The sequence below is a fragment of the Spermophilus citellus genome (genome assembly GCF_964194105.1).
Source record: "Spermophilus citellus genome assembly, chromosome: 1".
Lineage (NCBI taxonomy): Eukaryota > Metazoa > Chordata > Mammalia > Rodentia > Sciuridae > Spermophilus > Spermophilus citellus.
The window spans coordinates 164,266,013-164,410,191 of record NC_138182.1 but is presented as its reverse complement, the minus strand read 5'-3'; the positions used below and the strand labels follow the sequence as shown (position 1 = coordinate 164,410,191).

The window sequence follows — 144,179 nt, the reverse complement described above, 5'->3', positions numbered from 1 at the left end:
ATTGATTCATTGCTGGTGGGATTGCAAATTAGTGCAACTACTTTGGAAAGCAGTTGGAGATTCCTCAGAAAACTTGGAGTAGAACCACCATTTGACCCATCTATCCCACTCTTCAATTTATATCCAAAGGATTTAAAATCAGCTTACTATAGTGATATAGCCACATCAATGTTTAGAGCAGCTGAATTCACAATAGCTAAACTTTGGAACTGACTTAGATGCCCATCAATAGATGAATGGATAAAGAAATGGACTATTACTCAGCATTAAAAGAGAATTTGCAGGTAAACATTTGCAGGCATTTGCAGGTAAACAGATGGAGTTGGAGAATGTTATGCTAAGCAAAGTAAGCCAATCCCAAAAAGTTAAAAGCCAAATGTTTTCTCTGATTAGTGGATGCTAATCAGATTAGGTGGGATGGTCATGGGAAGAACGGAGGAACTTTGGGTTGGCCAAAGGGGAGGATGGGGAGGGATTGTGAGTATAGGAAAGATAGTGGAACGAGATGGACATAATTACCCTAGGTATATGTATGACTGTACGAATGATGCATCTCTATACCATGTACAACCAGAGAATTGAAATGTTGCACTCCATTTGTGTACAATGAATTGAAATGCATTCTGCTTTCATATACAACTAAATAGAACAAATAAAAAAAGAAAACAAAATTATGTTTAATTTGCATGTAAGATTTTTCTTAAAAAAAACTTTGCATCTTTTTAACTTGAAGTTAAACAATATTTAGCAAAGACAATTTTGCAATCAATTTAATGTAAATTTGTATTAATAAAATATTCAAATATGAAGAGGAAAAAAATAATAAAGTTAAAATACTCAGCAGAATGGAGGAGAAAGAAGAATCAGTAGACTAAACAGAAGAAAAATGGAAGTTAGTTAGTCAATTTGAACAGAGAGAAAAATAGAAAATGAACAGAGTCTTCTCCCCTTGAGTTTTCTAAATTATGTTTGAGCATTGAAGCAAAAATTATGACACTGGTATGATTCTAAATGTAAACAAAGGAAATAATTATAATGTAAATGAGGGGGACTAAAGTCATGTAAGATGTCTGCACTTAACAATCTGGTAAGAATAACAACATCATTTGATAATATTTATCCAGAGCAACCACTAAAAAAGCTGTACAAAGAGGTACACTCGAAAATACTATACCTGTTACAATGAAATTCTGAAAAATGTTCAAGTAACCTATAGGAAGAAAGAAAAAATGGAAACAAAGCAAAACAAACAAAAATCAGAACAAAGAGAAAACAAAATATAAAATGTAAGAGTTCAGTCTTAACACATCATTGATTACGTAAAATGTAAATAGTCAAAAAGCATCAACTAAAAGACACTGGCAGAATGGATTGGGAAACATAACCCTACTACATGCTGTCTACAAGAAGCTTACCTCAAATATATCAGCAAAAACAGGCTGAAAGTAAAAGGATATACCACTGAAAAAAGATGTGTCATGTAGACATTTGTCAAAATAGAGTAGAAGTAACTACATTAATATCAGATAAAGTAGACTTTAGAACAAAGAAAATTATCAGAGACAGAGAGCTATTTTATAATGATAAAAGAGTAAGCCCATGAATAAAATGTCTCAATCTTAAATATACATCCACCAAAATCACAAAGCTGCAAAGTGTGTGAATCAAAAATTCATATGACTGAAAAGAGAAATAAACCTATAATGATAATTGGAGACTTCAACTCTCCTCTCTCAACAATTGTGAGAACAGCTATACAGAAGATGAATACGATAGGATCTAATTAGCATTTAAGACAACTCCCACATTAGAATACGTATTCTTTTCAAGTGCCCACCAAACATACATCAGCTAGAACATATCCTGATTCATACAATACTGCAACAAACCTAAAAGAACTGAAATAACACAGAGTGTATTCTGTATCTACAATGGCATCAAACTAGAAATCAATATAGGAAAATCTCCAAACACTTGGAAGCTAAGCAACATACTTCTAAATAATCTATGGATCAAAGAAAAAGTCTCAAAAGTAATTTAAAAAATACATTGACCTGAATGAAAGAGGAAATGCAACACTTAAAAATGTTTAGGGCAGAGCTGAAGCAGTGTCAGGAGCGAGTGGGGTGGGGGTGGGGGAGTCCTAGCACTAAATGCATAGTTTAGGAAAAAAAGAAAGATGTCAAATCAATAATCTAAGTCCCCATTTCAAGAAGCTAGAAAAACAAGAATGAACAAGCCCAAAGCAATAGAAGTAATGAGATAATTGATATATAATGAATAACATGTTAAAACACAGCTTAGGTTTTAGAAAAGGAAAAAAACGACTTCTTTGAAAAATGAAATTGAAGTGTAACATGGAAATGTTGGGATAAACTGAAGCCAAAGACTAAGGATTTGAGACTAGCTTCTAAATTTACATAAACATTTCTATTACATTTCTAACCCATAAAAAATCTCCTGCATAGAACCACATGGATCAGAGTAAAAAATGAGTGCCAGGCAAGATTTTTATCTGACAGTTGTTCTCATGTTTTCACTCTTATTCATGAGATTCAGCATTTTGACTTTTTACCTTATTCTGACCTGAAAATGACACTCCTCAATTCTAGACCTATCTGTTGTAAATGATACTTGAGTCAAAGTACTATCACATAATTTTTTTAGAGTATGATATATAATGATATTCACAATAAGCACAATAGGAAGTAATGTGGTACCTGAACTTTATTAATTAGAAATTCATTAAATATAGCATCTTAGATGTTTGAGATATTGGTTCCCTCTATGTCCTAAGAACTTTCATTTTTTTAAAAAATTGCACAATACATAAATATATTCTAATATTTTGAAATTCAAACTATATGGAAATATGTAGAAGGTAATCATGTTAATAGTTTGATATATCTCATTTTAGACAAATTTATACCTCTTTACATTGACATGCATATATGTTTAATGTTTACAGATCTACATATAGAAATATAGCCATTGGAATTTTTAAATTATTTTAACTGATACATAAAACATGAAAATTGTACATATTTACCAAGTACTATGTGTGTTTGGATACATTTATACATTATGCAATCTTCAAATCAGGATAAACATATCTGTCTCCCAAACGTCTATAATCTCTTTATGTCAAGAATATTCGAAAGCATTTCTTTCAGCTTTATGAAATGTACAGTACCTAATTGCTCTCTACTGCCATCCTTACTGTGTAATAGCACTCCAGAACTTCTTACCCTAACCATAACTTAGTCCCCATCCCCACCCCTTTCCATTCTCCACAGCCTCTGTTAATCTCCATTCTACTCCCAACTTCTATGAGATCAACTGTTTTAGATTCCACAAATGAGATCATGTAATAATTATCTTTCTGTGCTTGGCTTATTTCACTAAGCATAATGATCTCCACAAAGGACAGGACTTCATCCTTTTTTTTTCAATGTTTGAATAGTATATACCATGATGTTATGGACTGAATTTGGGGGGTTGATCTACTCCTTTTAAAAAACTTTTGGAAAATACAAAATCTTGATGATCTTTGCATGCTGGTATAGGATATTTAATATATGCCACATAATTTTCACTGTTATGAATGTATCACATGATTATACCATAATTCAATCACTCTCATGATGAATATCTTATCCATATTCTTTGTGGATGTATGTATTTTTTTCCCTAGGGAAGATATATGGAAATAGAATTCTTGGTTGAAGACCATGCATATAAAGCTGTTGATGCATTGCTCAAATAAGTCAGAAATTCCCAATAGTGAGTATGTCTCATTTTCCTGGATCTGGATCCAAGGTATCTAAGCTTAGACCACCTAACAGAACATCTCCCATCTCTGCAGCAGTACTTTGCAATAGTGTCTTGAACTGATTTCCTCTATAATCTAATCTTATTCTCTTTCTATTGGAGAATTTTCAAAATTTTTACAAAATTAATGGCAATCATTATGTTTTCTAGCATTATTATATGTTTATTTAGCTTAAAAATATGTATCTTAAGCTGGTATGGTGTCACATAAGTACAGACCCAGCTACAGGGGAGGATGAGGCAGGAGAATCACTTGACCTCAAGAGTTCAAGACTAGTCTAGACAATGAAATCCCATCTCAAAAAAAAAAAAATACACATACAAAGCTGGGGTTGTAGCTCAATGGTAGAACGCTTGCCTAACACATATGAGTCACTGGGTTCAAACCTCAGCACCACATAAAATAAACAAATAAAATAAAGGTATTGTACCTATCTACATCTTTTAAAAAAATTTTAAGTACACACACACACACACACACACACACACACACACACACACATATATATATATCCTGGTAATTGAAAGGCTTTGGAGAGGAAGGCAGATGTGTTCAGTTTGACATTCTCTTCTAATCTCTTTCAGTTCCACAAAAAAGGGAAGATGAGTGGTACAGAATAGTCCAAAGAGAGATACTGACCAAGAATCTTTATATAAAGACTCTCTAGGGAATTTTCCTCTTTAGGGAATTTCTGACCCTGAATTCTGCCTGTGGGTTCTTGTGAAACATTATCTATGATGTTAGTTTTTCTATTGAATGCCTCCTATTATAGGTCAAGGGGCAGAGGCCATAGATTTTTAGATAGTTTTAATGGATTAATGGCTCAAAATCAAATCTTGGCAGAATATCAAAGACTCACATCAAAAACACAAGGGTAAAAGTTCCCTCTCTTGAAAATGTATAACTCAGGTTTTTTAGTGTTGAATATATTTATCATAATCTTTTAATCTATATAACCAAAAGAAAACTACATGGTGCCAAAGAGAGCAAGCTTCCAAAGAATACAAACTGGTTTTGAAAGCAATAAAATCTATTTTAAATGATTTGCCTGTTTTAAGAAGTGGATAGATGTCCTAGGCTCCCTAGCAAATTCTCTGATCTGAGCATACCCATTGTGTTTTCTATTTAAAGTCCTGTCCAGGAGCTCAGACAAATGCTTTGTCTCCTGGTTTGTGCCTTGAGCTGCCTCTGCTCTGACAAGCTTTCACTGGCTTGAATCAAACATGAAGGTTTCTGGCCACAAAAAAATCGACACCAGAGGCTGGAGCTCAGAGATGTTGTGAAATTACGAGTTTAATTTACTTTAATTTATTTGCCCCCTGGTTGCCTCGAATGGGCAAACTTTTGCTTATTTCTCCACAGTTTCTTCTTTCTCCCCACTATTAAATGAATGTTTCAGGATCCTTAGATTTTGGTGCAAATGACTTATGACAGCTTAAACTTTAATTTTTTAAAAAGTACCTGCATTCTAACATAGACTCTTTCTGGAATCCTAGTGTTAGTAAGCAGATGAGGACAGGTGAGGTGGGACTGTTTGGGCATCTGAGCTTACCAAGAACTGTTCTCGTTGGGGCACTGATTTTGTCTTTTCAGCACAACTCTCCAGGAGGATAACTGTTGTGTGCCTCTTTGGATCAGAGCCAAGATAAGAGTGAGCAGGGCTTCATGCAGGCACTGCTTACCTGTCAGTCTCCCAGGGCCTCCAGGAGTGGGACTGACTCCTCCCCACCCTGTCCTACCAAAGCAATTCCTTGGTTGTTTTTTTCCTCCCACTTGTTTAGTATAAAATGTTTGAAAAAAAAATAAAGGGGAGAAGGGTTATGGCCAAAATGAATATGGAAAACAAGGGCGATGGATATAAATCTTTCTAGAGTGTCCAAGATCTTGCTTCTAATTTCTGCTTCCTGAGGCTCTGGTAACTCAATATGTAGTGGCTTGCTAAGCCTCAGTGCCACACCTGCCAGAGAGCATTGGATCCTACAGCTGCCTCCTAGCTTGGGCTGCACATTTGTAAGAGACAGACCTGTCCATTCCATCCTCAAGACAAGAAAGGTAATGTAAATGCGAGAGGCTTTTTCAGTGAACAGGGAAAATCAGACTGTTGCAAATGACATGGTGTATTCCAACTATGCCTCAGTTTTCTGGTCTGTGAAATGGAAATGCTGACAGGTTATAAGGTTATAGTGAGGATTGAAGGAGTAACGTGTGCAAGCCTCTCTACCCAATGACTCACCCAGAATCAGTAAGTACCACCCATTATCATTAAACACATGCCCTTCTGTCCACTCTCTAGGCTTTTCATGTATTATTCACTTATTTCCCAGATGGACAGGAAGTGCTTGGAAGGAATTTTAAATTCTAATCTTCCACAGCACCCACTACAGTGTCTGGCATATGTAAGTTTTCAGCAAATATTTATTAATTAAGTCATAAATACTGCAGCTGATTATGGACCTTTTCTGCAGTCCATGAAACTATGTCACCCGTTGTCCTCATTTCTGTTTGCTCTTTATATAGACACTTCCTTTACTTCTAAGCGTGTTTTGATTTTTTAAAAAAGATATTTCTGAGATCAAACTTTTTAGCTTCCTACATAAAAAAAAATGTAAAGGAAAAGAAAGGACAAAACCCCACTTGCTTTGTGAGTTTTCAGATTTTCTTTTGAGACAACCCAGTTAGAGCCCTTATTTTTATGCTCTTCACTAGTGGACATTGAAAGAATCTTTCGGTTTCACTTTGCTTTTTATCTTCTATTCATGAAAATATTCTGAATACCCCTGGAATGTTATGAAGACCATATTGTTTTTGTAAAATTAAAGAGGTAAAAAATCAATAAAGATCAAGCACATGAAGTGTGTTCCAGAGTGGAGGAACATAAAAAGAATTAATTCTCTTACAACACTCAGTTGATTTAAACTTAAAAATAGATCCCAGCTTGGTTGTTAAAGAACACACACACAAACTCATATTTTTAGAAAAAGAAAACAAGGCATAAATTGCTCACTGTATGTACACTATGTGCTACAGAATTTTTGTTATCCCAGAAATTCTTAATTCTCCACATTTCTCTGTATCTTTCCCATTCCATTGGATCCTCACAATAATTACGTGAAGTATGTAGGGAAAACAAAAAAATTCTTAGACTGACAATACTATCACTCTCGTATGAAAAGTCAAGGCCATCACTCATGCCCAGTCACAGTTGTCTCCACTAGCCCAGAGACTCTCAAATATACCACAAGGACTTTAAAATGTGGAGTAATGTGACAACACCTCCAAAGCACCCTGCTGACAAAAGCACTGCACCCTTGGTTCATTTCATTCCCCAACATTTTATTCTCCCCCAACAATCTTCTAAGGAAGGCATTTTTAGAGCTTAAAAATCAAAACAAACCAAAACAAAACAGAAAAACCTATAAAACTGTATTGGCATGGCCTTGGCCCAGGTATCTTTTCAGCGAGTCTGTGCTCAGCTCTGAGAGCCACACTGTGTGGGTGGAACCTCAGCTCTACACGTCTGAGTTACACCATTCAGAGCCAATTACAAGATCATTCTCTGTCACAGGTTCCTCCCCTGCAATTCAAGGTTATTTGGAGGATCAAATAAATTAACACTTGTCAGTTATATAGATCAAGAGTCATCAGAATATGTTTTGTGGACCAAATCTAGCCCACTGTCTATTTTGGGAAATAAAGTTTCAATGGAACACAGCCTTACTCATTTTTTTAAATATATATTATATGTAGCTGTTTTCTCACTACAACAGCAGAGTTGAATACTTGTCATAGAGACCATATGGCCCACAGCACTGAAAATATTTACTATCTGGTCCTTTGCAGAAAAAGTTTGCCAAGGCCTGATTTAGATGAGTGCTTGGCAAAAACCGAAGTGCTCAGCAAGTATTGATTATGGTTGTTATTGTTATTATTAAAGTTTGCTCTGATGTCTTGAAGAACAGATCTGTTCCATCCACTAAAAACCTAATACAGTTTGTGCTTAAAATAGTTTATGTGTCAATTATAATTCCAAAGTTCATAAAATTGGTCACTGAGGCCTGTGGCAAGAGGTCAGTAGCTTCACAGAATAAACTTTCTACTTTCAGAGAAAACAAGCCACTATAATTAATCATGTACAGCTTACCTGTCCAAAAGTCTTGGCTTTTGGCATAATTGCAACATGGCTTTTCCAGGTCAGAAAAACAAATGTGTTCATCAGGAAAGAATGAAGCAATGGTCTGATTTTCTCTGTATCCTAGGTCATTATGAGCATATTCTCTAGGGATGGGAAAGATTATTATCTAAAAAGACCCTGCTATTTCTGGAGGTCAAATCTAAAGAGGAGGAAGAATAATGGAAGAGATCTTACTCATCTGAATTTTCAAAAAATTGAAAATAATATTTCTTGCATGGACCTAGGTAGAACTTCTGGATGAATTAATGATGGCCCAAAGTATAAGGCTAAAATGAACCCATTGTCCAGACAGCATGCAGAGTGATCTTTGAAAACACCAATCAGATGATGCTCTTCCTTTGACTAAAATATTCCAATAGCCTATCACTTTAACATAAAAATCAAAATTCCACAATCCTACTCTGTCTACTTCTCTGACCTTAATCTGCTGCCATCTCTCCCTTACTCACTTGGGCCAACCACATAAATCTTCTTTCATTCTGAGTGTGTGCCAAGTGTGCTTCAGCCTTTGGGTGTTTGCACTTGTGTTCTTCTCGGCCTCAAACACTGTTTCCCCACATGGTTACAGGTTCCTTCACAGGTTCCCACATCTTTATGGTTCCTGCTTATGTGCTCAGTCTTGACTTACATGGTACTTCCCCAACCAACTTTTACCCAAAGTTACCTATTCACATTCTCCATCACATCTTCCTGTTTTACTTCATTCATGGCTCCCATCATTAACTAAAATTATCTTGCTTCTTTATTTGCTTATTTGATAATTATCTATCTGCCTTCTTAGAACATAAGTTCTGATAAAGCTTGGAATTTCCCCTTGTATATAATAGAGAGTTAATATACAGCTGACCAGAAAATGAATGGACTAGCAATATTTGTACCCTACAACTAAAATTTTTTTTTTGTTAAGGTTGAGGAAAAAAATAAATCTTTAGTTTCAGTCAAGGAGCAATGTGTAGTTGGAGTGCAATAAGGTGACAAAACAATTAGTAGAACTATCCAGAATGTACTTCCCAAATGCATTCTTCTACCTGGGTAGAAGCAAAGTCTATGGAGGTGTATTTTAACTAGAAATTGTGTTCTTCCTGTACAGTAGATAGAAGGTCAGTGGGAGAGCTCAATTTGAATTTAGTTTGACTCTGGAGTCCTTAAGCACTCAACCACCACACTAAGTAAGTCCTCTTTTGATTGAGACATGTCATTGCAATTTGAATCAAGAAGGTGTTATGGTCCATTTGGCTTTTTCCTAAAGAGAAGTGTTTGGCTCTTTTGGACAAACTCCAGGGCATTTGAAGATCTCATTTTGAGAGTGCCCAGCAAAGATATTTGTTTAGTGTTTTTTTGTTTATTTGTTTGCTTTTTGTTATTGTTGTTGTTGTTTTACTGTGACTCTTAATGCAAATGAAGTAATTGAAGAATGCTTTCTGTATCAAAGGAGGGCTTTTAAGCAAAGTTTTGAGGGATTTAGGCTAAGGAATTGTCTGATTTAAAAGTTTAATAAATAAATAAATAAAAAGTATTGAGAAATAATATAACACATGCCTATATAACCACCTCCAAGATTAAGGAGATGCTAACTGTTGAGGTGAAATGGGGTTTCATTGCATGTACTCCTGAGATTTCCTTCTCTGTAAAGGGACCTCAGCTATGAATACAGTCCTGTCTTTTGGAGTTGTGTAATTCACTTGTGCTCATGGAAGATAGTAGGTCTTCTATTACTGGCAAGTACGGAAACAGGATCTACTCATGCTTCAGGCTGTCCCCTGCTCTCCTCTTCCTCTGAGAGCAAGTTTTTTTTTAATTTTTTTTTTAGTTGTTGATCGATCTTTATTTTATTTATTTATATGCAGTACTGAGAATGGGACCCAGTGCCTCACACATGCCAGTCAAGTGAGCTATTGCTGAGCCACAGCCTCAGCCTCTCTGAGAGCAAGTTTGCCTGCAGGAAGTATGCTCCAGATTGCTTTCTGCCATGTGACAAACTAAGTTTCGAAGCTCTTATAGGAGAGGACCATGGGAAGCCTAGTCCTGTTGGTGACTGGATGAGCAGTCCTGTCTTTCTATATCTCCAGGATTTGAAATTCCAGATTTGAGTCACATTTTCTTTATCTATAGAACTAGTAATAAACAGGGTATTTTATTACCCACATTTCTGATTCTGACTTAATTTGTTCTAGAACCTAGAAGGGAAGAGGGGTGCTATTTTGAGACACTCCTAAAACCCTAACATTAAAATTTAACCATGCCCAGAGCCTGCCTCTAAAAAAATGAACAAAAGTTACGATTTTGCTAACTTTTCCCCTCACTCACCACCCCACCCATTTTCTTCTTCTTTCTTCCCTAGTGTTAACAACTAGCCAGAATAATACTTACCATACGTGTTTTGGTAATTTTATATGTAGGTATATGTATATAAACAATATTATATGGTTTCAGGTATTTAAAAAAATTTAAATTGCATCAGCCTGTGCATATCCTTTTGTAAACCATTGTTTCTCTCAGTTATTTTTGATACTTTTCCATTTTGATACATTGTAGACCTACACATTTTCTGCATAGTATTTCATTATTTGAATAAACCACATTCCATTTTTCCCTCAAAATGAACAATACTATCATTGGTTTTCTTATGCTATATGTTCCTTTATACCAGAGTTTTTCTATGGTAGTTACCTACATGAGTTAACAAATGCTAGCTGATATAACAGGTAAGCCCTAAAGTCTTCGTGGCTTAATGTAGTAAAAGTTTAGTTCTTACTTATGTAAAGTCCCAATAGATGGGAGAGGTAGCAACAGCTCTGTTCCACAGATCCATTCAGAGACCCAGGCAAAAGGAGGTTTTGCCTTTTCTCAAAATCAGCCTGTTTGTTGGATTCTAGTCAGAAGTTGGAGAAAAAGTGAAGGAGAAATACCAGCCTTATAATATCTCTGGTTCACATACATTACCTCCACTCAACTACTACTGGTAAGAATCAGTATACCTAAATGCAACCAGCTAAGAAATATTGATGCTAACTGGGCAGCCTTTGCCCCCAAACTATTCTACCTATGGAAGGGAAAGATACATTTTGGAAGGCAATTGACCATCTCTGCCACAATGCCTAAAAGTGATATTGTTGGTTCTTTCAAGGAAGAGTTGTTCGTGGTTAAGATTTTTATCCTCTTGGCTCACTCTTTTGTGAAGGATGGTGTTACAGGCTTCTGAGATTTGGTAGTAGCAGAAGCGAGTAGAATTTCTACTAGTTTCTCCTTCTTGCCATCATATCTAGCGGTAAGATGAGAGTGAGCCATTGTAGGTTGTTGATTGGTCATGATGGGATGGAACTCAGGGCCTCACCCTTGCTCTGTAAGGGCAACACAGCAGATTCCATTTGTTGTCACTTTGTGACTTTGACAGAGCTCTCAATTGCTGCAATGCCTAGTGACCCCATTAGGAAAAAATCTTATCAACTTTAAAGGGAATGGACCAGAAGATAAGATTGGTTTACCTATATGTGATGCCAACAGAAATTCCAAGCTTAGATTTTATGAGGGAAAGATGCTCTTAGAGCAGGATGAAGATATAGCTTGGCATCTACTTAGTCTACCTTCAGACCCTTGTGTCTTCCTGGTCACCTAACCCTGACTGAGACTAGGAAACAGAATTCCATCAAAAATACTTGGGAATATTATAAAACCACCCCTTACAGATTGACATGTAGAAAGCATAAGTGCCAAGAGGACAAAAAGTATTTGAGGGAAGTAGGGTTTTAAGTCTTCCTTTAAAAAATGGTCTTAAGAATAGGGTAGAACCCCAAGAAAACAAAACTATTTTTGCTTTTTGCAAAGTACCCTTCAGTCCCCTAAGTGGACTTTTCAATAGAAAGGTAAAGCTATCTGTGTAATAGTAAATACTATCCCATCCTCATAATTACTTTTTAGTTGACAATTATATGAGACTAGGGAAAACTACAGTAATTAGAATTTAGTTGAGAGATTATCAATTTCTCTAATACAAACATTACACATTCACTAAAAAAGAATAATCATGTGCTGATGTAGAACTATCTCTAAGATATTTGTTGAACTTTTAAAATCCAGGCATCATGGTGCAACCCTGTAAACCCAGCTACTTGGGAGGTTGAGGCAAGAAGATGACAATTTTGAGGCTAGTATGGGTAATGTAGTGAGGTGCTATCTCAAAAGAAATGTAAAGAGTTAGATAGGTAGAGCACTTCCAGAGCAAGGGTGAAGCCCTGAGTTCCAGCCCTAGAACTGTTTAAAAAATATGAGTAAACAATGTACATAATACAGAAATATTTGTAAAGAGAGAATACACAAACACACACACACACACACACACATAAAATAACAATACTTACAATACTTATAATAGCTGCTCTATAGAGCAGGAATGAGGGATTAAGAGAGTGAGCACCAAGAGTGAGATGCCAACTGACTCATCACGACATGCTCTTTGATGTTTGGATTTGCTATATGAATGTTTGTGTTTAAGTGGGAGAAAAAGAAAGATACAGTAGTCGGTCCCACTACCCACTGAAAATTAAGGCTTAGAATCCAGTGAAAGTAGACTTGCAATATCATTCGATATTAAACCAAAAAAAAAAAAAAGTAAAGCCAGATACTACAAGACCTATCCTGTTTTTTTTCAGACTGAATTCTTTTTAAGCATTAGATTAGAACATTAAGGAATAGATCTATCCAATTAAAGAACAGCCATGCCTCCTAAAGATGTTTCCCAGTGGGGCGGGGGAGGGGAGGAGCTCATCTCTATAGACCAGGACAAGTAGCCTTGATCTTATTCAAGGCACCATTGACAGAGTGGGATGGGAGAAAAAATGGAAGGAGCAGAACATTCCAGAAATGAAATAGTTAGCTTTAAAGAAACAACTCCTTATAAAACTATTAAACATGAATTTACAAGTATGATTAGCTTATATTACCCTTTTGTGATGAATATAGGTTATTTTTAAAATATATATTTCTACATATTCTGTTTGGGGCAGAGTTTGGACTACATAGGACCATCTTTCCAGCTAATGCATTTTGCATTAAATTGTTTCTGATCAGCTACACCTAAACCTAACACAGAGCTCTGTTTCTTTGCTAGCCTCACCTAAAGGGTAGCATATGATAAATTTGGAGGGGGATAGTAGTAGTGCTGATACCAACACCACTTAGCACCCACCTTCACTCACTAACTCACTCATTGGCTCACTCAGCCATCCTTGGTGAATAAATAGTTCCAAATCAAAGATCAAACTGGTGACCCATTGATCATTATGACCTTCCACTCTAGGGAAATTACAATGAGTGAAAGGAAAGTTCCACCAGATTCTTTTTAATTGCTGAAAGGAAAAAAAAACATAAAAATTTCAGTAATTTGCGGTCCTGGTATAATAATACATTTGCTACAAACCAGAAACATAAGTGGACCCTTTAAGGAGTTACATTTTCTGAAGATTCTTATGGGCTTTGACTTAAATATTTGGTATTTCCTACAAATTTGCTAATTAATCTTATCACAAGGAACTTCGTGACATAGCTCAATGCTAAGAGATCAGAGAGTAAAATAAGGGCTGGAAATAGTGACCTCATTTCCCTTGAAATTGCAAGAAAGTACTGGTTTATAGGTCACTGTTTTTTTGTACCAGAAGTGTCTGACTAAATTAGGTTATATCCTGCAGGTCCTTCACCTGTCTCTCACATAAATAAAATTTCCAAAAAGTGCCCTTTTGGCCCTACTCATTGAATGACTGACACAAAGACATCTCAGCACAAATGAATGACTTCTTTTTCTAGTTTCAGTAGAAACTTGGTTCCCTCAAAAAGATGTAATATGAAAATTTGCGGATTCCAACATGGCGGCGGGCGCGGAGAGATCAAGTCTCTGACCTCTTCAGCTGTGCGGGCATAGGGAGTCGTAAACAATCTAAATTCTGTTTGCTCAGGATCACTAGGCAATGCTGAGCTGACGTGGATCTGGGACGAACAGTCTGGGCCTCTCAGAACACACACTGAGCCCAAATCAGCTGAATTCAAGCTCCTGTTCGCCTGCTTCCCACAGACAAACAAATGTGACTCAGCACTAATCCATCCGGCTGAAACAACTGGTTGGCCCTTCTGTTCCTATGGAGGTAAATGCCAACCGAGCCTTCATAGGTAGTGGCCACAGGTTTGAAACGGGGCTTGGGAGAGACAGTAAGGACCCACCCATTGCATTGGTCACCTGGCAAAGGGAAACGAACTGTCGCCATTTGCAAAAGATACCACCATGGCAGAGAACTGACATCACCAGACTTCGGCGGAGGAGATAACTTCATTGAAACCTGCGGCTACAGGTGTGTAATTCCCTAGCCTTCCCTTTCCACACATTGGGGAAATCTTAAGGGCCCCTCCCAGCTCTCCTGTAAGGGCCCCCCCCCCCAGCTCTCCCGTGAGCGCGATAGCCAGACCAAGGGAATCAGATGTTGCACGGGACCCGCAGCGCGGAACTCCCGGCTACCGCTCCCACCAGTGCTGACAACTGAGGTCTCTTGCACCAGCTACTGGGGGCGTGGCTACCGGAGGGCAAGTAAAATTCGCTGAGGATTCTCAGCCCCAAGCTCTACAAACTTAGGGTCTGAGGGAATGGCAAACTGGGAGAGTGTGCCCAGTTGTTCATGAAAACAGGGCTCCTGGGAGCAGCAGACCTGGCGTGTAGCCAGTATTGTGGTGAGCAGCACCCGTAAGAGGGGCCTGGCTAGAGGAAAAGTGGGAAGTGACTAGACACAAGAGGAGGCCCTAGGCACTCAGGATTGGAGACTCGCCCAGTCTGGGAGGAGGAGCTGCTGCACAGTGATTGGTTCCCGCGTATTGACAGGAGAAACTTGACCTGGTGGGCACAGCGCCACCTACTGGAAGAGAAGTTAATCAAACTCTAAGACTGCATTTATTAGTTTTCTTTTTCTCTTTTTTTTTTTTTGATTTGGGTTTTTTCTTTCATTTTCATTTTTCTTTCTTGTTGTTTTTTAAATTATTTTTTACAATATTTTTTAAATTTTTTTCTTCAAATTTTAATTTTAACTTTTTTATTATTATTATATTTCAAAAAAATTTTTTTCTTTTTTTATTTCCTATTTTTTTTTCTTCTTTGGTCTTTTCATTTCTTTTCAATTTTCTTATTCCCCCTTCCTTGAATCCTACCTGCTTACTCTCATTCTCTTTAGTGACTTCTTCCCTTCCCTTCTAATACCTTTCCTCCCAAGCATCAAATTAATTTATAGGAGTAAACAGTAACTCAGCAGTCAAACAGAACAAGAAGTAACATGAGCAACTTGAAAAAGCAAGGAAGAAAAGGAGTACAAACAATGCAGGACAGCCTAAATATTCAGGAGGACCTAGAGTCATCATAAAAATGGTCATATAAAGAACTCAAGGAACACCTTAGACAGATGGAATGGAACCTTAAAGAGGATACGAGACAGCAAATTCAAGCAGCGAAAGAACACATTGAGAATGAATTACATAAACGGATAAAAGAAGAAGTTAAGCATCTTTATCAGGAGATAGAGATTATAAAAAATAATCAAACAATAATTCTAGAAATGAAGGAAACGATAAACCAAATTAAAAACTCAATTGAAAGTATCACTAACAGAGTGGAGCAAGTAGAAGCCAGAACGTCAGATAATGAAGACAAAATATATCATCTTGAAAATAGTCTAGCCAACTCAGAAAGGCTGGTAAAAAATCACGAGAAAAACATCCAAGAGTTATGGGATAACATAAAAAAACCAAACTTACGAGTCATCGGGATAGAAGAAGGTACAGATATTCAAACCAAGGGAATGAGTAACCTGCTGAATGAAATAATTACAGAAAACTTTCCAGAAATAAAAAAGGAAACAGATATACAAATTGTAGATGCATACAGGACACCGAGCACACAAAACCACAGTAGACCAACGCCAAGACACATTGTTATGAAGATATCCAATATACAGAACAAAGAGAAAATATTAAAAGTTACAAGAGAAAGGAGGCAGATTACATTCAGGGGTAAACCAATAAGGTTAACAACGGATTTTTCATCACAGATGCTGAAAGCAAGAAGGTCATGGAACAATATATTTCAAACACTGAAAGACAATGGATGCCAACCAAGAAATCTGTATCCAGCAAAATTAAGCTTCAGGTATGACAACGAAATAAAAATCTTTCATGATAAACAAAAGTTAAAAGAATTTGCAGCCAGAAAACCAGCATTGCAAAGCATTTTGAGCAAAACACTACACGAGGAAGAAATGAAAAACAATAACCAAAACCATCAGTGGAAAGTGCCTCAGTAAAGACAGAGGGAGGGGGGAAAGATAATCATGGAGAAACAAACTAAATTTTTTTTAAAAAAGGATAAATAATCAAACATGGATGGAAGTACAAACCACATATCAATAATAACTCTAAATGTTAATGGCTTAAACTCTCCAATAAAGCGACATAGGCTGGTATCATGGATTAAAAAAACAAATCCAACAATATGCTGCCTACAGGAGACACATGTGATTGGAAAAGACATACACAGGCTGAATGTGAAAGGATGGGAAAAAAATATACCACGCACACGGTCCTCGTAAGCAAGCAGGGGTGGCCATCCTCATATCGAATAAAATCGACTTCAAGACTAAGTTAATCAAAAGGGATAAGGAAGGACATTATATACTGTTAAAAGGAACCATTCACCAACAAGACATAACAATTATCCATATTTATGCACCAAATAATGGTGCTACGACATTCATAAAACAAATTCTCCTCAAGTTCAAGAATCAAATAGACCACAACACAATAATTATGGGTGACTTCAACACACCTCTCTCACCATTGGACAGAACCTCCAAACAAAAGATGAATAAAGAAACAATAGAACTCAATACCACAATCAATAACCTAGACTTAACTGACATATATAGAATATATCAACCATCATCAAATGGACATGCTTTTTTCTCAGCAGCACATGGATCCTTCTGAAAAATAGACCATATATTATGCCATAGGGCAACCCTCAGTAAATATAAAGGGGTGGAGATATATAAAGGGGTGGAGATAATACCATGCATTTTATCTGATCATAATGGAATGAAACTAGAAATCAATGATAAAAGAAGGAAGGAAAAATCCTACATCACATGGAAAATGAACAATATGTTACTGAATGATCAATGGGTTACAGAAGACATAAAGGAGGAGATGAAAAAATTCTTAGAGATAAATGAAAATACAGACACAACATATCGGAATCTATGGGACACAATGAAAGCAGTTTTAAGAGGGAAATTCATCGCCTGGTGGTCATTCCTCAAAAAAAGAAAAAAACAACAAATAAATGAGCTCACACTTCATCTCAAAGCCCTAGAAAAGGAAGAGCAAACCAACAGCAAATGTAGCAGAAGGCAAGAAATAATTAAAATCAGAGCGGAAATCAATGAAATTGAAACAAAAGAAACTATTGAAAAAATTAACAAAACTAAAAGTTGGTTATTCGCAAATAAATAAGATCGACAGACATTTAGCCATGCTAACGAAGAGAAGAAGAGAGAGAACTCAAATTACTAACATACGGGATGAAAAAGGCAATATCACAACAGATGCTACAGAAATACAGAAGACAATTAGAAACTATTTTGAAAACCTATATTCCAATAAAATAGAAGATAGTGAAGACATCGATAAATTTCTTAAGTCATATGATTTGCCCAGACTGAGTCAGGAGGATACACAGAATTTGAACAGACCAATATCAATGGATGAAATTGAAGAAGCAATCAAAAGACTACCAACCAAGAAAAGCCCAGGACTGGATGGGTATACAGTGGAGTTTTACAAAACCTTTAAAGAAGAATTAATACTAATACTTTTCAAGTTATTTCAGGAAATAGAAAAAGAGGGAGCTCTTCCAAATTCATTCTATGAGGCCAACATCACCCTGATTTTGAAACCAGACAAAGACACTTCAAAGAAAGAAAACTACAGACCAATATCTCTAATGAACCTAGATGCAAAAATCCTCAATAAAATTCTGGCGAATCGAATACAAAAACACATCAAAAAAATTGTGCACCATGATCAAGTAGGATTCATCCCTGGGATGCAAGGATGGTTCAATATACGGAAATCAATAAATGTTATTCACCACATCAATAGACTTAAAAATAAGAACCATATGATCATCTCGATAGACGCAGAAAAAGCATTCGACAAAGTACAGCATCCCTTTATGTTCAAAACATTAGAAAAACTAGGGATAACAGGAACTTACCTTGACACTGTAAAAGCTATCTATGCTAAGCCTCAGGCTAGCATCATTCTGAATGGAGAAAAGTTGAAGGCATTCCCTCTAAAATCTGGAACAAGACAGGGATGCCCTCTATCACCACTTCTATTTAATTTATTCCTTGAAATACTAGCCAGAGCAATTAGACAGACAAAAGAAATTAAATGAATAAAAATAAGAAAAGAAGAACTTAAATTATCACTATTTGTGGACGACATGATTCTATACCTAGAAGACCCCAAAGGGTCTACAAAGAAACTACTAGAACTAATAAACGAATTCAGCAAAGTGGCAGGATATAAAATCAACATGCATAAATCAAAGGCATTTCTGTATATCAGCGACAAAACTTCTGAAATGGAAATGAGGAAAAACACTCCATTCACAATATCCTCAAAAAAAAATAAAATACTTGGGAATCAACCTAACAAAAGAGGTGAAAGATTTATACAATGAAAACTACAGAACCCTAAAGAGAGAAGTAGAAGAAGATCTTAGAAGATGGAAAAATATACCCTGTTCATGGATAGGCAGAACTAACATTATCAAAATGGCAATATTACCAAAAGTTCTCTATAGGTTTAATGCAATGCCAATCAAAATCCCAATGGCATTTCTTGTAGAAATAGATAAAGCAATCATGAAATTCATATGGAAAAATAAAAGACCCAGAATAGCAAAAGCAATTCTAAGCAGGAAGTGTGAATCAGGCGGTATAGTGATACCAGATTTCAAACTATATTACAGAGCAATAGTGACAAAAACAGCATGGTACTGGTACCAAAACAGGCGGGTGGACCAATGGTATAGAATAGAGGACACAGAGACTAATCCACAAAGTTACAACTATCTTATATTTGATAAAGGGGCTAAAAGCATGATATGGAGGAAGGATAGCATCTTCAACAAATGGTGTTGGGAAAACTGGAAGTCCATATGCAACAAAATGAAACTGAATCCCTTTCTCTCACCATGCACAAAAGTTAACTCAAAATGGATCAAGGAGCTTGATATCAAATCAGAGACTCTGCATCTGATAGAAGAAAAAGTTGGCTCCGATCTACATATTGTGGGGTCGGGCTCCAAATTCCTTAATAGGACACCCATAGCACAAGAGGTAATAACAAGAATCAACAAATGGGACTTACTTAAACTAAAAAGTTTTTTCTCAGCAAGAGAAACAATAAGAGAGGTAAATAGGGAGCCTACATCCTGGGAACAAATTTTTACTCCTCACACTTCAGATAGAGCCCTAATATCCAGAGTATACAAAGAACTCAAAAAATTAGACAATAAGATAACAAATAACCCAATCAACAAATGGGCCAAGGACCTGAACAGACACTTCTCAGAGGAGGATATACAATCAATCAACAAGTACATGAAAAAATGCTCACCATCTCTAGCAGTCAGAGAAATGCAAATCCAAACCACACTAAGATACCATCTCACTCTAGTAAGATTGGCAGCCACTATGAAGTCAAACAACAACAAGTGCTGGCGAGGATGTGGGGAAAAGGGTACACTTGTACATTGCTGGTGGGACTGCAAATTGGTGCGGCCAATTTGGAAAGCAGTTTGGAGATTCCTGGGAAAGCTGGGAATGGAACCACCATTTGACCCAGCTATTGCCCTTCTGGGACTATTCCCTGAAGACCTTAAAAGAGCGTACTACAGGGATACTGCCACATCGATGTTCTTAGCAGCACAATTCATGATAGCTAGACTGTGGAACCAACTCAGATGCCCTTCAATAGATGAATGGATAAAAAAAAATGTGGCATTTATACACCATGGAATATTACGCAGCACTAAAAAATGACAAAATCATGGAATTTGCAGGGAAACGGATGGCACTAGAGCAGATTATGCTTAGTGAAGCTAGCCAATCCCTAAAAAACAAATACCAAATGTCTTCTTTGATATAATGAGAGCAACTATGAACAGAGTAGGGAGGAAGAGCAGGAAGAAAAGGTTAACTTTAAACAGAGACATGAGATGGGAGGGAAAGAGAGAGAAAAGGGAAATTGCATGGAAATGAAGGGAGACCCTCATTGCTATACAAAATTACATATAAGAGGTTGTGAGGGGAATGGGAAAATAAACAAGGAGAGAAATGAATTACAGTAGATGGGGTAGAGAGAGAAGATGTGAGGGAAGGGGAGGGGGGATAGTAGGGGATAGGAAAGGTAGCAGAATACAACAGTTACTAATAGGGCATTATGTAAAATTGTGGATGTGTAACCTACGTGATTCTGCAATCTGCATTTGCAGTAAAATTGGGAGTTCATAACCCACTTCAATCTAATGTATGAAATATGATATGTCAAGAGCTTTGTAATGTTGTGAACAACCAATAAAAAATAGCTAAAAAAAATTTGCTCAAAGACAAAGGAAGTGATAAAATGGGCTCTGAAGGGATACTCCTTTGATTAAAATATTAGAACCCCATGATTCTAGGAATGTGGTATAGAAATTAATGAGTGTTTCACATAGACAAACAGATCGAGGATTAGAAATATGGCATAATTTGAAAACAACTCAAAATTTATTTTTAGGGTATGTGAATCTTTCGGAGTTCTTGATTTCAGATTCCCCCCCCCCAAAAAAAAATAAAACTTACTCTAGTTAGTTTAAGCAGAAAAATAATTTTACTAAAGGTTGTCGGTAGTTATCAGAATCTCAGCAAAAGGTAGAGAGCCAACCATGGATGCTCTGAAACCAGGAGCCAGGTGTGAGTCACACAACTGGATGGCTCCAGGGGCAAATGAGTAAGTTAGTGAGTGAATGTGGGTGCTAACTATTACCATCCCTGAGCATATGCAGCTCAGCCCTTGTCCTCCCTCCCCCACACCAGGATGGACACTAAAGGCTACTCATAGAACCTCTGACCATGGTCTCTGGGGGGTGCCACTGCTCTCTCTACCTGTCATGATGGATTCTGTGAGATGCCGAATAAATGTCCATAAGGAAATCTCAATCTAGTGGGACTGATTGGCAGAACCTGGACTATATACCTTCACATATAGGATGTTAAGAGAGTTTTTGACTTCCTCTTTGGAGAGCAAACTCTGAGAAATTAGAACATTGACCAAATATAAAATGGGCTTGCAGATAATGAATGGTCCAAAAATATGACATGTTCATTTCGCCTAGATTGCCTTGAGAATTTGGGTCACACTTTTCCAGGGAATTTAATATGCCCTATAGGCTGACTCTTGACCAGTGAGATTCAGGAAATGGGAGGGAGAGGCAGATAAATTGGCTTTCCTTTCCTTTCTCCCTTTGGTCTGCCTTGAGATGCAATAGTTCATTTTGCCTTGCTGATCACATCCATGAGATAGAGTACTAAAATTATACTCAGACAACCCAGAGGCTGATTTAAGCCTCCCTCATATTTGGCCATGTGTCACTTGCTTGTCCCCTACTCTTGCTTCCCTGGGATTGCACCTTCCCTCCAAAGTGGCAGTACAGATGCTTTTCCCTTAGGCTCTGGTTTCTAAGGGAAACAGGCAACAATAGCATCATATTGCAGATTCAATGTTTCCTACTAGCATCTTTGTCTGGTCTCTATGACCAGCTTCACTTAATTTCCTTTGGAAACTGGAAATAGAAGTTCATGCTGATTTGTAAGACTGTTTTTGCCGTAACTGTCACTCATGCTGGGAACTTCTTTCCTACTATCTCTAAATTATTTTTGCCTATGTGCAAAAAAGGAATTATTCATTGGGGGATTGGGTTTTGAGAGTGGGGGTGGATAAATTAAGTTGTCAGCTCTGTCAGATTCACTGTGACTCTCCAGCTTCCACATCAAATGACTTCATGCTTTGCTCTAGCCAGGCTGAATTTCCTCTAGTTCCTTAAACAAGCTATTCTGTCTTGTTTCTCTGTGTTGTCCCTCTGGTTATTTTCTAAGAAGCTGTTTTCTCTTCCCTTATTACTACAATGAATTGTTTCTGGTTTTTGAAAAATAAGCTTGAATGTCACACACCTCTTTAAGGAAGCCCTACGGAGGACTCTCTACCTCAACTCTACTTTGTGTCTAGCTGTATATTTCTGTAATACCCTGTGAATCATATTTATACAAACCACCCAGGACTTCAGCTGTTGGCTCTGTTGGCCTGTCTTTCCCACTAAGATAGTAAGCTTCCTGAGGGCAAGGATCATATCTCATTTTGCTTTGCAGCCCTAGCATTTAGCATTTAACTAGCACATAAAGATCTTTCAACATAAAAACTATTAAATGAATGAATGAAGTTTGTGGTCCCTTTGCCTTGTTGTGGCAGTACTTGGAAAAATCCCCTATCCAGCCCCTTCCCTGGGTGGAAGAGCTAATCCATGCTTCCACCCACCTGTGAAAACTGTCAATAATGCTACTGTAGGGCTGGGGGTGTGGCTCAAGCGGTAGCGCGCTGGCCTGGCATGCGTGCGGCCCGGGTTCGATCCTCAGCACCACATACCAACAAAGATGTTGTGTCCGCTGAGAACTAAAAAATAAATATTAAAAAAATTTTCTCTCTCTCTCTCTCTCTCTCTAAAAACAAACAAAAAAATAAGTAAAAATAATGCTACTGTATCATCCTAGCTAAAAATCCCTAAGAAGGATGAACACCGTATGAAAGGGTTCAAGATCATGTTTTTATTGGTTCCTGAACGAGTGAATAAGGGTGATAAGAAAATAAATTGCCACTTTAAAAAAAGAGTGAAATGTCATTTCTCCTAGGACTTGCCTAATAGATAAGCAGTGTTCTTGTTATTTCCATTCCCCTTCCCCAGTGGACAAAGGTAGTTAAGACATTGAACTGCTGCCATGTTTGGAGCTCCTGTATTTGGAGCTATCCTCTATCTGACACTTCTAAAGTTAGTTCCCATTTCAAATACTTGTCCAAATATGAAAATATATACTCATTTATTTATTCATGCATCTATCTGACAAATATTAATTGGTGACTAGGATGAGCCTGTTTCAGGCATGGAGATGCAACAGTGAACAGACCAAATCTCATCCCTTGATGAGCCTGCACTCTAATAGAGGGAGGAACATAAATATTACAATCTGTGTTCAGTAGTATTTTCCTTCAACAAACATTTATTGGGCGTTATGATGGACTAAGTGCTGGGTAGTAGAGACATGGAAGTGCACCATGGAGGTTACTCTTGAAGGGAATGGACATTAATGAAATCATCACACAAAGAGATAACAAAAGGTAACAAGGATTGTGAAGGGAAAAAAAAAAAAGTAGAGTAGAAGGGATACAAATATAGATGGGGGTGGAGATGACTAAAGAAGTCTTCTTCCCTGAGAACTTTCAACTGTCTCTAAAAGATCACCGATGATTAAGATAAAGAAAGGGCTAAAGGCTCATTCCTGATAAAGATCTAACAAAGGAGAAGTGACACATTCTGGAAGCTGAAAGAAGTATAGAGTAGCTGGAGGATCAGGAGAGAAAGATAAGGAGGTAGAAAACGTGGTCAGGAACCAGACCATGCAGTTTACAGGTATTCAGACATATTAGGGGATAAATGATTACAGAACACCAATGTTGCTAGTCTCTGTTCTTTTGGATTACATTCTGGTATAAGTAATAGAGTTTTTTTTAAATTTTTTTAGTTGTAGATGGACACAATACCTTTGTTTTATTTGCGTATTTTTATGTGATGCTGGGGATCAAACTCAGTGCCCCATGCATACTAGGCAAGCGCTCTGCCCACTGAGCCACAACTCCGGCCCCTAGAGTTTTTTTTTTTTTTAACACTTTGTATAATGTAAAAATGTATATAATTGAAAACCATTTTACTAGTTTCTATTAAAAACTATTCTATTAGTCTCACCCTGATTCCCAAACTTGTCTTAAACTCACAGTCCTCCTGCCTTTGACATCTGAGTACCTAGAATTACAGGTGGGCTGGGATATAGGTATAAAAAATAATTCTCAGATTAAGTATCACATTTTGGAAACTGAACCTATTTAAGAGACTGTCAGTATATTGTATTTGGGAATCCAAATACAAGAGTAAATGTTTTTATTTATCTTCCAGGGTTTTAACCTTTATGTTTCTTCCTATTTATATTACTGATATAACAAGAACATTCTAATTTTTTTTCATAAAAGATGAAAAAAAGTCTTTCATTTGTCAAAAAAAAGAGCATATAGTTCATACTTTTTAAAAAACTGTTTCTCAGGCGACATCTGGTGGATAAAAACTGAAATGCAATTTTATATAGTTAAAGGATTCTCAAAGAAATCTTTAGGAGCTGAATTGGTTTAAGATTAATTTTGCTCATATTTTTGACATTCTATTATTCACAGTAAATAGGTATCATGGAACAAAATTTGACAGAGAGAATATCCTAGTGCTCAAGTAGATTTGGCAGGCTCTGAGTCCTGCTCAAGCCTCTGGCAGTAAGTTGTTAAATGACTTGATTTTATTTTGTTTTTCACAGAGCTTCCAAAATAAAGAAAGATTAGCTAAAGCTGGATAAGAATCAGATTCACACTGGATTTCTTGGTGGCAATAATAGAAAGAAACAAGCAAACAATATCTTCAGTGTTCTAAGCAGAATTTTCTTTCTGTATAACGTTCACAATTGAGCCAAACTCTCCTGGTCTAAGTTAAATAAAAGCATTTATTAGAGATGCATGGATATGAAAATTAACCTTGCAGATGTCTTTGCTGAAAAAGTAACTAACTTAAAATAATTTTTAAAGAGTAACTTACTTAAAGTATCATCTTTAGCATATACTAAATTTGTATTTGTTTCCATTTATGATATGTGTGTGTGTATTCCAATGAATATTTGGTAGAATGTGTTCCCATCATCATTAATTTTCTTCCTGAAAATTTCTGAGTATTTTTGTTTATTTTTTCATACAAGTTACAGATCTGCTGTTCTATTTGAAATGTGTATTTTGGGCTGGGATATAGGTCAGTGGTAGAGTGTTTGCCTAGCATGTGGGAAGTCTTGAGTTCACTATCCAGCACCACAATAAATAAATAAGTAAATAAATAAATTTAATATTTATATTTTTATTATATTCTTTTATTTACTCTAAAAAATAGTGAACAGGCATACAAGTTCTTTTCTAGAATGGAGGTTATGTTTTAATTTATTTTTAGGTATTTTCTTTTTTTCTATGTCAAATTGGGCCTTGAGTCTCAGTATTTTCTAACTGGTTATTTGTATAGATAAAAGTAACGGATTTTGGGGCTGATGTGGCTGAAGTGGTAACACACTTGCCTGGCATGTGCGGGGCGCTGGGTTTGATCCTCAACACCACATAAAAATAAAGAATAAAGAAACTGTGTCCACCTAAAAAACTAAAAAATAAATATTAAAAAAAAAGTAACAGATTTTTTTTTTTAATGGGGGAGTCTCACCCTGTTGCCCAAACTGGTCTTAAACTCACAGTCCTCCTGCTTTTGACATCTGGGTACCTAGAATTACAGGTGTGAGCCCCCATGACTGGTTTGATTTTATATTAGTGGTGCGAGAGAGAGAATAATTTTGTATCCATTCATCTCACAAGATCTCATATTGGTTACAATAGATTTACAGAAATTCAAGAAATTTCCAAGTATTCATTTATCTGTAAATTGTGATCATTGTACCTGTCTTCCATTGTTTATATCTCTTATGTCTCTCTATTTTCTGGTTGCCCTGGTTAAATCTCCTGAACTATGCTAAATAATAGTAATGACTATAGTCGTAAAGGTCTTGCTGTTGATTTTAATAGAAATGTTTTTCGTATTTCTTCATTGAGCAAAATGCTGGCTTTTGATATTATTGATTTTTTAAAAAAATCAAGTGTGGACATTAAAATTTATCAACTATTTTCTATCATATTTGGAAAAATGTATAATTTTTTTCTCTTTTAATCAATTTTATCAGGCAGATTCCGTTTCAGAAAAATGAAAGGGATTTAAGACAGCGAATCAACTACATGTGAATCAGCAGTGAACTGAAAGCAGGTTGGCTAGGATCCTCAGAACTGCAAAAGTAGCCCCCAGGGAACCTGCTCCCTCTGTTGGAGTCAGGAAGTCTTGCTCCCTTCTACTTGCTCCTAAGCACACCATCTTTATGTGATATGAGAACCAGAACCTGCCACTACAATTATTAGTTTCAGAAACACACCTTCTTATCTGTCACCCCTGGATTAGGAAACCAAGGCAAGAACTATCAGCTCCAGAATCTTACCTTGTCTGCTACCCCAACCCCCAGCAAAATAGATACCCCAGTTGCTATCTCCTGCGGTATTTAGCTGAGTTCTGAAATCAAGTTTTACATAAGTACATAGATTTGATTAACAAATAGAATTTACATTGAGGACCCCAGCAGCAAGGGAACCTGGGAAATAAAGATCCTGAACATTCCCACCTCTATAGCATAGCATGGTACACTAAAAAGACTGTAATAGATGCTGAGTAAACCAGTTGGCCTCACCAACCTCTTACTCACAGTGCTAAATCATTGTGCAGATCCTGGGCTGGGGATGATGACACATTTTCTCAATTATTTTAAGGTGCTGCTGCATTTAGTTTGCTAAAACTTTAGTAAACATTTTTTGTATCAATACTGGGAAGTGATTTTTGTCAATAATTTTCTTTTTTTTTTTTTTTTTGCTATTGCTGTCAGTATTGGGTAACAAGAATATGTTGCTTTATTATAATTTGGAAGTTTTCCTCTTTTGCTTCTGCTCTGGAAAAATTTAAAAAGCATCAGAGCCTATTTATCTCATAAAGATCTGGTAAGATTAGCCTGTGAAGCCCTCTAAATTGGATATTCTTTGGGAGTCTACCTCTTTGACAACTTTTTCTTGGGTTTTTAATAGCTTATATTTATATTTTTAATTTATTAATTTTAGTAAATTGGACTTTCCTAGAAAAATTATTTATTTCATCTGGACGTTAGAATTTATTTACAGATGATTGAGCAAAACCGTGTCCTATGATTCCATTATTTTCCTTTGTATTTTTGATTATGTATATTTATTCTCTCTTAATTTTAATTCTTGTTCAGGTTAATTAGTAGTTTACCTTCATTGGGACCATCATTTTTAACTTTTATTTTATTATTTTCTTTCACATTTTTTAATATATTTTTTCTTCTCTACTTTTTAACTGTGAGGGTCTGGAGCTCACAGTTCCTTTTTGGTTGTTGATTTTTTTTCCTTATATTTTTGAGCTGGATGGTTAATTCACTTATTCTTTGTTAACATAATTATTGAAAAGTGATTAATTTCTTCTGAGCATTGATTTAGATATATCCCACGAATACTAGTATGTAATATTATCAATGGTTCCAAATTAAACTATAATTTTAGTTTTTGACATTCCCTTTGACTCTAGAGTTTTAAAATTCCAGGTAATAGTATTTTTTTATTTTCAGTTGATATGCTTTGTGATCAGAAAATTATATATGTATTTTTCCTGCCTTTTGGCATTTATTGAGAGGTTTGTGGCCTAAATATAAGGTCAGTTTTGGTAAATACTTCATGTTAAGAAGAAGGAAGATTATACTAAGTGAAATAAGCCAAACTCAGAAACTCCCAGTTCAAATGTTTTTTCTCATATGTGGAAGCTAGAGAAAAATAAAGGAGCCAGGGGAAGGATAGGATAACATAAAGAACCAATCAAATATAAATTAATAGATGAGTGAAAGGAAGTCAAGTAGACTAGAGGAATGAGAATGGGAGAGGGGAAGGAAGATGGGAGGGAAAGGGAAGAATCATGAACTGAAGTAGAATTGCATGCATGCGTGACTTTGTCAAAATGAACCCAATTACTATGCATAACTATAAAGTTTTAATGAAGAGAGGGACGAGTAGAAGAAGGAAGAAAAAGAAGAGGAAGAGGAGGAGGGAGTGGAGGAGGAAGAAAGGAGGCAGTCTCAATTTGAATGCATAGAGTCAGTATTTATCAGTCCACTTTCTAAAACACAGGTTGAGTATCCCTTATCCAAAATGCTTGGGACCAGAAGTCTTTCAGATTTGGAGTTTTTCAGATTTGGGAATATCTGCATAGACTTTACCAGTTGAGCATCCCCCCCCCAAAAAAAAAATCTAAAATATTCTGAAATCTGAAGTTTTTTTGAGTATTTCATGTTTTGGGTTTTCAGATGGGGTACTCAATCTGTGTAATATTTAGTCTATACTGAAAACCTCTATCTTTACATATTTATCTAATTAGCCCCTCCTCCCATTATGTGACAGTCTTAAAGGAGAAAAACAGCAATTCTGCTATAGATCTCTGATAACTACAGTCAAACTCTGCCAAGGTAGAGAACACCATTTCCTCCCATATTAAAAACCAGTCCTTGCAGAAATATTGATAGGGAGAGGAAGTAAACAAACAGGAACCTTTCATTATCTCTCATTCATTTACACTGACCAGCAGCCAGATCAAACACATGCTCGTATTAACGTATTTGTAACAATACCAAAACCTTTCCCATTGATTCCACTAAGGTTTTGCGTTAGTCAGCTTTTTGTCACTATGACCAAACTACATGACCAGAACAACCTAGAGGAGGAAAAGTATATTTTGAGCTCACAGTTTCAGAGGTTCAGTCCATAGTTGTCTGAATCCAAGACTCTGGGCCCAAATGAGGCAAAGTATCATGGCAGAAGGATGTTGCGGAGGAAAGCTACTCATCTCATGGTATCCAGGAAGGAGAGAGAGAGAGAGAGAGGAGAAAACAGTCAGGGACCCACAGGCAGCCCCCAGTGATCTACTTCCTCCAGCTACCTTATTAGTCCATTCAAAATACTAATCCATCAAGAGGATTAATCCACTAGTTAGGTTACAGCTAACCTAACCATCTCCCTTCCTTCATTAACACAGGAGCTTTAGTTGGGGGTACCTCATTTCCAAACCATAACAGGTTTTTACCAGGTACTTTCCTCAGATTCATCTATAACACCTCCTGAGTAATATACTGGCTAATATACTCAGTAATATACTGGCTAATTACTCAGTAATATACTGAGTAATATACTGGCTCCTTGCATGTCCAAATCAGGTGGGACATCCACTTCCACTTTCCTTCTCTTGATTCTCTGTCTCAGCAACCTGTTTTGGTATCTGCAATCTTTCCCTGATGAACAAAACTCATAATTGCTGATTTCCTACCAATGGCAGTAAGCCATATAATGTTTCTGGGCTCCAAATTATGTCCATCACTATATGTTTACTTTCTGTCGTATTTTATAGACCTAGTTAGTATTAAACGAACAGTATCTGTAAGCATTATCTGAGTTTATACGTAACAAAAATCCAAAAGCAGTGATTTTAAAAATAATTGTTTTTTCCTCATCAAAAGAAACTCATACCAAGGAGGAATTTCAGGATGAATGGAATGCTCCAGTTCCTGAATTCACTGCTACACAACCTGAGGTCACGGGCCAGTCTGAAGGCAGGCAGGTGGGCTCCTTGCCTATGCATCATGTCCCTACTCAAGACCCATCTATAGCTCCCACTGATGAGGATACTTTGTGGGAACAACAACTGGATGAGATTAAGGTGTTCTTGCACAGGCTCCTAAGCAAAGTGAGAATAAGGTTGTCTGACAATAAACATTTCTTTCTTAAAAGGAGAAGCAGCTAGTATAGCCACTCATATAAATAAACAATAATTATATAAAAATTTTCCTTCATTACTGAAGTCCCTACAGCTCTCTAGTGTTTTGTCATTTCCTTGATATATGATTTCTTAACTTCTACATTTTTATACAAATCTGGTTTTGATTTAAAATTCTCAAACAAGAATAAATATTTAATTGGAAAATTATTTGGTATGTAAGAGTTAGACGTTTCTGAGAAATTTCCCCTAAATCCAGGGAACAATATAGATGATATATGAGTTTAATTTTCTATCTAACTATAAAATAAAATGACCCTACAATAACTTTTCTGAAATTAATTTTGAAACGATGGGTTCATGTTCATCATATGGGGAAAGTACTCTATTGGAATTGAGTGATGTAGTCATAAAACTATCATCCACCCTGAAGATTTTTCATTTTTCTAAGTCTGATCTGAGGAATATAAACTTGGAACTAACAGAAAAGAATAACCAACAACCTTCAAACACAATTTATTGTCTTCTTTGATTTCTACTGGTTTCCAATGAATTATTATTTTTCAAAAGAAGGAAAATAGACTTGGAAGTTTTGTAGTTGAGAAAAATAAGTATTAACCATAAAAATCACATTTGGGCTTGATTTTTGGCTTTGCCCTATGCTAGCTATTTGAGCTTTGAATGTTTACTAACAAAGGCCCTCAAACTTAATTTATTTATTTAGACCAAATATGATTTATTAACACTGATAAAAATGTTTTCACAGTATAAACAATGAGATGGTAGAGATTATTGTTTTTTAAATAAATATTTGCATTTTTTTCCCTTTTGTTCAGACCTGCCTTCAAACTGTTTTGTCAGCTACTTTGGAGCAAAGATTCCCTGTTGTTGCTGTGGCTGTTGTAGTTGTTATTGAACAATAAATCTCTTTGGCCCACCCTGGGGGAACTTTAGTCTGTTAGAGTGTCTGGTTAGAGAACTCTGACCTTACCAAGGATCTATAAAATCAAAGTTGAAAGACTGGCAACTCTCTAAATTACTTTCTCTTTTTAGTGTTCAGAAATATAGTTTGGCTTAAACAATTAAATGCTTGTATGGAAACAGTGAGTAAAAGGTTGATAGAGGAGCTCAATTGTCCTTATTTGGGAGAGAAAATTGCAGAGGGGGTTATTGCCTCATATGTAAGTAATATTGATTTAACTTGTAGTCTGTTCTCAAGTCAGTATAAAGCAATTTATTACTGCCCTGACAATTTATAATGGTGAATTCTGGAAGGCACGACAAAATCATTCATTTATTAGTGTATTTGCAAGAGTAATACAAATATTTTGTTGATAATTAAGCCTTATTCTAAAAAAATAAATAAATAAACCCAGTGCCCAGGCATAAAGTATATATCTGATTTTTGCATAACTCTCTGGAACTATGTCACCCATTTCAGCATATTATTTTGTGACCTTGCTGGATTGATCCTTCTGTAAAACATTTCAAGTCACTACTTAACAACACTGTGTAACAGGTTCATTAATTGGACTAAGCTTATTTGGTTTTAATTGGAAAATAGCCTTTTTTTCTCCTCCTCCTGATGGTTCTTTAAACTTCATTTATTGGCCATCTTTTTCCCGTCCCTAGATAATATCTTTGATGGACCTCATACATTTTCTGGTTACTTTGGGTATTACTTGTTTTCAGGTATTGAAAAGTCAATGTTGCCCAAATCGAAACAATCACATCTGATTTGAAAGCTTTTCTTCATTCCTGGATCAAAAACAGTAACCAGCAGTAGAGAAAATGGTTACAGTTTCTTCTTTCACTTTCCTTGACTTACCTCCCTGCTGCACTCACTAACCTTCTACTGGATACTTCAGCTCCAAGGCAGGTTTGAGGAGCTAAGGGAAAGTCAGGGTTAGTGACAGTACATATGGAATTGTTTGTTTTTCCAAAAAAATTGACAGTAAGCCAGATGTATAATTTTTGATTTAAAATTATACTTAAGTGAAGGCTATGACTTGACAAACACATTGGTCGTGAAGCAATGTTCAATAATATGCTCCATATGAGAGACAGGCCAAGCAAAGTGATTTTAAAATGTTGAGGTGGTTGGAAAAGGTGTGCCAGAAATATGCAGATAAGGGGCTGGGGATGTGGCTGAAGCAGTAGCACGCTCGCCTGGCATGCGCGGGGTGCTGGGTTCGATCCTCAGCACCACATTAAAATAAAATAAAGATGTTGTGTCCACCAAAAACTAAAAAATAAATATTAAAAAATTCTCTCTCTCTCTAAGAAAAAAGAAAAGAAAGAAAAGATATATGCAGTAAAAAGGGTCATCAGTTAATTACCAGATCTATTCAGATAAGGGGACATTCAGAGCAAACAACAGACAAAAAACAAACCCAAAAGAACAGTTACCATCCACAATGAAGATCCAAGTTATAAATTCTATACACTAAATAACAGAGCATCAACATTCATAAGAATTACAGGAGATACATGAAAAAAAGACAAAGAAACATAAATAGGAGACAATGACAGATCAAAAATCAAAAAAATAAGTAAGGATTGGTAAGAAATACACTGATGGGGAGTAAAATTGGCTATAAAATAAACTATTTTTTTCAAATAATATTTTAATGAAAAGTAGACTTGATCAGAGGAAAAACAGGCTTGTACTTAAAGACCAAGCCAAGGAACATAAGAACAATTCAAAAGACCAACAGGCAAGGCTGGCACGCATTCATCCTCCTTACAATCTAGAGAAATTTTCAGGATGCCTTGAGCTAGGGGTGGCCACGTGACTCAGCTACAGTTAATGATCTCTAAGTGGAAGACACTGGGGAGAGCTCCTAGGAAAGCTTTGTAAGGGGGACAGATTAGCTGTCACACTCCTTTGGCTCTCTGCTTTTTTAGCAGACACTATAGGTGTCCTGCCTCCACCTGTACCCAAGCTTCTTTCCCGACTTCTTGATCTAACAGCTTTCCCTGGGAGCCTGTTTGGTCATGTGTGGAACAGCCTGTAAATGCTGTGTTTAATGTCCCCACAGCAACCTTTGATTAAGGAGGCTTGGAATTTGACAGGTAAATCGTTCAGCTTCCCATCTCTTAGGGGGACTATTATGAGGAATGTTCTGTAAGATTCCCCAGAAGATCTGCGGCTAGAGTGAGCCCTAGTTGCCCACCCCTCTCTTTATTGATTTTTTTCCTCCTTTACTATCTCCTTTTCCTTCTCTATCATTTATTCAGCTTCCTGAGATCACTTTCCAAATAATTTACCCCCTCTAACCAATCCTTGTCTCATGATCCAATCTCAGGGCCCAAAGTTTGACATCCTTCTTTCTGTCTAGAATGTAAGAATGGAATTGGATAGAAAAAGATAACATGATCTCCATTTGCAGATAATATATAACCCTAAAAGAATTATTATAAAAATAATACCATAATTAAGACAATTTATTTAATAACAATTTATAGAATAACACTATAACAATTTAATAAATAAAAAACAATTGTCTTAATGTAGTCAAAGAATATCCAGATAGAAGATATAAGGGAAGGAGAAAACATACATATAGCTGCAATAAAAAAGATTTTTAAAATTTAATAATAAAATGAAATGTTTACTATTTGAAAAATGCAAAAGTAGATTTAAACAAATGTACAAGGCATGCCTTGCTTATCAATAGAACAACTGTACCTCATACATACATGTTAAATATTTCCAAGTTAACAAATAAATTTAATGAGAATCTAATCAAAAGTGTCCATTTTTTCCCCCTGAAGTTGATTATGGATTATGAAGTTCTTATGAAATATGATCAAACAGGAAAAGTAGTAAAACCTGGAAAAGAAGAACAATGAGAGGAACTAGTCTTATAAACTATTAGAACATTTATAAAATTCCTATAATTTAAAAATGTATGCATTCATCAATACATAGACACAAAGAATGATAGACTAGAAAATTCAGAAGTAAAACAATTATATGTGACAAGTTCAATGACACCAAAAATGATAAATGAACATATGTTCTTTTTAATAAATGTTGTTGGGATAACCATTTGGGAAAAAGTAAAATTGGATCAATATTTCACAATGGATACCAGAATGTAATCCAAACAATCTAGATATGTAGATATTATGGCTTGGATCTAGGAATCTTCCCCAAAGAGTTCATGTGTTAGGCGATGCAACAATGTTCACAAATGAGAAAATTTGAATGATGAGAACTATAACCATTTGTTGGGTTAATACTTTGAATGGACTACTGTAGGCAGGCAGGTGTGGCTGGAGAGCATGGCTTCAGAGACTGTAAATATGTCCCCAGACTCACTCTCTCTCTCTCTCTCTCTCTCTCTCTCTCTCTCTCTCTCTCTCCTTCCTGGCTGCCATGAGCTGAGCAATTTTCCTCTACCACGCCCTTCTGCCACGTTATTCTGCTTCACCTCAGACCCAGAGCAATGAAGTCAACTGATCATGGACTGAGACCTCTGAAACCATGAGTCAAAATAAACTTTTCCTCCTTGAAGTTATTCTTGACAAGTATTTTGTTCACAGCAATGAAAAGCTGACCAATACAATAAATGGTGAAAAGTGAAACCCACAAGAAAACAAAAATTCCTTAAGAATACATAATAATACACGTTGGAGAGAATGTGGAGAAAAAGGAACACTTTGACACGATTTATGGGATTGTAAATTAGTACAACCACTATGGAAATTAGTATACAAGTTCCTCATAAGACTAGGCATGGAATCACCATATGATTCAGCTGTACCACTCCGTGGTATTTATCCTAAAGAATTAAAGTCATCTTATTACAGAGATATGTGCATACCTATGTTTATAGCAACATCGTTCACAATAGTCAAACTATGGAACCAACCTAAGTGTCTATCAATAGGTGAATGGATAAAGATAACATAGCATACATACACAATGGAGTTTTATTCAGCCAAAATAAATAAGTAAAATTATGTCATTTGCAGGAAAATGGTTGGAACTAGAGACCATTATATTAAATGAAATAAGTCAAACTCAAAAAGTAAAGAGTCATATGTTTTCTGTCTTATGTGGAAGCTAGAGAGGAAAAGGAAAAGAAAGGCGGAGGGTTGGGGATCCCATGAAAATTGAAGAGAGATGAGTAGAAGAAAGGGAGCAAGGGGGAGGAGGTGGGAAGGGAGGGGGAAGGACTGAGGAGTGATATTAGCCAAATTACATTGCTATATTGTGTACATGTACGAATATGTAACAACAAGTACCATCATTATGTACAACTATAATGTACCAATAAAAAATATGGAAAAAAAGAGAAGAATTTCCTGCCTTAAAAAAAATTTTTTTAAATAGTTCAGCACCTATGGAGAGGAGTTTAGCAGCATCTGACCTGTTGCATTTACAGTCATCCTTTGACCGGCAATTCCACCAAAGACAATTTTTTTTTTCCTGAAGGAAAAAAAATTTAATTAAAAATCCATTTTTTATGTACAGGTCAAGGGTCAATATGTAAAATTAATAATATTAAGTTCAGCAACTCCTTAGAATGCCTCAGGAGCTACAGGCTGAGGTTACAACAATGAAGTAAACATCCTTATTTAGAAAAGACAACTAATTACATACTATGAAAAGTACATCTGTAAATGAAAAAATAGAGTTTTCCACTGTATTACAATTTAGATAAGAGGTGTCTCCCAAAAGCTAATGTGGGAGATGATGCAAGAATGTTTAGAGGTGAGATGATTTGGTTTTGAGAGCCTCAACCTAATTAGTGCATTAATCCACTTGAATGTATTAACTGGATGGTCATTGTAGGTGGGTAGAGTGTGACTGGAGGAGGTGGATCCCTGGGGCCATGGCTTTGGGGTATTTTTTTTGTCTCTGGTCAGTGGAGTTCTCTCTTCTTCCTGATTGCCAGGTCGGGAGATTATTTCCTCCTCCATACCCTTTTGCCACAGTGTTCTGCCTCACCTCAGGTCCAAAGTAACAGAGTTTGCCATCCATGGACTGAGACCACTAAAACCATGAACCTCAAGTTAACTTTTTATCCTCTACAATGTTCTTGTGAGGTCTTTTGTTCACAGTGGCAAAAAAAAAAAAAAAAAAAAAAAAAAAAAAAAAAAAAAAAAAAAACCTGACTAAAACACACTAGTAACAAATTAAGAATGGTTTCGACTTTCATGTTATAGCCTGTCATTTATTTATTTTTTATTGGTTGTTCACATTACAAAACTCTTGACATATCATATGTCATACATTAGATTGAAGTGGGTTATGAACTCCCAATTTTTACCCCAAATACAGATTGCAGAATCATGTCAGTTACACATCCACATTTTTACATAATGCCATATTAGAAACTGTTGTATTCTGATACCTTTCCTATCCTCTACTATCCCCCCTCCCCTTCCCTCACATCTTCTCTCTCTACCCCATCTACTGTAATTCATTTCTCTCCTTGTTTATTTTCCCATTCCCCTCACAACCTCTTATATGTAATTTTGTATAGCAATGAGGGTCTCCCTTCATTTCCATGCAATTTCCCTTTTCTCTCCCTTTCCCTCCCATCTCATGTCTCTGTTTAATGTTAATCCTTTCTTCCTGCTCTTCCTCCCTGCTCTGTTCATAGTTGCTCTCATTATATCAAAGAAGACATTTGGTATTTGTTTTTTAGGGATTGACTAGCTTCACTAAGCATAATCCGCTCTAGTGCCATCCATTTCCCTGCAAATTCCATGATTTTGTCATTTTTTAGTGCTGCGTAATACTCCATGGTGTATAAATGCCACGTTTTTTTATCCATTCATCTATTGAAGGGCATCTGGGTTGGTTCCACAGTCTAGCTATTGTGAATTGTGCTGCTAAGAACATCGATGTGGCAGTATCCCTGTAGCATGCTCTTTTAAGGTCTTCAGGGAATAGTCCGAGAAGGGCAATAGCTGGGTCAAATGGTGGTTCCATTCCCAGCTTTCCCAGGAATCTCCATACTGCTTTCCAAATTGGCCGCACCAATTTGCAGTCCCACCAGCAATGTACAAGTGTACCCTTTTCCCCACATCCTCGCCAGCACTTGTTGTTGTTTGACCTCATAGTGGCTGCCAATCTTACTGGGGTGAGATGGTATCTTAGCGTGGTTTTGATTTGCATTTCTCTGACTGCTAGAGATGGTGAGCATTTTTTCATGTACTTGTTGATTGATTGTATATCCTCCTCTTAGAAGTGTCTGTTCAGGTCCTTGGCCCATTTGTTGATTGGGTTATTTGTTATCTTATTGTCTAATTTTTTGAGTTCTTTGTATACTCTGGATATTAGGGCTCTATCTGAAGTGTGAGGAGTAAAAATTTGTTCCCAGGATGTAGGCTCCCTATTTACCTCTCTTATTGTTTCTCTTGCTGAGAAAAAACTTTTTAGTTTAAGTAAGTCCCATTTGTTGATTCTTCTTATTAACTCTTGTGCTATGGGTGTCCTATTAAGGAATTTGGAGCCCGACCCCACAATCTGTAGATCAGAGCCAACTTTTTCTTCTATCAGATGCAGAGTCTCTGATTTGATATCAAGCTCCTTGATCCATTTTGAGTTAACTTTTGTGCATGGCGAGAGAAAGGGATTCAGTTTCATTTTGTTGCATATGGATTTCCAGTTTTCCCAACACCATTTGTTGAAGATGCTATCCTTCCTCCATTGCATGCATTTAGCCCCTTTATCAAATATAAGATAGTTGTAACTTTGTGGATTAGTCTCTGTGTCCTCTATTCTATACCATTGGTCCACCCGCCTGTTTTGGTACCAGTACCATGCTGTTTTTGTCACTATTGCTCTGTAATATAGTTTGAAATCTGGTATCACTATACCGCCTGATTCACACTTCCTGCTTAGAATTGCTTTTGCTATTCTGGGTCTTTTATTTTTCCATATGAATTTCATGATTGCTTTATCTATTTCTACAAGAAATGCCATTGGGATTTTGATTGGTATTGCAATAAACCTATAGAGAACTTTTGGTAATATTGCCATTTTGATAATGTTAGTTCTGCCTATCCATGAACAGGGTATATTTTTCCATCTTCTAAGATCTTCTTCTACTTCTCTCTTTAGGGTTCTGTAGTTTTCATTGTATAAATCTTTCACCTCTTTTGTTAGGTTAATTCCCAAGTATTTTATTTTTTTGAGGATATTGTGAATGGAGTGTTTTTCCTCACTACCGTTTCAGAAGTTTTGTCGCTGATATACAGAAATGTCTTTGATTTATGTGTGTTGATTTTATATCCTGCCACTTTGCTGAATTCATTTATTAGTTCTAGTAGTTTCTTTGTAGACCCTTTTGGGTCTTCTAGGTATAGAATCATGTCGTCCGCAAATAGTGATAATTTAAGTTCTTCTTTTCCTATTTTTATGCTTTTAATTTCTTTCATCTGTCTAATTGCTCTGGCCAGTGTTTCGAGAACTATATTGAGTAGAAGTGGTGATAGAGGGCATCCCTGTCTTGTTCCAGATTTTAGAGGGAATGCCTTCAATTTTTCTCCATTCAGAATGATGCTAGCCTGAGGCTTAGCATAGATAGCTTTTACAATGTCAAGGTAAGTTCCTGTTATCCCTAGTTTTTCTAATGTTTGAACATAAAGGGATGCTGTACTTTGTCGAATGCTTTTTCTGCATCTATCGAGATGATCATATGGTTCTTATCTTTAAGTCTATTGATGTGGTGAATAACATTTATTGATTTCCGTATATTGAACCATCCTTGCATCCCAGGGATGAATCCTACTTGATCATGGTGCACAATTTTTTTGATGTGTTTTTGTATTTGATTCGCCAGAATTTTATTGAGGATTTTTGCATCTGGGTTCATTAGAGATATTGGTCTGTAGTTTTTTTTCTTTGAGGTGTCAAAGACAAATTTTTCCAAATATAAAATACTTATGAATTGCAACAGCAAACGATTGGAAATAGCCCAAACATCTATTAGAAAACTAATTGAAAAAAAAAAGAATCTTACACTTCTGTTTTTTAAAAAATTGAGGAAAAGTTCTGTGAAAGATAGTAAATGAGCTCCAGGATACATTATTAAATAAAAAATGTAAGGTATGGCGTATTATATATAATAAGTGCTCTTGGTTGAATTGTGTTCCCCAAAGAACTATGCTGAAGACCTAACCCCTGATACCTGTAAGTGTGACCTTAATGGCAGGCATAATCAAGTTAAATTCATATTGGATAATGATGGTATCATTATAAGAAGAAGAAAATATGGACAGAAAGACACACAAAGAGAAGTCATGCAAAAATGGAGACAGAGATTGCAGTGATTGCTCCACAAGCCAAGTAACATCTAGGATTGTTGGCAATCTTCAGAAGCTGGGAGACAAACATGGCACAGATCTTCCTTCTAAGCCTCCAGGAAGAAATCATATTGCTAACACCTTGGTTTTGGACTTCTGGCCCCATGAGTTATGGGGATCAATGTCTTCTGTACTAAGCCACCTGGTTTATGGTACTTTATTACAGTATCACTAGAAAATTAACACAACGGGCTACTTTTTCCCCTCATCTCTTTAGTATGGCAAATTGAACCCAGGGCCACTGAGCTACATCCCCAGGATTTTTTACTTTTTGAGACAGGTTACCCAGGCTAATCTTGAACTTTTAATCCACTTGCTCCAGCCTCCTGAGTCACTGGGATTGTAGGTGTGCACCACTGAACCTGGCTATGCTACATTTTTGTAAGAAAAATAAGAATTCATATGTATATTTAATTTTTTTTTGCAAAAAGAAGTCTAACAGAATGAGCCAGAAATGAATAAAAATGGTTACTCATAGAGAATTAGCTTAAGTAGTGTGGAGAGAATGAGTTTAGGAGCAAGACTTCTTTAAACATAGTATCTTGTGGGGCTTTTGGGGCTGGGGCTCAGCGGTAGTGCACTTGCCTGGCGTGAGTGAGGCACTGGTTCTGATTCTCAATAACTTAAAAACAAAATGATACCTTGTTGTATAGTTTTGTATATATGTGATATATTTTTATTTATTTTAAAGGTAAATAAAAAAGAAAACAACAACAAAAAAGATAAATTACTGAAATCAAACAAAAACATAATCAAAAGAACTGAGCTGCTTATCAAATTGGTTCCCTAGCTATGTAAAGAGAAGACCAGTATCAAAAAACGTTAAAACACAATACTTGGACTGCCCATCCTGTACAGGATACATCCTAAGGACAAAAAGAACTGTGAACAGATCTTAAGGTTCACTTAGTAGATTTAGTAGTGGTAATATTCATCTGAAACTACATGGTTGTTGCAAGATAAAGGGAACAAATGTACTTGTTGATATTCTAAGTAATCAGAATTTTCAGTGTAAGAAGAAAAGAATGCAAATCTATAAGCAGTCAGGGAAGCCGGGTGTGGTGGTGAATGCCTATAATCCCAGTGGATCAAGAGGCTGAGGCAGGAGGACTGCAAGTTCAAAACCAGCCTCAGCAATTTAGAGAGGCCCTAAGCAACTTAGTGAGACCTGTCTCTAAATAATATAAAAAAGGGCTGAGGGTATGGCCTAGTGATTAAGCACCCTTGGATTCAATCCCTGATACAAAAAACAACAAAAGACTTCAAAGCATGAGAGCTCAAACAGGTGCCATGTATATAGGCAGATTACCGAAGGCTAATGTATTCATGAGAGGCCTGTAGGTAAAGATGTTCAGTGACAAGTGACCTACATATACCTTATGGCTTTTCTTCCAAATATCAAATATAAGAGAAAGTCCATTTTAAAAGTCTTTTAGGTATTTTCAACAGAGTTTCTGAATTATCTGTAGGAAGCTCTGACTTAGTTGTACATAGTTTGATGTATGTGTCTACCGTTAAATCCAGATCATGTTTTATATCAAAATTTATGTTAAGCAAAGCCAAGTTACTTGAACTTTTGTCTGTCAAAGTGTTTCTCAAGTATGCTTTAGAATGCTTTTGTCCACTTTCATAGCATTCATTATCAATCTTCATTACAAGAAGAATACACAGGACCTTCAGCAAGGCATATACATTAGGAAAAAAACTTGATATCAGGCAAATGGAGGTCTTCATAAATGGTGGATGGAAGCTCTATATGTTTCCCTCAGTGTTTCCATTTGATTCTCCAACAGTGAAGCTCTGCTGAAGCGTTTCAGGATTAGGCAAGTCACTTCTGTACATGTCAGCGTGGTGCTCCTCTGATGTATTGAATTTGAGCTGTCCTATGACTGAGGGTACCAGAGATAAGCATTTAAGACCTTTGAGGTGCTGTTCTGAATATATATCTTTAAGTCCCTCAATGATGTGCTCCACTGTTGGAACACTGAGGGTTTCTTTATAGGAACTTTCAGAGGTTAGTGAGATCCCAGGTTACCCTGCTGAGCCCTACGAAATTTCCCAGGGAGTTTCATCTGAATATCAAGGTTTGTTGCCAAATTTGTTGCTTCCTCAAACCAAAACTCATGATAAACTTCAATATTTTCCATTACTTTATTGAGTGAATGCAATACTGCAGTTAAGCTGCTGATGGCAAATAAGACATCTTATTTGTAAAAGATAAGACATTGTAAAAGATAAGACATTTTTAAGAACAACAATGGTAACAATGAAATCAAAATCTATTACTGTACTACAGAGTACAAATGCTCAACCAGTTATACAACTATTCCATCTAACATTTGTGTCACTATTTATTCCATCTAAACCTAAAACAAGTGCTTGCAGGAGATCCTCCAAAATTTCAAAAGCATCATGCCTGCCTGACCCCTGAGAATGGTAAATTTCCTTCAGTTCTTTACCCATTTCTTCACTGTTCTGAAAAAGAAGAGAAATTACATTGTCAAGTTCTAATAGCAGTTGTGGTAATTGATGGAAAAAAGAATAAAATTCCTTAATTGTTCCTAATGCAATAGACACCCTAAACACAGGCACTGATTCTGCCAATGATTTAAGGCACAGGAAGACCAGAGGGTGTAGATAGCTTGGGGATATTTCTCTAAAAGTCTAGAAGCAACAACTTTCATTTTGGAAGAGAATCCGCTAGACAAAATGTAAGCCTGGCCATAACAATACTCCATATTTAGTCCCCACTTCTCAGTTATGGTAGTGTGAAATTTCACAGCCAAAATTTCTGCATCAGCTTCATAAAGCAGGAAGCCCACAAATTCCTCTCTCAGGTTTGAGATTCATCTACAAACCTCACCAACACGGGAAGGTACTCCTACCCTGCTATGTCCACCACTTCGTCAGTGATAATGGAAAAGAAGTGCAAGTCTCTCACTTCCCTGAGGATTTCTTCTCAAAAGCAACTCTCACAGATCTCCAGCATCTGCTTCTGCTGTGTTTTTGAACAGAACAATGTGTTAACTGCTGTGGTCTCAAAGCGTTTTCTCAGGACCTCTTCACCAGAATTTATCCGGCACTCCAACAGGGTCTGAAAGTTATCAGGAGTGAAGAGACCTTCTGGGATTTCATCAGCCTCATGCCCATCCAGTGGTATATTTTGTTTTCCCATAAGAATCAAAATTTCAAATAAATACTTTAAATATTCTTTGTTTTCCTTCTCTTCAAGGGTTAAAGGCAAAATATCTTCATCTTGTTCATCACCCCTTCTTCTGCACTGGGGTTCTCAGCATTGCTATTATTTATTTCTTTATGTTTTTGTTCCTGTTCAGAAGTTTTGTCAATTTTTTTTTCTGTTTCAGTGTCCTGATTTCATCTTCACTCAATTCTTTTATTCCTTTTCTGTGTCTATTATGTGGATTGTTCAAATGACTGGTAAGAGCAAATATTATTGGTATTGCATTATCTTGAAGAACTATCCTATGAAGATGCTCCCAATGACTTCGCAAGTATCTTCTACAATTAATTTTGAGAAATAAAATAACCCAATCATTCTTTAGTTTTATGATACCTCTGCAAAATGTTTAGTTCTACAGATCATAGAGGTCTCGAAGTGCTTGGCACATAATCGATAATGTTTATTTAGTTGATCAGCCTCTCATGAATACATTAGCCATTGGTAATCTACCTATGTACATGGCACCTGTTTGAGCTCTCATGCTTTGAAAACTTGTCTCTTCTTCCGGAAGACCCCATTGGAAGTACCACATTTCTTCCAGAAGACCCCATTGAAAGTACCTCTGCTAGTAGTACTCTGGAATTGTTTCAGTTAAGTCTTTTAGATTATAAAATGTATTATTACCATGGATCCAGTTGTCAGGCATTATTATCAATTTTGAAGTAAATTTTGAGGAGGTAAAAGAAAAGAATGCATCTTATGAAATGTTACCATGAAGCCTATTGTTGACCTTTAACTATTAGGAGTTTTAAGTGTGTTAAAATCTGTAATGGACAATTAAGGGAATTAACCAGAGTTGTGAGCTAACCAGATTTCAGTATAGATTCTGTCTTTATCAAGAACTTAAAGAACGTGTTACAGTTAAAGTTTGAGTGGAAGAGCTTGCCGTGGTTGTTCCACATCTGGTTGTTGCTATTTATGTTCCTTTATTGAGCCTACATCTTCATAAGCCTACACTTTCATTTTAGCAGGTAAATAAATGTTGAACACTTCTGCTTCATGGTCAAGACAGAATCAGAGGATGTTGATATGGGCAACTTGTCTGTTTTCTTTTTCCATGACTACATCTACTGCATCATCTTGATTTATAAGCAAAACCCATAAAATAAATGTTTTGCAGTTTATCTAGAAATAATACAGAAAATATTGCTATTATTTTGGTGAAGAAAATCAATTTTGTATAGTTTATTTTAATCTAAATAAAATGTGAATTTTGTTAAAAAAAAAAAAAACAAACAACAAAAGTCAGGGAAAGATAAACCTGTCATGTGAAATTAGAATTTGGTACAAAATGCAAAAAAAAAAAAGGAACTATACAGTAAAAATATATTTATAGCTATGACCACTGAGAGGATCTGCAAGTGAGGACACAGGAAGCTGTCTCGTCTGCTCGTCACAAAAGCCTGTTCTGGTTTTCTGCGTAGGAGATTCATTGATTTTTAAAATTTTACATCTTAATAAATCATTAATAACCTTAAACTCAGAGAGTATCTTCGTGTTTTTTTCTGTTTTCCTTATACTATCCAGTTCAATGTTGTCCTCACAAACATCACTTGATTCAAATTGCTGATTGATTTATTTTCCCCTAAGGTTGCAAGATTTTCTGGACTAACAAATACAGATATTTGGACAGTGTACAAAGCTCTCTTCCCTAACCACTATCAGGAAGAGTCCCTGACCCTATCAAAAATCAAAACTTTTGCTTGTGCTCTAGACTTGTCTTGTCTTGGAGAGGTCTAAATCACTTTTCTTTTCTGTCGCATCAAATTTTTGTTCCCTGCTGGGTCATTCCCAACAGCAGACAAATACACTGAACCAATCCCCTACATGGGAGTACAAAATAGCCACAACAAAGACCCTCCTCTGATTGCACATCTCCCTCCAGCTATTACCTTATTTAAAAATATATTTTATTTATTTATTCTTTTTATATTTACATGACAATAGAGGATATTTTGACATATTATACATACATGGAACATAACTACTCATTCTTGTGGTTGTAAATGTTGTGGAGTTACAGTGGTCACGTATTCATATGTGAGCATAGGAAAGTTATGTCGGATTCATTCACTGTCTTTCCTATTCCCCTCCCCTGCCCTTCATTCCCCTTTGTCTAATTCAATGAACTTCTGTTCTTTCCTACCCTCCTTATTGTATATTAGTATCTGCATACCAGAGACATTCGGCCTTTGGTTTAGGGGGAATATTGGCTTATTTCACTTAGTATGATAGTCTCCAGTTCCATCCATTTACTGGCAAATGCCATAATTTCATTCTTCTTTATGGCTGAGTAATATTTCATTGTTTATATATACCACATTGTCTTTAGCCACTTATCTATTGAAGAGTACCTAGGTTGATTCCATAGTTTAGCTATTGTGGATTGAGCTGCTATAAACATTCATGTGGCTGCATCATGGTAGTATGCTGATTTTAAGTCCTTTGGGTGTATAACGAGAGTGAAATAACTGAATCAAATGATGGTTCCATTCCAAGTTTTCTGAGGAATCTCCACACTGCTTTCCATAGTGGTTGGACTAATTTGCAGTCCCACCAGCAATATGTGAGTGTACCTTTTTTTCTCAGATCCTCACCAACATTCTTATATTCTTTTTTTATTTTTTATTTTAAGTTGTAGATGGACATAATACCTTTATTTTATTTATTTTATAGATGGTGATGAGGATTGAACCTAGTGACTCAAACGTGCTAGGCAAATGCTTTACCACTGAGCCACAATCCCAGCTCCTGCTACTTATATTCTTGATAATTGCCATTTTGATTGGAGTGAGATGGAATCTCAGTTTTTGTTTGGTTTGATACTGGGGATTGAACCCAGAGACACTGTACCACTGAGTGAGCTGCATCCCCAGCACTTTTTTTTTTTGTAATTGTGGGTGGACAGTCTGCCTTTATTATATTTGTTTATTTTTATGAGGTGCTAAGGATCTAATCCAGGCAAGTGCTCTGCCACTGAGCTACAGCCCCAGCTCCTCAGTGTAATTTTAATTTGCATTTCTCTAATTGAGAGTGGTTGAACTTTTTTTTTCCATATATTTATTGACCGTATTTCTTCTTCTGTGAAGTATCTGTCCAGTTCCTCTTTTCCATTTATTGATTGGGTTATTTGTTTTGGGGGTGTTAATTTTTTTTAGTTCTTTATACATTCTGAAGATTAATGCTGCACCTGGGTGCAGGTGGCAAAGATTTTCTCCCATTTTGTAGGCTCTCTCTTTATATTCTTGATTATTTCCTTTGCTGTGAAGAAGCTTTTTAGTTTAATACCATTCCATTTATTGATTCTTGACTTGACTTCTTCTGCTTTAGGAATATTGTTAGGGAAGTCAGTTCCTAAGCAGGCATGATGAAGAATTGGGCCTACATTTTCTTCTACTAGGCACAGCGTTTCTGGTCAAATGCCTAGGTCTTTGATCCACTTGGTGTTGAATTTTGTGCAGGGCAAAAGACAGGGGTTTAATTCAATTTTGTTATGTATGGATTTCCAGTTTTCCCAGCACCATTTGTTGAAGAGGTTATTTTTTTTCTCCAATGTATGTTGATAGTGCCTTTGTCTAGCATGAGATAACTGTGTTTAGGTGGGTTTGTCTCCTATAACCTAATTTCTCTGATCCCCTATACCTCAAATCCATCAAAATAGTTGTCAATACACAACATTTCTACCACCTCTCCTCCACTATTTCTTCAACCCACTCAGCCAGGCCTTGGTCCTCATCACCCAGTGGGCCCTGCTCTTGGCACCCCGAACAATGGCCTCTTTATTGCCAACCCCAGCTCTCATTTCTCTGTTCTCTTCTCATTCAGTCTCCTGATAGGAGACCACACAGTTGACCCTTCTCTCCTTGAAACACTTTCTTCCAGAGACTGGTTTCCTTCCTCATCACAGGCTTCTTCTAGGTCTTCTCCTCCAGCCTGTCAACATCTACACTAGATGGCCCTAGATTCTGTTATCAGATTTCAGTTTATATACTCCTTGGAGTACTCTCTATCTTATTTTAAGTATCTCCTATATGAAGATGAAGGCCAAATTCATATCTGGCTTTAGTCTCTCTCCTGGGATCCAGAAGTATTTATATAACTGCACTATAATGTTTATACAAGGGTTCTCTGGAGTCAGGCTAACTTCCTCCTGTGTGGTCTTGATTATTCACTTATTTGTGAAAAAGATATCAACATTACATAACTAGGTTATTTGTGAGGATTAAATGGGAAAGCACTTGAAGCATTTATAATAGGCTGGCCCAAAATAATTGCTCAGCAAAGACCCAATTTGTTTACTTGTTTAAATTTTTTCCTAGAAGTCATGACAGAAGAAATCTTGTATGTGTCATTAAGGGATGAATTCCCAAGGCCTGGAACAATTTATCAATGGATTCATTTAAACCAGGAAAAGGTAGAACCTATAGAAACTAGATGCACTGCCACAGTTTGCCTTAATTGAAGGAGTCATTCAGGACTTTTTTTTTCAGTACAGTGTCTTTGGAATCTCTTTTCATTGACCAACTCCGAGAAATGCAACTATAGCATTTCTGCCTCTGATATCTTCTCTGAGATTTTTTTCTTAGAAAATGTAAAATATATTGCTAGAACCCATCTGCAGTGTTTTTTCATTTGCATTCATTTTCATCAGCATTTATTGCAGTAGAAAACTAAAAAGCAGCTTTGCCTTGTGAAAAAAATATATATTGGGCATGGCATGAATAAAATTCAAGGAATACAGTGCAATACAATAGACTTTCTTGGCAGGTATAGGGTTGAACGGGCACTGCCAGATACCAGCATCTGAAAAGGTTATACAAACCGCAAGAGGGCAGAACGATCCCGCCCCCACAGTATACTACACTCTGGCCCCACCTCTCCACGGTCCCCGCCCTTCACCCCGCCCCTTCTACCATAAACCACGCCCACACTCCCGCCCCACACCTCGGCCCCGCCCTACACCGCTGCTCCGCCCCGCGTCTCGCCCCACCCTGCCCCGGGCCCTGCCCAGCGCCTCGGCCCTTTACTGAATTCCGCCCATTCCAGTGGCTGCTCTAGGAAAAGTCTGCGGAGACTAGAACCCCCAGCCCCCAGCAGCTCGGGAGGAAACATGGCCGCCCTGACTACGGTCGTGGCGGCTGCGGCGGCCACCGCGGTAGCTGGGGCGGTTGCGGGGGCGGGCGCGGCCACCGGGACCAGCGTAGGAGCGGCGCCCGCGCCGCAACAGGTAAATTGAGGACGGCTGGAAGCCGCTCTGGTGGCGGGCGTGGGGCTCGGGGATGTAGGCCCCGGGGGCGGACCACGTCTCTGGCCCCGGCAGAACAGGTGTCCTCTGCAGCGCCACCCGGGAGGTGCCGTGTTCGCGTCCCTTGGTGGAGGCCTGGTACGCCCGGCGGCGTTGCTCTTTGTTGTTATGGGCGTCTAACAGCCTTTATAAGCCGCCTCCCTGCAGTTTTGAAGTCGAGGAACACCGGGTTGGAAGCCCTGGGCTTTGCCGCTTCCTAGTTGTATGATAGGAAAATGTCTGGGCTGCTCAGTTTTCTCTCTAAAAATGGGTACTAATAAATAATACGCTTCTCCCAGAGCTGTGGGCATTCTATCTGGGGAGACCCTGACATGAAGCTTGGTTGGAGGGAGACTCGGCATCCAGTAATCATCGCCAGCTCTTACTGTGCAGGTGCTAGGAACACAAAAGAGGAATAAAATGTGGGAGGATAAGAGGCAGAGGTGTTTCCTAGAATGGGCTTAAGGACCATTTTCTCCACAGCGAAGACAACTGTACCTTTCAATTGCCATCAGCTTAACGAGACTATTCCTTATCCCTCTAAACTAGATATCCCCTTTATACCCACTACACCCTACGTCCTTTCCCGGTTTTATGTTTTTCTCCGTAGCACTAATTACCATATGATATATATTTTTTCATTCTCTCCCCACCCCCCCGCCTCCTTGAGAATGTAAGCTCCATGAAGGCAGAAATTTTTGAAATCACTATGATATTCCCAGCACCTAAAACGTGCTCACTTTATAGTGCCTAGGACATAGTAGGCGCTTCCCAAATATTTGTAGATCAGTGCAAACCTGGAGGAAAGCTGTTGTGAACTGACGACAGGCTCTATAGTTTTTAATCCTCAAAGGAAATACGGTGTCTTTTCAGCTTTGCAATTCAGGAAATCCACGTCAGGCAAATTTTCTCCCAAGTTCTATGTGATTCTATTCTAACTCCGGATCAAGTGCATCAGGAAAAATATAAAAATGCAAAATAGAGCAAATGTTTTTAAATATGGACTAAAACATGTATGGTCCTTTTAGTTTGTCTATGTTGCTGGCTTTCTCCATGAAAACTTTTCAGTTCAATGTGATTTGTTCTCTAAATTCTCATAGCTTGTTTTACCTCCTGATTTACATTTTTTACAAGCTACCTAATATCCTTATTGACAAAGCCCGTGAGTCTACTATAGTGATTCTCAGAGGTGGTGTTTGCCCCAGGGACTACATCAGAATCATATAACCTATAGAGTTATTTCAAACATTATATTAGTTCTCAGAGAGCACTTAGCAATTTCTGGAGACTTAGTTGTGACAAAAGGGAAGAAGTTTTGAGGTGCTGCTAACATATAATAGGTAGAGGCCAGAAGACATCCTCCCCCCAACAGTTATCTGGTTCAAAATGTTAGTAGTACTGAGGTTGAAAAACCTTGCTTTATAAACCTTTCCACCACTTTATTAGGGAAGGCATAGTTTCATAACTGAGAATCATAGCAGGAATGTAGAAATTGTCAAGTGTGTTTGGCTTAAAAAAATTAGAATCACTGCTGTACTAATTCCAAACCTGAATATTTGTCATTAATGAATATTCCTGCTCACTAATACTGAAACCAACTAATGTTTCTTGAGATGTTTTTTTCTGATAATCTTATGATATTAGAAGTATCTAAAAGATATCTGAAACCTAGGGTTTCCATAACAGAGTATCACAGATTGGGTGACAAAAACAACAGAAATTAATTGTCTCACAGTTCTAGAGGCTAGAAGTCTAAGAACAAGGTGTATTAAGATTGAATTCTGGTGAGGCATCTTGTCCTAACTTGTAGACAACTATCTTCCTGCAGTGTCCTCACAGGGCCTTTCCTCTGTGGGCCTGCAGAGGGAGAGAGGAAGGGAGAGAAAAAGAGTGAGAGAGAGATGTATCTGAGGTCTCTTCCTCTTAAAAGGGTATGGGTCCTTTTGGACTAGGGTTCTCTTTTATCACCTCATTTAACTAATTATCTCTGTAAAGTTGCTCTCCAAATATAGTCACTGTGGAGCTAGAAATTCAACATTTAAATTTTGGGAGGAAATAATTCAGTCTATCACAGTTCTCTTAAATTATTCTGGAATAATTATCTCTGAAGTTTCAGAACTATTGTATCTTGTATTTTGTAATCTCCTTGGGGTGTGGAATGTCATAAATTTCTCACCTATTATGAAAAGTAATAAGGTACCCTATCTATGCTTTTTGATGCTTGTATATGATTCAGCCACTACTTTTCAAGACTGAAGGCCACAAATCTTTTAACCTTCTCTTAAGTGCCATTTCTCTCTTAATCCTGGAACTTGTTCACTTGATCATTTTAGTTTTGAATTATGAGTTTTTTGGAAGTACCTCTAACTACGATGTTGCTGGTTTTATACCAAGATAGGACTGTGTCTTCTGCTTTATTTCTAGTGATTTTTTCTCTAATGACCTGAATCTTAAGTCCATTGACTGCCTAGATTAGGCTTTTAATAATAACTACATTTCTTCTCAAACTTTAAATGGTCATTCAAAATGGACTTTCTCTAAAAGGTCATGCGTATACATTGGGCTATGTGTATGTTCAGGTGTAGTAGGCTGAATAATGTTTCCCCAGGGCATACATCATAAGGGTCTTTGCTGATGTGATTAATATCTTAAAATAGGGAGATTTTCATGGACCTTCTGATGGGACCCATTGCGATCACATAGGTCTTTCTAAGATGGAGGCAGGGGAATCGGTCAGTAATAGGAGATGTGATAATGGAAGCAAGGGGATAGGGTGATTTGAGGAAGGGGTCACAAGCCAAGGAGTAAAGGTAGACCCAAGAAGTTTAAATGAAAAAAAAAAAAAAGGTAAGGAAATAGGTCCTCCCTTAAAGCCTCCAGAAGAAATGCAGCCTTGCCCATACCTTGATTTTATTTATCTTTTATTAAGATTATTTTTAATGAACAAATCATTATGTTGTAGACTTACAGTATACATTGTGATGTTTTGATATGTGTATACAATCTGGAAGTAAATCTGGATTAAATTGAGCCCATTTACATATGACCTCACTTCATTTTTTGTGGCAATACATTTGAAAATGTATTCTTTTTTAAAAAAATTATGTATTTATTTTTAGTTGTAGATGGGCACAATACCTTTATTTTACTCATTTTTATGTGGTGCTGAGGATTGAATCCAGTGTCTCACACGTGCTAGGCAAGCAGTCTACCACTGAGCTACAACCCAGCCCTAAAGATGCATTCTTAATAGTTATTTTGAAGTATACATTTTTATTGACTAAAATTACCTTGCTGTGTAATAGGTCTCAAAACTTATTTCTCATTTTCCATCCTGACTTTGTACCTTTTGATCAACCACTTCTCATGCCTTTCTCCCCAGTTCCTTCCAGTCTGTGGTAACCATTATTTTGCTCTTTACTTCCATGAGATCAACTCTTTTTTTTAGATTATACATTTGAGTAAAATCATGAGGTGTTTTTCTTTCTGTCTGGTTTATGTCACTTAGCATAATGTCTTCTAGTTTCACATCATGAAATTGAAAGAGAATAAATTTGTAATGTTTAAACTAGTAAATCGGTGGTAGACGAATCTATGATAAATTTGTTACAGAGGCAAAGGAAGCATAAGGATAGATCTGAGATTCTCTATTTCTTTAGGGGGTATCGGGGATTGAACTCAGGGGCGCTTGACCACTGAGCCACATCTCAGCCCTATTTTGTATTTTATTTAAAGACAGAGTCTGACTGAGTTGCTTAGTGACTCACTTTTGCTGAGGCTGACTTTGAACTCATGATCCTCCTGCCTGTGCCTCCCGAGCCACTGGGATTATAGGCCTGCACCATCACACTGGGAAGGATAGATCTGAGAAAGTCCTGAGTTCTCATCTTTGACTGACCTTGAAGTTCTATGTAGAAAGAAAGTAAAGGCTGAGGTAAAGTTGTAAACTTCCTGCCTGAATATTAAAGGTGTGCCCCAGAATGCAAACAGACCCCCTCACCCAAAGATAGCAAAGACTAGGACTTATTGTTTAAAAGCATTTCAGGAAATTTATGACCACTTATTACTGACAACTCGCTAGCCAAACAAATTTAAGTGCTATACCCAACAAAGAATATATAATTCAGAATAGTGAGTAAACAAACAGAAACAAAACAAATCCTAGGAATCTTGTTTTCAGAGTTGCCACATTTAATTATTGTAAATGTCCAATTTTTAACAACAACAAAAATATGAAACATGCAAAGAAATAAGGAAGTATAGTTCACACAGGGGAATAAAGCAGAAAAGTGGAGGACTAAATACTGGATATACTAGATAAAGACTTCATATCAGTTACTTTATTATTTTTCCATATTTAGTTATTTTATCTTTTTATTAATTTGTTTATTTATTTAGATAGCATTTCAGTGTTCAGTGTTGCCTAGGCTCATCTCAAACTATGGCTCCAGTTATTCTTCACCTTAGCATCCCAAGTAGCTGGGACTTCAGGTGGTGTGCCAATGCACCTGACTCAACTAATTTATTTTAAATTTATTCACAGAACTAAAGGAAACTAAAAGAAAATATGAGAATAATATGTCACCAAATAGAAAATACCTATAAAGAGATAAAAATTACAAAGAAAAATCATATAGAAATCTTGGGGTTAAAGTACAAGAACTTGAATGAAAACTTGACTAGAGAAACTCAACACCAGGTTTACTTGGCAAATAAAAGAATCAGCAAACTTGAAGATAGGTCAATTCAGATTATCCAGACTGAAGAATAGGAAAAATAAATAAATAGATAGATAGATAGATAGATAGAAGAAGAAGAAGAAAAATAAAGACTCAGAGATCTGTGGAATACCATTAAGCATACTAATATGAATAATGAGAATTTTGGAAACAGAGAAGCAAAATATACACAAAGAAATGGATATTTGGGTGATGTCAGAAAACTTCCCAGATTTGATGAAAAACATTAACCAACACATTGTTGGAGCTCATCAAAACTTTCAAATATAAATAAGAAAAATTTTGAAAGCTCCAAGAAGCAATTGAATACTTAGGAGGGATCCTCAATAAGATTAGCACATCAAAAACCCCGGGCATATTATTCTGTTTCTGTTGCCATTAACAAAATGCCTGAGGCTAGGTACTTATTGAATAAAATATTTATAATTAATTCACTATTTTGGAGGCTGAAAGTTCAAGATAAGTCATCCCCAGCCTCTCCTAAGGGCCTGCCAGCCTGTGTCACAGTGTGGTAGATGGCATCATGACAGCATGTGTGAGAGGGAGAGAACAGTCACATATTGAGACAGGGAGTAAGGGAATGACCAAAAATACAATAATATCACAAAGAGTAAATACACAGAAATGAATTTAATGAAAGAAGTATAAACTTTAAACATTTTTGAAAGAAATTAAAGGTGACCTACATAAAGAGAGATTTCATGTTTATGAATCTGAAGACTTTATTCTGTTAAGAATGGTATAGTCTCCAGAGAATCCAACCCATCTGCCCTTTTTTTGCAAAAAAAAAAAAAAAAAAAAAAAAAAAAAATTACAAGCTGATCCTAAATTTCATACAGAAAATGCAAGGTATTATTTACCAAATAGTAAAAACAGCTTAGAAGAAAGAACAGAGTTGGAGTGCTCACATTTTGTAGTTTTGAAACTTATTTCAAAGCTACAGTAACCAATGTGTACTGCATAGACATAAAGATCAGTGAGAGTCAAGAAATAAACCTACATTTGTGGGCATGAAAAATGATTTTCAATAACACAATTCAGTAAGAAAAGAATAGTCTTTTCAACAAATGGTACTAGGACAATTGGATATCTGCATACATAAGTTGAACTCCTACCTCACACCATATATGAAAAATAACCCCAAATAGAGACCAACATGTGATATATAACTCTTAGGAGAAAACATAGGCATGAATCTTCATGACCTTTGAATAGGCAGTGGTTTCTTCTATAGAAATCTGAAGCACAAACCAAACTTAAGTAAGATAAATTGTACTCCATTAAAATTTAAAAATTGGTGCCTTAAAGGACATTATCAGGAAAGTGAAGAGGCATGGGGGTGCAGCTCAATGATAGAGCGTGTGCTCAGCATGCACATGGTCCTTAGTTTAGTTCCTAGTACCAAAAAAAGAAAAGACAAATCAGAGAATGTGAGAAAATACTCGCAAATTTGTAAAGGTTTTATGTCTACAATATAGGTTTAAAAACAAAATTGCACAACTAGTTTAAAGATCATATTGACTTATTTGCAATTCATGAATTGGAGCAGTATCTTGTTCTATAAAACAAAATAAGAACTCTCACAGGGCTTCACAGAACAGTGTTCCATTGTTGTTATTGTTTTTTTTTTTAAGGTGGGAACTAGAAAACAAGAGAAAAAAAGCATATTAGTTAACATCAGGTTGCTTCAGTTTACTTTTCTTGTGAGAGTTGAAGAGGACTTACTTATTTGACTCCCTGAAGACTGGTAAAGCCTTTCTGATTGGCTGCTGTGAATGTTAGGAAAAAGTAGTCTGTTTGAGGATCTACTGCCTTCCTTAGAGTTTCAGTTTGATTATGCAGCACTTAGCATAAATGACTCCATTTTGGTTTGGTCTGGTCTTTGGGGACTTAGTGTAGGAGCTCAATCTAAAATAGTGCCCTTCCATAAAAATGAACATACGTAAGCAGCTCTAACAGTTCAACAATAAAATGACATGTAGCCTATTTTTTTTTTTTAAAGGAGAAAAGGCAGAAGCCACTAGATTCTTTGTTTTTTTTTTTAGACTCTATGCCACTATTTATTTATTTATTTATTTAAGTTGTAGTTGGGCACAATACCTTTATTTAATTTATTTATTTTTATGTGGTGCTGAGGATCGAACCAGGGCCTTGCATGTGCTAGGTGAGTGCTCTACCTCTGAGCCACAACCCCAGGCTCCCCCCCACCCCCACCCTGCCTCTTTGCATATGTAATGCTGCACGAAAAAGCAGCGAAAGTCACACTTCTCATGTGGCCCTTCAGCCAGGGGACCCTTCAGAAGAGAGCTGCTCCCTGGGTGGTACCAGCAGCTTTGCTACCAGCAATATTGACTTCCCCTGATACTGCACTTCCCGGCAAAGTTTGATGCCATCTGGTAACTGCAGCTTGGTGAGGCCATGTACACTGCTGTCCAGCACACATAGGGCCAACCATCATTAAGGACTATAATGGAAGAAATAATGCTGGGCCCTCAGAGTGTGACCTTATTTACCAGGAGTCCAGGGAACTGAGCAAGCACAACAGCAGCAATTTGGTGGCATTTGCTTTTATGAGATAAAATAGTTTGGGAATTATTCCTAGAACCAAGGTAATGTTAAGCCATTGTAATGATTTCAGTGAGGTATTGAGGCAGTGCAGACTTGCAGTAGACTAATCTAATCAAGAAATTCAAATTGAAGAGATAGAAAATCAGCTCTGATGACCAAATTACTTCAGCATAAAAATGTAACTGGTAGTGAAAATATGAAGTTTTCAGAATGGCAATGGAAGAGGATGTTCCAAATGTATAGAGTTCATTGAGATGGTATAAAATTGGGGACTGGGCAAATGTTTGTGTGGCCACAAACCAATCATGATATTATTGTTTATGAGTTAAAGTTATTTTCTTCTAAAACAATGAGAAAAGATTTAAGTAGATAGATATTCCTCAAGAGCAGTGACCCATAAGCATATGAAAAAGATGTGAAACATCATTAGTCATTAGGAACTAATCAAAGATTAACTACTGTGAAATGCTATTTCACAGGCATTAAAATGGCTAAAATAAAATAGACAGATAATAGCAAGAGTTGGTGAGGGTACAAAGAAATTGAAACCCTTATGCCATGTTAGTGGGAATGTAAAAGATACAGCCATTGTGGAAAACAGTTTGGCAGTTTTTCAGAAAACTAAAACCTTGTGCATCAGAGGCATTACTAAAGACATGAATAGATAACTCAGAGAAAAATATCTGCCAATTACATATATAGTAAGATATTTACATTCAGAAATAAAAAGAATGCTTCCAACTCAACAATAAAAGGGCAACCTGTTTGTTGTCGTTGTTGTTGTCTTTTTGTGGTGCTGGGGATTGAACCCAGGGCCTTGTGTGTGCAAGGCAAGCACTCTGCCAACTGAGCTATATCCCCAGCCCTCAACCCAGATTTTTAAATGGGAAATTAAAAAATAGAGCTACCTTATGAGCCAGAAATCCTGCTATTTACCCAAGAGAATTGAAAGGGTTGGTTGTGTAGCTCAGTGATAGAGTGCTTAACTAGCGTGTTTGAGGACCTGGGATTAATCCCGGTACTACAAAAATAGGCAAGTTAAATTCACATACAGATGGTCATGGTACCATTATTTGTATTGGCCAAATAGTAGAAAGAAACCAATTGTCCATCAGCTGATGTCCAATGAGTTGGTAAACAAAATGTGGTGGATCTGTATAAAGCATCACATTTCAGCCACAAAAAGGAATGGAGCACAGATTCATGGTACCACATGGATGAATCTTGAAAACAATGTGCTAAGCGAAAGAAGCCAGACAGAAAAGGCTACATGTTGTATGAGTCCATTTAGCCAGAATAGGTAAATTCATAGTTAGAAAATAAGTTAATGCTTGCCTGGAGCTGGGAGAAGGGAGATGGGGAGTGACTGTTAATGGGTATAATACTTCATTTTGGCATGATGAAAATATCTCAGAACCACATAGTGATGATGGTTGCACAACTTTGTGAATATACTAAAAACCACCGAATTGTATGTCTTAAATGGATATTTATGGTATGTGAATTATATCTCAACTTTTTAAATATTTCCTGTGGGAGGCCAACCTTACGGGTGACTGAGTTACACTCCCCAGCTGGGTGCTGAGGCGCTCAGTCACAGAAATGGGTGTGTCTTGCTACAGCCCCATGGGTGAAGCTATGCTCACCTGTTCCTTTGTAATATAACCCCTTGCCCTGTTTAGGATAGAATCTTCCATGGAAGTGCCTTGTGTGTGTCCCCTCCTCTTACTGTGCCCTTGGGTGTGGCCTACCCAGGTGTCAGTCGGCCTGCTGACAGTGGACATCATGAGGATAGACTCAGCCCCCTGAAACCTGACCCCTTGCCTCATTTGAATAGCTTCTCCTCAATAAAAGGGGTCAGCATGTGCTCTCGCTCTCTCTCTTTCTGTGGACCCTTAAGGTCAGAGGAGCCGTCACAGCAACCCCAAAGAAAAAGGTATTTGTGTCTCTTGTGTGGTTATTTCGTGCAGCCCAGTTAGCCCAGTTTAACTAGAGTGACCCCTGAGCCTTTTAATCTCGAGAACAGAAACCCGGCAATTTCCTAAATTCTTTACTTTGTTCTTGCTCTTAGAAATATAGAACCTATATTTCCCTTTTTCTTAATCTCTCACATCCCATTGTTCAACAATCCCTTTTGGTTATACCTTCAAAATAAATCTAAGGTTCTTAACTTCTTTTAATTTCTGTCACCTGGGTAGTCCTGGACACTCATTCCAAGCCTGTGTTGCTTCATCAGCTACTCCACTGATCTTGCTTCCATTCGTGCCTCACCCACCCTCACACTTCCCACCGATTTATTCCCCCAAAACAGCCAGAATTTTTTTCTTAAAGAATTAAATTTACCATGCATTTCTCTGTTCAAAACCCTGCAGTAAAATCCACTCAGTGACCTAACCCATCTGTGTGTTTGGCGTGTACCTCCCTGTTGACTTTCATCTCCCATCAAGCCCCCTACCTTTACTAATCTCATGTCATATTGCCTTTTCTGTGCTTGAACTGGCCAAAGTCTTTCCAGCTCTTGCAAGTTTGCACAGCTGCTCTGTAGACCTGGCACACCATTCCATGCTGCTTCTAGCATGGCTGATTGCATTCTTTCTTAAATGTCACCCCCTCAAATAGAACCCCTGCAGCTATTCTAACTGAAAAGCAAGCCTAGGTTAATATTTTCCATGTTAACACTAGTTCCTTAATAGCACTTATCACAGTTGGTGCATTTTTATTTGTTTTTATTGCTTGTTTCATATTTTCTCTATACATCTGTTTCCCTTCAATAGACTTTAAGGAGGGGCCATTAGGATGGATCATTATTGTTTATTAGGATGGATCATTATTGTTTCCCTAGTGTCTAATGCTGCCCCTGTCATAGCATACATAGTGTTCAGTCTATAGGTGACAAATGACTAAATGAATTAGATCTTTTTTGTAAAAAATCTCTGGATTATTATTATTATTATTATTATTAATTTATCATTTTAAGATAAAAATTCCTTCTTCCACAAAATGTATTTTTAAAAAAATTAGATTAGCCTTAAAATGAACTCAATAAACTCCAGTATTTGATGTTTAGTGTCTAAAAATAATTTCACATTATTTCTTACTACTTTCAGTATGGATGATAACTTCTTGTTATTTTTTATACAGAATGATGGCTGTTTTAGTACTTCGGGTGGAATTCGTCCTTTTCAGCTTCAAAATTGGAAGCAGAAAGTTAGTCGGACTAAGAAAGCAGAATTCATACGCACAGCAGAAAAATTTAAAAATCAGTAAGTATGTTTTGTCCAAATAACAGTACTAGTCAATTTATTATGAACAATATAAAATTAATTCAATTTCACCTGCTAAATCCCATATTATTAGAAAATTTTAGTCACCAGTTAAATAGAACAAAGAAAGTGGCCGGTATGAATGAACAGATGGTAATACAATATTTAATATAAAAATTATAAGTGGAATTGTTTTATCTTTTTTTACCACTTTCAATTTTTATTTTAAGGAAAACAAAACAGCTTCTTCTTTAAATTTTGTATATTATATAAACAGATTGAGTACCTTTTCAATTTACAACTGCAGGTAAACATTCAGTAAACATTTTTGAATAAGTGAATAATTTGAGGGAGTTTAAAATATATATGTATGAAAGTGCTTTATAAATAAACATCATGTATTTAAATTGCTATTTTTCCTATTTTGCAAACAAGGGTGATTATAGAGAGTAAATATCTTCCCATAGGTTATCTAGTTGGTAAATGTTTGATTTAGTGACTCTTATGGGTGGCTTCAGCCACTCTGAAAGCCACTGTTCTTTTTAATTACCAGTGCTGTTCTTCAGGAAAGCCTGTTTGAGTTGTCAGTATATCTCATTGAGGAAAGCAGTGGCTAGTTTTCATGAAAAATCTATACTCTTGAGTTAACTTTTTTTAAAAAATAACTTGTGGTCTCTGTTCCTCTCAGATCTATTCTGTACATTATGATGAAATTGAGAAGTTTCTGTTTATGTTTCTGTTTAAATGTTAGTATATACTATATGTATTTATTCCTTGAAGAAGCAGTGATATTCATTGAATATTCATTGTTGTCTGCAGCATCATGATGTAACTATGAAGAATGGTGATAATTAGAACTCAAAGTGCCCCATTCTACTCTATAGTTTTTTATAAATATACTGCTTTGAATTTAGACACTATCCATTTACCAAAGAACTCAAGAAAAGGAAACTATTGTAAGGAATAGACTCTGGAACAGAATTAGTGACAATTCTCTTCAGAAATTCTACCAGTGAAAAAAATATACTATTTGAATTTTGAAAAGTTATACCATCTGTAGCTTTGGAAGATTGAATTCTTACTACCCTTATATAATACTTGTCTCCCTCCCAGCTTTATAATTGACAAAAATAGTATATGTTTAACGTATACAACATGATGTTTTGATATATGTATACATTGTGAAATGATTATCACCATCAAGCTAATTAACATATTCCTCACCTCACATAGTTACTGTGCACTTGCATGTAAGATCTGTTCTTTCAGCATATTATACTAAGTGAAACAAGTCAAATTCTGAAAGATGTACATGGCATGATCTCGTTTATGTGTGGAATCTAAAAGAGTTGAACTTATAAAAACAGACCAGAGGGGTAGATAACAGAGGTGGGCGTGAAGGGTAGGGGTAAAGATAATGGGAAAATGTTGTTCAAACACTATGTGTGTCAGATGGATATGTTCTGAAAACCTAATATATAGCATGTTCACATTGGTTAATGATAATATAATTTATTATTATACTATAAAATAAAATATATTTGAAAAATGTAAATACCATCTCTGTAATACCAAGAATTCAAGAAAATACAATTTATTTATTTATTTATTTATTTCTAAAATGCATTACTCTAGGTAGAATTGGACTCTAGTTAGGGTTTCTGGTTTGTATTTATCTCTAGATGGCATAATGTCCACTAAAAGGTTAAGGTCTATAATACAGCAACTCAATGTATTTCTATTCAATTCTTCTTGAATACTGAGGAAAAAACAATTTGTTTCATCATTCTGTTATTTTTAGAGTAAGAAATAAATTCACATGTCTCAGAACTCTAAACAATATCAAAGGGTACTCAATAGAAAGTCTCAGTTTCACCCCTAGTTCCTCTCCCCTCAGACAACCAGTAGTACTAATTTTTTTGTTTATTCTTCCACAGATTTTATGTGTTTATTAGGAAATGGAAATATATATTCACATTTGTCCCTTTTTATGTAGATGGTAGCATACTCTACATACTGATTTGCATCTTGGTTTTTTTAACTTCAGAGTATATCTTAGACAAAAAGGAGTTGTTGATTTTGTCAGGTTCCGTAATGGCATGGTAGTTATATATATCAAATATCCTTAATTTACAGAGATGCACATGATAGTATGTTGGAGAAAAACTGCATAGAGGATTTACTTTAAAATACTTGAGCAAAGGAAAGAAAGAATAGATGAAAGGAGAGGTAAAATTACTGAGTCAGAGTGCTATGAGGGGCACATCATGAGTGTAAATGAGGGGACAATTTACTCTTTACTTGTGGGCATGTTTGACATTTTTATATAAAAACATTGTTATAAAGAGTGTCTTCTTGGAGAGGTTTCCTATTCTGTACATGGGACATCTGCAGCATTATATACTGGCATTTGAGTGTAACATGACTTATTTAGCCTGTCCTAAATTTTTGGATGTGTAAGTTGTATTGTAAACAAACAATGCTGCAATTAATTGCAGGATCCTCATAGGTCCACATTATTTTGCACATGTGTGAGTATATCTTCAGGATAAATTCCTAGGAGAAAATGCTGGGTCAAAGGTATATGAATTCATGAATGTGGTAAATATTGTTGCATTGCCATCCATAGGCAATTTATAATGTATGAGAAGATCTGTCTCCCCACAGTTTTAACCATTAGAATATATTATTTACACTTGTGATTTTTTGGCCAATCTGATAGATATGCAGTGTTCTTATGATACAGTTTTAATTGCATTTCTCCTAATTTGAGTTTAAACATCTTTTCATATGTTTAGCAATCTGTCGCCATTAGTACATTTTGAATGTCTTTACACGGTAGTATTTCTAGTCTAGCAATAGCAACATGTAACTCACTATCATATTGTATCCTATGTCCTTGGCAGACGTTTCTATTTGATCATAATATTATCCCTGCTCCCCATCCAGAGCTTTCATGGGATTCCCAGTTCTTAACACACAGGACTTCAGTAGTGACCCTCAATCTGTTGGAAATGCCATGTGGAATGAGTCTGTTCAACTTCTCTGTTCCACCTCTTGCCTCCTCTGACAAACAGCACAAGCTTCCTAAACACACATGCTGAGATATAATCCCCTCTGCCTTTAGGGCCTGGGGCAGTTCCTATTGTGCCTCATAAATAGTAAATTTTTCTCTGTGTAGCAAGGTGGAAAAGACTGATAGTTGCCCCTCAAGTTATATGAAATTAGTCAATGGCCAGAGATACCCCAACATTCATTAAATCCAGGATTAAGGAAGAGATATTCATATTCCACTTTGTAAGAGAAAGAAAACTAATATTAACAAAATTCATTTTTTTGCCCAATCAAAAAAAAATTTCTTAATAGTATATCTTTTGTTTTGTTTTATCCAAGGGCTCAAATTAGCAATTAGAACTCCTTACTGATAGATGGACTAAGTCCAAAGAGCAATAATAAGATGAAAGAAGCTTTGTAATGAATGAAGACAATATCCTTGAAATATACTAAATTTCCTGTCTTTGTAGATTGTTTACCTCTTGAAGTTTAGTATTAATATCAGTAACTTGAATTTCCATAGTACATATTTATATATTGTACAAAAATCCCTCACATACTTTATCTCATTTGATGTTAATTATAGCCCTGTTAGGTAGTAAAGAGCTGTTATTAATCCTGTTAGCCATGAAATGAGTCACATCAAATGAGGTTAATGACTTGGCTAAGGATACAGAGTTAACAGTATCTACTACTAAAAGCAGTGACAGCCCTTTTCAGACCCCAGCAAGATTGAAATGGAATCCATAGCCAAAGTCTTGTGTATTTTCAAAGGAAATTCATATATCCACATTTTCTTAAATTATCATTTTTATAATTTAAGTAACAATTCAATACAGTTGATTTTGGTTGAACTTATTCCTATCTACTCTTTTGACTCCTTAATCTCATTAATCTAAGTAATTACATTCTTTTTAAATGAATTAATCTATTTTGAGTGTCTTCATATTTTAAACAGTTAAAATATATTTAAATCATATTTATACCATTTGTTTCTTTTCCTAAAGAGTTATTATCATAGAAAAAGATAAACACAGTCATTTCTACAACCAGAGAAGTGACTTCAGAATTGAGCATAGTATGCTGGAAGAATTGGAAAATAAATTGATTAACAGCAGGAAAACAGAAAGTAAGTTGAGTTCATGATAAACTAAAGACTGTTGAGTGAAATAAAGTTATAGTTTTTCCCTGTCTTTGTCTTTGTGCATTGACTGTATTGGTAGTAAGTTTGTCTTTTTAGGGACATGTGTTTATTCTCTGAGGTCACTGTTTAGTCATTCTAACTGGATTGTTTTCTAAGCATATTTCTTCAATTTGATAGGAAAGAGAGGGTTTTGGTGTTTTGGTTGACAAATTAGTAAATGCTATTAAAATTTCCTGAAAAGAAAAAAAAATTGGTTCCTGAGCTATCTGATCTTAGCTCATCACCCTGGCATTATAAACTGACCTCTGGACTCAGTAAGTAATAGCAAATTTACAGTCTATACTTTATGAGGAGAGCATGTCACATAGTTATTTAAACCTGAGTTTCCTCATCTGCACTTTGAAACCTACCATTTCTACCTTGATAGAGATAATATGTAAGAAAGTGCCTTATAGATTATGGTGAATATGCTCTATTGTTGGTTATGAAAATTAATCATTTCAGCTGTATAGTAAATGCTAGGCTTAAAGAATTCTATGAGAATACCCTGTAAAGTTAAATTTTTATGTTGAGAAATCTATTTAAAAGCTATTTAGCATTGCTTATAGGAAAAATAATGGTTATCAATCAATTAGCTAAGATTTATAACATGTTGACTTACTATGTAGAGATTAGATTATTCATGGTACTCTCTTATCACCAATTAAAATAAATTCCTAATAACTAACTTTTCTCTTCCACAATACAAAATTATACTATTTTTAGAAGTCATCTTTTGTCAGGTAGTGACAAATCATTCCCTTTCTTCTATTGGAATGACAACAGGATCTAATATTGAGAGCACTTTTCCAGTTCTCTCTTCTTTGAGTCATACAGAAATTTAGACTTTGCTGATTTAATATTCATTAATATTTCTTAGTGGTTTTTTTTGCAGGCAAGTGGGAAGCTAATCTTTCATGTCTTGGTTATATTCTTTTTTAAAAATTTTATTTATTTTATTCATTTTAGTTATTGATGGACCTTTATTTTTTATTTATATGTGGTGCTGAGAATTGAACCCAGTGCCTCACACATTTGAGGCAAGCACTCTACAGCTGAGCTACAACCCCAACCCCTTGATTATGTTCTTAAATAGAGTATCTCAATTTGTGCATTTTAAAAGGCCGCTTGGTTTTCTCTTTTTAAAGACAACTTTGTTTTTATCTTTTATTTTCCCTTTTTCTATAGTTTTGCCTTTTGTTATTAAGACTTTATACATACCTAAGAGAGGAAGGAATGGGTTGTTTTAGTATAAAGATTTAGAAACTTCAACTTTATAGATCATAGCTCAGAAATACCTATTCCTTATTACAAATATCCATGCCTCAGTTTTAGCCTGAATTTATATTTTGTTGTTCTTTGGCTATGCAGAGTATCAGTTCCAAATGGATAAATAAAATAAGGTTGTTTGCCCTGTAATGATTTTTGCTATAGTTGATCAAGCTAATAAAACAACAAAAAATTCTTTCCTAATTATTTAAACTTACTAGAGAAGTTTCTTGACTTAAAGTTTCAATAGTGATCAAGACTATATAAAATAAATGCGATAAAATGTCTTTTATGGAACACTCAAATGTTAATTAAAAAATAGAACAGAGCCATATAAATATTCGGAGCCTTGTTCTGGATATTAGTCCTGGCTCTAAGACTGTAGATAAACTTAAAAATTAATAATATTAATAATAATAGTAATTGCCAGGGCTGGGGGCATAGCTCAATTATAGTGTGCTTGCCTTGCATATATAAGTCCTGAGTTCCATCCCAACATTGCAAATAAATAAAATAGAGTGCCTTTAAGGACAGAGCCTTTTGATATTTCATGCTCATTTATCAAAAGTTGCAAAAACAGCTGGACACGATGGTGCACACCTATAATCCCAGTGGTCATGGAGGCTGAGGCAGGAGGATCACGAGTTCAAAACCAGTCTCAGCAAAAGTGAGACTCGGAGCAATTCAGTGAGACCCTTTCTCTAAAATACAAAATAGGGCTGGGGATGTTGCTCATTGGTCAAGTGCCCCTGAGTTTAATCCCTGGTACCCCCCCCACACACACACACAAAGTTGTAAAAACAAAAAGAGGAGGGTGCATAAAGTACCCAATGCTGATAAAATAATAATACTATTGTTATATGAATATGTATCCATGAATATGAATATTTACAACATAAGCCTACTAAAAAATAAGTATTAAAGAAAATTACTACTTCAGAAAAGAATATGAAAGAAGAATCTAGTCTTTCTACTACTGATCAAGACCATTTGAAAATGGTCTTAACCTGTTTTCCAGACTTTTATTCTGGGCCTAACATTTTACTTCAGGATATTCCTTTGGTTGAGCTTGGCATCTGAATCATAGATACCACTTAATGGCACCTGAGGGACCTCTTCAGGGGCATGACAGTGACACTACTAAGTATCACTCACCTTTGTCTTAGAAAATGCATTTAGATGAATTTAAACCTCAATGAGGAGTTTGTCAGTATCCATAGAATTAGTACTGGCTAGACAGTTTTAGTATTCCCACAATATAATTAAGAGCAAATTCTATTTCCATAAATTACAATAAGTTTAAAAATGCTTTTAGCCAGGCCCATTGGTGTTGTCTGTAATCCCAGCAACTTGGGAAACTGAGGCAAGAGTATTGCAAGTTTGAGGCCAGCCTCAGCAATTTAGGCCCTCAGCAACTGAGCAAGACACTATCTCAAAATAAAAAATAGAAAGGACTAGACATATAGCTCAGTGGTAAAGTGCCCCTAGGTTCAATCACCACTACCAAAAAAAGAAAGAAAGAAAAATTATTTTAAAGAACAAAACATGCTAAGCTTAAGCTTCTAATCTTGCATTTAAAACAATGTGCAATAACTCAGTCTCCACAGAAGGAAAAAAAGACATTTCCTTGGCACACATGTATAATAAAATGTAACACACTATGCTTTTAAATATTGGAGAAAATTAAGAGATGCTTTATTTAGAGAAAAGGTACCTAAAGTATTCAGATGACTTTGATATAAACATCTTTTATTCTTTAATTGTTCTTCACTATCTTTTGCTAAATGATTGTGATCAGTCTTATGTGTAGAATCCTAATGCAACTACATTTGTCACAACGTAATTTTACAATATGTATTTCTTCCTTACAGGAGCAAAAATCCAGCAACAATTGGCCAAAATACATAACAATGTGAAGAAACTTCAGTATCAGTTAAAAGATGTGAAGCCTACACCTGATTGTAAGTAAATTCAAATGTTAGAGTTTTTTATATATTAATATTTTCCTCTTGCTCATTAGAAAATTTATACTTTTCTAATATGAAATGTCTATTTTCCTACTTGGCGTTAATGAGGCTATACCTACTTTATTGGTTGGGAATTGATAAGGTCATTTTGGAGAACTGTAGTATCTGGCATTTATATTTTTTTATTTTATTTTTTTAATCCTTAGAGTGCTATCAAATCCTTAAAAATTATAAGGTAGAATACCTTATATTATTGTCATTTGTAAGGTAGAAAACTTATGGTACAGGTAGTTTAGATTGAGTTAATTAAGGGGGAAAATAAGGCTGACTTCTGATTTCTGGTTTAGTGCTTTTTCTGTCATTTGCTTTTTGAAATAATTACCTTTCAGAGGCATTTCAAATATGTAAGAAAAGGTTCAATTGTATTGGAGCAAATGCTAGTTTTAGGGGAAAAAGTCGTATCCTTGTCTCCTTGTTTATATCAACATTGATTTCCAAAGGTTCAAAGCAATAAAGGAAAGTGCTCAAGATTATGGACTAAGACAGATGTTGATCAAACCTTTGATCTGTCATCTGTTATGTAATTTTAAATTTTAGGAAAATTACTCAAACTTTCATTTTTTTCAGTTCTCATGGTGTTATGAAGAGTGTAGCTATTATTCATTAAATTTAATAAAACCAAAAATATTAGAATAGAACATGGTTTAACATATTTATAATCATATTATGTTTAGAAGGATAAGAACAGAATATAAAGAAAAAAGTACTTAAAAAAAACTTAAACCTATAAGCAAATGTGATAAACAAATTAGAAAAGTATTAACAATATATAATTAAAAAGCCAACATCCATAATATATGTAGAATGCCAGAATTAGAGCAACCAGGATAAACAACCTAATAGAAAAATTAGCATAAGATTATAAGGTATACAGGAATTCAAAATACATATAAAAATCCTCAGGCTTATTAATGATCACAAAAATGTCAGCTAAATCAGTGATGATAAATTTTTGCTTCATTTTGGAAATGGTTAAAAGTATATAGGAAGGGGCTCTCTCAGAAACAATGAATTGGTATAGCATCTTTGAAGAACAAGATGACAGTATCTAGCATATTGTAAACTTTTCTGTTTAGCATTTCAAGTTTTATCAGTTATTCTCTAAGAGCACTTATTTGAGCATGCTAAAATATATATGCAAGGATTTTTACTATGGTATTATATATATTTAAAAGAATATCAATTTGAGAGTGGATTAAATGAATTACAATAGATGTAGCCATATATAGACACAGAAAAAATGAGATAATAATGTGTGTGAAAAGTTAATCACAATATTTTGTTAACTGCAAAATTTTATTAAATGAAAACTGCAAGTCAAACAACAGTATGTTTTGAATTTTTTTTGTAAAAACTAATATTAATTATAACATTTAATGCTATGGATGCATAGGAAAATTATTTGTAATAAAAAAATTGCAATCATAAAAGTTTACTTTTGAGCAAAGGTTTATTAATTCCTTAGGCCAAGAAGTATCTTTAAATTAGGGAAACACTCTACTTTTTTGTCTTAATTTTTAAGACAAAATTCTTAATTTTCAGCTATACTGAAATATAACAAAATAATTTGTTCATGGCTTTGTTTTTTTTTTTTTTCTTTTCACAGTTGTTGAAAAGCTCAGAGAAATGATGGAAGAAATTGAAAATGCAATTAATACTTTTAAAGAAGAACAGAGACTTATGTATGTTTTAAGGTCATTTTAATATAAAATCACGGACCTTTAGTTTTCAGTAACTCACCACTAGTTTGTTGTATACAACCATATTATTGTTTGTATTTGAATCTTATACAAAAGCAATATAAAACCTCTCCTTTTGTCTTAGGGTTTATTTAGGAAATTTTCATTCATATTTAGACACTATAAAATGTCAAATAAGAATTGAAAGATTGTTTTTATCTTTGAGGAAACTTAAGGCTTAGATTTATGAATGTTAATAATGTCAATTAGGGAAGACGATATGAAGAATCAGGAATAATTGAATTTGAGGGAAATTGGAATATTAAAATGGTTTGATTTTTATCTTCAAACTTTTTAAAATTTTAGATATGAAGAGCTTATTAAAGAAGAGAAAACAACGAATAATGAGTTGAATGCCATATCAAGAAAAATTGACTTATGGGCTTTGGGTAATTCAGAAACAGAGAAAGCTTTCAGAGCAATCTCAAGCAAAGTTCCTGTAGACAAAGTGATACCAAGTACTCTTCCAGAAGAAGTGGTAGATTTTGAAAAATTCCTTCAGCAAACAGGAGGGCGACAAGGGGGTTGGGATGACTATGATCACCAGAACTTTGTAAAGGTGAGAAACAAACATAAAGGGAAGCCAGCATTTGTGGAAGAGGTTCTTGAATACCTTCCAGGAAGAACACAGGATGAAGTTCAGCAGCATGAGAATTGGTATCAAAAATTTCTGGCTTTAGAGGAAAGAAAAAAAGAGGTAATAATAATAGCTGTTATTCATTGTATGTTTCTCTATTCTAGGCACTGTTCTAAACTTAACTGTCATTAACTATTATTAACTTTGTAGCAACCCTGTTAAGTATGTTTGTAGTTGTTTTTACCCTATCTTACAGAAGATGAAACTGAGCCAATAAGAAATAATTTTACCTAAGTAATGGAACTACAGTTGGGCTTCCTCAAGGCCAAACATTTCTACCCCTAAGAAACTACACAAGGGGCATTAAAACTAATAACTGTAGGCAAAACACTTTGTGTCCATTTCCTAGAACTGTATAATTCAGATCTACCCAGACTTTTGAAAATCATCTTACCAGCAAAGGCCACATTATCTTGGATAGAAAATCAGAAAGCAGAGGAGAAAGTACTTTTAAGTATTAAAAGTTTCTTTGAAGTTTTTTGTTTGTTTTTGCAGCCTTCAGCTCTGATGAACATTAACTTGCTTTGTTTAACAAAAAAAAATGCATGTCTGTTCAACAGATGACACACCTAAGGAGCAGCAAGGAAATATTGATTCATATAGCTACATTTTTCATTGTTGTTGTCATTGTCCCCCCACCCTTTAAATTAAATGCATGTAGGGAGATTGATTCAGGGAGTTTAAGAAATATTTTTGAATTGTAAGTCATTTTTAGAGACTCAAGAGAAGATTAACACTTCTATCTTCCACTTTCTTTAGTATAGCCTGTGTTTTGTGTGAATGAAGATAACTTACCATTTTCAGACATACTCTGAACTTTTTCAGTGCCCTCCAGTACATTGTTCTTACTTTATGTGCCTCTATTCTTTTGTCCTCAATGCTCAGCGTATCAAAATCTGTGCAGAGCAGATGCTGCCTTCTCCTTGTCCACCCAAACATAGTGGTCCTCCTCACACTTTCACTAACACGTTGTTTATACTTTTTTTTTTTAATGATGTGCTATGGCATGCTCATATTGTATCTCCCCAAGAATAATGCTGCTCAAACTTGGTCCATGAATTGGATATTAGTTTGTAAACTTACTGGTTTACAATGAGATAAGGTGATTGCATGAAAATCAGTTACCCAGTAAGCAAATTATTTAATTTAGTTGATTTTTTTTCCATAAAAAAATTTGCTCATTGAAGGCAGAAGTGAATTGATTTACATTGTCATGAATCTCGGATATTTTTTCGGATTGTCACTTTGAGTGCATTATACTAAATGGTATTTGGTATTGTCTAATCATCTATGGATACTGTCCCATTGCCTTGTATATAATATACATTCCATATGGATTTAATGAATGAATGGTACATGATGAGATGACAATGGTTTCCTGACTTGGGGGGAAGATAATGCAGCAGTTATATCCTATGTGGCATTGAGAAGACCATTAGAATTTTAAATAATCTTTCCATAACCAATATGTACAGATATTGAACTATTTTATTATTTGTTTTTTTACACTTATGAAGCACTGTGGTTCCAGATACTGCCTTATTTAGTCTTCACAATAGCCATGCATAATAAGTACCATCTGCTACTTTACTGATGAGCAAAATGAAAACAGAGTAGTATAGTGATTTATCCAAGGTCACATCTAGTAAATGGCAAAGACAAGATTTGATTCCAGGTAGTCTGACTTCAGGGCTCTTTACTCTTAAACTACCTCATTTTTTTTCCTCTTCTGATATTTGACCAGGGAAAAAAATCACTCAGAATGTAGGCTAATTCTAGAAAAAGAATTTGTAAGCAGAAGTGAAATGATTAGAGGAAAGGGATGTTGCCCATGAAAACAGAGCAGGTAAAGAGGAGAATAAGTACAGTCCTTGTGAACCTAAGGATATAGACAGGAAAAGGAAGGCCAAAAGAATGACCTACTAGTCAGAGTTTTAAAATGGTAATATTTTTAAATGGAAGTAGAAAAATAAATTTATTGGTTCAAATAAAACAGAACTTAAAACCCTAAGCACTCAGCATCCTATAATTGTTATTCTTTCTAGAAAGATGGAATTGTAGTTGTATTTTAGATTACTTTAGAGTAAACATTTTTCTTTTGCTGTCTTTTCTTTTTTAACTATCTAGTCTATTCAGAATTGGAAAAGTAAAAAGCAGCAAAAAAAGGAAGAAATTTTCAAGTTAAAAGAAAAGGTAGACAACATACCTGTGCCCTTTCATAATAAACCAGACGATAATCAAAAGCAAAAAGAAGAACAAAGAAAGAAACAGAAATTGGCAGTTGAAGCTTGGAAAAAACAGAAAAGTATAGAAATGTCAATGAAATGTGCTTCTTCCCAATTAAAAGAAGAGGAAGAGAAAGAGAAAAAGCAGCTGAAAGAACGCCAACGCCAGTTTAAACTAAAATTACTACTAGAAAGTTATACCCAGCAGAAGAAAGAACAGGAAGAAGTTTTGAAGCTTGAAAAGGAGATAAGAGAAAAGGCAGAAAAGGCAGAAAAAAGGAAAACTGCTGCTGATGAAATTTCCAGGTTTCAAGAAAGAGTGAGTAAATATATTTCCTAAATAATACATGGAAGTATTATTTCAAGATTCAATTAAGCAAAAGTTGAGAAAGTCTTATATATCAAACCTGTGCTTCACATTACCATACTAAAATAAGTAAGCCATGCTATCTAACATCTAGTGGGTTAGGAGATTCCACTGTCAAGTGGTAAATAGTGCAATGATTGAGGTATGGACAGAGAACTTTAGGAGGTGGATACAGGGATGTTTCCCACAGCTATGAGAGTTAGAAAGAAGTTGATGCTTGGGTTGATTCTAGAGGGAGAAATCTTTCCTAGTCGAGGGAATACCATGAATAGCATTTTGGAAGAGTGTAACAGCATGGTGTACTGTAGATACTTGATATATACTTATTCTATTTTGTCTCATCATCCCAGATGTGAAACGCCTATAAAACTTAAATTAAGCAGCAAATATACCACTTATGAAATTATATTTGCAGAATTGAAACCTTGGGACTTAATGGGTTAAAAAACTCTTAGGTTATTGCTAGTTAATAGGACTGTAAGTAATTTTCAACAAATATATACCAGAAAAAATGTTAGTAAAGACAAAGTGGAATTCAGTCCAAAAAGTATGAAGACAAAGCAGGGTTTTTAAAATGCAAAAGGGTGCAAGTAAGATACAACTTATGCATGTAACTTATGCATTATCATGTGCATCAAAATATATAGCAGCAACATTAATAAAGCAAAAAATAGTGGAAGTATAAAGATAAATAATAGACAAATACATTCATATTAGAAATTTTAGTTCATTTTTTTAGTCTACCTATAAAATTCTTTCTGAATAATAAAAGATTTCATGCCTTCTCACTCCCCAAAAAGTTAAGTAGGACACATAATGAAAGACTTAGAAAAAAGAAAACTAATAATCTAAAACTAGACATATCTGTATTGATAAATGAAAATGGGCTTAACTTAGGTATTATAAGAAAAGGAATTTGAGCTGGGGTTGTAGCTCAGTTGGTAGAGCATTTTGCCTTGCATGTGTGTGTGAGGCACTGGGTTCCATCCTCAGCACCACATAAAAACAAATAAAATAAAGGTATTGTGTTTGTCTCCAACTAAATGTGTGTGTGTGTGTGTGTGTGTGTGTGTGTATATATATATATATAGAGAGAGAGAGAGAGAGAAGGAATTTTAGGTTGAACCTTAAAGTGAAACAAGTTAAAGTGACACCTAAAAATATACGTAAAGGATGTACATGTTATAGTTATGTTTAGAACAAATAAAGTTTTTAGCCTTTGTTGGAAAAGGTTAATATTGAAAGAGTATTGATAGTTAAGGTAATTTATTTTATTTTCCAACAACTAAATTGTAAACAAATTCAGGTTAATCTCATTTTCTTAATATAATCTTTTTCTTTTTTTTTAGGATTTACATAAACTTGAATTGAAAATTCTAGACAGACAGGCAAAGGAAGATGAAAAGGCAGAAAAACAAAGAAGAATGGCAAAATTAAAAGAAAAGGTACTCTGTACTGAGGTTAATTTCTTTTTAAAGAAACTACATGAAAATGTAAAAATTATTAATGGGGTGCCACGTGCTATTTCAGTACATATATACATTCTGTAAAGTTAAATAAGGTTAAACAGCGATCTCGAGCATTTGCATTTCTTTATGACAAAACTACTGAAAAATTCGAAAACAGTGCCTCACACATGTTAGGCAAGTGCTGTGTCACTGAGCAACAACCCCAGCCTGAAAATCCTTTCTTTTAACTTTTTGAAATGTACAGTTATTGACAGTTACCCTACTGTGCACCAGAGCTTGCTCCTAACTATAACTTGGTATTCATTGATCAACCTTTCCCCTCCCATTCCTATCTTAATTCCTTGGTTTATAAGCATACTGACATCATATGTATTTTCTTCTTTATATATTAGAAAACATAGGCATATGATTTTAAAACTATCATTTGAATTCTATAATTTTACATTCTTTTTAAAAAATATTTATTTATTTTAGTTTTAGGTGGATACAATATTTTTATTGTATCCACCTAAAACTGAGGATCGAACCCAGTGCCTCACATGTGCTAGGCGAGCACTCTACTACTTGAGCCACAACCCCAGCCCTCTATCATTCTAAGTAACCTTTTCTTTCACCCTGAAATCTCTCTCTTCCTACTTGCTATTCTTTTAATCCTTTCTATATGAACCTGTTTTTTATACTTGTGGCAGCTGTGAGCATTTTGAATCTCAATGGTAATACTCAGAACTAAAGACATTGATGACCCCTAAGGATTAAGCAGAGGATTCACTTTATCATAAATTTATTGTCTGGCTATATCAATATTAAACTTAGCTATATAAAAAGTTATATTTTTTCTCATAGTAGAAAGAGAAAAAATAGAAAAAGAACAAAATAATAGAACTAAAAAAATAGACTAATGTTTTATTAGTAAATTGCTGTAGTCCAAATTTTATTTTAGAAGTTTACTGAACAGGTTAACAGTTTTATTACCATTTAGCTGATATCAAGTATGTTTTTTAAAACTGTTTTATGTTATGTTACTAAGGATCTTACTCATTGAAATACAAACTTAGTTCATATAAGTTAACTGGCATTATCTTGCTTTTGATTACAGGTTGAAAATAATGTTAGTAGAGATCCCTCTAGGCTTTACAAACCTACCAAAGGTTGGAAAGAGCGAACCAAAAAGATAGGACCAACAGGCTCTGGGCCACTTCTACATATCCCACATAGGTAAAAAGGGGTTAGAAGGGATGGTCACTTTAGAGAAATTTCATAGCTGCATGTTTATATTTTATACAATTTCTATATTATATTTAGTTATGAGGTTAATAAAGTAAATCTATACACATTTTTAGCAGTTAACATATAATTAGATGTGTTTAGGTCTTTAAATTTTTTTCTTGTATTTGTAATTGCGTTTCTCTTTTTCTTCACAGGGCTATTCCAACCTGGAGACAAGGAATATAGAAAATGTGAGATAACTGAATTGCTATTTATGTTTTGAGGATATTAGCATATTCAGTTATACTAAGAGAATAACTAACCATATTCTTTAAATATTACTAGCTTAACCAGATTGATTATTGTGCTGTACGTGAATTGAGAGATATTTTTAAGTTTCATGCAGCATTGTCATTAGTATTTCCTGCTTCTACTAAGAGGACATTTAAGGTGTATGTTGGCCTATTATTGATGTAAAAGTTATTTAAATAAGTTTATGTTCAATCTTTATTCCATTTAAATACTCAAAACATTTCAAAGATATTCTGTTTTTTTTTTTTTTGTCATGTGTAGCAAAATAAATTGGGGGTAATCATAGACATTTTTTAAGCCAAAATTTTGTAATTTTTATAACTTTGAAGTAAGTTAGCTTAAGTAACAAAAATATAAAGTGTCTTTTTTTAAAGAGTTATGAAATAACTTAGTATTTTTTTCTAAGTTTAACAGATTGGTAGTTTGTCAGTTATTACATTTTTGTGTAATAAACATTTTGTATTTGTTTGAAGCAGGCATTGTTTTATATAGAGAATACTTTTAAAATATACCTTGCACCTCAAATTCCCTATTAATTATATTATTGCTATCATCCTTTTGATTTCCTTTAGCTATTCCCAATTGCCATTCACTCTTTCTGAACTTCATATGTTTATAAAATCTTTGTGTCTTTCACATCTTACTGGTTAATGCAGTTTTATTTCTGCTCTGTTTGCCTCAAAATAGAAACTTTTTTTTTTAAATATCATCTGAAATAAGCCAGCTTTAAAATACTTTTTTTCTTAGGTAGCATTTAAAATGTTTCAAAATTGCTAGGCAAATATATTGGTCCAAAGAGTTTATTTTTAAATTTCTAAACTTTATAAATGAAAACACAATTTTACTGAATTCAACTTTTCATATTATAAAATCTTAGATCCTAACCCTAATTAGTTTTCATCTTATAGGGAACCTACTGTATTCATAAAACTACCAAAAGTTGTTTCTTATAATTTTATCTTAAGGTATCTTTTTTTAATATTTATTTTTTTAGTTTTAGGTGGACACAATATCTTTATTTTATTTTTATGTGGTGTTGAGGATCGAACCCAGCACCCCGTGCATGCCAGTCGAGCGTGCCTCCTCTTGAGCTACATCCCCAGCCCTTAAAGTATCTTTTAATTTTAATTTGTTACAGATGGGCTAAATGACTCATAGTGGTCAAAACCTTTTCCAGTATAACAGTTAATATTTCAAAGTATGTAGATTCCAAATTTTACAAATAGAATTCTAATTGTATAGTTATTGGTATTTATGAGAAAACCAATTCAAACAATCTTTAATTGGAAATGTCCATTGTACTTATATTATTTGTTCCACATAAGTCTTTTAGATGATTTCAAGTAGTTCAAAAATAAAATGTGAAAGATAGGGAATTTAACAACAGAACTGAACCAGCTACAAGATACATAAAAGTAAATCTTTCTTCCATTGCTTTTTGTTGTACACAAATGCAGCATTCAGTTTCCTACATCTAAGCTAAGCATTCTGATTGATGTGTTTCTTGTGGCTTTTGTTTATTTTGGGGTGTTTTGTTTCAGCGCTGGAGATTGAACTCAAGGCCTCAGCCATGCTAAGCACATGCTTCCCTACTGAGCTATACTCCCAACCCTGTTCTATTTTATTTACCTACTTATTTACTTATTTTTAATAAAGTATGGATGTTTCTCTGAAGAAAATCAGTCTTTCTGACTGAATTTGAAGTAAATGAGGAATTTGTTATATAGATCCCTGCATAAAGAATGTAGGATGGCAGAGTGCTTGCCTAGTACACACAAGGCTCTGAGTTCAGTCCTCACACTGGGGAAAAAAAGAATGTAGATAAACATAATCTAAAATGTATTTAGTTATAGGTTCATTGATGAGATGTCAAATATACATTTCTTACCCTGGTTTAAAGTATATTAATAATAAATGGATGGAGTTAGAATATCTTGCTAAGCAAAAGTAAGCCAATCCCAAAAAAACAAAGAGCGAATGTTTTCTCTGATGAGTGGATGCTAATCCATAATGGGGGGCGGGGCATGGGATGAGTGGAGGAATTTTGGGTGGGGCAAAAGGGAGCAAGGGAGAGGCATGGGAATAGGAAGGATGGTGGAATGAGACTGACTGCATGAATGGTGTGACTCTACTTTGGGTACAACCAGAGAAGTGAAAAATTCTCCATTTGTGTACAACGAATCGAAGAGCATTCTGCTGTCATGTATAACTGATTAGAATAAATAAATAAATAGTATATTAATAAGAAGTTTAGAAAGAAAACACTAAAGAAATGTTACAAAGCATCTGTAATTCCAAGACAACAGTTTTCTAAAATATAACTATATGTATTTTACAACAGATACATGGAGACACATATCACTTAATACATTGTACATATTTTCCACATAATTTTTACTTTTTTTTTTTTTGGTGCTGGGATTTTTGAACCCAGGTACGTTCTGCCACTTAGCTACATCCCCAGCCCTTTTTTATTTTTAATTTTGAAACAGGGTCTCTCTTAGTCATCTAGGCCAGCCTCAAACTTGTGATCCTTCTGCCTCAGACTACCAACTCTCTGGGTATGCACTGACACCCTACCTGGCTTCAACATTATCATTTAATGGCTAAATAATATTGATTTATAGATACTGTGTCATAAGATTTGAGCTATCTGTACTTAGCTAATTATGTACAGTGGCATTTTATGTGGAAGTTAAGATTCTGTCGTGCATATACCAAACATTTTGTATAGTCAGAGTCACTCATGAAAAGGCTTTTACTTACTTAGGAGATGTATTATATCTTTCAGTGAGTCCAGCATAGCAACCTTTTACTTCAATTTCATACTAAATTGCTAGATCTTGAGCTTAAGAACAAGATGAAATATTTGGCTTCCCTAATTTAAGGACTATGTTGATGAGAATTGCCAATCATGTATAGAGCATGCACAGTTGATTCTAGTAAATTAAATCAGTGTTGTGATTCAGTTTTTAACATCTTCAGGTATCTATGTATGTGTTGTATGTCATGTGTGTGAGAGATCTTAATTGTAATAACAGTGAAAACTCCTGTCATAACTGAAGAACAGGGACTGTGAGCTCTATATTTGTAGCAAAGCACCAAGGTCAACACTGGGACCATCATGCTGTTTGTCAATGCATTATTTATTAAAGAAATACAGGAATGCCTGTAAATAAGTAGTTAATAGTAGCAAAAATCATTCAAGGAGCCTTCAATTGTTGAATAAATAAAACACCAGCCATTAGGCACATTTTTAAATAAAATATTTTCTAAGAAAGCTAACAAAAGTATACCCAAATTTCTAATAAGAAAGTTAATTTTAAAGAAGCTGTTTAGACTTGATCCTTCTCTTTCCCAAGAATGTCTCATGAATGAGTCATATATATATATTATAATAATAATAATATATATATTAGGAGGACACAATACCTTTATTTAATTTTTATGTGGTGCTCAAGACCAAACCCAGTGCCTTACACATGCTAGGTGAGCACTCTGCCACTGAGCCACAACCCCAGCCTCTGCCTCATGAATCTTTAAAGGAAAAAGTACATAGTAGAGGTAACTTAAACCCCCATTTTTTGAAAAATGAACCACCTTATTTCTGTCTTTAGTATATGGTTGATTGGAGAATATGTTGAGCTTATTTTGCTGTTGGGAATTGATGCAACAATGACTCCTGATGACACTTGGACACAGGTGTTAAATATGTAAGACTTGTGAAAGAAAAAAAATGCAGTCTCACAAATGATTATGTAAGTTATGTGTAAGGTGAGTATAGTGCATATATATATAAGTGCTCTATGATAGTATTACATTCCAATAAACCTTTTTTAATGCAATTAATACACCTAATTTGATACATACTAGCTTGGCACTACTATGAATATTACACTATGTATTTTAATACCCTAAGAGTGTTGGTTGGTCCTGACTGACTATGCCTCCCAACCCTAGGCCCAGCCTTAGGAGAGTATCCTATTACATATTGCTAAGCTGGGTTGTGGAGAGGTGGTGTCAGAATTTAAAGTATGATTTCTATTGAAAAATCACTTCGTCAAACTTTGGTAAGTTGAAGACTATACATTTACTTATTTTTTTTTTAGTTGTAGATGGACACAATATTCATTTATTTTTATGTGGTGCTGAGGATCAACCCCAAGGTCTCACATGGTGCAAGGCAAGTGCTCCACCACTGAGCTGGACCCCCAGCCTTATACATTAATTTTTAAATGATTCTGGTCATTCCAAAGAAAGTTAGGTAAATCTCAACTTCTGTAGTGTGCACAATTACATAAAAAGCATGTTTATATCTACCACTTTAATTAGGTTTAGTTTCCCTGTTAAACTTAAAAATGTGTTAACCCCCACCCTGCACCCACCCAAAAATGACTATTAGCAAATTTATGCTGATCGATCCCTATTTCAGAACTACCTCTTAACATTCTCTAGGGCCTGTACTTTGGCAAAACGAACTTGAAGGTCTTGTACTAGCCCTTCCTCCCAAATATCCCACTAGGACCAAAGTTTTAACGAATTTACAGGCTGGATTCTACAAGACCTAACTATTTGCGAATCTCTGGGCGCTCAAAGTAGAAAATGCTGTACATTTGCAGTCTACAGTATATGGCTCCCATCATCTAGTTGGTCTGCGACCCAGTACATCCGGGTCATTAGTGAGGGTTTGATTACCCTTTACGAATATTGCTTCCTGGTCGCGGTGGACATCACTTCCGGGGCAGCATGGCGGCCACGGAGGATGAGCGGCTTCCTGGTATCGGTGAGGGAGAGCGATTGGATTTCCTGCGGGACAGGCACGTGCGGTTCTTCCAGCGCTGCCTTCAGGTCTTGCCGGAGCGCTACTCTTCGCTGGAGACCAGCAGGTAATTCGTGGTTACAGTCTGGAGGGCGTACAGCGCAGCCCGGCCCCTTCGGAAAGACGCAGAGGAGGGGCTGGAATGAGAACTGGGCGTCTGCAGGGGGTTACACTGCAGTCCAGCGACTCTGACCGCTCCCACCAGTCTCAGGCGGAATTGCAGTCACCCTTGCACCCCCGAAGTACGGCTGAAAGATCTGGAAAGCTCTAAGTGGAAGGTTTTGGGGAATCCTAAATTTCCGTCTTGTTACACAGCCATTTTTTGTTTATTCTGAGCTTCCTTTTCACTCGTTTCCCAGATCCCTTGATTCAGTTTGCTTCGTTATTTATGGTATAAAAGGAAAACACAAAGCTCCTATGCTTCTCTTTCTTCTGTAGTCAGTAACGCGTAATTGGAAGTAAATGTAGTTTTGGTGTGTAGAAGCAGTGGCGAGCCTGTAAGGTATAAGTAGAAATTTACTTTCCAGGAATTGTAAATCCAATTGTAAACAAAAGATGTGCAGTGTTGCGTGAAACATTTCGTTAAAGTGAATTTGCAATTGCCTTTGGTAAAGTTAGAGTTAGCTAAGGAATGTGATTCACAGTAAAGCTGGGGTTGAGAAAGCGAAAGGAAGAGGTGATACTTGCCTCCGCATTGCTGCGTTTTAAAGTGAGGCTTCAGAACTGCATGGGACTGGATGAGAAGAAACAGATTGGTATTTTGAGTACTGTACTACTAGATTAGTTTGGGGAATTACAGATTGCTTCTGCACACGTGGTCAAAAAATATATTTATTATGGTAGGTATTGTAATACAGCTAAATAAGACAAGTTCCAGTAAAATTGTATATTAGTGTAGAGTTCATGGGAGCGTATAGAAGGGCATGTATCTAATCCATGTTTTCTTAAGAGAGGCCTCTGTGATCACCACTTGACATGTATTTATTAGTTGATTTATTTACTAACTTTGGGTCACACCGAATTCTAAATTCATGAAGGCAGGATTTTTTTCTGCCCTGTCCCATAAGGGATCCACTAGACACATTTTACTGTTTTGTTTTGAGTCAATTAAGTCAAAGTTAAAAATCAGTTCCCCTATTCCAGTAACCACCACATTTCAAGTGCTGGGTCACCATATTTGCCATTGGCTGTTGTTTCTTTCTGTTTGAGCAATTTGCATCGTCTCACCAAGACCTGTGAGACTGCATTGCACTGGTGCCTTGAATAGTATCTGACATATAATAAGCAGTAAAGAAATATTTGTTGAATATGTGAGCTGAGCCTAGAAGGATAAACACATTCTTGAATGTCATTTATGTTATTTTCTCCATCTGTAGGACTGGCTAGCAGAGCCCATATCTACACCTTAAAAATTGAGATTTCAAGGGCTGGGTTCAATGGTAAGGGTGCTTGCCTAGCATGCATAGGACTCTGGGTTCAATCCCCAACCATGCACAAAAGGAAAGAAATCAAAACTTAGTCCATTTGGCAGTGATATGAAATGTTTTAAAATGTTAATAGATCAAATTTATGGGGATTGATCTTATGAAAACTCAGAGAATTTGGATTAAAAAAATTATATCCTTTTGTTACATTGTGACTTAAATAGTCCAGCTTTGCTTGCTTATAGCTCTGTGGGTTACATTTTCAAGATGCCACTATGTTTGATCTATAAAATTCCAGCTTATACAAAACCATGCATGTTGGCATTAAGTTGTGTAATTCTGCTCACAACATAAGTAAAACAGCAAAAATTGCCAGACTTAATAAATTTTACAGTTTATTTAATAATTTTTAAGTAGGTTCTACACCAAACGTTGTATGTTAGAGAATAGATACCACTGTTGCAATGGTTAAAAGGGATTAATTGTATTCTTTTTATGTTTAGTGTTTTGTCACTTGCATAGAATTTTTTAATCATTTTTAGTTTTCCTATGCTCACTCAGAAGCCACATTTAAAGATAACAATGTATCAGATTTTGTAGTTAGTTTTGGTTTTTTAGTTTCTCTTTCCTTGTGTATTGTTTTTACCTTCATTTATCATTAAGGTCTTTTTGTGATGTGTGTGATTCATAATTGACTTTAAGATGGTTATGAAGAAGCTTTAACCTTTTAAGCAAAGGTGACTGATCACAAAATTTCTACTATGTTAGAGTTTTAAGATGAAAACAATGCATTGGGGAGCTCACAATTCTTACCTAGTATTGCACTTCAATTCCACAAGCATTAATTGAATGACTACTAGGTATCTAGTAACAGGAATTCAGTGTTAAGCCAATGACTGAGGTGTTCTCTATTCAGTTATTTTTTGCAGATAAATTTGAAACATTGACTTGTAAGGCAAATATTGGACCAGATATTTAGACATTATTTTCTGCCCCTGTATTTTGGAAAAATTATTCCATTTCCTATTTCATTTAGTATGACAAGAATAAATGATTTTTTACTTTTCTAATGACATTTGCTTCATGAAAATAAGTATAGTGTTTGCTGTTTCATCTGAGGTTTTTCTTTTAACCTTGGAAAAGTGGTAGTTTCTAGTTAAGTGACTAACCTCAGATGGTAAGCGTTGTCAATTAACAGCTCTTTTTTGTGACTGTAGTTTAGAGTTTTTTGTTGTTTGAGTTATTACCATTTGTACTGGAATAATAAAAATTTTTATAGATAAAGCTTTTTTGACCTAGCTATTCTAGAAGAAAAGTTTAGTCAGTTTTTATTCTATGACACATTTACAGTCTACCTACTTTTTGTGTATCTTGTGTTTAACCTCTTTGCTGCCTACCATTCTGCAACTATATCCTTTCAATTCCTCTTTTATATCCATTATATTACAGTCTAACAGTGTTTCTTTCAAAGCATAATTGTGGGAAGCTCTTTTTTAGTGCCCTAGGGTGCTTATAAAAATGCTGGTTCCTGGTCCCCTCCCCAGATCTACTATGTTAGACATGGGCCTGGGAGTTTGCATCATAACAAGCATCCCAAGTAGTTCTGATGTATGCTGAAGTTTGAGACTATCTGATAGGAGAAAAATGTATTCAGTAGATTATTACAACTGTGCTTCCCAATTCTCATGTGCATATGACTCACCTGAGATGTTGTTAAAATGCAGATTCTAATTGCATAGGTCTGGGTGGTGTTCGAAATGCTGCGTTTCCAACAAATTCCCAAGTGCTGCTGATGTTGTTGATCCCTTGACCACACTTTTGAGTTTCTATATACAATGATGGCAATATTCACAGGGCATAATGGAAGCACCTAACTAGCTCAAGCTAAAAAGAGAGGAACTCAGAGAAGGCTTCCTGGAAGAAATAACTCCCAAACTAAATTTTGTTAGAGTGTATTCCAGAGTTTTTTGGTGTTTTTGTGATTTGCTTGTGGGTTCCCCCCACCAAAGGACATATTGCAAATGGACAGTAAGAGTTAAGGCAGATAACTGGGTGTTGAGTAGATAACTAATGTTGGTTCAAAATGTAAGGCAAGTGTAGTAGGAATTGAGCGTAAAGAGGTAAATGTGGACCAAATCATTGAAGGCTTTGTGTGCCCTGTCCAGAAATTTGATATCATGGACCAAATCATTGAAGGCTTTGTGTGCCCTGTCCAGAAATTTGATATCACATGTGAGTAATGGAAACTCACCAAACAGTGGATCTTAATGATTAGAAATGTGCACTTCAGAGTGATCATGTGATTTGAGAATGATAGGTATTTTGGGTGAAACAGGACCAGAACCAGGGATATCAATTGGGAAGCTGTTGCAGTAGTCCAGGAGAGAAGGTGCTGAAATGTGAAGTAGGAATAGAAAGTAAGAGATGAAGAAGGAATTGTCATCTCAGGATTCCAGTATTGGAACTATCACCTGGTTTGGAGAAAGGCAGAAAGGAGCAAGTTTAGAAAGGAATGATTTCTATATATGTATCATAGAACTTGCTTAAGTTAGGAAGCTTCATTCATTTTTGTGATGAAATCTAGTTCTATACTAGTTTTTAGTAACTTTCTTCTGGAGTAATTAAGATATTTTGCATGTTAAGTAATTCTAACGTTGTGTGACTATATGTAAACATATTTAACAGATGAGTCAGCCATTATAAAGTATGAATGAATAATGCTTACAATTTTAGAAATCATGCACTATTACAATAATTCATTTCAAAGTATTGGGGCATCTTTGTGCTAGTATTTTAACTTCATGATTGATTTTAATGTGTCCTCTAAAGGCTCTCTATGGACACTGTTATCAGTTTAATGTATGTTTCTTAATGTAGCTGCTTATTTATAATTTTGGAACTCTGCAGTATGACTTAGCCATAGCCCTACCCTGAGACCTATGCTGAAATACAGTCCATCTTGGAGATACCAGTAAAGAAAAGTTAAGGGGTTGTATCAGAAAGGAACAAAGCAAGTGATCCAAAGTTTGGGAAGCTAATCAACGTCTATAAATCAGTATTTTCAATATATTTCCAAATTGTCACTCACTGCTCTGGCCAGCAGCACACTGCTTATATCACTGTGACTAAATTCTTTTTTCCATTGCCCAGACTTAATCTTGAAAAATGAGGTCTTTTGGAAATGTTTGGTTCATCTATCCCATCTTTGAATTGATTCAATGGTGAAGCAGATTTTATTTAGGGTGGGAAATACTACTTTGCTGCCCAGGTAAGATAAACTGTGTGTGTGTGTGTGTGTGTGTGTGTGTGTGTGTGTGTGTAAAAATTTCCCAGTAGGAGTAGAGGATGGATGGAATGTGACTTGCTTGCTTCAGCTTTTCAAGCTACAAACTCAGAGATTCAGTTATAGGAAAAGAAAGGAAGGAAACAAATGTTCTCCAGAAAAAGTAATAAAGTAAAAATAGTGTATTTGACCTGATTTTGGGTGCATGTATTGGCAAGTATTACTCCTCTATACATCCGGACAGAATTAGGTTAACCAGCAGATTTTATGCCAAGTAGCAGTCATTTGGGTACCATTAACCCTATATTATTTCTCTCAGAGGCCTACAGTCAAAAATTAATTTGTATTTCTTACAACTTGTTTAATTTTTTCCCTCACAAAGACTTAGGGCTACTTGAGAATTCTGAGATTATCAGAAAAGGAATGCTTTACCAGCTTGTCTCAGAGGGAGGCTGGGTGTTTGCTCCAAAGCACCTTCTTGGTTCTGTGTACCAGTCATTAACTGAACATTTCTGATGGGGTCTTACTTCATTTATTTATTCATTTATTTATTTTAATGGTACATTATAGCTATACCTAATAGTGGAATTCATTGCTAAATACTGGTACATGCATATAACATAATTATAAATTTCATATCTTGTTACTCCCCTTTCTCTCCTCCTCCTTCCACCTGGTGACGGGGACTTAATTTATAAACATAAGCAATTCACTGTAGTTATGTTAATCCCAAAAACTTCAGAGTTTCTACTTAAACCTTCAACCTTGAGTTAAAACTACTGGATTTTTAGGAGCCTTTAATAATTAAGTATGCAAGATTTTAAGATTCCTTACTACCATATGACTGATTTATTATATTTGATACTTGAATATAAATGAAATGCATCCAGAAACAAGTAAAACAAAAGATCATTTAACCCTTCAGATAACAGTGTGAATAGAATTTCTCATCCTCAGCATTGTTCACATTTAGGGGTCAGAGAATTCTTTGTTCTTTGGGCCTGTCCTGGGTGTTGGAGGACTTCAGCAGCATCCATGGCCTTTACCCAAAAGATGACAGTAGCATCCTCCTGTAGTTGCTTGATTAGCAGTCTTGCTCTAATAAAGAACCACCTGGCAGCACATTCAAATCATCTGGGAAGTTTGAAAACAAAAATGTGCCCAGACCTTAACTTCCACCCTGAGATTCTGATTTAGTTGTGAAGTGAGACCTGGACTTTTAGGTTATGTTGTGGTGTTTCAGCCTTTTTTGTTTGTTTAAGCATATTCTAATGTTCAGAAGGTTTGAGAAGCACCTCTTTGGGGAAGAATACTGCACTGAGACTCAGATTTCCTTTTAATTGATTAACCAAAGCATAGAAATCTAATTTAATCCTTTGGATTTTATTGTCTTCAGTATAAAAATAAAGAAATGGTCTTGATAATTTCTGAAGTTTTTAACTTAGAAAAGAATACCAAGTTGTTTTTATAGCCTTTTGTTTTTTTCAAGATGCTATGGTTGGAACCCAGGGTCTGCAGCATGCAGGGCAAACACTAACCATTTAACTATACCCCCTTGCCCTAGCCTTTTGGATGTTTTCTTACTATATAGCTTTTACTGACTAAAAGATCTTTGTTTTATCCATTTCCAACCTCAAGTCCTTCATGGTTTTTCAACTTTTATGTCTCTCCTCCTTTTGCTTTTCTCTATAATAATGCTTTAATAAACTATATTATTCAGTATCAATTTTATCTAATCATGATTATTTATGGGTTATACCAAAGCTGAAAACCCTGTTAAAACTGTCAGAGAACATTAATAGTATTTCAGGTCTTTTATTTGTTAACAATAAATATTTTAAGTAATATCACCAGAAAAGTAGACCTTTTCACATAAAACACGTGATTTTCAGACTCAGTTGCTGTTATGTTAGAGGTTTCCCCAGTGTCTAAAGAATCATTTTGTTTTGGAAAAGAGCCTGCCTTTAGGGGAAAAGATTGCCAATCAAGGACCTGGAGAAAAGGCTTGTAACACAGTGTGATTAAATCTTAAGGTTATTATTATTATTCCTTTCCCTCCGTGTTAGGATAGACATAAATAATGATGGTTTCTATTTATTGAGTGCTTGTTGTAGACAGGTAAGCCCAATAACTCTGTGATGTGTAATGATGATTTATATCATTACTGGAAGCTAAAACATAGGAAAGGTAAAGTATCCTGCCGAGAGTCATGTAACTAGCTATTGGCCAAGTTAGAATTTGAATGTAGCTCATTTGACAGCAGAGTTTGATCTCTGAATTATAGCATAGCACTGTTTCCTACACAAAAGGGACCCACTTCCCTTAATTTAATCCTAATCTTATGCAGGTAAATAACCTTAATTAGATGGATCTCAATGGGTTGTTAGATTCAAATTGATAGATTAACAATTTTCTAGTTCGGTATCCAATATATGCTAATAGTTTCTAAATAATATTAGTTTTCCCAAATGTGTATTTTTCTTGAGTATGTTAGTATCCTTGGTTTTAGTTTTTGAATGGTAGGTTTAGTTGGAATTAAATTATTGTGATTTCTTCTCTTACCTAGTAGATGCCAGCCTTTTTTTTAAAAAACCAGGGATCAGAGAGAGAATTACGCTCTAAAAAAAGATGAATGTTTTCTCATTTCTCTTAAAGTTGGTAATACCATTCTAGATAATTCTGTCCTAGATGCATAGTTAATGTATTACATACAGATGGCTTATGGCATGAAGGCTTAATTTTCTCTTGGGACCTTCCCAAAATGTTACAGCATGCATCAGATGGCTTTGGTATACAATATTATACCAGATAATTTGAAATAAACTTTTATAGAGATATTAAACTGTGGAAATGAGTTAATGGTGCTCAAACAACATTATAGACTTTCTCAACTTCAAAGGAATTAAATTATGTTAAAAGTAAACACTAACATGCTGACTTTTATACAAAAGCACAAGTTTTAGAGTTCTGATTTAGTGCACAATCTTGAAGGAGAATGGCGTTGCCATATAGTTTTTTATTCTATCAAATAATGTTCCTTGCTGGAAAAATGGAGTTGAAATGCATTTGTATTTAAAGTATTTCTTCTTTTCCAAAATTCGTATTTTTTCACAAGGAATCACATTTATAATTGGTATATTCCTTAAGAAGTAAGCCTAAGTTATTTAAGCACATTTCCGCTTGGCAAATAGTAGAAATTGACCTTTTTATACATTTTCCTAACGTTTTTGGCTTATTCATACTAAATCTGCTTAGTCTTCGTGCTGTTTATATACTAGATTCACTTGTGCTTCAATTGAGGATTGGTTTCTTTAGCCCATAAATGGTCCCTTTAAAAAAAAAAAACTAAAGATTTGACTGATACTATTTAATTATTAAAGGTAAACTATGTGGAGGGGAATTTATCTTATTATTTTACTTTAACAAAGTGAGAGTACTGCTTAAATTGTTTAAATGTTAAATGAGTTTTGTTTTTTTTTTTGAGCCATAAAGAGTTCAGTTGTTTGATAGTTAAGGTGGAATCTTACATTTTTTTCTTTTAGGTTGACAATTGCATTTTTTGCACTCTCCGGGCTGGATATGTTGGACTCCTTAGATGTGGTGAACAAAGATGATATAATAGAGTGGATTTACTCCCTTCAGGTCCTTCCCACAGAAGACAGTGAGTGAGTTTTTAGCATTTTATTTTTAGTGTGACTAGTTGTATCTGACATAACATGTGTTGAACTAGTAAATTTTATATTCACTCATATAATATTAACATATTTTATACACCTGTTTCCCTTGTAATGTGGCATTCCCATTCTGTTGAGATACAACACCTAACAAGTCTAATCAGTAATCTCTGGAGAGAACAATTTAGAGTCGTCAGAGATTAGAGAGTCACAGTTGTAGCTCTGCATTATTTCGTACACTTCCATACTGATGACTGCTTGCCGATTACTTGTATTCAGTGTTTATGTATGATTAATTCTGTAGCATTCACTGTCTTCATTCCTAGCCATTCATTTTGTCTCTTCAGTGAAAAACTCTGCAAGCAAAAAGTTTTATTTCAGTCTCTGGTCATGTTTAACTAGCATTTTTAAATAGTTTCTTAGAGCTCTTACTTATATGTCATTCATTTTTATACTTCTTAAAACAAAAAAAAAATTGATCATCTTTTCAAAATTCCTAAATTACATGATCAACTAAATATACCCATTTTATAAACTCTATTAGATACTCTCTTAAGTATAAAAGAAAAACCCTAACAGATGTAATTTATACATTTTAGAAAATGTAACCTTAAAATGATCCAACAGGGCTGGTAATGTAACTCAGTGGCAGAATGCATGCTTAGCTTTTGTTATCTCCAGCATCATATGTGTACCAAAAAAGATTAAGCAAATAAACTTTCAGGAAATCATGCAGTTTGTCAGTGGTCACCACTTTACTTGTGGAAGTCAGCATTTATCAATTCAAAATATGATTCATTGATTGAAGTACTTGTATAAATCTCATACAATGGTCTTTGGAGAAGTAAGCTAAAATTTTATTTAGAAAGAGGTTTGGAGTGGAAATGTGATTCAGTAATAGATTGCTTGCCTAGCATTTGTGAGGCCCTGAGTTTGATCACAACACCGACCAAAAAAAAAAAAAAAGAGAGAGATGACCTTGAACGTAGCTTGTGGCTTTCTACTCTGTTCTAGAAGTTCATAGCTTTTGTTTTTACATAATTTAAAAAATCAATACATATTTACCAGTTCTTGTTAAAAAATTAAGCATTTGGAACTAGATCTTTCAGAATAATATATAAATAAGTCACTTTCCACCAACTACATGAAGAAGTATATATGATAATTTGGTCAGTAGTTATAGATTTCAACATGTTAGTTAGATTTACTGAATTTTTTGTTAAGAATACTCAGCTAAATCTATAGAAGAGTTTTGTGATTAATTACAAGATATAGTCCTTAGTTTCTAGGAACCTGTGGCTGAGACCAGTCATACTTAGTCTTAGTAACTTGCATAAAGAAGAAACTTGTGGATTTCCATTTTAAGTTCAGTGTTACACAGATGTAAGATAATATTACAAATTCAGCTTGGTTTTTTTTCCCCCTAAAATTACATGCCATAATTATAGACTACAGTTTCTTTAATGTATTTTACATAATGAAGATAAGTAGTTACACTGTAGCACATAAAAAAGCTATTCTGTGACTTTTTATTGAAACATACTTTAGTATTGCTTTTGTTTAAAAATCGGCTGATTCATTCTCTTGAAATAAAGTGACAGTTGTCTCTATGTAGCATAACATTTTAGTGAGAGAATTTATGCCATCCGTTAATTTCCAGATAATTAGTCACTTACTTGTCATGTTTCCTATCTTCTGAATTTATATTTTCCTCTGATTTTAAAGATTATTTGGTGACTCCATGATTGACCTGGTTTTTGATCTGTTATTTAGTATGTTTACTTCCCCCTAGCATTTTATTAGTGAAATGAAGTGGTTTTTGTTGTTGTTGTTAACATAACACTTTAATACCCACTTTTTAAAGACTGCATTTTTTTTTCATTTATTTAATCTTTGTTCTAAGAGATTTACTATTATTTAGGTTTGACATCTGTAGTAATTTTGTTTGTTCCATTTCTATTAGAATAGCTTGAAAAGGGAAAGATGAAAAGTGTTAACAAGAATACCACAAAATGGAACTCTTAGATTGTTGTAGGAGTCTTATAATTACTTTGGAAAACTAGGGCTAGAATGTAGCTCAGTTGTAGAGCTCTTGCCTACCGTGTACAAAGACTTGGGTTCAATCACTAGTACTACCAAAAAAGAAAAAAGAAAGGAAACTATTTGGCAGTAGTTATGAACATTATACATCCTGTGACCCAAAATTCCACTCCTAGTATATTCTCAAAGAAACGAAAATGTGTTTACCAAAAGGATATGTGCTAGAATGTTTATAGCAGTATTTTTCATAAAATCCCTGAGCTAGGAACCATATAAACAACTATCATTGGTGTAATGATAAACTGGCCTCTTCACATAATGCAGTAAGGGAATGAACAACTATAAGCAGTTCTTGAAATGAGTGTCACAAATGTGTTTTGAGAGAAAGTGCGTGGTTTTCTTTTGAATGCTTAAAATCTTTTGAAGTTTGAGTTGCAATTTACTGTGACTTAGAAGACCTATTAGAGAAATTCTGTTTCCTGTTGTATTGTCATTTTCATCTGTTCCATCAGTTTGAAGCTCTTTGCTAATTTTTTTCCTTTAAGCATTGCTACTTAAAATATTTGTTATTTCTATCTGAATTATAAATGCCCAGAGCATTATCTGGCTCCTCAAATATTTTCTTATTCATAAAACATTTGCAAACTGAGTAAACTCTGCAATTTATAGTCCTTTATTTGTGCTACTTTGTGATGTCACCAAAAAAAAAAATAGGGAATTTAAAAACATAAATGTTACACAAAACCTGGAGATCCCAAAGGAAATTTTGGTCGATTTGACTAAATAAATATTTAGAAATTTTCTGTAGTGAAAGTTAGTAATTTATATAAGTGACAGACATGGAGGATATTGTGGCTATAACAAAATTAGTAGCCACACCAGGAGGAATTCTTAAAGAGCAAAGAGAAAAAGGCACACCATCCTTTAGAAAATGACAGAACTTACAGCTTGTTAACAGAAGAAGTATAAATAATCAGTAAATACATGAAAAGATGATTAATATTGCTAGCAATTGGGGGTATGCAGATGAAATAATGGTATTACATTATTTTTTACCTACATCAGTTTAGCAAAAGTTTTTAAGAGTTGTCAAAGATGTGGGGTGGAGGCACTTTAATGTTCAGTTGGTGGAAATAAAAATTATTACAGAATTTTGAAATGCAATTTAGCAGTTTAATTCTTTTTTATCCCATCTGACATATTCTCATGTATAGTGGATTGAACGTTGGCCTGATAAGTTCTGTTCACCCAGAACTTCACAATGTAACCTTATTTGGAATAAAAATCTTTGCAGATATAATTATGGTAAAGATCTGGAAATGAGACTAGTGTCTTTACAAGAGAAAGAAAAGGGAGATGAAACCAGAGGGGGAGGCTATTTAAGACAGGTGGTTTAGAGTGATGCATCAAAAGCCTAAGGAATGCCCCCAGCCACCAGTCAGAAGGCATGAAACGATTTCTCCCTCAAAGCCTCCAGAAGGAAGCAACACTTGATCTTGGATTTCTGGGCTCCACAGCTGTGAGAGAATAAATCTTTGTTGCTTAAATCACCAAATTTGTGAGAATTTGTTACTAACTTTGGGGAAACTAAGAAGAGTGTTTGTTTGATATTTTGTTACAATAACAAATTAGAAGCAAAATAAATGTTCATCAAAGCAGAACAGTTAGCCAGACATGGTGGTGCATTCCTATAATCCCAGCAGCTCAGGAGGCTGAAAGAGGATTGCAAGTTAAAGCCAGCCTTAGCAATTTATGGGGACCAAGACCCTATCTCAAAAAATAAAAAGGGCTAGGTATGTGGCTCAGTGATTAAGTGCCCTGGGGTTCAATCCCTGGTACAAAAAAAGGTGGGGGGGGGACCATTAAACCATAATTCAGTGAAGAATACTGCATAATAGTAAAATAATTGAGATAGATCTGTATATGTACTGATAAAATTCTGTCCATCATATATAGTCAAATCCTAATTTAAAACATGCACAAGAGCAGGGGGTGGTGGTCAATACATGAAGGATCATGTGAGCCTAGGTGTTTAAGGCCGTCCTGGGCAATATAGAGACCCTGTTTAAAAAAAAAAGAGAGAGAGAGAGAAAGATGTGTTTTTTTAATAATCTATGAGTATAAATGTGTAGGAAAACAAAAAAGTATACGTAAAAAAATTTTGTGGATGGTAGGAAGATGGGGGCAGAGCCAGGATATAGCAAGAGAAGATACTTTAATTTTTTCTATATATTTGCATTGTTTGTGTACAGTGTCTTTTTGTATTTAAAATTTTAAGTTAGAAAAAGCCTTAGCCTGACCTCTCTTCAAAACAATGAAAATTAAACAGGTAGAAACTAAAAAATTATGTGGTTATAGACAAATACTGATTATTTTGCTAATGGCAGAAATGATGTACATTTTAAAATATTTTATCATTTTCATAGCGCTGAAATAATCAGATTTGTTCTTTCACTCACCCAAAAGAGGAAATTAAGAAGCTAAGTAGATAGATAACTGCCTAAGACCTTTCTTAAACAGATGTTGAGATAGACTTGAATTAATATCTCAGGCTCTTGACTCAAAGTCTCAGTGCTGTTTTAGTTACTGTTTAAGCATGTAGGTCCCTAGTTGAGACTATTATGTATGATACCTTCAGACATTGTCAATATTTAATAAAAATGAACCCTGGTTTTCATTAACTCCAGGATTATAAAGATCCTCCTAGCAACCTGGTAATAAGTGTGAGGTTAGACCATTAGAGCATCGGGCCTTCTTATCAACCTCAGGAGAAAGTTTTAGGAAACACAAGGGATCAGGCTAGAAATTGTGTGTTCCCATTAGTATATCTTCACAAATAAAGATATTTTCCAGAGGAAAATAAAGATATTATCCACAGTAACACAGCTAATTAATGTCAGAAGCAAGACTGGAATGAAATTTCTATTTTCTAGTCCTTTGGTATTTTTATTAAATGCAGTAGATGCTGTTTATTTTTCTATGAGATGCGGATTTTATCATGAGAACTCGGTGTCTTATGGCTTTAAAAGAAAATAAATCTGATATCTTTCATTAGGAAATCCCATAATATATTAGTATTAAGTGATTGGAAATAATGGATAAGAAGGTTGAATATTAAAAGGTAAATGTTCAATTTTTCTAGTTATGTCTAATGGGACATCCCACAGATCGTTCACAGCCCACATGCAATTCTAAATTCTCAATGTGCTATTTTGTTGAAGGAAATACTTTTAAGTTTTGTCACCTACCTTCTCTTTAATTGATTTGATCCTAAAATTAATCTTTGAATAGCTAGAAAATAAGATATGGAAAAATATCATTTTTTAAAATTAGTTACTTTATCTGAGTCTGTCTTGCCATTCTTAAACAAGGAGTTGAGTAAGATGTGTCCTCTTACTAAGAAATCTTGGGGCTGTAGCTCAGTGGTAAAGCACTTGCCTCGCATGTGTGTGAGGCACTGGGTTCGAACCTCAGCACCACATAAAAATAAATAAAGATACTGTGTGTTCATCTACAACTAAAAAAAATTTTTTTTAAAGAAATCTTATGTTTCTGGGGATGTGAAGAATTATTTATATATTCATAAAACATTAATGTCCATTTTTAAATTACATTACCACATTCCCCACTTGAATTCTTTTTGCTTAATGCTAACTTTTAAATTAGAAATCAGAAAGTTAAGAACATGATCAAATCAGGTTTTGAATTACATTTAAACAGCACAACCACCATTTTTAATAGTGTGGTGACATTTTAGACCAAGAGTTCCCATTTATTTATTGAAATACCTAAGTATAATTTGAATATGTTTTTATTTTATCTTTCTTTTTTTTCCTTTAATTTTTATTGTTGGTTGTTCAAAACATTACATAGTTCTTCACATATCATATTTCACACTTTGATTCAAGTGGTTTATGAACTCCCATTTTTACCCCGTATACACATTGCAGCATCACATCAGTTACACATCCATTGTTTTACATATTGCTATACTAGTGTCTGTTGTATTCTGCTGCCTTTCCTATCCTCTACTATCCCCCATCCCCTCCCCTCCCATCATCTCTCTCTACCCCATCTACTGTAATTCATTTCTCCCCCTTGTTTTTTTTCCCCCTTTCCCCTCACTTCCTCTTGTATGTAATTTTGTATAACCATGAGGGTCTCCTTCCATTTCCATGCAATTTCCCTTCTCTTTCCTTTTCCCTCCCACCTCTCACCCCTGTTTAATGTTAATCTTCTTCTCATGCTCTTCCTCCCAACTCTGTTCTTAGTTACTCTCCTTATATCAAAGAAAACATTTGGCATTTGTTTTTTAGGGATTGGCTAGCTTCACTTAGCATAATCTGTTCTAATGCCATCCATTTCCCTGCAAATTCTATGATTTTGTCATTTTTTAATGCAGAGTAATACTCCATTGTGTATAAATGCCACATTTTTTTTTATCCATTCGTCTATTGAAGGGCATCTAGGTTGGTTCCACAGTCTTGCTATTGTGAATTGTGCTGCTATGAACATCGATGTAGCAGTGTCCCTGTAGTATGCTCTTTTTAGGTCTTTAGGGAATAGCCCGAGAAGGGGAATAGCTGGGTCAAATGGTGGTTCCATTCCCAGCTTTCCAAGAAATCTCCATACTGCTTTCCAAATTGGCCGCACCAATTTGCAGTCCCACCAGCAATGTACAAGTGTACCCTTTTCCCCACATCCTCGCCAGCACTTGTTGTTGTTTGACTTCCTAATGGCTGCCAATCTTACTGGAGTGAGATGGTATCTTAGGGTGGTTTTGATTTCCATTTCTCTGACTGCTAGAGGGTGAGCATTTTTTCATGTACTTATTGATTGATTGTATGTCCTCCTCTGAGAAGTGTCTGTTCAGGTCCTTGGCCCATTTGTTGATTGGGTTATTCATTTTCTTATTGTTTAATTTTTTGAGTTCTTTGTATACTCTGGATATTAGGGCTGTATCTGAAGTGTGAGGAGTAAAGATTTGTTCTCAGGATGTAGGCTCCCTATTTACCTCTCTTATTGTTTCTTTTGCTGAGAAAAAACTTTTTAGTTTGAGTAAGTCCCATTTGTTGATTCTAGTTATTAACTCTTGTGCTATGGGTGTCCTATTGAGGAATTTGGAGCCCGACCCCACAGTATATAGACCGTAGCCAACTTTTTCTTGTATCAGACGCCGTGTCTCTGATTTGATATCAAGCTCCTTGATCCATTTTGAGTTAACTTTTGTGCATGGCGAGAGAAAGAGATTCAGTTTCATTTTGTTGCATGTGGATTTCCAGTTTTCCCAGCACCATTTGTTGAAGATGCTATCCTTCCTCCATATCATGCTTTTAGCCCCTTTATCAAATATAAGATAATTGTAGTTTTGTGGATTGGTTTCTGTGTCCTCTATTCTGTACCATTGGTCCACCCGCCTGTTTTGGTACCAGTACCATGCTGTTTTTGTTACTGTTGCTCTGTAGTATAGTTTGAAGTCTGGTATCGCTATACTGCCTGATTCACACTTCCTGCTTAGAGTTGTTTTTGCTATTTTGGGTCTTTTATTTTTCCATATGAATTTCATAATTGCTTTATCTATTTCTACAAGAAATGCCGTTGGGATTTTAATTGGTATTGCAATAAACCTATAGAGAACTTTTGGTAATATCACCATTTTGATGATGTTAGTTCTGCCTATCCATGAACAGGGTATATTTTTCCATCTTCTAAGATCTTCTTCTATTTCTCTCTTTAGGGTTCTGTAGTTTTCATTGTATAAGTCTTTCACCTCTTTTGTTAGGTTGATTCCCAAGTATTTTGTTTTATTTTTTTTAGGATATTTTGAATGGAGTGGTTGTCCTCATTTCCATTTCAGAGGATTTGTCGCTGATATACGGGAATGCCTTTGATTTATGCGTATTGATTTTATATCCTGCCACTTTGCTGAATTCATTTATTAGCTCTAATAGTTTCTTTGTGGACCCTTTTGTGTCTGCTAGGTATAGAATCATGTCATCTGCAAATAGTGATAATTTAAGTTCTTCATTTCCTATTTTTATGCCTTTAATTTCTTTCATCTAATTGCTCTGGCCAGTGTTTCGAGAACTATGTTGAACAGAAGTGGTGAGAGAGGGCATCCCTGTCTTGTTCCAGATTTTAGAGGGAATGCCTTCAATTTTTCTCCATTCAGAATGATGCTAGCCTGAGGCTTAGCATAGATTGCTTTTACAATATTGAGGTATGTTCCTGTTATCCCTAGTTTTTCTAGAGTTTTGAACATAAAGGGATGCTGTACTTTGTCGAATGCTTTTTCTGCATCTATTGAGATGATCATATGGTTTTTATTTTTAAGTCTATTGATGTGGTGAATAACATTTATTGATTTCCGTATATTGAACCATCCTTGCATCCCAGGGATGAATCCTACTTGATCATGGTGCACAATTTTTTTGATATGTTTTTGTATCCGATTTGCCAGGATTTTATTGAGGATTTTTGCATCTAGGTTCATTAGAGATATTGGTCTGTAGTTTTCTTTCTTTGAAGTGTCTTTTTTTGGTTTAGGAATCAGGGTGATGTTGGCCTCGTAGAATGAATTTGGAAGTTCTCCCTCTTTTTCTATTTCTGGAATAGCTTGAAAAGTATTGGTATTAGTTCCTCTTTAAAGGTTTTGTAAAACTCTGCTGTATACCCATCCGGTCCTGGGCTTTTCTTAGTTGGTAGTCTTTTGATGGTTTCTTCTATTTCCTCAGTTGATATTGGTCTGTTTAGGTTGTCTATATCCTCCTGACTCAATCTGGGCAGATCATATGACTTAAGAAATTTATCGATGCCTTCACTATCTTCTATTTTATTGGAGTATAGGGATTCAAAATAATTTCTGATTATCTTCTGTATTTCTGAAGTGTCTGTTGTGATATTGCCTTTTTCATCCCGTATGCTAGTAATTTGAATTCTCTCTCTTCTTCTCTTCATTAGCATGGCTAAGGGTCTGTCGATCTTATTTATTTTTTCAAAGAACCAACTTTTAGTTTTGTCAATTTTTTCAATTGTTTCTTTTGTTTCGATTTCATTAATTTCAGCTCTGATTTTAATTATTTCTTGCCTTCTACTTCTTTTGCTGTTGTTTTGCTCTTCTTTTTCTAGGATTTTGAGATGAAGTATGAGATCATTTATTTGTTGGTTTTTTCTTTTTTTAAGAAATGAACTCCAAGCAATGAATTTTCCTCTTAGAACTGCTTTCATTGTGTCCCATAGATTTCGATATGTTGTGTCTGTGTTTTCATTTATCTCTAAGAATTTTTTAATTTCCTTCTTGATGTCTTCTATAACCCATTGATCATTCAGTAACCTATTGTTCATTCTCCAAGTGATGCATGATTTTTCCTTCCTTCTTTTATCGTTGATTTTCAGTTCCATTCCATTATGATCAGATGAGATGCATGGTATTATCTCTACTCCTTTATATTGTCTAAGAGTTGCCCTGTGACATAATATATGATCTATTTTTGAGAAGGATCCATGTGCTGCTGAGAAAAAAAGTGTAGCTGCTTGATGTTGGGTGGTATATTCTATATATGTCAATTAAGTCTAGGTTATTAATTGTGTTTGAGTTCTATAGTTTCCTTATTCAACTTTGTTTGGAAGGTCTGTCCAGTGGTGAGAGAGGTGTGTTGAAGTCTCCCATGATTATTGTATGGTGGTCTATTAGACTCTTGAACTTGAGAAGAGTTTGTTTGATGAACATAGCTGCACCATTGTTTGGGGCATATATATTTATGATTGTTATGTGTTGTTGGTGTATGGTTCCCTTGAGCACTATGTAGTGTCCCTCTTTATCCCTTTTGATTAACTTTGGCTTGAAATCTATTTTATTTGATATGAGTATGGACACTCCTGCTTATTTCCAAAGTCCATATGAGTGATTATTTTATCTTTCATAGAACAGTTTTGAGAGGGTAAATACACTACTTCTTAAGAAAAGCAACTCCTTTGATTGAAATAAATCTTGTTTAACTCTCATTAAATTCTTATTCTATAAGTGTATAACCATTTTCTTTTTTTTTAAGAATATCTACATGTACTACCTTATACTGCATGATATACAGTGGAGGTTATTATTTAAAACTCTTAAGTTTTAAAGTGAGATATGACATCAGGCAGAAGTCGGCTTAATAATTGTCCTTCATGTGCAGACTTGATAGCTAAAATCATATTCTTCAATAATACACCCCTCTACTTATTTACACAGAAGCACACATACTCATGTGCATCCATGCATAAATTCTGAATTTTGTTGCTTCTTCCATTTACCCAACTTTCTCTTTTCTTAAATCACTTGGATTATTTTATTTTATTTTATTTATTGCACCAGGGATTGAACCCCGGGACACTTAACCATCGAGCCACATCCTCAACCCTTTTTATTTATTTATTTATTTTTGAGATTAGGTCTCCCTAAGTTGCTTAGGACCTCAGTAAGTTGCTGAGGCTGGCTTTGAATTTATGATCCTCCTGCCTCAGCTTCTGGAGCCACTGGGATTACAGGTATATGCCACTGTATATTACAAGTGTCTGGCAAGTCACTTAATGATGGATGCCACGAGAACAACTTCCATGTTGCATGAACTAGTTTATAAAGACTGGAAAGTAGAGAATGCATTCATTAAATCAGTGGTTATTGATTGTTTCTTAAAATATGATTCTCCAGGCCCCACATTTGTAAATAGAACCCAAAAATCTATTTTTTTTTTTTTTTTTCAAAATCTATCATTGATTCTGGTGGGGAAACAGATCCAACAGAAAAGAACTTTGTTTTGCTGCTGTTGAGTAGGAACACTAGATGGTGCTATTAATAACCTCCAAAGAAGTTTAAACTTAACCTGGAGTATGCATTCATTTAAAAATTAGAATGAATTGCTTTTATACCTTACTCAATGTCATGAAAAGGTAAGATTACTAGAATTATTGCTAGCCCAGTAGCCAACAGAGATTGACAGGAATCAGGAGTGCCTAATGATATTGAAGTAGCAAAAATGTTACCTCTTGGGCTGGGACTGGGGCTCAGTGGTAGCGCACTTGCCTGGCATGTGTGAGGCACTGGGTTCAATTCTCAGCACCACATACAAATAAATAAAATAAAGGTCTATCAACAACTAATATATATATATATATATATATATATATATATATGTATATATATATATGAAATATTATTTAATGTGACCTCTTAATGAGCACCATTACAAAAATATTTAATTAGAATTAATTAGGAGTAATCAGTATTTTTCATGGGTTCTTAGGTATTTAGTCATATTCCCTAAGTGTTAAGATCTCTTTTTGTTGCTGTTATTTATACTGAAATAAACAATTTCATTTTTCTAGCATTGTAGTCCAAAGAGAGTTTAGAAGAAGGCAAGAAATATACATTTTTCCCATGTACCATGACTGGTGCTTAAGATTATAAATGCTTTTTTCATAGTGTTAGTGTGTACTCTCCTTTTTTGAAAAGAAAAGGCATTTTTACTTTCAAGATATTTTTCTTGATAAATTGTGATAAAAGATGTTAATTCCCATTGGCTCAGAAGGCTGAGACCTGAGGATTGGGAGTTCAAAGCCAGCCTCAGCAAAGTGAGGCACTAAGCAACTCAGTGAGACCCTGTCTCTAAATAAATTACAAAATAGGGCTGGGGATGTGACTCAGTGGTCGAGTGTCCCTGAGTTCAATCCCTGGCGCGCGCATGCGCGCGCGCGCGCACACACACACACACACACACACACAAGCTGTTAATTCTTCCTGTTTCAGTTTTGATAAAATATAATTGATATTAAATGGTTGCTGTTTATTAAACCTTGGTCACTGCTGAAGTACAATCTAAACATGTTCTTTTAACCCTTCCAAGAACCTTGCAAGAGTTATATTTGCAATGTTCCTAGCTCAAAATGGAAGAAACTAACTCAAAGAGGTTGTTCTACATGCCCATAGAACATAGTGCTAGGAAAAACAAGATTCTGAGTTTGATTCCAAGGGTCCACACCATAGTCTCTTACCCTTATGATGGCATTTTGAGCATTACCATTTCTGCTTTTCACAAATGTTATTAGTGTAAGCAAGCTCGAATTCAGAAATGAGCAAGCAAATGCCATTATTTATTTACATCTAAAGAAGTGATATTTTACTCAGAAATATTTTATCGAACTCTTATTGTATGTCTGCCTCTAAAACACCTTGCAGAATTGTCAAAATCAGAAGGGAAATCAATATAAGCTTGCTAATGAGAGCATAAACTCATACCCAAAAGATGGAATTAGAAATTTCTTCCATCAAAAGTAGAAATGGGATCAGATTTTTATGGAGAAGTTTGAACAGGTTGGTAGCTTGAAAGGAGAATCTTTAGAAAGGCAATCCTAAGTGGCATGGGGTAGGGGGGCTGATTTTATATCGTATAGGAAAATACACTTTTTGACACTGCCCCTCATTCAACTTGAGAGTGATTAAAACAGAAGTATAAAGGGACTCAACCTGGGAGCTGTGTTAGACTACATTCTAAAGATACCAACCCCACAAGATTCTCTTTCCCGGTTATTCAGTCAAACACTAATCTAGGAACTGCTGTGAAGGAACTTCGCAGATGGGAATTAAGGTAATACTAATTAGCTGACCTTGAAATGTCAGATTATTCATGGATGATGTATATACACAGATAGGCTCAGTATAATCCCATGACCACCTGAGGAGTCAGTCATAGAAAATGTAGTGAAAGGGAGAAGAGAAAGTCTAACCATGGAAAGGATTTGAGTTTTATTGCTGACTCTGGTAAGGATTCATTTGCAAGAAATGGGAAGAGGGTCTCTAGGCACTACAGGGGGTCCCTAGCCCATAGCCAGAGACCTTACTTCCACATCTGCTAGGAACTTTCTTCTGCTAACAACCTGATTGAGCTTGAAGGCAGATTGTTCCTACAGAGCCTCCAGTAAGTGATTTAGCCCTGCCAACACTTTGATTTTAACCTGGTGAAACCTATGTTGGACTTCTACCCTTCCAGAACTGTGAGATAGTAAGTGCCTACAGTTGCTGAGTTTGCGCTGATTATGGAAACAGTGAATAATACAGAGGACAAAATACACCCTTGTTCATATCATCCTACGCAGTTAAATTGTGTTGTTTATTCCCTTCCAGGCTTTGTTGAAAAATTTATCATTTGCTACATTATAAAAATAATAATGCAGACACAGTTTTGTATCCTGCTTTTTCTCTTACTTTGATCATAGACATTTCTCCATGTTGTTGTATAGTTTTATTAATAATTGTTTTTAATAGGAACATAATGTTCCTTTTAGTAGATAACAGCATGATAGACTTGATATGTTGGACTTTTATGTCATTTTTAGATTATCACCATTATTACACTACAGCAAGCATTTCTGTGTTTATGATCTTATATTTGAAGTAGGTTCTCAGATATAAATCATGACTTGGTCAGAGTGTATAGTTGTTTTTTAAGACTTAGTTACACACTGGCAAGTCTTATGGCTTACCAGTTTAAGTCATCAGCAAAATAAGAGAACCATGTTTACTAAAGTCATTATCAAATATCTTATACAAATAAAAAGACTAATGGGGAAGATAGTTGATGTAGAGTTTTTAATTTAGTGGTTCCTAATTTGTCCAAAGAATTTATAAGGGACTAGAAAGCTGGATCAAGTACAGTACCTGATTTGAAGAAGCAGGAGAATGAAAAACAGTTATTCTGAATTAGTCAGGTATTAGTTATAAGAGATATGAAAGCAGTTTCTCACATCAGAGCTTATTTTAAAATCAGCTTAGTTTTTTTATTATTAGTTCTTAATTATCTGCTGATACATTTTGTCAGAATTATTTTCTAATAGCTGTCAAAACCATAATTATTATGGATGCAATTGTTTTGTTAAATTCCCAACTTATATTCCATTGATATCTTGAAAAATGAAAATGTTTAGTCAGGAAAAAAATTGTAAATAACTATACCTTGAATGAGTAGAGACTTAAGTGTTAACTTATAGTATTTCATATGCTTCAAAGCCATAACCTAGAACAGTGGCCTAATACTAAAATACATAGTACATATTTTTCCTCTGTGGCTCTAAAGCAATTTGTACCTTTAGCTTACTCTTATGTAAATAAACAGTTAAAGTAAAAGACACTGAGCTGGATGTAGTGGCTCATACCTGTAATCCCAGTGTCTCAGAGGGCTATTACAAGTGGATCACAATTTGAGGCTAGCCTCAGCAACTTACTGAGGCCCTGAGCAACTTAGTGAGGTCCTGTCTCAAAATAAAAAAAGGACTGGGGCTATTGCTCAGTGGTAAAATGCCCCTGAATTCAATTCCCAGTCTTGCCTGCAAAAAAAAAAAAAAAAAAAAAGGCAATTCAACATAGAAAAAGTAAAAGACACCGAGTGTGAAGTTAGGATTCTAGACCTGTTGTGTTGATCTTGAATATGTCTTAACCTTTGGTCTTCTGTTTTCTTTTTCTATATATAGTGGGATTGAATATGTTGAGAAAATGAAAAATGGTCATACAGAAGTATGAAAGTATTTTGTATGCAGTGAGATAGGCTATAAATAAATGGTACATACAAGGAAATCACTATTTTGTCTCTAAGTGGTATTTAATAGAATGTCCTCAATGCATTCCCATAAAGCACCTAGAAGGGACAAGGCATATGGTAAACATTAACGTTAGCTAGCATGAAAATGGAGACAGTGACAAAGATTGGTATTAAAACACTCTTTTACTAAAAGATTGTATAATTAAACTGCTTTAGATTCTACCAAAATAAAGTGTATTTAAAATATGTTTTATTTTCTAGGATCAAATCTGAATCGCTGTGGTTTCCGAGGCTCTTCATACCTGGGTATTCCGTTCAATCCATCAAAGGTTAGTTGTCTTTGGGTCAGAAGATAGGAGAAGGGATGTAGGAAGATTTTAGTGAGAAAGAAGACTAAGAAATTATTCAGAAAGAACCAGGCTTCCAGGTTTTAATCAGGCTAAATGCTGTTTAATAATGTATATTATAAACTGAAACCTCTTAAAGGAAAACAGTATCCCCCTTCCTGTAAGAATTACATAAACACAGAAATGTCTTTTTTTTTTTTTAAAGCCTCTCTTATTATTGTGAGTAATTTGTGACTGCTTGGATTTAAAGTTTATTAAACACTATACCGACTTATTCTGTGTGGAAACCATAGAAAGTTGTTATACAAGAAAGTCATCTAATTAAGTCATGGTGTTAATTTTCTAGTATTTGAAGCAGTACTAACAAACAAAAAGGAGACTATGGGAAGGTGAATTAAGAATATACTTTCATTCTACCAAAACATAAACCTTTTTTCCTCATCTCCTGCTTTTTTTGGGTCCTGGGGATCAAGCCCAGAGTCTGAAACTTGAAAGGCAAGCTCTCTATAAATGATTTATACCACCACCCTCCACCCAGACTCAAAGGAAAACTTTCTTAAATTGAGAAATCAATGGGAAACTTTACATTTTTCAAGTGAAGTGTTCTTTTTAAAATAACCAATTAGTAGGATCAGCTGAATATTTGAAATTAATTATAAAACTGTATGTGTATTGTGGCATATAGAATTATTTGACATAACTTTTTGGGGTTGGGGTATATACCAGGGATTGAACTCAGGGGCACTCAACCACTGAGCCACATCCCCAGCCCTGTTTTGTATTTAGCAACTGGGTCTCACCGAGTGCTTTGCTGTTCCTGGGGATGGCTTTGAATTTGAAATCCTCCTGTCTCAGCCTCCCAAGTTGCTAGGATTATAGGCATACTGCACCTGGCAATATAACTGGTTTTTAATTCAGATTTTATCTATCACAATGCCAAGTCTCAAGGTCTTTATAGGATTTCTTATAAGGAGTCACGCATTTTGTATTTGATAACTGTTCATAGTTACTTTTATTGAAACAGTTCAATCAGGTCAAATTAATTCCACCCATATTGTGGTAATGAGTCTCTTAAGTCTTATTTCTTATCTTTGTCGAATTATTAGTCTAATAATTGTCCTTGTGTAAGAACGTAGGCTTCATAAATTGCTCTTTGCAAGGAATACCCATTTGAACTCTAAATATCTATACTTCAAGTTAACACTATTTCCAGTTTTTCAATTGTAGTACTTTGAGTTTCTATTTGCATTTCTTTGTTTTTTGCTATCCAAAGTGCTAGTGTTTTAGTAGAGGTTCAAATAATTAAACTTTATATAGGAACAGAATGATTTAGTTTTTCAGGTGTATTTTTAAAAAATATATGATTACACTTTAGTATTTAATTTACATTTGTGTTATTTAAAATTTTTATTTCTTTTATAAATCTTTTCTGTTTAAAAGACTATGTGCAAGCCTGGTATGGATCATTGGTTTGAGGCCAGCTGGTGCAACTTAGCAAGACCTTGTCTCAAGATGAAATAAAAAGGGCTGTTGATGTAGCTCAGTGGTAGGCTCTTGCCTGGCATGTGGGAGGCCCGGGTTCAATCCCCTTCCCATAAAGACTTAAATTATAAGTAATAAAATTGATTAAATATGAAGTTCAAATAATTTGGGTTATTCAGAATCGTAACTACTTCCATAAAGCTTTTGAGGGGTCTAAGATAAATTTAAATATTGTGTTGCCTGAAATGTATGTGATCATATTTATACTGAGACTTATATAAAAATGGAGGTTTGCTGGGCACAGTGGCACACACCTGTAATTCTAGTGACTCAGAGGTCCTGGACAGAAGGATTACAAATTTAAGGTCAGCCTTGGCAATGTAGTTAGGATCTAGTCTTGACCCTGCCTCAAAATAAAAAATAAAGTGGGTTGGGGATATAGGTCAGTGGTAGAGTGTCCCTAGGTTCAATCCCCAGTACTGGAGGGGGAAGATTAATGGAAGTTTATTTTTCTCAGTTATGTATACAAATTGGTATATATAACATTCAGTTTTACTGTTTATTAACACCTCATGTCAAACTAATTAATTAAATAAGTTTTAATTTCAATTTATTAATTAATATATTTTTAATTTAGAATCCTGGAACAGCTCATCCTTATGATAGTGGCCACATAGCAATGACCTACACTGGCCTTTCATGTTTAGTTATTCTTGGAGATGACTTAAGCAGAGTAAATAAAGAAGCTTGCTTAGCAGGCTTGAGAGCCCTTCAGCTGGAAGATGGAAGGTATGAGTCATGTCTTGTTATTTTTTTGTTTTGGAATTTAAAAAGACATAATACTAACTAGACCTTTAGAGGATCGTGTACTATTCTTAGAACAACTTAAAATTTTTTGAATACATTGTTAAGTGCTTAATCAAAAAAGTAATCCAGGAATTTTTTTTGTGAATGAAAATAAAAGTAATTTTATAATAGTATAACTCTTTTATCTCTTTATTTTTAATTAATTTACCTGTTAAAGGGAAAAATTGATATTTGGAGGCAAGTATACATTTATCTGAATATTTCTTAAAAATATTGATATAGGAGAAATGGATGAACATGATATTTTCAAAGGCTAGAAAAAATAGTGTACTATTATTTGGTAGGTTATATAGTGTATCTAAAGAATTTTCCAAGAGTTTTAAATCAAAACAGTTTTTAAGTCTGCAAGACTGACAAAGTGATGCAGTTTAAGGAAGACTTTGCAAACAAATCCTGATGTATTGTTACATCTTTATGCTCATCTACTGATATTTCTTTTCCTGTCAGTATTTTTTAAAACACTGCTCCTTATGAAGGAAAAAATTAATGTAGACCTATAGAATAAAGTGAAATTTGTTGGAAATACTACAATACTTCAGCCAGAATGTATGATTAATATTTCACTATAGAACTCAATTACTGATACCTTATCTTTGTTTATAACATATATTATTACATGTCAGAAACTAGCTGTGTAACAAAACAATATGATCAATCAATTAATAATTATCTGTATATACATTTAGAAGAAATTTCCCAAAGCAAAATATGGGCTTGGAAATAGGACTCAGGTTTTCCCTTCTACTTTTTTTTTGCCATTAATTCTCAAAATAGTGTATTGCAGCTTGCCTCCTATTGGAGTAAATAAGCTTATTCTGAATGGTGGCATCTGGGAAAAAGGTAACATGGTAGTGTATAATACTACCCAGGAACCAGAACTTTGAGTAGAATGTTGATTTTAGAGACCATTTTATTTTATTCAGGTTAATAATCCTGTTATGTAATACATGTAGAACATGGTTTCTGAATGAGTGATAGATATTTCTGTAAGACATAAGAGTAGGTGTTTCTAACTCCCTTGCAAAAAAAAAAAAAAAAAATTGTAGTCCAGCATTAATAGAATATCATTTTACTGGTTTTATTTTCAGTTTTTGTGCTGTACCTGAAGGCAGTGAAAATGACATGCGATTTGTGTATTGTGCTTCCTGTATTTGCTATATGCTGAATAACTGGTCAGGCATGGATATGAAAAAGGCCATCACCTATATTAGAAGAAGTATGGTGAGTTATGTTGATGACACGACTAGATTATTGTTGGTAGTGCATGAGAACTTCCGTAATAATGTATGCTTCGTCTCTTCCATCAAGAATTTGGAAATAAGGGCAGTAAGATTGATTTCTTGGTACTTCTTATATCAGAACACTATATAGAAATAGTCTTAAAGAGCAGATCAACTCCTTGACCATTAAAATTTAATACGTGTGTGTGTGTGTGTGTGTGTGTGTGTAACACAAAGTTTATTTTAAGGCTGATACCAAAATAAAAATGCTGTTCTTTCACACAGTGTAATTTAATCTTTTTATTGGTGATAATAAGGAATGCTTAGTCTCAGCCATAATTATTCTTTGTTCTATTCCATCTCAAATATAAAATTGAAGTCTGAATGAAATAGTGAATTTTTTAATATATTGTTGATTTATTTAAATTAAATTAAAATTAAAAAGAGAAGAAACAAACCTGAAGGAAATAGAAGTGCTGCTTTCCAGGTTTCCATATTTGCTTCCCAAATATGAAGATTTTAAATTTTGTAAATTAGAATTTTCAAGACCGTTAATTTAACTTTTAGTTGGCATTTTAGTATTTTGTAATGAAAATTTAAGTTCTTAGAGGAATGGAATTGGTTTTAACTGAATATGTAACTGTGGCTCAGATTTTATAGGATCTACTATAGCACAAATTTTTAAAAGGTATGGATACAGAAAGAAAAGATCCTTAAAGGAATTTTTTAAAAGGAAGAGAGATTTATATTAGGAGGTTAGGTATATGCATTTTGGGCATGAATGGTACACAAATAATACTGTCTTCGCAGTGCATTGTGTTCGGAGGTAAGCCATGTTAATTTGCCTTATTTCTTCCCACTTGGTTTCTCTGTAAAGTTAACATTTTTCTCTTTGTAGTTAGTATTTTATCCATTAATGTTGTTAGTATACATTAATGGTTTTCTAGCCCTAGTATTTATTCTGTAAATAGTAATTGAAATTCTCTTGGGAAAAATCTCCTCACTGCCTTTGTTTATTTACTACTTCAAGAAGGCAGTGAAAATGACATGTGATTTGTGTATTGTGCTTCCTGTATTTGCTATATGCTGAATAACTGGTCAGGCGATGAAAAAGGCCATCACCTATATTAGAAGAAGTATGGTGAGTTATGTTGATGACACTGACTAGATTATTATTGGTAGTGTATGAGAACTTCCGTAATAATGTATGCCTCATCTCTTCCATCAAGAATTTGGAAATAAGGGCAGTAAGATTGATTTCTTGGTACTTCATGGACTCTAGATTCTTATTTTATTTAGTGAAATATAATTGCTACTACCATTATTTACTTTAATGCTCGGATTGTCTTAGATTTGACTAATGAGAACCTTTCAGGCTGACTCATTTTCGATGCCCTTTTGACATGTTTCCTCATTCTTCAAGGACCTTTTGCTTTCTGACACAGTTATTCCAAGTTTACTTTCCCAGTCTTAGCCCTGAAATCAGTAATTTCTTCATGGACCCCTGGTTTGTATTGGGGGGTGATATTTAGGGATATGGATACCAAGTATGCTCATTAGTATTGTGATATCGTTGCTTTTAGGCCCTCTCTCACCATGCAGAGTTCAGACATGAATACATTTAGTTAAGCATATGTAGATACCCTCTGTATACACATTCTGTGTCCTTTTTATCAGTTTATTAAAAAACACAAGTTCATATAAATACTTCAGATTCTAATCTAATACCAGTTAAGTTTGTTTCTGTTTGGATTCCTCCCATTCTGCACCCTGCCCTCCAATTTGTTGGTTTTTGTTTATTAACATGAAGCATTAATTTGGTTCTGAATGTCACAGCAAAAAAGGTGCAGTCATAGAAGTTTGACTCATTATTTCCATCTTCCAAACCCTTCTTAACCCCCAGATTTAACATCTTATTCCCATTTACCATAGGTAACCATTCTCATTAATATTTGGATTTTCTTTTCTCTCTCTGCCTTTGATGAAAAGACATGTATATTTTCTTTTTTCTTTTTTTTTTTTTAACTGGAAGTATAGTATACTATAGTTTGTTTGTTTTGGTAGTGTATTTTTTGTAGACTGAACAGTACACCTTAAAAATCATTTGTCAGTTCATCGAGATTTTCCTCATTCTTAACAATTTTATATTACTCCAGTGGGTAAATATGTCATAGTTTTTTCAAACAATCTACATATAGAGCACTGAACAGTGCTATAATTAATAACTTCATGCTTGTATGTTTATGTATTTTGTTAGGGGTGTATTTTTCAGGATCAATTTGTGATTGTGGAATTGCTTGATCAAAAGCTAAATACATACTGGGTACAGTAGCACATGCCTGTAATCCCAGCAACTTTGGAGGCTGAGGCAGGAGGATCACAGGTCCAAAGCCATCCTCAGCAATTTAGCAAGACCCTGTCTCAAAATAAAAAATAAAACAGGGCTGAGGATGTGGCTCACTGGTTATACATCTTTGCATTCAATCCCTGGTATCAAAAACAAAAGCTAAACAAATATATGTGTAATTTTATTAGATATATCTTATTTTCTCTACAAAGCAGATGGACCAGTTTGTATTCCTACCAATGTAGACAAATGCCTGTTTTCATACAGCCTTGCCAATAGAATGTATTTTTATCTTTGTATCCTGGTGGTTGAAAATGATGTCAGTGTATTTTTAATTTGCATTTCTTTTATTATGAGTGAAATGGACCATTTTTTAAAGATCTATACAAAATCAGGCCGAAGGCCTGGTTTTGGGTGTTTCTTTTTCCCCATTGTTCTCATTTTTTGGAAAAGAAAAAAAAAAGTGAGGGATTTCAGTTTTATGTATGTTCTTTTGTGTGTAGTAATTTCATGGATTATTTTTCTTAAAAGAATTTACTTTAAGGCTACATACTTTTTAATGCAACTAAGTATGATTTCTGAAGTGGATGACTCATTTTAGTAGCAGGGAAAGGGTTGTGTGTTTTGTGCTCTTTCTGGCAGAAAAGAGGTTCTCTCTTGTTTCTCGGGTTCTTTTGAGTTTTCCTTATTACCTGATCTTCAGAGGGCCTCTCTTCCTTTTTGACTTTCTTCACCAAAAGTCATGCCCTTTGAGAACTGCCACCTTGACTTGTGAACCATTTTAAATCCCTTCACTATATTTAGTGCTTCATTTTACCAGGCCTCTTTCAGATTAGGCTGTCCGTGATTTGCATAGAAGTACCAAACCATAATGATAACCATGCAAGCTGAAATTATGCAAAGTGATTTTAATCATCAGTAGAGAAAATGGTAATTGTTCTATGACCTTTAAAATTTTTTGCCAAAACATGAAAATCTTACTGTCAGGAACAAATGTATGCAGAATTTTTAATAATAAAATTAATATTTAGTACACTGTAACTTTAAAACATTAGAAATATGAGAATTAAAGTGTTCTCTTTGAACAACACTTTGCCTTCTCATTACATAAGTAATTATAAGAAGTGAGCAATTTTTAATTTGTCTAGCCAACAGTCATACTCCCTTCCACGTTTCAGACAGTTTTAAGTATGTTCGTTGTGTTTTTGGTGTTGTGAAATATCTCTGAGATTGTTGCATTTTTTCCAGCAGCAATTCTCTAGAACATCTTTATCCTTTTCATCTCAACCCCTTTCCTTACTCAAGTTGATATTTCACTTTCACTTGTTTCTTGTGATTGCATATCTAGAACCTCTCAAGCAGTAGCATTTTCAAATTTTGAGTGACAACTATTTCTTCTGTAACTATTTGATTTCATGTTTATTTACAATGTTATTGTTTTTATTTCTTTGCTGTACTTTTCATCTTTTTGTGGGTAATCCTTTCTTTTCATTATGCATTTTTGTAAAACAGCATGTGAGTTTGTCATCGAAGGACAAAAATCAGTACAGCCATATGCTCACTGTGTGAACTGAACAGTATGCAGTGACCAATTACTAACAGACTTCGAAAAGGAGGATGTAATTTGCCACTGGTTATGATATATATCTGTTATTTATGTAATGACATGTGGACTAAAAAATTTATAATTTATGCAGTTATAGTTAATACACTTATTGAAGTTGAATTATTTTTAGTTTTAAAGGTATGATAATTGGAATTTGTACATATTGGAACTATGCAAAGCAAGAATTGTTGTGTTTTTGGTATTAGGTGAACCTTCTTTTTTAGGCAGTGATTTTTTTTTTTTTAGGCGAATTTCAGGCCTATCATAATCCCCCTCCACCCTCCCCCCCCTTATTTTTCTTGTGATTTTTCACAAATCACTCTTGCTTTGTAAAAAGTACAGTGCAAGAATTAAAAGCAAGAATCAATAAATGGGATGGATTCGAACTAAAAAGTTTCTTCTCAGCAAAAGAAAAATCTGTGAGGTGAATAGAGAGCCTACATTTTGAGAGCAAATTTTTACCCCTCACACATCAGATACAGCACCAATCTCTAGGGTATATAAAGAACTCAAAAGATAAACATCAAAAAAACCCAAATAACCCAATCAATAAATGGGCCACAGACCTGCACAGACACTTCTCAGAAGAGGACATACAATCAGTCAACAGATATATAAAAAATGCAATTAGAGAAATGCAAATCAAAACTACTCTAAGATTTCATCTCACTCCTGTCAGAATGGCAGCTACTATGAAGACAAACAATAATAAGTGTTGGTGAGAATGTGGGGAAAAAGATACACTCATACATTGCTGGTGGGACTGCAAATTGGTGCAGCCAATATGGAAAGCAGTATGGAGATTTCTTGGAAAACTGGGAATGGAACCACCATTTGATCCAACTATCCCTCTCCTCTGTCTATACCCAAAGGACTTAAAAGCAGCATACTACAGGGACATAGGCACATCAGTGTTTATAACAGCACAATTTGTAGTAGCTAAACTGTGGAAACAAACTAAATGCCCTTCAATAGATGAATGGATTAAAAAATGTGGCACATATGCACAATGGAATATTATTCAGCAATAAAAGAGAATAAAATCATGGCATTTGGAGGTAAATGGATGGAGTTAGAGAAGATAATACTAAGTGGAATTAGCCAATCAAAAAAAAATAATGTTTCTCTGATATAAGGTGACTGATTTATAGTGGGGTAGGGAGGAGGAGCATGGGAAGAATAGACAAACTCTAAATAGGGCAGAGGGGTAGGAAGGAAAGGGAGGGGCAGGGGGGTAGCAATTATGGTGGAATGTGATGGACATCATTATCCAAAGTACATGTATGAAGACACAAATTGGTGTGAACATACAACCAGAAATATGAAAAATTATGCTCTATATGTGTAATATGAATTTTAATGCATTTTGCTGTCATTTTTTTAAAAATCAAAAAATAAATAAATTTTTTTAAAAAGTATATTAGGGATTTGACAGGTGGGTTGCTGAAATTTGATATTTCTTTTTCTATAGACAATTGGTAATCTGTAGCTTAAGAATTTCTTGTTGCTTTGCTAAGGTTTAAGTTTTGTAATTTTATTCTTATTCTGTTTTGATTTTTGTAACAATATGGGGAGATTGAAATTTAGGCAATTCTTACCCTTCAGCAAATCCAAACTGTCCCAACAGATTTGTTTCATGCTTATAAAGTTTTATGACTCTAAAATCCTTATATTTTCACTCAACTCTTACGTAGTTGCAAATGGGAGAGAAGGAGGGGTTTGAGCTTTATTAGATAAAAACTGAATATGTAAGTACTATCTTTGAACAATCTAGTCTCAGAATTGTATGCATTTAGTGATTTGACTTAGTGAATAAAAGATCAGTTACTTGGAAAATGCCTACTTCTACTTCTCTGTGGAGAAAAGTGCAAATTTTGAAAGTTATAAAGGAAAAGCGAGGATAAAAGATTTTTAAAACAAAACCCACAATGGCAACTTTTAGTCATTTATTATTCCATATTTTTTCCTATTAAACTAAATAATATTTTTCTTTTTCAGTCCTATGACAATGGGCTGGCACAGGGAGCTGGACTTGAATCTCATGGTAAGACATCTTAAATGAATGTGTAGTTTCTTTTGTTTCTTTAAACAGCATCATGTTATAGCCAATATGAAAGGTACTATCTTTGAACAATCTGAAATTTGTCTCAGACCTTGATGTAGCCTTATTATCTTCTTTGTCACTTTCCTGCTTCTTTCTTTAGATACAATTGTACCTATTTGAAGCCTCTTGAGTCAACATTCATTAAGGGATCATTCAAACTAGTGTTCATACAATATTTTCTAGTGACTTATTCAAGTGTTAGCCGCACGAAAATATCTTGGGATTATTTCTTGACCTTTGTTAGAAAACAGCAGGTTATTTTCTCGGGCATAATGTTAAAAGACCAGACCAAAGAACATGAATCAAATTCAATGAAAAGATGAAAATTTGTTCCTTAATATAATTATCCATAGACATAGCCATAAAACATTTTGCTATTTAACATAGGTTTAATAACTTCATAAATAGTCTCTTCTCTCAAATTTTCCTCACTTTTGGCAGAAGTCAAATAGTGAGATGATAGTCATTAAGTTCGTCAGCACATCAATAGTTTTAACTCTCTGAAATTGAAGTTGCCATTCAGAAGTAAATAAACTTGCATTCTCCTTTTCTAAAAAGGAGTCGTCCAGATTACTCTTCATCACAGCAGGTTTTGGGTTTTTTTTAATTTGTTTTGTTTTGTTTTTAAATATGCTCATTTGTTGTCTCCATCCCTCTGCTAGCATAATAGAATAGGAAGAACAGATCAGTCTTTGGGCCATGATCCTGGCACCAGCTGTGTGACCTTGACTCCTCTCTTCAATTCAACAGAGTGGAAATAATTATCTTTCTTTAGATTATAAAAAATAAAGGGGAAAGTTGCTTGTAAACTGTAAAACATATATAAAAATTTTATATCCCTTGACCCCATATCCTTACATATCTCCCAGGATGTTGTGCTATCAGATATCTCCTCCTTCTCTTGCATCTTTACTCCTTCCTTCAACTTAGATATTTGTAGGTGTGTGTTACTAGGGGTATGTGGAGGACTATCTTGGATTTTCCTCTGAAATCATACTGTAATTTTGGCACCATAATTCTTGTGTGTATTGAAGTTATACACGATTGCTTGTAGGTGGAACTGGTGATAGATATACTAAGCAGCAAAGGCTCACTGGCCTAAGCACATAGAATCCCATCTGATGGCACTAGTTATTGCAAAAAGAGTGTTATTGCACCGCCAACAGGGAGATCAGGAGCGATAAGCTCAAATCTGCTTCCCTGGTCAGGTGGTAGGTATCAGAGAAATTTATAGGAAGGGAAAGGGAAGAAGCTGCTTACGATAGAATATCAAGGGGGAGTTTTAGGGTGCTTTGCACAGGTATAGATGGTCATCATGCCTCTTTATAGGTCACATGTTTCTTTTCTGGAGGGAATTATCTTGAGCTTGTGATGTCAAAGGTCATAACTAGAGAGCTGATTTCTTCAGCACATGATCATTCTTGACAAGCTGGTATCATACTGTCCTTGAGACTTATCCTACAGGAGAGAGCTTTGTTATTTTAAGACTTAACTATTTAAGTTATTTTTAACAAAGTTAAGTCTTTAATTTAAAGACTCCGTCCAGCTGGCACGTTGGTGCATGTCTGTAATCCCAGCAGCTTGGGAGGCCAAGGCAGGAGGATCATGAGTTCAAAGCCAGTTTCAGCGACTTAGCAAGGCACTTAACAACTCAATGAGACCCTGTCTCTACATAAAATATTAAAAAGGGCTGGGGATGTGGCTCAGTGATTAAGCACACCTGGGTACATTCCTGAGTACCAAAAAAAAAAAAAAAAGACTTTGTCCAGGAGGTCTTAACCAGTTTTCTTAACAGTTACATTGCTGGTTCATCCATATGATTTGTAGTGATACTAAGAGAAAATAGGCTGACTCTAAAAATTTCAGAAAAGATAGCTCACAGCTGTAATGCTCTTTGTAACACTCTAGCTGGGCAAACATTTTACCAGCACAGGAGACCTGTGGGATAGACACTTTTATTTCCAAGAAATTGGAATTATGTCTTCTGGGATATGAAAGAGGGTCTGCTCAAACATGATACTCTTGGAAGGCTCCTGTCAGGATAAAAATCTTCCTGAGGCATATAAGTCATTTTTTTGAGTTGGTTTGACCAGAGTAGGTTGTAGCCATCAGGATCATCAATGATGTGCTGCAGTTCATGCCAAAAAACTAATATCTGCCTTTTATCTATATGTTTGTCTTGGTAGGTTCGAGACTTAAATCCCTAGAAAAAGAGTTTCCTAATCAGAATGCCACAGTATCCTGATACATCTCCATAAATTGTAGATATTTTCAAATACTTTATATATTGTGAGGTGAGTGAGGCTGAAAAGAGTACTACCCTAGAGGACTTTGGCATAGTCTTTCTTCCCTCTTTCAGCACTATCTATGCTAGCAAATGAAACTTTTTCCTAAAATGAAGCCCTGCAATTTGCCAGACCCATCAGGTGATTGCTTTCTCCCATTTTTTTCTTATTGTTAATCTTTTTTTTTTTTTTGGAAAAGTGATCCAAAAATACTATTTGCTCATATTTGCAAATGGCACTTATTTATTTATTTATCTATCTATTTATTTATTTATTTATTTATTTATTTTGGTGCCAGGGATTGAACCCAGGAGCACTTAACCACTGAGCCACATCCCTAGCCCTTTTTTATTATTTTGAAACAGGATCTTGCTAAGTGCTTAGGGCCTTGCTAAGTTGCCGAAGTTAGCCTTAAACTTGTGATCCTCCTGCCTCAGCCTCCAGAGTTGCTGGGATTTCGGGCATGTGCCATCACATCTAACTTACTCTTTAATTTTCCATGTAAGCCTTCAACAACTTAAGAAGTTTCTCTTTTAAAGTTTATTTTTCAAATCCAGTATGTCTTGCTTATTTCTCATCTTCTGTTCTTTGAAGCATTGAAAATGTTTATCTCCCTGCTTGTTTCTTGAAATATCATCTTCTGTTTGTACAGCTTTCTAATTAATTGTATGTGGTTTCTTCACCATCTTTGTTTTTTCCTCATACCTCTTAATTTCAGTTCATCTTTCCTTTTTTCTTTTTTAACTTCCTTTCTTTAATAAAATTTTTTGGTTGTATAGATTGATGGGATTTATTGCAATATATCCATACACACACACACACACACACACACACACACACACACAGTAAATTGATCATATCCATCCACCCTTCCACTTTCTCCTAGCCTGCATCTCGTGTCCCCCATACACTTGCCAGTCACCAGTAATCCCTTTTCTTTCAGGACTTTTAAAGTGAATTTATCTTTTTTTTTTTTTTTCAGTTTCCATATGAGAGAGACAAAATACAATACTTGTCTTTCTGTGCCTGACCTATTTTGCTTAATAGTGAAATAATGTCCTCCATTTCCATTTATTTTCCTGCAAATGACAGAATTTCATTCTTTTCTATGGCTGAATAATACTCTCTGTGTTATACACACACATTACATTTTCTGTATCTGTTAATGAGTACCTGAGCTGCTTTCCTTTATAGCTATCACGAAAAGTACCACTATAAACATGGATATGCAGGTGTCTGCTTTATATGCTGACTTCATTTGCATAGTAGCTACTAGTTCACATTCCCTCTAGCAGTGTTATAAGGGTTCCTTTCTCTCCACATCCTTGCCAGCATTTATTATTTTTTGTTGTTAATAATAGCCATTCTAACTTGATGAGATGGATATCTTATTGTAGTTTTGATTTGCATTTCCCTGATGGCTAATAATATTGGGCATTTTTCATTTATTTTATTGGCCTTTTGTACTTTTTTTTTTTTAAGAGAGTGAGAGAGAAGTTTTTTTTTTTTATTTTTTTATTTTTTTTTTTTTTAGTTTTCAGCAGACAACATCTTTGTATGTGGTGCTGAGGATCGAACCCGGGCCGCACGCATGCCAGGCGAGCGCGCTATTACTTGAGCCACATCTCTAGCCCCTTTTGTACTTCTTCTTTTGTAAAGAGTCTGTTCAGATCATTTGCCCATATTTTTAATTTGATTACTCATTTTTTGTTGTTTTTGAGTTCTTTATTCTAATATAAGCCTTATGTCAGATGAATAACTGGCAAATATTTTTTCCCATTCTGTAGGTTCTCTCTTCACTCTTGTTTCTTTGCTGGGCAGAAACTTTTTAGTTTGTTGTAATCGTATTTGTTAATGTTTGCTTTTGTTTCCTGAGCTTTGGAAGTTCTGTTCAGAAAATCATTGCTTCTACCAGTATCTTTTAAGTTTTTCCCCTGTGTCCCTTCTAGTAGTTTCAGAGTTTCAGGTTTTACATTAAGGACTTTGATTCAGTTTGAGTTGACTTTTGAATAGGGTAAGAGATAGAGGTCAAGTTTCAGTCTTCTGCTTGTGGAAATCCAGTTTTTCTAGCACCATTTGTTAAAAGAGGCTATTCTTTCTTCAGTATATGTTTTTGGCATCTTTGTGAAGACTCAATTAGCGATAGATGTGTGGATTTATTTCTGGGTTCTCTATTCTGTTCCATTGGTCTGTTTTTATGCCAATACCATACCATTTTTGTTACTGTGACTCTGTAGTATGTCTTGAAGTCAGGTATTGTGATGCCTCTATCTTTGCTCTTTTAGCTCAAGATTGTTTTAGCTATTTAAAGTCTTTTGTGCTTCCATATGAATTTTAGGGTTGTTTTTTTTTTTCTAATTAGGTGAAGAATGTCATCAGTATTTTGTTGGGGACTGCATTCAGTGTGTAAATTGCTTTGGGTAGTGTGAACATTTTAAACAATATCCTTTCTTTTCATGAACATGGGAGGTCTTTCACCTTTGAGTATCTTCAGTTTCTTTCTTCCTTGTTTTCCACTTTTCATTGCATAGGTCTTTCACTTCCTTAGGTTTATTCCTAGGTATTAGGTTTTTCTGTAAAAGAATCTTAATATTTGCAAACAGCTCATTTGACTTCCCTCCCTTCCTATTTGTATGCCTTTTACTTTTATTTATTTCTCTTGCTTGGTTAAAACTTTCTCTTGTCTAGGTAAAACTAGTACTATACTGAATAAGAGCAGTGAGAGTAGGCAGTCTTGTTCTCTTATATCATATTTATTTATCAGAGGAAATGCTTTTCTCTCTTCATTGTGATGTTGGCTGTGTTTGTCATATATATATCATTTATCATGTTGAGTTTCAAATCTTATGTACCTAATTTGTTAAAGGATATTGAAATTTATAAAAGGCTTTTTCTGCATCTATTGAGATGATCATGTAATTTTTATCCTTTATTCTGTTCATGTAATGTATTAATATTATTGATTTATGAATGTTGAATAATCCTTGCACTACTGGAATGAAATCTACTTAATCATGATATGTAATAATATTGTATGCAGTTAATTCTGTAGGTTCTCTCTTCACTCTTGTTTCTTTGCTATGTATTATGTGTAATGAGGATTTTTCTGTCTATGTTAATCAGGAATATTGGTCTATAGTTATATTATTTATCTTTGAATGCTTCCTGTTCAGGTTTTGTTAACAGTGTAATGCTGGCCTTACAGAATGATTTTGAAAGGGTTACCTGTCTTTGAAATCTGTGAAATAGTTTGGGGAACATTCATTTTTTAAAGACACTAACATGAATGTTCCCCAAAGACAATTATTGGTATGTTCCAGTAGTGAAGCCATCAAGTCCTGGGCTTTCTTTGTTGGGAGTCTTTATTACTGATTCAATCTCGTTATGTGTTATTGATCTATTCAGACTTTTTATATCCTCTTGGTTCAGTTTTAGTAGGTCATATGTGTCCAAAATTTTGTACATTTCTAGATTTTCCAGTTTGCTACCATATAGTTTCTCAAAATAATCCCAGTGATCTTAAATACCTGTGGTATCGTGAGAGATTTTATTTATTTGGGTCTTCCTCTCATTTGTTTATTCTAGTTAAAGATTTGTCAGTTTTGTTTATTTTTTCAAATAACCAAATCTTTCAGTGATCCTTTATATTCTTTGAGTTTCTATTTCATTTATTTCTGCTCTGATTTTTATTTCCTTTTACTGGTTTTGGGTTTTTTCTTGCTTTTCTAAGATCTTGAGATGCATCATTATTTATTTGAGATCTTTCATTTCTTTCTTTTTTTTTTTTAATGTGAACACTAGCTGTAAACTACCTTCTGAGTACTGCTTTTGTATATCCTACTGGTTTGGGTATTTTATGTTTTCATTTACATTTGATTCAACTATTTCTCTAATTTCTCTTCTTAATGACGCACTGTTCATTCAAAACTGTGATGTTCAGGTCTCCGTTTATATGTAATTTTACAATTTCTCTTTTTCTGTTTTCTTTCCATTTTGATCAGAAAAGATGAGCATTATTATTTCACTTTTTTGGAATTTTTTAAGATTTATATTGTGGTCTAATATATTATCTATTTTAGAAAAAGTTCCATGCACTACTGAAAAGAATATGTATTTTGGAGCTTTTGAGTGGAATGCTCTGTAAAATATCTGTTAAGTCCATTTGATCTTTAGAATAATTACTCTGGTGTTTTTGATGTTGTTATTTTGTTTTTGGTCTGGATGATCTATTGGTGAGACACAAGGTATTCAAATCCCCCAGTTATTAATTTCAAGCCTATCTCTCTTCTAGGCCTAACAGAATTTGTTATAAAATTGGGTGGTACTCTGCAACAGCTAAGCATGGAGCCAATGTAGGTGCCCTTCAAAAGATGAATGGATAAAGAAATGTGATACATGTGTACACAATGGAGTATTACTCAGCCATTAAGAAGAATGACTTTGTGACATTTGCCCATAAAGGGATGGACCTGAAGACTATCAATGCTAAGTGAAATAAGCTAGTCCCAAAAACCCAAAGGTTGAATGTTTTCTCTGTTATATACAAGCTAACCCAGAATAAGGGGGAAGTGGGGAAGAATAGATATTCAGTAGCTTAGACAAAGGGGAATGAAGGGAAGGGAGCGGGTATAGGAAAAGGAAAGACAGTGGAATGAATATGAAATAATTTTCCTACGTTACACATATGAATATACCATAATGAATCCCACCATTTTGTACAACCACAAGAATGAGTTCCTAATTAGAATTAGATATATTCCATGCTTGTATAATTTTATCGAAATGAATTCCACTGTCATGGAATTCATGACATTAAAAAGAACCAATAAATAAATAAATTGGGTGTTCTGACAGTGCAAAGAGATTTGTAATTATATCTTCTGATGATTTGCTCTCTTGATCATTATATAGTAAACTTTGTTTCTTTCTGCTGTTTTTGTCTTAATGTCTATTTTATTGGGTAGAAGTACAACTGGTCTTGCTAGCTTTGGGATTCCATTTGCTTGGATATCTTTTTTCTTTCTTTCTTTCTTTCTTTCTTTTTTTTTTTTTTTTTGGTCCTTTGTCTTCAGTCTGTATATTTCCTCACTACTGAGTAGAGTTTCTTATAGGCATCATATTTGTTTTGCCTTATTTTTTTAATCCATTAGCCAGCTTGTCTTTAATTGGAAATTTAAAGCTATTTTTTATTCAGGGTAACTGAAAGGTATGGACTCGTTATTGACTTTTTTTTTATTTTATTCTAGTTTTATTTATTTATTTTTTATTAAACTCTGTGGTTTGATGGTTTACTGTGTCAGTGTAAGATTTATGAGTTCTTTCTCATTTGTGTATCTACTCTTCCAATGGGATTTATTCTTTCATATACTCTCATAATGGTAGTTACCTTTCTTCCTCTTCTGGGTGTAAGAATCTCTTAAGCATCTTTTGTAAGACTGATCATGAATGTCCATAGTTTATGATTATATTAGAAAGTATTTCTTCTTTAATTTTGAAAGGTATTGTTGCTAGATATAGTAAAGTTGGTTGGTAGTTATTTTCTTTCAGGACTTGAAATTCATCATGACCTTCCCGCTGGCCTTTAAGAAATCTGCTCTTCATCTAATGGGTTTGTCTTTAAATGTGACTTGGCGCTTTTCTCTTGCAGATTTTAGAATTCTTTTTTCTGTAATTTTGAAAGTTTGACTTCAATATGTTATAATGAGGTTCTTTTCTGGTCATGTTTATTTTGGATACTAAGGACCTCCTCTACCAGGTATCTGTGTCTTTCTCATGATATAAGAGATTTTCTGCTATTATACCATTCTGCTATTACATCATGAACAGATTTCCTATACCCTTAAACTTTATTTCTTCCTTTTCAGGTATGCTGATAATTAGATATTTCATCTTTTAATGGTTTCCTACAGATCTTGAGTGCTTTCTTCATTTTTTTTTATTCTTTGTGTCTTAATGCAATATTTTAAAAGGTCTATCTTCAAGTTCTGATATTCTTTCTCCACTTAATCTAATCTGTTGTTGAGGTTTTCAAGTAAATTTTTTCTTTTAACCAGAACTTCATTTCCAAGATTGTGATTGTCTTTTTTAGAATCTCTTTTTGACCGAATTTTTTATTTATCGACTGCATTATCTTCCTTCTGCTGTCATGTATTAAAAAATAAAATAAAATCGATTTAAAAATTATTTAACTTTTTATCTGTGTTGGATATCATTGAGTTATCTACGAACTGTTATTAGAGAGCTATAAATCATAGGAAGTGTCATATTACCTTTTTTTCATATCTTTTGTGCTTCTGTGTTGAGATCTGTGCACCTATTCAGATGAATTTCACTACTACTTTTACAGGATGTCCTTCTTAATAAACAGCTCTCTTCAGAAGATGTTACCTGGGATATTGGTTTGTTGTGTAATGTTATTTCTAGCTGGGTAGCATAGCTTTTTTGGTTGTGATTAGTGAGTTTGGTCACAATATTGTATCAGAGTCATAGAGACCCACTGTCTTTGCAGGTTTTGCAAGAGTGGGAACCCTCAAGGAATTCAGGCAGGTATTTGTTGGCAGCAGTGTGTATGAAGTGGTTAGTCTCACAATAGGAGTGGTGGCCCCATCAGGTGATTGGGGTTTCTTCAAGGCACTCCTGGTATTGGTTCTGTTACTTAAAAAGGTTTCTGTTACGGGATGCTCCAGTTGTGGTTAAAGGGCCTGAAGTGTTTGTCTTCTGACATTGGCATGGGTCAGGTGCTTCACGAGAGAGGGCAGGAGTCAGAACAACAGCCCCCTTCTGTGGTACTCATTCCCAGTGGTGTCAGCAAGGCATGATCAAACAAGGTACAGATCAACCAATGCAGAGGACCCATGTAGGTATAGTATTAGCAAAATGTGTGTTATTCCACTTTGCTACTACTGAGCACATGTGTGCATCAGACCTCAGATCTCTCCTAATTATGTAAGCCTGAGGATGGCATGGGGCTTTTCTCCTCCAAATTCTTTTTTTTTTTTTGGTGGGGGGTGGCGGGTACAGAGAATTGAACTCAGGGGTGCTCAACCACTGAGCCACATCCCCAGCCCTATTTTATATTTTATTTAGAGACAGGGTCTCACTGAGTTGCTTAGCACCTCGTTTTTGCTGAGGCTGGCTTTGAACTCATGATCCTCCTACTTCAGCCTTCCAAGCTACTGGGATTACAGGTGTACTTCACTGCGCCCAGCTCCCTCCAATTCTTTACCTTGAAGTGCCCACATAACTAGATCCTCTACCAACAGAATGACAACAGGGGGAAAAAATTCTTTCGGCTGAGAGTATCCATGTTTAAATGAAGTAAAATTTCTCTCTGGATTTGCTTGGGCTGAGCATCTTGTGGGTGGGGCATTGGTCACCCCTTCCCCCACCCCACCCCACATACCTTTCAGTTGTAGTGTCCACTAGGTGTAGAATGGTAGTGAGTCATGGCTGAAGCCCATTGAAATTCCTCTCAGCCAGGTGCCTGCTGAACCATTTAAGGTAGAATAAAGACAGTTCCTGGCCGTTTTCTCTACTAATCTTCTCAGTCTCTGTACCCCAAGAGTTATTATGTATGGTTTATTTGTGATTGCCACAGCAATCTTCTGTGGGTGCCCAAGTAGAGGACAATAGTGGACCTCACAGAGTTCTGTGCTGGGAGAGGGATAGCAGGATCTGTGGGGGCACACGTGCCCTCAATCCTGGCACCTGTGGGAAACCAAGTGTGATTGTGCTGTCTGATCTTCTGTTTCTAGAGGGTGGCACCCTCCACTGTTTTCTGAGTTATATCTCCTATTCCTCACCATTTGTCACTTTCAGCAGGTTTGTATCGTTTACTCCACTGAGCCAGGTCTGTCTCATAATCACCTGCTGGGGCAATGTAGTGGGGTGATCACAGGGTCCCAAAGATAGAAATATGTAGGAATTTCTGACCTCCAGAGTAGCCCTGACTTAAGCAGAGGTCTTTTCTCTATATGGCAAACATCAATGGCACCCTGGGAATTCCCAGGGACATATAATAGTGAATTCCTTCTCCAAAGTCAACCCACTGTGCAGACACCATACCTGTTTGTGTCTTTAGGCTATAAACCTGCCTTGTGCCAGCTGCTGCAGGAACAGAACTTGCTGGGACTGTCTTTCATCTTTATTTCTGGATAGGGGAGATTCCCCTCCCCCATGGAGCCAGGCTGCTAGTGCTGTGGTATTTTGTTTCTCTTATGCTCTTGTCGCCAGTCTCTGGATTTTACAAAGTTTCTACTCTTCTGATGTTGGATTCCAATAGTTAGTATCCCACAGTCACTGAACTTAGTATACAGCTACACACCTGTTACATTGGTTCTACTCCACAGAGGAACCAGGGAATGCTGGGTACCTCTGTCTTGCCATCTTACCCCTCCCTATCCTCATCTTTCTTATCTCAGTGCTTTTGTTCTTGCTCTTCCTAGTATACATTATCTTCCAATCCCATCCCATATACCCAGCATATACCTGGCCTGCCTTCACATCCTTCAGATCTTGGTTCAAACTATATTTGTTATAAGCCCCTTATTTAAAATTGTTAACCACCCACATACACATGGTCTATTTAGAATTGCAAGCCAATTATGTATACCCCATTCTTTTTTTTTTTTTTAATGTTTTTATTTAGTTAGTTTTTGGCGGACACAACATCTTTGTATGTGGTGCTGAGGATCGAACCCAGGCCGCACGCATGCCAGGCGAGCGCGCTACCGCTTGAGCCATATCCCCAGCCCTACCCCCTTCTTTAATCACTTTTCTGGCTTTATTTTTCTCCATATCACTACTATTTTATGACTGACCTGTATTTAACTGTTTATTGTCTGCCTTTTGCCTCTTAATTTGAGCCTTAGCAAAACATATTTTTGCCTGTTTTTTCTACTGATACATTCACCCAGCCTATAGCACGCTGGGCACATAGTGAAGGAGGTACCTTCATCAATCCTTTGCATTCATGACACCCAAAACTGTTTCCAAATCTGCATTTGTTGCCTCTCTGCTGCATGGTCCCCTTTCCATCTGCTCACCAGGCATGTCTTCTATCCTACCATTTTAGCATCTTACACTGGACACTTTGAATTATTAACTTATATTAATTGTACAGATTATTGGGTTTGACTGAAATTTCCATACATGCATACTTTGATTGTATCTACCTTCCCTGCCACCCCTTCTACCTGTCCCTTTCCCTTCCCTAATAATGCCTCTTATTACTTTCAGGTTTGTTTGTTTCAGGACTAGTTGGAGGATAAGAGAAAAGTCACCTACAAGTAGTTTTCATAAAAAACAGAAAATGTGTACTTGTTTTTCTGTGTCTGACTTATTTTACTTAACACAATGATCTCCATTTTGCATTTTTTCTTTATGATTGAATAATACTCCATTTGTGTGTGTGTATGTGTGTGTGTGTGTACACACATGTACACACTATCTCTTCTTCATCCATTTTTCTGCTGTCAGGTACCTCCACTGATTTCGTAACTTGTCAATGGTGAATAGTGCCACAATGAACATGGGTATATGGTATCGCTTTTGTATATTGACTTCATTCTCTTCTGGTGTGTAGCTAGGAGGGGTATAACTGGAACCATTATGCACTATTGATGGAATTATAAATTAATAAAGCCACTATGGAAAACTGGGGAGGTGACATTTATAGTCACCATCATTCTTCTCTTCCTCACAAGCCTGTTAGTGCTAGGCAGGAATGTGGAATAACTAACCACCAGATCTATTGATTTTTTTTCAGAGAAGCCAGCAGTCCAGGATTTGGGGTGTTTATTTTCTAAACTTTTTGGTTTCAATTTTCTGGCTAAGCCAGTTGTCATCCCCATAGGTCACTAATTTACAATCTCAGATCTATAGATTAAGAGCAATATTATTTATTAAGCAGGCAGTTACTGTTCTGTATTTTCCATTCATAATCCTCACACCAGCTTTCTAAGAGTAGGTATTTCAATAATGAGTTCAGTCAGAGAAACAAAACCACTATTAGTATTAAAATATAAAGGAGGGCTGGGGTTGTAGCTCAGTGACAGAGCACTTACCTAGCACATGTGAAAAACTGGGTTCAATCCTTAGCACCTCATAAAAATGAATAAATAAAATAAAGGTATTGTGTCCATCTACAGCTTTAAATTTGAAAAAATAATAAGGGATATATTATAGGAATACAATTTTACACAATTATGGAAGAAGATGGAGAAAAGCATACAGGGGGTAGTTAAGAGTCTGGATTAGAGAAAAGTTACCTACAAGCCATCATGAACACTGGCAGAGGTGGACAAGCCAGACCATACAGGGGAACCTAGAAAGCCAGATATCTCCACTGCCAGGGTATGAATATAAGTAGAGAAGTGTGGAGGGCTATTACTCCTGTATCTGGCCCTGGTATCACCAGGGCAAAGAAAGAAGAATTTGGAAAAATAAAGCCAGCACCTCTGCTTTTGTTGTTATCTCCTTCATCTACAACTTGTGTAATGACTGCTGCTTCATTTCTGCTTTACATATCTCAGATTTTTCTAACTTCAGATCATACAGTGAACGGGTTTCTGGAAAAATAATTCTTGCTTAACAAAGTTGAAAAACCACCACAGTAATTATAGTCAGTTTTCTTAGAGATTTTGCTATTCCAGAGTGACCCACTCAATAAACCCATACTTTCCCATCAGCACTGTCCTACCTGTGTTCAGGTCCCTTAGTTTAGTCCAGAACTCATTTTCCTTCTAGCTTTACAGACCCATGTGTGAATGATCCCTCCAGGCACTCTAGGCTTAGAGAAAATGTATTCTTTAAACATTTGCATATTTTTCAACTTTGCTAATATTCTTTTTCCTTTCCTTCTCCTTGTTTTTTTTTTCTTAATATTCAAGAGTTTGACGTTTCTATGCCTTATTCCAGTGTCGCCTTTATAAAATTCCCATTGTCTTTTGTCCCCATCTGCTCCCTTTTTCATGTCTGTAGCACTTGGTCCATATCATGTTTATGGTACTTTGATTTGCCTCATCTTTGCTGCTAGATTGTAAGGTAATCATGTTTTATTCGTGTCTTTCTTTGTGTACCCCTGTACATTATAGTTGTCCAATTGGCATTTGATGACTTGGTCATCCTGTATTCCACTTTGCATCACTAGCCTGGAATGTCAAATTCGGAAATTATCTGCTACAGTTTGATAATAACCTAGTTTCTTCGTGTGCTTTTCTTCCTTGTTCCCCAATAATTATTTATGTTTGTTTATTTTGTTTTCCTCTTCAGCTTCTCTTGTCCAACTCACTTAGCTATAGTTTGTCAGAAAAACTTAAGAGAGCTGGTGTGGTGGTGCATGTCTGTGATCCCAGCAACTCAGTAGGCTGAGTACTGGAGGATTTCAAGTTCAAGGCCAGCCTCACCTTAGTGAGACCCCTCTCTCAAAATTTAAAATAAAATAAAAAGGGCTGGGAATGTGGCTCAATTTTTAAGCACTCCTATGTTCAGTCCCCAGTAACCCCTTCCCCAAAAATGGAACAAAACAAAAAACTAAACAGACATATTATAACCTAGACCATGATCATCAAATCTGGTGATTCTAAATGATGTTCCTATGGTAGAATAGTTTTAGAATTCCTTAATGTGCTTTGAAAGAATTGGATTTAACTACTTTCTTAGGGATAAAATTGGTTTTTTTCTTTCAAGATTTATAATAGAAAAATTCAGATAAATTAATTCATGGATTTTTTATTTTTTATTTATTTATTTTAAACATTTATTTTTTAGTTGTAAGTGGACACAATACCTTTCTTTATTTTGTTTTTATGTGGTCCTGAGGATCGAACCCAGTGCCTCACGCATGCTAGGCGAGTGTTCTTCCTCTGAGCCACAACCCCAGCCCTGATTTTTTTTTTTTTTAAATCTCTGCTTTTTAAGCTAGAATAGAAATGTGGAATCTCTTTGTTCTTAATTTTATCTCAACATTCAATTCCGTTGAATTTATTTCACTTTACATTTTTCATGTGGTGTTTAAGTACAAAATGATGTACTTGTTTATGTGTCTTATTTATTTCATTTTCTCTAGCCATTTGATTGTTGACTACCCTAAATGACACATTTCAGAGGACATGGTTTCTTTTCAATATCTTAGTATATGCAAATGCTATAAGAATGCTTAAAACTGAGCTGTAAAACCTTATGCCAGCAAGTTAACCTGTAACTGTTAACACTGTTAAAATGTCAGTAGACCATAGAATGCAGAACTAAGGTCTGTAGTTCCTACTTCACCCTGCACCTGGAAGAACTGGACTAGATGTTTGTTAGGAGAAAACCTGTGGTTCCTTCCAACTGAAACATTTTATTACTGTGGTATTCTTCAAATTCTCCACAATTGCAGCATATCACTTCAGATGGCAAATTTTAAAATTATTTCACTTGGAAAAGTTTATTTTATTATTCGTTTACTTATGCATTCTTTAATATTCTCTTATTGTTATGTGCCTTAAAGAAGTAATTTTTAATGTCTTCAACTAAGGCAAAATGAATGAACAGAGCATAACCTTTCCTTAATGATTAAGATCATTGTTATGAGACATACTGTAGTATTACACTTTTAATGATAGTATTATACTCTTAATGATATAATCTTGTAGTATTGTGAAGTATGCCGTTTATTGACCTATGTAAGTTCTTATGCTTGTTTTTAATAATATTTCTTAATCTACTTATTAATGAGATGTTACTAGTTTTTGTTTTTTTCTCTACCATCTTCTAATGTTCTACTTTTAAACTACCACTTCAGAACTAGTTTTTGAGAATTTTATGTGAAATGAGACTTTTCAAATTATTTGTTTATAATTGTACATATTAGTGGGATTCATTATGCCATATTCATACATTTCTTAACATAATTTGATCAGTCTCATTCCCTAGTACCTTCTCTTTCCTCTCCTTTCTTCCTCCCCGATTCCACTTACACTTCTTTCCTGATTGATCTTCCTTCTAGTAGTAGTAATAGTAGTTGTTGTAATGCATTATGATTATATGTATAAGCAGGGTTCATTGTGGTATATTCATACATGGACATAGCATAATTTTGTTCACCATTACTTCAGTACACGTACCATCACTATCGCTTTTCTCTACCAAATTGGTCTTGCTTATTATCTCACAAAAACAAGAGACCCTTTTTAAGGGAACGTGGCTTACCTATTGGTAAATGAATTTTAGCTTGAAGCATAGACTTTGTAATAATTGTATCTGGACACTTAAAGCCCAAATTTACTTCTAGAGTTACCATTTCCAAAAACTGAGAAAAATAAAGTGTTCTTATTTTGAATTGTGACTGTTTTCATTAAAGAATCCTAAAAAGTAGTTTAGAGAGTAATACTTAACGTGCCTCTTTTTTCCTTTTGTTTAAAGACTATACACTGTCATTTAGAGGCTTTATCTTTAATAATAATACTTGAAGAAATTAAAATTAGTCATTGAAAAGGAAATATGATTGTTGGTTGTTTAATAGAAATTATTCTAAAGTCTTATGATAAATTTGTTTTGCTTTTCTGTTTTAATTCACTCAAGACTAGAATAGATCTCTCAACTAATTGGGGAAGATTATAAAGATTAAATAATTGTTACTGTCAGTTATTATCATATAAGCAAAATTCATTGTGGTATATTCATTCATGGACATAGCACAATGTGGCAGATTTTGTTCCCCATTATTTCAACACACACACCATCACTATCACCTTGGATTTTCTAGAGGTGATACTCACTTTTCCTTAGAGAATACATCCAAGATTTGAAAGTTAAGAGATGAGACATATTATCTATTTAAATTTTTGAAATTAATAAAAAATCACTAGGTAAAATTAGAATAAATTGGAAAATAAGTATTTTCAAATTGTTTGGAGTTAAACAAGAGATAATGCCAATGGAAAATGTTGTGTCTTTTCTAGAAAAGTACTGACTTCATTTCCTAAGGAAAGTACAGTCATCCTTAGTACAAATAGGGGATTGTTCCAGGATCTCTGCAAATGCTGATGCTCAAGTCTCTTATATAAAATGGTGTGGTAATTGCATATAATGCTTTCCTGTATACTTTAAATAGTCTACACTATAATACCTAGTGCAATGTAAATGGCTATGTAGTTTTTGTATTGTTTAGGGAATAATGACAAGGGAAAAAAACCTGTTCTGTACAGGCACAATATTTTTTCAAATATTTTTTATCTTCATTTGGTTACATCCATGGATAAAGAACTCACAAATATAGAACATTAGACTCAAGTGATTAGTTGGACAGGGACTTTGTAGCTCCAGATTTTAGTTCCAAATTTGCCATTAACCATGTAATTTTGAACAAATTTCTTATTCTGAGTCTTACTTTTTCTCATAATCAGAATGATTCTTGTAGCTTTAAATTATTTTAAATTCTCCCTGTTTCATCAAATTAACACTAAAGGCTTTAGTGTTTAGTGATTATTTTGAAATCAATTGTCACTTAAATTTTATTTCACTGTTTTCTAGAATTATTTAACCCTTCCCCCCCCCCCCAGGCATTTTGTACTGTTTTTATAGGTATCTAATTTGAAGTTTTTAGCATTGTGTGGTTTTGATTAACAGGAGGATCTACTTTTTGTGGCATTGCATCACTATGTCTAATGGGAAAACTAGAAGAAGTTTTTTCAGAAAAAGAATTGAACAGAATAAAGAGATGGTGCATAATGAGGCAACAAAATGGTTATCATGGGAGACCTAATAAACCCGTGGACACCTGTTATTCTTTTTGGGTAGGAGCAACTCTAAAGGTAAGAAAAATAATAAAAATGAGAAACCTGGACTTCATGTTAATTTAAAAATGTTTGATCTTAGTCATGTGCATTAAATGCTATTAAATTTAGACTACTGTTTTACTTGAAATTTTTCCATCTTATAAAATTCAAGTGATAGCAACTTGAGTCTATTACCTACTTAAAATTTAGTAGCATTTGTTATTTATCACCTTTCTAGTAATTACAGTGTCATAAAAAGACTTGTTATTGAAACTGACTAGAGGTCCACGTAGTCCAAGCATCTGTCTGAAAGTGGTATCAGTAAAGATTGTATGGAAAGTTACTAATATTAAATGGTTTTTCAAGGAATGAGCTGTGATTTATCTTTTTAAAGTCTTTCTGTTATTATTTTTGTCTAAGTCTTCCAAAACTCATTGACATGCCTCTTTTTACTTTTTGTTATTTAAAGACTGTATACTGTCATATATCCCCATCTTTACTGCCTTTTAATATATTTAGTTTTAATATATGAATTCCATGAGGCTGTTGAGCCAATAAATATCTGTAAGTTTTATGTATCTTAAAAATATCTTTTTACTTTTAAGAAGTATTACCTAGTTCCGATAGTCTAGAATCTAAATAGTCTGTATTCATCTTCTATGTAATATCCTAATTTTTTCCCTTAAACAAAATTTATGTGTATGATTAAAACAAATTTAGAACAGAAAATTATTTAAAATGAAAGAAATAATGTCTGTTTCTCCTTCTAGTGCTATTTCTCACATGTGCTAGTTTTATTTATTTTTTAATCATGGGAAATTTCAAAAGTAGGGAGAATGTTTTACTTGAAATTTTTCCATCTTAATAAAATTCAAGTGATAACAACTTGATATGGTATTTGCATATAATGCTTTCCTGTATACTTTGTATAAATATCCATCAACCATTATCAATATTTATCCCTAAACTAGTCTTTCTTTATCCATACTTGTCCTATTTCTCTCCCATTCACCATATTACTTGAAAGAAAATCTGAGATATATTATCTGGAAATTCTTCAGTGTAATCTCTGAATGAAAACAGCTTTTTAAAAAAAACAACCTTAGAGCTGGGAATATAGCTCAGTTGGTCGAGAGCTTGCCTCGCATGCACAAGACCTTAAGTTCAATCCCCAGCACTATGAAAGAAAAAAAAAAAAACCCAAAACACAGAACCTTAGTAGCATCACATCCAAAAAATCATCCACAATTGTTTATTATCATTAAATATCCAATCCATGATGGTATATATTTCCCATTGCATTATATCAAGAAGCACATATCTGGTGGTTTCTCCTTTTATCAGAGGGCTTCAAAATTGCCATCCTGATTTCTTCCATTAAGTTTCCATCAATTTTTTTTGTTTTTCTATTTGTTTTATTGTAAAATATATATACTTGTCAGTTTAACAATTTTGTAAGTATGTAAATCACTGGTATTTATATTCACAATGTTGTAAAACCATCACCACCATCTGTACTGACTTTTTCATCACCCACAACATAAATTCTGTATTCATTAAGTCATTAAACAATAACTTCCTATTCTCTTCTCCCAGCCCCTGCTAACATCTGTTCTACTGATTCTGTGAATTTGTCTGTTTAGTTACTTCATAAAAGTGGAGTCATACTACTTGTCCTTCTATTATCTGCCTTATTTCACTTAGCATATGTTTTCAGGGTCCATGTTTTTATAGCTTATATCAAGTTGTTGTTCCTTTTTATGACTGAATAATATTCCATTATATGTCTATGCCACATTTTGCTTATTTTTTTATGATCACTTGGGTTGTTACCACTTATTGGTTGTGTGAATAAGGTTGCTATGAACATGATGTACAATATATGATCAAGTCCTTGTTTTCATATTTGGGAATGTTAGACCCAGGAGTTGAATTGCTGGGTCATACTTTTTGAGGACCCACCAAACTGTATCCCACAGCAACTGCCCTGTTTTGTATTCCACAATCCTCACCAACATTTTCTTCTATTTTGTGGTGGTGGTTGTCATTCAGTTGGTTTTTTGTGGGTCTGATGTGGTTATCTCATTGTGGTTTTGATTTATTTTTCCTGAGTAATTACTGATGTTGAACATTATCATTGTTACTGAGTTACAGGAGTTGTTTATTCTACATGTTAGTCCCTTAGCAGATAACATGGTTTGAATTTTTTTTCTTCCATTTCTCAACTTGCCTTTTTACTCTGTTCATAATATCCTTTAATGAACAAAAATTTTTAATTTTGATGCAGTCCAGTTTAATCTGTTTTTTAATTTGACATCTGTAAAATTGTTGTCCAGTCAAAGTCATAAAGATTTCTCCTAGTGTTTTTTTCCTAATAGTTTTATAGTTGTAGTTGTTTATAAATAGTCTTTTTGTCAATCTTGAGGTAATTTTTATACATGACATAAAGTAAAATCCAATGTCATTCTTTTACATGTCAGTTTTCCCAGCACCTCTTTGATAGTCTTGGCATCCGTGTCAAATCAATTAACCGTACAGGTGAGGATTATTAAAACTTTGTAATAAGTTTTAAAATCAAGAAATGTACCCCTTCTAACTTCCATTGTTTTTAGGATTGTTTTGGCTGTTGGGGCCCCTTGCAGTTTCATATGAATTTGGTGATTGAGTCCCATTTATTAAAAAAGGAAAAAAAAAAAGCTTCTGGAATTTTGATAGGGATTGTGTATATATATAGATATCCAAAGGTTGTATTGACATCTTTTTTTATTATTGGTTATTCAAAACATTACAAAACTCTTGACATATCATATTTCATACATTCGATTCAAGTGGGTTATGAACTCCCATTTTTACCCCAAATACAGATTGCAGAATCACATCGATTACACATCCACATTTTTACATAATGCCATATTAGTAACTGTTGTATTCTACTACCTTTCCTATCCTCTACTATCCCCCCTCCCTTCCCCTCCCATCTTCTCTCTCTACCCCATCTGTTGTAATTTAATTCTTTCCCTTCCCCCTCACAACCTCTTATATGTAATTTTGTGTAACAAGAGGGTTGTATTGACATCTTGACAATGTTAATGAGCATGGGATGTCTTTCTATTTATACAGGTGGTCTTTAATTTCTTCCAGAAATGTTTTATGGTTTTTAGTGCATAGGTTTTGCATCTCCTTGGCTAGATCTATTTCTAAGTACTATTTAATTATTTTAAATGCTTATAAATAGAATCGGTCTTAAAATTTGCATTTGGATATTTATTGTTAATGTTTAGAAACCCATCAACTCTTATGGAGTGGTTTCAGCAGCTATTGAATATATCATATCACGTGTGTCAGTAAGGGATTATAAACAGTGATAGTCTTATCATTCCTTCTAAATTTATTAACATTCCTTTATAAATAATTTTACCTTAACATGAGTATAGTTTGTACAGAGAAATGCAGATTATTTCTTTATAATTTTAATAGTGTATGGCATAGTAGGTTGGTTCCCTAGTATCCCCTCAAGTTTTCCAATGAAATGGGGTGGGGTTTTTTTCCTTTTTTTTTTTTTTTTTTTTTTGTAATATCTTTGTGAACTCATATATTTTAATGTTTTCATTCTTTATGTTTTTCAATGTTTCAGTTGTCCCATCTGTGGTCTCTTGAAGATTTTTGCTATGACTTCAGCAATCACTTTTAAACATTTCTTTTGTAGTTTTTGTGGACATTGCTGTAACTTTATCAGCTGGTTTTATTTATTTCTTGTTTTGGTACCAGGGGTTGAACTCAGGGGCGCTTAACCACTGAGCCACATCCCCAGCCTTTTGTGTAAATATTTTATTTAGAGATATGGTCTCACTAAAATGCTTAGGGCCTAATCTTATAAAAGTTGCTGAGGCTGGATTTGAACTTGTGATCCTCCTGCTTCAGCTTCCTGAGCCACTGGGATTAGAGGCATACACAACCATGTTCAGCCTATGCTGATTTCTTAACAGCTTTAAACGTTTTCTTTTAGCTATGAAATATTTAGGATTTAGGCTCCCTTTTTTTCCCAGCATATTGTTGTTGACTACATTATATTTACTTCTGAAACTTTTCTTCTACCCTCTAAAACTGTCACATTCAGTAACTCTTGGTATGGTGTGATTACTATCGGATCTTTTGTTTTCCCTATAAGTAAAATTCTACACTTTGGAAACCAGTAATAAACACCTATTATGACAATGTAAATATTGTTCATTGTTGAAGCAAGTACTGTATTGGATTATAATTTCTTGGACTGGAGATGTAGCTCAATGCTACAGCACTTGTCTAACATGCACAGACCCAATTCCCCATGGTATAAATTTCTTCTTTTAGGTAATATGGGAAATGTGTCAGTCTTATGCCACTGAATGAGAAATGTGTCAGTCTCTTTCCTTAAATTCTATTCATTGAATCAAAGTATGTAAGTTTGTTTCTTATTTGTATTATAATTTTCTTAAAGGTAATTTTTTGAGAAATAATCCTTGTTCATCAGACACTAATATCTCTCCTGGTTCTCTGATTTATGAGTACACTTTACACTTGAAACTACTTGCATCTTCAGAAATTTCTTGAACCCTTACCTACTGTCTACCACTTCTTTGTGCCTGTCACAGTTTTTTTTTTCTTTTTAATGGTTCTTCAGAGAGAAGATAAATACATGACATAAATCATTAAGCTACAAAGTTTTTTATGTTGCAGTCATATTTGTCTCACTTTTATCTTTCCTAACTATAGAGCTGTAATTTTTACTTTTCTCATATAAAACTATCTCTAGCATCTGGTTAATGATTTTGCTTTCTTTTTTTTTAATATTTTGAGTTCTAGTTACTATTTGCAACAAATAGAGCAAAAGCCTATCAGAAAAGTTAAAATATGATTAGATAAAATAGTTCTTTTTTAAATGGCTGATTATGTTGAGTAGATTGAGGAAGTTATGTTTTGAATGTAGCTTACAAAGAGCCTAGTTGCACCTGATTCAGAGAAGGAAATAGCAAATCAATAAAAGGAGAGTAGACTTTGCAATTCTTGATTTAAAAAAAAAAAAAGATCATGTAGCTAACTAATTTTAAGTGCTGAAAAGTCCTGAGATTTCCTCTGTGAGCCTTAGCTAGAGAAAAGCATATCTAAATGATGCATACCTGAAATGTGAACCAAAGACCAATATAAAAGTTTTATATCAATTAATTTTGTCATTTCAGCTTCTGAAAATTTTTCAATACACTAACTTTGAGAAAAATAGAAATTACATCTTATCAACTCAAGATCGCCTTGTAGGGGGATTTGCCAAATGGCCAGATAGTCATCCAGGTAATTATTTTCTGTATGAATACAGAATAGTATTTATTTTTTGTGTAGATCTTTAACTTCTTTTCTACAAAGATCAGTTGTTAACTTGGACATTTCTGTAAATATTTAAAAATTTGTAAAACTATTGAGTTTTTTACAGATAGATTACCGTGTCTTTGATTACAGTTTCTCTGGAGCCTATACACTAGAGAGTTCTAGTAAGTCTAGTAGCAGATGTGACATGAAGAGATTTTTATATACTTTTATGGAAGGAACTTTTGTAAAAAGTGACTTTTATTATGAAGTAAATACATCTTTACCATATTAAGTTAAAGTAGGTAGTGTCATCACCTACAGATAAGATTTTTTAAAGAAACTATTTGAGATTTGAAACAAGTTCTGTTCTTTTTGACTAAAAAAATTTTTTGAGGGGGAAAAAAAAGCTTTACTTCATCTGTAAAGATTTTAATTTAATTAATATAAGATTCTATTGTTTAATTATTCTATATGTATATTATGCCTGTTCCCTTACTCCTCCTTTCTGTGGTACTTGGAATAGAACCCCAAGATACTCTACACTCTACTACTGAGCTATATCCCCTAGCCATTTTTATTTTGAGACTGGGTCTCCTTAAGTTCCCCAGGCTGGCCTCAAGCTTGAAATTCTCCTGCCTCAGCCTACAGCATAGCTGGAATTACAGGAATGTGAAGCTGAGCCTGACACTTTTATGCTTTCTTTTTCACCTTTTTTCCTGGAACAATTTTCTAGTTTCTAAAAAATTAACCTCAATGTTGCTTTGTGCTCCTTATAATTTTAAAATAACTCTATGAAATAACATAACAGTACAAAGGAAATTAAGCTTAATATTTCTAGTCTGAAAATTATAGGAAAGAAAGCCAGAATAAAACTAAGCAGTAACGCTTAATGAAGTTTGATTTGGTAAGATGTTTTGAAGTTTAATAGATCTTGATGTCATACATGCTGGCCAATTCAAAAATAAGAAAAAATCTTGGCCACTGCAAAACTGTTCTTTTATAATGTTCCCACAACAACACAGTTCTGAGCTTTTCAGATTTTTTTTTTTTTTAAAGAGAGAGATATATTTTTTTTTAATATTTATTTTTTAGTTGTCTGCGGACACAACATCTTTGTTTGTATGTGGTGCTGAGGATCGAACCCCGGCCACACGCATGCCAGGCAAGCGCGCTACCGCTTGAGCCACATCCCCAGCCCCAGAATTTTTTAAATAAGGCTCCAGGAGACAAATGATTTCAGTCTCTACACTTTTTTTTTTTTTTTTTTTAAGAAGATTGCTGTCCCCTTGAAGATGGGAAAGTGTAGTGAGGCCACTACAAAAGAATTGTTATTGTAACCAAATAGAATGTGAGTTTGCTTGTTTGTTTGTGGTCAGGTCAGATATTTTTAGAATGGCTGACATTATCCTAAATAGAAGAACTAAATATGAGACAACATTCCAGAATGCATTATTTTTAGATTTAACACAATATTAGTATATGGTTTAAGAATTGCCATACTTAAAGGTAGGAGGGTAAACTGTATTGCTTAGATTCAGAGGTAGGTTTATTTTCTTTTCTAATATAGAGTGACAGGCATTTGTTTCCATTTTGTGTAATAAGCAAAAGGAAAAACCCACTAAAGTGAGAGGTCTTTTATATTACTGCTGTTCTTTCTTTGTCCTCAGAGAATATTGGTAGTTGCATCTTCTCTTGTTGTAACTGTTCTTCTTAGTTATTAATAATTTCATTAATAAAATATTTTAATATCTGATTTGTTTTAATTGGTTTTTGAAACTGAGAAAGTAAGCATTTCAAAAACTGTATTTTGCCTTTCTTAAAATTTAATTTTAATGTAGATTTTTTTGTAGCTAAAATATTTTGTAGCATGTATAGATGCCTGTTAGGATTTTTAAAATGTCTTCTTTTCAGATGCTTTGCACGCATACTTTGGGATCTGTGGCCTGTCACTAATGGAGGAAAGTGGAATTTGTAAAGTTCATCCTGCTCTGAATGTAAGCACACGGACTTCTGAACGCCTTAGAGATCTTCATCAAAGCTGGAAAAACAAGGACTCTAAACAGTGCTCAGAGAATGTACATATCTCCACATGACTGACTTTAGATTAGGGGGGTGGGATTTGTAGCCTAACTGTAGCTCAAGGTTAAAAGCCATGTATAACCAAGTGTGCTCTTTTTTTAAGGGATAGAGTCTTACAATCAAAACTCATACTGATATCACTTTGGAAAATGGTCTTGAGCCAGTAACCTTTGTACTAGGTTTCAAGAAAATCTTTGTTGAAGTTTGAACCACATTGGATTCTGTTGTGGTTCTTAAATGTTTATACAATATTTCTAAGAAGTTCTTTGAGGTAAATTAACTGTATGTATGTAGGTTATCTTTTTAAAAACTCTTAGTACAAATCGTATCTTATATAAAGTGAACACAAATCTTCAAAACAAGTTTATACTTCATATAGCATTGATAATCTTCAGTTGAGGACTTAGTGATCATTTAAAAATCTTCACTGTTGATGTTAAAAAAAATTGCTTTAATGAATTAAGTATCTGGGATTAGTCTTTGAAAACAGATGATCCCATAATATTTTTTAACAGAATGGCTTATTTTATCTTATTCTGAAGTGTGCCAATTAAATGTATGTGGCCAATATAAATGAAATTAATGACTGGAAAAAAGTAAATAAGCCTAACTAATAAGATAGTTTTCTAAAGGGAGATTGTTTTAAGAAGACTATTATGTAACTGAGGAAAGAGTAATTTAATTGTGATTATGAAAGAGAAAGTTTTGTGCTGTGTGGATCTTTATGTATATGTAGACATTGCTGGTGTGACTACCAGTTTTGTTTTATTTTAATCTCATATCATTAGTTGTCTTTTCTAGGGGTGGGGGAGAAAACATTCTTATATAGAAGGAAAAGCATTTAATGTTTCTGTTTATATTTCTAAGATTCATGATACTGAAAATTATACTTTTCTAATAGTTACTTTTAGCCATTTAAAATTTTTGTTGACACCAGTGTGTTATTAGCTGTTCTTATTTCAAACTATCTGGTTGCGCATCCCTAATCCAACAATCTGAAATCTGGAATAGTTCAAAATCCAAACTTTTTGAGTGCCAACATGACACTCAAGTAGAAATTTATCTGACCTCTTACGACAGATTACAGTGAAAATGTAATAAACACAGTAAAAATGTATAAAATTAGCTTCAGCTAATTTTGTAAGGTATATATGAAACAAATTCATTGTGTTCTGACTTAGGTCTCATTCACAAGATATTATGTATATGCACATATTCTAAAATCTGGGGAAACAATGAAAATCTAAATCACTTCTGATCCTAAGCATTTTGGATAAGGAATATTCAACCTGAAATAATTTTCTAGCTTTTTCAAATTAAATAAAAAATTTAAATGCAAAAACAGAACCTCCCAAATAAATTCAATGGTGCAGCTCCATACGTAGTCATAGTAGTTTATATTTTTATATTTTCAGGTAAGTGGCAGGGGAATGTAACCATTTAGAGGGTAAGAATTAGAGTTGCACTTTTGTTCATTACTTCGTATTAATTCAGTGAACTAGCTAATCACAAAGGTGATGTTGTAAAGACTCTACATTAGTAGTCAACCTGTCAATAAATCACATCTATCACTTAGTCACTTTCAGAGATATGAGTCTGATACTGATATGGAGAAGGAAATCTCACTAAAGGAGCTAGATTTAAGTTAATCTTGGTAATGATAAAAGTTGAATCATTAGTTCTACAGATATCAATATAAAAACTAAGTTGTGTTACTCTTTAAAAATTACAAATATTTTCAATTTATTTAATTTCTTGCCTAATTTCAAGAATATTCTAAAATAACCCTTCCCAAGGGAAACCTAGCATGTACTTGGAAAAATTATTTGTTTATTAGAATATTGGTATGTTTAGTTTTAAACTGGAATTTGCAAAATCAGATGTATTTTATTAGAAATAAAATAGTGCTGGGGGTAGCTCAGTGATTCAGTGTTTGTCTAGCATTTGTGATGTCCTGAGTCCAATCCCCAGCTTCAGAAACAAAAGGAAGAAAAAAATCTTCCAGTGGTAGGGAAAAAATTAGACTTATCAAAAGATATTATTCTTCCATGAGTTATTCAAGTTGCTTTTAAATCCTCACAATTTGAGATATCCCTACCTCAAATTCAGTCATCTATTAGAAGTTGAGAGTTAAAATAACATGTATATAATGGCTTTATGAGTATGTAGAAATCCCACATTTTTCCTGAGTCACTAACAAGGTTAGAGGATAAGAAAAGTACTAATAGTAATTATATTCATAAATCAAAGTTAAGTGAATTCTAATGTAAAAGTCATTCATAAAACTGTTAGATATTTTCTAACTCCTTGAATAATTTAATAGCAAAAGAATATTAATGATAGAATGATTCTAATTGATACACACTGAGAGACAAAGTTTCTTGTGAAATTTTAGAGGCCAGTGAATGTTCACTTTTCACCAAAACATACTGACCAAAAAATACTGGGCTGTTGTGAGTTTTAGAAAGACTATTTCTAACTTTTTAAAAATAATTCACAAGAAAAGTATTGATTAATAAAGTAAATTATATACAATATTTTACAAATATACTTGGTTCTTTAGAAGTAGTGGTGTAATGAGAAGAAAACTATGAAGATCAAACTCAAATAACTGTTCCCAGGGTCTAAATTTTCTCCTCTCTAGCAGTTTTTGGTTTGGTGGGTTTTTTTGTTTTGTTTTTGTTTTTGTTTTTTGTTTTTTTGTTTTTTTAGAAGATACTAGAAGTTACTGTTAACCTGTTTACTGTCTATAGTGTGTTAAATTTGATTTGTAATATGTATTGAGGATTTTTTTTAGACTCTTATTCATAAGTAACCTAAATTCAAGTAGAAATTTTGCTAATAGAGGTATGTAGTTTGAAAATTCTTGGACCTGATCATATTGGATTGTTAATGAGAAGATGCTCTGGAATCAGGTGGTTTGGGTTTATATCTCAAATCTGCCAGTTCAGCACTATCTTGGACCCCAGGTACCCCATTGGTAAAATGAGGAAAATATTAAAACTTAATTTACAGGATTGGTTAAGAATTAAATGAGGTGTTACATGTAAACACTTAGCATAGTGCCTGAAATCCAGCATATTCTTAATTATAGTGTCATAATCACAAAATTATTTTTAAAGTCTCTAATCTACAATAAAGGTCTTAACAGAATGTAAACTCAGGGAAGATGATGGCAGCAGTGTAGTTTTTAATCTCTCCATAAGAAGACAGAGTAATTGGGTAGCCACAGACACACTGTCTACAAAACTAGATGGCAGGGAATTCCTATGAACCTGAAAATACAAGTAAAAGAATAAAACGCTGACTCACATGATTTCACCATCTGTGAGGAAGGCAGCTGGTTTCTGAGCCTTGCAAGTTAGAGAACTATGACAGTATGCAGAGCTGCTCACTACAAAGTGCAGTGGGCCACCTGAGAATAGATGCTGAAATGGGGAAGAGTTCTACAGAGTCCCATCTGCAGGTGAGTCTTAAAGCAATATGATAAGGTCTGATGGTTACACTAGAGCAGCCTGGGTTTTATACTGTGTACTTTTTGAAAGTAATAAGACAACACTGCAAAAAACTGCTGAAATTAGAATCCAGGGTGGACAAGACAGGTACAATAGGATAAAAAGAGAGAGAGAGAGAGGGAAGTAGTCAAGAAGACCAGTAGATTAAAAAATATATAAACATGGAAACACAATCATTTAAATCAATGTGGGATGGAGAGGGGAAGGAGTTCTGGGTTTGTGAAGCTGAAAAAGTTAACCTAGAGTACCCCTTCTTCCCAAAAGCATAGGAAAACTCACTTTTTAAAAAAACTAAACAAGATTGCTGTCCATTGACATTCAAAGTTAGTATAAGAAATAGGAAATAAGTACATCAACATCACATAGACAATGAAAACACACCAGAGAGACATGATTTCAAGACAAATAGAAACCTAATGCTTCAAAACAAAAAGCAGTTATGAGAGCAATTATAGTGTCTGTATGGTATCAGTAGTCTTAAAAGCTGAAGTAAACACAATTAAGGAATTAGTAAAGATAAAAGCAAAAAGTATTGATCCCAGCATTGCAGAGAAAACCAAAAGTAATTGGTAGAAAACCAGAACAGTAGAGCCAATAAACTGACAAGCTGATTCTTTGGGTTGGGGGATGAAGCTCAATTAAATAGACAAACTATCAACTGATTTATTTTTTAAAAAGGAGGGGGAGAGGAAGCACAAATAAGAAAAACTTAAAATGACAAGGGGGAATAACCATAAAACAAGATTTTTTTAACTGATTTTTTTATACAAGTTAGAAAGCTTTATAAAGAAAAATGCAAATTGCCAAAATTTAATACATACAGAAAACCAAACAAACTAGGCATAGAAGAAACAAGTAATTAAAGGATCTCCTACCAAAAATAAGCATTTAGACCCAGATTGTCATTCTTACCATTCATTTAAGATCAGATATTCCCAGTGTTGCGTAAACAAGTCCAAGGAGTAGACAGAAGAATCTTGAACCTTAAATTGCAAAAAAAAAAAAAAAAAACTTTCCAAGTTCATTTTGTTAATGAGTATAATAGCACTTATTAGAAAGCCTGACAAATAGTGTACCAAAAATAAAATACTAGTCCAATGAATATCAGTGCATAAAGTTTAATGATTTACTAGCAAACAATCCAATAGCACTTTGAAAAAGTATTAATCATGACTGAGTTCAGTATATATTAGGAAATGCAAGGATAATCCAATATTAGAAAATATATTACAAGCAAAAGAAAAAATTATGGTTATCTTTGCAGAAGACATTTGATAGAATTAAGTACTCAAGGTGTAGAAACTGATTAATATCTCATTAACATTGTATTTAAGCCCCAGAGTGGCATTCCAACCAAACTCAGGAACAAGACATGCCCACTGTTGTCTCTACTGTTTAACACTGTGTTCATAATTTAAACAAAGGAAGTTAAACAAAACAAAGACATGAACTAATAAAAAGGTAAAGCTATTTACAGATATGATTATATGTATTTGGAAAACCCAAAGCAATTTTATATAAATTATATATACTATAAAAGAACGTAATGATAGCTATTAAGTACAGTAAACAAATAATCAGTAGCCTTCACCAGTCACAGAGTGTATACTATGATTCCATTAATTAAGTTCAGAACAGGCAAAGTTCATGTGTGTTTTAAGAAATCACTTCTTTCAGCTTCTACCTCCCTTCTGAAAGGTAAGTGCTACCGAGACTTAACCATCAATTAATTTTGCCTGGTTTTGAACTTTATATATAAGTGGACCCATGTTGTATACTATATTTTTTTACCTGGCTTCTTTGGCTCTAGAAGAGAATACAAGGAGGCTCTATGGTGCTGGTAATGTTTTGTTTTATGATCCTAGGTGCTGGTTACATAGGTGCATTCATTTTATGAATATTAAGCTGTACACATGATTTCAGCACTGTTCTGTATGTATAATTATAGATAAATAAAAATATCTTTAAAAAGAATAAAAGACTATATGTGTGTATATGTATATATACACACAAACCCTAAATTAGATTCAGTTCAAGAGAAGACCCCTGTTGTGGTTGCAAAAAAAAAAAAAAAAAGTATAAACCTGATGTCTAAAACCTATATGAGAAATCTTTTTGTTCAAAACAGTAAGACTTGAAATACCCTCTCCCAAAAAAAATAGACTTGAACAAGTAAAAAACTATACCATATTCTTAGATACGAACATTCAATATCAAAACAGGATTTTCTCCTTAGCTTAATTTGTAAATTTAATGACATCCCATTAATGTTATGCATGTTTTCATTTGAGATAACATTAGAATACCTGGAGGAAACAAGAATGAGAGGGCACCAACTCTACCAGACATTAAAATATACTCTGAATTCTCCTTTGTAAAAAGCATCAGAATTTAACATGTGCACTCTTTGTATTTGTAAATTAGCTTAAACATGCAAATGGGCAATGTTACATTTTCAAGGATATTACAGCAATATTTTGTAAGTTGTGAGAATTGCACTGAAGATGATGCATTTATGCAGTGCAATACTGTGCAATAAAGTGTGAACATAAAGACATATGGCTGAATGAATTACGTTTGGTATAATGTGTTACACCAGACATCAACAGACAGTCCGTGGAACAGAAGAAAATCCCAGGAAAAGTCTCAATAGCATATTATAATGCAGTAAGAGACAAAACTCAGATCAGTGAGGAAAATGAACTTTTTAAGTGATACTGGAATGACTAGTGCTTAATTACTCAGTTTTTTTTTTTTAATATATAGCTTAATTCTCTTCAAACCATTGCTTTTTACACTGGAGTCTTAGTTTTATAATTTAAAAAAGAAACTGATAGTCCTCATTATCCTCATCCCAGCCTGTACTTCCTAAAACAAATCCTGCAGATCTCTTGTGTGTATACAGAGGAAGAATATGTTAAGTGACTGTGTTTAAGCATTACTCATCCAATACTTCTTCATACATACTAGACAAATACATAGATGTATCGATGCATACACACAAAGATCTGAGATTAGATTATGAGTCTGTAAGATAACTTCCATTCAAATTATTATAATTGCTTTATAATATCCATATTTTTAATATTTTTGTAGTATTGCATTTCATAAATGTCAGTGCCTTATTTTCACAATTACAAATACGTTGCTATTAAGATCCTTGAAAATATGTCATTACCTGTGTATTTATTTGTAAATTTATAAATATGGAATTGCTGGAGCAAAAAAATGTACATTTTAAATTCTGATAGTTTTTCCCATGCTGCTTCCTAAGAAAGGCATACTAGTGCATATGTGCCTTGACATTGAGAGCTTAAAAATGTCAAAAATAGTCATCTAGTAATAAAACTGCATCTACTTGAAACTCAGAATTGTGGCTTTATAAAAGATTTTAATTGCTTAATTTCTCACTCTTTTTTGATTATTTATAAATCTGAGCCCCAAGTATGAAGTGACTTACAAGATGTGTGTGTGTGTGTGTGTGTGTGTGTGTGTGTGAGTGTGTGTGAGAGAGAGAGAGATTAGTAACCATGCTACAACTTGAGTGTGCATTTTCTTTCTCCAGCACAGGGTACTTTTGTTTTTTGTTTTGTTTTGTTTTCATGCCACATCTGTGTTTAGGGTTTAGGGTTCCTTTCATGCCACATTTCTATGAGGTGTATCCTCATCCTCTGCATTTTTTTTCACATTTTTCCTGATGTTCTACTAATTTTTATTAAAGCCCTAACTAAATTAAGGGTTGCCATTAAAAGTGTTTGTGTGATTTCCTGAAGTGAATAAGTGGTTGATATTGTACTACAGCTTTTTGTTGTTGTTGTTAATGTATGAGTTTTTTTTTTAATAGATTGAACCTAGGGGCACCCAACCATTGAGCACATCCCCAGCCTTTTTTTAGATTTTATTTAGAAAGAGGGTCTTGCTAAGTTGCTTAGAATATGCAACTTTGGAGGATGTATTTATTGAAGAACACATGTGAGAGGTGTGTCTGCAACTTTTAAGTATGTCAAAGTAAAAGGTTTTATAAAAGTGTATGCTGGGGATATAATTCAGTGGTAGAGCACTTGCTTAGTAAATATGAATCCCTATATTCAATCCCCAGAACTGGTGGGGGGGAATCATAAAATGGTATGCAGGGCTGGGGATGCAGCTGAGTGGTAGAGCTCTTGCCTAGCATGTGTACATGTGTAGAGCCCTGGTTTCCATTTCGAGCACCACCAAAAAAAAAATATATATATATAGCAAAAGTTTATGTGGGGACATGAAAATCATGTAAAGCTCACTGGAGAAACTATAAAGTGAAAGTAAAAGAGACGCATCACAAGCTTTGGCGCAAATTCAATTTCTCATTTAATCCTACAAGAGTTAAGTCAGGAGTTTGGTAGAGCTTTATTAAATATCAGAAATGAAGGAAAATATGACAAATAATCAAATTGATAAAGTGCACATGAGTATCAGGTTTCTAAAATGTTACTATATTTTTAATTAAATTTCAGCAATTGAATAACACATTAGAATATTCACTTTTTGTTTGTTTGTTTTGTTTTGTTTAACTGGGGACACGGGGCACTTTACCAGCTACATCCCCAACCC

At 34.8% G+C, this 144,179-nt stretch overlaps 2 protein-coding genes across 5 annotated transcripts; both read left to right on the top strand.

Moving 5' to 3' along the window:
• Positions 1-47,457: 47,457 nt before the first annotated feature.
• On the top strand, positions 47,458-77,595 carry CCDC112 (coiled-coil domain containing 112). Of its 3 annotated transcripts, XM_081298198.1 has the most exons (11): positions 47,458-47,711; positions 58,217-58,338; positions 62,400-62,521; positions 65,716-65,805; positions 67,478-67,553; positions 67,917-68,307; positions 70,375-70,791; positions 72,189-72,284; positions 73,405-73,523; positions 73,730-73,765; positions 77,444-77,595. In XM_081298198.1, exons 1-10 carry the CDS (start codon positions 47,595-47,597, stop codon positions 73,758-73,760), a joined length of 1,581 nt encoding a protein of 526 aa, XP_081154324.1. In that variant the 5' UTR covers positions 47,458-47,594; the 3' UTR covers positions 73,761-73,765; positions 77,444-77,595. The 3 variants fall into 3 exon arrangements, with proteins under 3 accessions (XP_081154324.1, XP_081154323.1, XP_081154325.1); XM_081298197.1 differs by lacking the exon at positions 77,444-77,595 and having other exon boundaries at positions 73,730-75,713; XM_081298199.1 differs by lacking the exons at positions 62,400-62,521; positions 77,444-77,595 and having other exon boundaries at positions 47,573-47,711; positions 73,730-75,721.
• An 834-nt stretch (positions 77,596-78,429) lies between these two features.
• On the top strand, positions 78,430-137,999 carry PGGT1B (protein geranylgeranyltransferase type I subunit beta). Of its 2 annotated transcripts, XM_081298214.1 has the most exons (9): positions 78,430-78,712; positions 86,895-87,013; positions 101,900-101,967; positions 104,105-104,256; positions 105,423-105,555; positions 111,506-111,551; positions 128,507-128,691; positions 133,872-133,980; positions 135,907-137,999. In XM_081298214.1, the coding sequence occupies exons 1-9, from the start codon at positions 78,573-78,575 to the stop codon at positions 136,086-136,088; spliced, it is 1,134 nt and encodes a 377-aa protein (XP_081154340.1). In that variant the 5' UTR covers positions 78,430-78,572; the 3' UTR covers positions 136,089-137,999. The 2 variants fall into 2 exon arrangements, with proteins under 2 accessions (XP_081154340.1, XP_081154341.1); XM_081298215.1 differs by lacking the exon at positions 78,430-78,712 and having other exon boundaries at positions 86,949-87,017.
• Positions 138,000-144,179: the final 6,180 nt, after the last annotated feature.

Excerpts from the sequence above, each read along its gene's own strand:
- PGGT1B (XM_081298214.1), top strand. The coding sequence starts at position 78,573 with ATGGCGGCCACGGAGGATGAGCGGCTTCCTGGTATCGGTGAGGGAGAG. Across the intron at positions 101,968-104,104 it reads TTCCGTTCAATCCATCAAAG|AATCCTGGAACAGCTCATCC; the intron begins GTTAGTTGTCTT and ends TTTTTAATTTAG. Across the intron at positions 104,257-105,422 it reads CTTCAGCTGGAAGATGGAAG|TTTTTGTGCTGTACCTGAAG; the intron begins GTATGAGTCATG and ends TTTTATTTTCAG.
- CCDC112 (XM_081298198.1), top strand. The coding sequence starts at position 47,595 with ATGGCCGCCCTGACTACGGTCGTGGCGGCTGCGGCGGCCACCGCGGTA. Across the intron at positions 47,712-58,216 it reads CGGCGCCCGCGCCGCAACAG|AATGATGGCTGTTTTAGTAC; the intron begins GTAAATTGAGGA and ends TTTTTTATACAG. Across the intron at positions 73,524-73,729 it reads CTTCTACATATCCCACATAG|GGCTATTCCAACCTGGAGAC; the intron begins GTAAAAAGGGGT and ends TTTTCTTCACAG.